The sequence below is a fragment of the Panulirus ornatus genome, chromosome 51 (genome assembly GCF_036320965.1).
Source record: "Panulirus ornatus isolate Po-2019 chromosome 51, ASM3632096v1, whole genome shotgun sequence".
In the NCBI taxonomy this organism is placed as follows: Eukaryota; Metazoa; Arthropoda; class Malacostraca; order Decapoda; family Palinuridae; genus Panulirus; species Panulirus ornatus.
The window spans coordinates 3,290,331-3,434,509 of record NC_092274.1 but is presented as its reverse complement, the minus strand read 5'-3'; the positions used below and the strand labels follow the sequence as shown (position 1 = coordinate 3,434,509).

At 37.9% G+C, this 144,179-nt stretch overlaps 7 protein-coding genes across 18 annotated transcripts in view; 5 read left to right on the top strand and 2 right to left on the bottom strand.

Moving 5' to 3' along the window:
• The window catches only part of LOC139764840 (kinesin-like protein KIF2A), a 100,648-nt gene extending 76,084 nt beyond the window's left edge, over positions 1-24,564 (top strand). For all 6 annotated transcript variants that reach the window (XM_071691828.1, XM_071691829.1, XM_071691824.1 and 3 more), the window contains 9 exons: positions 2,067-2,161; positions 5,714-5,876; positions 8,808-9,054; positions 10,304-10,504; positions 11,895-12,027; positions 12,222-12,432; positions 12,973-13,105; positions 15,631-15,805; positions 18,810-24,564. In XM_071691828.1, the coding sequence (XP_071547929.1) occupies positions 2,067-2,161; positions 5,714-5,876; positions 8,808-9,054; positions 10,304-10,504; positions 11,895-12,027; positions 12,222-12,432; positions 12,973-13,105; positions 15,631-15,805; positions 18,810-18,940 (1,489 nt within the window). In that variant the 3' untranslated portion in view covers positions 18,941-24,564. The remainder of the gene's footprint in view (positions 1-2,066; positions 2,162-5,713; positions 5,877-8,807; positions 9,055-10,303; positions 10,505-11,894; positions 12,028-12,221; positions 12,433-12,972; positions 13,106-15,630; positions 15,806-18,809) is intronic.
• Positions 24,565-30,295: 5,731 nt separating this feature from the next.
• FANCI (Fanconi anemia complementation group I) lies at positions 30,296-53,825 on the top strand. The gene is made up of 11 exons (XM_071691823.1): positions 30,296-30,495; positions 35,478-35,582; positions 36,054-36,229; positions 42,099-42,266; positions 43,401-43,651; positions 44,505-44,707; positions 46,159-46,314; positions 47,484-47,691; positions 48,510-48,711; positions 50,492-50,720; positions 51,146-53,825. Exons 1-11 carry the CDS (start codon positions 30,391-30,393, stop codon positions 53,444-53,446), a joined length of 4,104 nt encoding a protein of 1,367 aa, XP_071547924.1. The 5' UTR covers positions 30,296-30,390; the 3' UTR covers positions 53,447-53,825.
• Positions 53,826-56,926: 3,101 nt separating this feature from the next.
• Positions 56,927-75,964, top strand: LOC139764838 (NADH-cytochrome b5 reductase 3). 3 transcript variants are annotated; one of them, XM_071691821.1, is made up of 7 exons: positions 56,942-57,042; positions 59,721-59,784; positions 65,349-65,550; positions 67,199-67,317; positions 69,460-69,664; positions 70,384-70,578; positions 73,951-75,964. In XM_071691821.1, exons 2-7 carry the CDS (start codon positions 59,770-59,772, stop codon positions 74,121-74,123), a joined length of 909 nt encoding a protein of 302 aa, XP_071547922.1. In that variant the 5' UTR covers positions 56,942-57,042; positions 59,721-59,769; the 3' UTR covers positions 74,124-75,964. The 3 variants fall into 3 exon arrangements, with proteins under 3 accessions (XP_071547921.1, XP_071547922.1, XP_071547923.1); XM_071691822.1 differs by lacking the exon at positions 56,942-57,042 and adding an exon at positions 57,429-57,522; XM_071691820.1 differs by lacking the exon at positions 59,721-59,784 and having other exon boundaries at positions 56,927-57,042.
• A 2,767-nt stretch (positions 75,965-78,731) lies between these two features.
• LOC139764836 (protein XRP2-like) lies at positions 78,732-107,477 on the top strand. Of its 3 annotated transcripts, none has more exons than XM_071691817.1 (8): positions 78,732-78,864; positions 93,864-94,073; positions 94,383-94,555; positions 95,951-96,107; positions 98,498-98,654; positions 101,151-101,306; positions 103,869-103,987; positions 107,268-107,462. In XM_071691817.1, exons 1-8 carry the CDS (start codon positions 78,851-78,853, stop codon positions 107,317-107,319), a joined length of 1,038 nt encoding a protein of 345 aa, XP_071547918.1. In that variant the 5' UTR covers positions 78,732-78,850; the 3' UTR covers positions 107,320-107,462. The 3 variants fall into 3 exon arrangements, with proteins under 3 accessions (XP_071547918.1, XP_071547916.1, XP_071547917.1); XM_071691815.1 differs by lacking the exon at positions 78,732-78,864 and adding an exon at positions 92,814-92,980 and having other exon boundaries at positions 107,268-107,477; XM_071691816.1 differs by lacking the exons at positions 78,732-78,864; positions 107,268-107,462 and adding an exon at positions 92,815-92,980 and having other exon boundaries at positions 103,869-107,239.
• Positions 82,435-92,485, bottom strand: LOC139764833 (uncharacterized). Of its 2 annotated transcripts, XM_071691812.1 has the most exons (3): positions 92,410-92,485; positions 91,581-92,149; positions 82,435-90,797 (listed from the first exon to the last, which is right to left on the bottom strand). In XM_071691812.1, the coding sequence occupies exon 3, from the start codon at positions 90,791-90,793 to the stop codon at positions 89,402-89,404; it is 1,392 nt and encodes a 463-aa protein (XP_071547913.1). In that variant the 5' UTR covers positions 90,794-90,797; positions 91,581-92,149; positions 92,410-92,485; the 3' UTR covers positions 82,435-89,401. The 2 variants fall into 2 exon arrangements, with proteins under 2 accessions (XP_071547913.1, XP_071547912.1); XM_071691811.1 differs by lacking the exon at positions 91,581-92,149 and having other exon boundaries at positions 92,410-92,479.
• Positions 107,478-110,535: 3,058 nt separating the features above from the next.
• Positions 110,536-125,203, bottom strand: ND-75 (NADH dehydrogenase (ubiquinone) 75 kDa subunit). 2 transcript variants are annotated; one of them, XM_071691813.1, is made up of 15 exons: positions 125,082-125,203; positions 124,293-124,463; positions 123,731-123,838; positions 123,164-123,322; positions 121,956-122,099; positions 121,525-121,662; positions 120,969-121,103; positions 120,012-120,201; positions 118,756-118,835; positions 117,846-118,064; positions 116,718-116,885; positions 116,394-116,603; positions 113,426-113,602; positions 112,382-112,516; positions 110,536-111,088 (listed from the first exon to the last, which is right to left on the bottom strand). In XM_071691813.1, exons 2-15 carry the CDS (start codon positions 124,446-124,448, stop codon positions 110,933-110,935), a joined length of 2,175 nt encoding a protein of 724 aa, XP_071547914.1. In that variant the 5' UTR covers positions 124,449-124,463; positions 125,082-125,203; the 3' UTR covers positions 110,536-110,932. The 2 variants fall into 2 exon arrangements, with proteins under 2 accessions (XP_071547914.1, XP_071547915.1); XM_071691814.1 differs by lacking the exon at positions 125,082-125,203 and adding an exon at positions 124,920-124,964.
• A 449-nt stretch (positions 125,204-125,652) lies between these two features.
• LOC139764837 (elongation factor 1-beta-like) lies at positions 125,653-130,195 on the top strand. Its single transcript, XM_071691819.1, has 4 exons — positions 125,653-125,813; positions 128,096-128,324; positions 128,561-128,750; positions 129,954-130,195. The coding sequence occupies exons 1-4, from the start codon at positions 125,731-125,733 to the stop codon at positions 130,106-130,108; spliced, it is 657 nt and encodes a 218-aa protein (XP_071547920.1). The 5' UTR covers positions 125,653-125,730; the 3' UTR covers positions 130,109-130,195.
• Positions 130,196-144,179: the final 13,984 nt, after the last annotated feature.

The window sequence follows — 144,179 nt, the reverse complement described above, 5'->3', positions numbered from 1 at the left end:
AGTAAGTGATGAAAAGATTGCTTCTTCTATAGATTTCTTGATGTCTTATAGTAACAGACAAGTACTCCATTATCCTGCAGGCCCTTCATTGTGTAATTATGAGTTTATTCATTACAGGAAGGAAAGTTTGCATTCTTGGGGCACCAATCCCCCCCCCCCCCCTCTCTCTCTCTCTCTCTCTCTCTCTCTCTCTCTCTCTCTCTCTCTCTCTCTCTCTCTCTCTCTCTCTCTCTCTCTCTCTCTCTCTCTCTCTCTCTCTCTTTTCACTTTGTCCATTTAATCCACATCTCTGTTGCTAAACTTCATTGCACTATCTTCTTTTTTTCTCCCATATTCCTCCCATGATTGTTTATTAAAAAAAAGTTAGATATATTGACAAATGCTAAAGTAGTCCAAAACACTGAAGTCTTGATCATGACTCTCTTATTTCATCTTTCCCTTTGTGTGTGTACAGCATCGTTTGTGCCTTTCTTGGGACCTCTTTGTTTTTATTTCATCAAGTAAGGTAATCAGACATGAATATTCTAATGTGGATCTAACAGGGGCTATGAATAGTTTTATGAACATTAATTTACCCATGAACTTTATTTGTATTAACATTCCTCTTAATGTGATGTTCTGGTGATGTGCTAGGTGTTATATCAACCCCCAGATCCATTCCTTTGTGAGTGCATGTTGTTTGTTTTTATTGATTATAGTCATACCCAGGTCCCCATTCACTGTGAGTGCATCTCCATCAGTGCATTTGGCCATCTTGAACTTCATCAGTCATATGCGTACATTACCAAAGCTAATAGGTCTTGATGTGTACAGAAAAGTCATATGGCAAAACAGGTAAGATAAGAAACATTTTTAAGATTATTTGATTTAGCATCTCGAGAAACTATAATGACATCAGGCAAACTGGAGATAATTTTATTCGTTACTGACTTAAGATATATGAAGTAAGATATATTAAGAGTAGATCATAAGTGGATAAAAGTAAGCAGATGATTAAATCAGTGTTGGCAGCATTTTCATGCTGTCAACTGATATAAGGCAGTAAAAGAAAATTTAAAATGAAAAAGATATCTTGGAATTGAAAACTGTGGATGAATAGACTAAGAAATGGGTGAAAAAACAAAAAGATTTATTAACAAGGATGGAATTGAAAAGTTGGAAGAAATAAGGAATACAGAGAAGTAGGTAATGGAGTCGCACAGAATAGAACAGAAAGTAAAGGAAGAAAAGGATTCATTACCGAAATCCAAAATTCACATTTTCTTACATGAACAGGAAATGAAATAAAAATCAGAAATTGGAATGTTTAAAGGTAACTGTCAAACTGCAACTCACAGACAAGGGTCAGATGGTGATAGGTGGGTGAAAATAGCACAGTAGGTTTATCCTGAAGTCATATAAAATTGTAGTGATGGTTAAAGTGTGTCATGAAGATTGGTATGTTCATTGCCTTTAGATAAGTGCCACAAGAAGAACCAAAGATGGTCGGGCATGCCCTTTTCTGTATCATTTTTCTTAATAGATAGAAGACCAGGTAGAGGTTGCACAGGTAAGTTTAAAGAGATGAACATAATGTTCTTGAGTTCAAATGCAGGGAGTAAGCAATGTAAGGCTGACTCACGGATGAAAATTGCTGAATGGTTCTGATATATGTTCGGGAAGATGAGCTTTGTGTGTATGAGTCCAAATGCCTTGACCCGGTAGGAATTTTTAGGTTTATAATTAGATAATTAATGTCCTCTGTCAGTGCTTGAAAAGTATATATGTGGTTGGGAATTATGAAAGCGTTAATGAGCTGATTTAGAGAAAATTTATTGAAGAGTGAAACCTTGTGAAAAAGGCTTTAGTTTTTTCTTTCTCTTTTTAGAGATCGCTGGACCTTTGCTTGGTCTGACACGGGCCTTTGCCTGTTGGTGGCCCATTTCCAGGTTTTTGTGTATGGTATATTGGTGTCTTGTGTCTGTGTTCGATTTTTGTTGAATGGTGTGTGAAATTATTTTTGGGCTTGAAAGCTTTAATCATGAAAGGAGATGACTAACGAATTGTGTAAAAATATATACTTACAGATCGCAGTTGGAATTTCGGACATTGAAAGATGGTGATCCTTTAGAAGAGCATCAGATTACAGTTGCTGTTAGAAAAAGACCTCTAAACAAAAAAGGTGACTGTTGTACGTGAATTATTATTTGTATTATTTATTATGCTGGATCGCCGTTCCCCACATCAATGAGGTAGTGCCAGGAAACAGACAAAGAATGGCCCATTCACCCATATACACACACACACATATACATGTGTGTATATACATATATATATATATATATATATGTATATCTTTCTTTCTTTTATACTATTCGCCATTTCCCGCATTAGCGAGGTAGCGTTAAGAACAGAGGACTGGGCCTTTGAGGGAATATCCTCACCTGGCCCCCTTCTCTGTTTCTTCTTTTGGAAAATTAAAAAAAAAAGAGAGAGGGGAGGATTTCCAGCCCCCGCTCCTGCTATGTATGTATATATATATATATATATATATATATATATATATATATATATATATATATATATATATATATATATCCCTGGGGATAGGGGAGAAAGAATACTTCCCACGTATTCCCTGCGTGTCGTAGAAGGCGACTAAAAGGGAAGGGAGCGGGGGGCTGGAAATCCTCCCCTCTCAGTTTTTTCTTTTAATTTTCCAAAAGAAGGAACAGAGAAGGGGGCCAGGTGAGGGTATTCCCTCAAAGGCCCAGTCCTCTGTTCTTAACGCTACCTCGCTATCGCAGGAAATGGCGAATAGTATGAAAAAAAAAAATATATATATATATATATATATATATATATATATATATATATATATATATATATATATATATATATATATATACTTGGGAGGTAAGTTTGAATGGAGAAAAACTGGAGGAAGTAAAGTGTTGTAGATATCTGGGAGTGGATCTGGCAGCGGATGGAACCATGGAAGCAGAAGTGGATCATAGGGTGGGGGAGGGGGCGAAAATCCTGGGAGCCTTGAAGAATGTGTGGAAGTCGAGAACATTATCTCGGAAAGCAAAAATGGGTATGTTTGAAGGAATAGTGGTTCCAACAGTGTTGTATGGTTGCGAGGCATGGGCTATGGATAGAGTTGTGCGCAGGAGGGTGGATGTGCTGGAAATGAGATGTTTGAGGACAATGTGTGGTGTGAGGTGGTTTGATCGAGTAAGTAACATAAGGGTAAGAGAGATGTGTGGAAATAAAAGAGCGTGGTTGAGAGAGCAGAAGAGGGTGTTTTGAAATGGTTTGGGCACATGGAGAGAATGAGTGAGGAAAGATTGACCAAGAGGATATATGTGTTGGAGGTGGAGGGAACGAGGAGAAGTGGGAGACCAAATTGGAGGTGGAAAGATGGAGTGAAAAAGATTTTGTGTGATCGGGGCCTGAACATGCAGGAGGGTGAAAGGAGGGCAGGGAATAGAGTGAATTGGATCGATGTGGTATACCGGGGTTGACGTGCTGTCAGTGGATTGAATCAGGGCATGTGAAGTGTCTGGGGTAAACCATGGAAAGCTGTGTAGGTATGTATATTTGCGTGTGTGGACGTATGTATATACATGTGTATGGGGGTGGGTTGGGCCATTTCTTTTGTCTGTTTCCTTGCGCTACCTCGCAAATGCGGGAGACAGTGACAAAGCCAAAAAAAAAAATAATAATGTATATTTTTTTTTATTATACCCGTTGCTGTCTCCCGCATCAGCGAGGTAGCACAAGGAAACAGACGAAAGAATGGCCCAACCCACCTACATACACATGTATATACATACATGACCACACACATATATACATACCTATACATCTCACCGTATACATATATATACACACACAGACATGTACATATATACACATGTACATAATTCATACTGTCTGCCCTTATTCATTCCCATCTCCATCCTGCCACACATGAGCTGACATCCCCTCCCCCCGCATGTGCACGAGGTAGCACTAGGAAAAGACAACAGGCCCATTCACATACATAACGTAAACATACATACATACATAAACATATGCATACACAGACATATACATATATACACATGTACATATTCATACTTGCTTGTCTTCAATCAGTTCCCAGCGCCACCCCACCCCACAGGAAACAGCATCGCTGCCTCCCGTTTCACTGAGGTAGTGCCAGGAAAACAGGTGCATTTGTTCACTCTCAGTCTTTAACTGTCATGTGTAATGCACAGAATCACAGCTCCCTGTCCATATCCAGGCCCCACAGACCTTTCCATGGTTTACCCCAGACGTCTTACATGCCCTGGTTCTGTCCATTGACAGCACATTGACCCTGGTATACCAAATTGTTCTAATTCACTCTACTCCTTGCATGTTGGTACATGTAGGGGACATTATGAGTTGCAGGCAGTGTTGAAGAAAGTTGGGTGCAAGACGAAAGAAAAGTTATTTAGGAATGAGAAAATTTGATAGAGTAATGCATTTTACTTTAAGATAAGAGAATTGAAACAAAACCTGAATCTGTTGAATGGTCACTTTATGAATGTTTAATAAGTAAGCATTCAGAATTTGTGGATCTGATTAGGAGAGCATTGGTATTAGAAATTCATCATCAGGGTTAAAGGGAGAGAGGAGGATAGCTCTTATCATTTTCTAGTGTAGTGTTAGCATAGCTAGTGTAACCAACAGTACAGAGTGGAGTAGCATGGTTGGAATTGTGTTTGGTACCATTGTTACCTTGAGCACACTGACCAGTTATTCACTGGCAGTTGAGTTAATTTTGGGCTATCATGTTATGCTTGACAGATGAGCTCTCAATCAGGCTAGTGAAAGAGATTGTGTAACCTGTTTTGTGTGAATCATAACAAGATATTGGAGTTTGATAATACAGAGCAGGAAGTAGAGGGGTTTTGAGGTGTATGTGGATATAAAGAGAACAGGCATTGAGGAAATTAATGGGAAGTGCTTGGAGATAAACCATTAAGTCTTTGCTTAGTTGGTTGGGCTTTGAAAGATTTTGTGCAAAGTATACAACTAATGTATGTGATTGATATGTTTGGGAATCTATTTGAGGACAGAAGATGAGTAAAATGTATGAATGTTGTTGGGATTTTTGTGTGTGTATTTTATAGGATTTTCATTATGATGAAGTTTAGGGGAACAAAGTGGCTGTTTAGATAATGGTTTACGTGAGCAAAGTTGTGGTAGACTGAGAAAATTTCTTTGTATAAAGATAGATTGTTGGGCTTGTCCTTTCATATCTTTTATGACTGCAGATGTGTAACAGAACAGGTTTTGCAGATCTTCCCCAGTTCTCTCTTATCATTGGTCTACCTTGGCCTTTCATGTCTCCTTTATAAATTTGGTTTGACATCTTAATGGGCCATTATGCTCATGGCATCAGAGTTAAACAGCAAGCATCATGTTCAACATAGCTAGATAGTGAGAAATGTTGATATGCTCAATGTAAAATCCAGAGGTAGATAGAGAGAGGGCAGCTCAGCAGGTAAATAGATGTTTTGCTGATCGTAGAATGTTGTGGAGGTTGGAGATGTAGGTAGATTGATAGATTGCATGGGTTATGGATTAACTTTTCATAATATTTTTCATGGATGTAGCCCCAACCCCTTTTAAGGTAAAAAATTAGGATTGTGCATCTTGTACCAGTTTATATTAGAACAAAATATTTTTATATTTTCAGAGCAGAGTAAAAGAGAAATAGATGTCATCACCATTCCAAAGAGAAACACATTGTATGTTCATGAGCCTAGAACGAAAGTAGACCTGACAAAATTTCTTGAGAATCAGAACTTCAGGTTCGATTATGCTTTTGATGAAACCTGCCATAATGAACTCGTTTACAAGTAAGTTAAAAGAAAAAGTATGGTGAAAATTTTGCTTCATCATTATGATTTCTTACTCATAACTTCCTGTTCATATATACATAGGTGTATACATGTACTGATTGTATATATTTATTTGTATGTTGTGCATGATCGCCATTTCTAGCATTAGCACAAGTGAACAGAAAAAGAAAGACACATCAACCCATTTACTTTTATGTCCATACATGCACATTATTTATTATTTTTTATTATTTATTTATTTATACATACATACCCATACATATATATACATAACATTAACATATTCATGCTTGCTTGCCTTCATCCATTCCTGGCACCACCCCACCCCATAGGAAACTGCATCACCACCCCATGTGTCAGTGAGGTAGCACCACAAAACGGACAAAGAAAGACACATCCATTCTCTCACCCATACATATACAAAAAATATTTAGTTATTTATTACACTTGATTGCCATTTCCTGCATCAGCAAGTTAGCGCCAGAGAACAGACGAAGAATGTTCCATCCACTCATATACACATAAACGCACATGTTTTTTACATAGTATACTTAATCGCCATCTCCTGTGTTAGTGAGGTAGCGCAAGAATTCAGATGAGGAATGGCCCAACCCTCCCACATACACGTGTATATACATAAACACCCACACATGCACATATACATACGTATACACTTCAATGTATACAGACATATGCATACACAGACCTATACATATATACACATCCATACTTGCTGCCTTCATCCGTTCCCGTCGCCACCCTGCCACACACAAAATAGCGCACTCTCTCTCTCTCTCTCTCCAGTGAGGCAACACCCACAAGTTCACATACATACATATATTTACATATTTATACATATACATACATATAGACATGTACGTATTCATATATGCTCACCTTCATCCATTCCTGGCACCACCCTCACCCACAGGAAACAACAGGCCACCAACTCCACTTTTGCTTATTGGTTCATATCACTATCATCAGGATCTAGACTTGTCAGAAAACTAATTCACAACTGTGTCAAAATGAAAACATCCCACTCTTACCCACCCAACTCTCTTTCAGTTAGAAAAGTCATAGCTGCACTACATATAAACCTGATGCAACATATTTTGGATGATTTCAATGAATCATAACTCTCCTTCCTGAATAGTACTCTTCCAAGTTCTCTCCATTCAAATTCACACACAAACTAACTTGTCTTTTCTCAGTTCCGGACCTCATAACCTTAACTATTTATTTACATTACTGCAACTTATAACATCCTTTTAACACACTCATGAGCACTCAGATGGTAGCTTCTGCATTTTCTTACTTGAGTCAGCCGCCAGGGTAGTATGATTAGCATATAGCAACAGACTCCCTTCCCAGGGCCTCAAAAATCCTGCGTACTGTAAATCCATCCCTCTCATCATTTGCTTCCATTCAGTAGCCCATTCATAAACAGCAGTGTGGATGGGACTGTAGTTGAATTGCTCAATTATTGAAGCGACGCTGTGCTGATTGGGGAGTCAGGATTTTCATTATACATATAGCCTGAGGTCTTATGGAATACCTGTATAGTGACGTTAGTAAAGGAAAGGGAAGAATGATGAATGCTCGAATTGGTGTCATGATTTTTTTTTAATATACATAAGTTGTATGGAAGTGTGATGATTTACAGGGTGGTGGTATGGGCATAGAATTAGACTTTCAGGGGAGCAGTGTAGCTTTAGGAGTAGGCGAGGATGTGTGAATTACATGTTTGTATGATGAGTTTGTGTGAAAAATACTTCAAAACGGAGAGATTTGCATTTCACATTGATGGATTTAGAACTAGATGCTTTGAAGATATGGTTTTGGAAAAGATGATGCTAGAAGCAGTGATGAGATTTTATTGATAGTGTAAGACATTTACATGTAGAAAGGGAAGAGGGTGAGTCATTCCAGATGAAGATGGGTCTCTGTCAAGGGTATGTGAAGTCTTTATAGCTGTATAATGTTTTTTACCCTCAGAAATACATTTACTTATAATTTTCTTAAGAAAAATGTCATTGATGTAAAAGTGTGTGCAGACTAATCATTATTTAATGTTTCAGTATGTCACTACTTGTTTGGCACAAAATCTTGATTTAATCTTTTATACCATTTGTATATATGCCTATTTTTTTTTTGGCTCTTTGTTATGTTCTGTGAACTTCATTACTAATCATTCTGTTGTTTTGTCTCTCATCTTTTGCTATACCATTATTTTTCTGGCACTCCACTGTATTCTGTGTATTTCCTTACTTCCCATATTATTGTGTCACACATCTTGTGTAAAAATGTAATTTGAATGATGGTATTTTTTATTTATTTATTTTGCTTTGTCGCTGTTTCCCGCGTTAGCAAGGTAGCACAAGGAAACAGATGAAAGAATGGCCCAACCCGCCCACATACACATGTATATACATACACGTCCACACACGCAAATATACATACCTATACATCTCAATGTACACATATATATACACACACAGACATATACATATATACACATGTACATAATTCATACTGTCTGCCTTTATTTGTTCCCATCGCCACCTCGCCACACATGGAATAACAACCCCCTCCCCCCTCATGTGTGCGAGGTAGCGCTAGGAAAAGACACCAAAGGCCCCATTCGTTCACACTCAGTCTCTAGCTGTCATGTAATAATGCACTGAAACCACAGCTCCCTTTCCGCATCCAGGCCCCACACAACTTTCCATGGTTTACCCCAGACGCTTGGTACAGAGCTATATGTTATTATGCTAGCATAACACTTGGATGCAGTTTTGTAGGCTACTCCAGTTTTTGTCAGATTTAGCAATACTGTAGAGAGAAAGAATAGATAGTAATATCAATAGATGATGATCCTTGGAATTCCTTTAAACGTGGGTAATGATAGCATTTCTACCATTACAGGTATACAGCAAGACCCCTAGTTCAAACTATATTTGAAGGTGGCATGGCAACTTGCTTTGCTTATGGCCAGACTGGGTCTGGGAAGACACATACGATGGGTGGAGATTTTCAAGGCAAAAGTCAAGATTGTGCAAAAGGAATCTATGCAATGGTTGCCAAGGACGTGTTTATTTACACAAAGAACCCAAAGTTTAGAAATCTTAACTTACAAGTTTCTGCTAGTTTTTTTGAAATATATGGTGGTAAGGTAAGATGTAGTGTTGTATTACTATTATTATATTATTATTATTATTATTATTATTATTATTATTATTATTATTGTTATTATTGTATCTTTTGATTGCTGAGGGATAAGGGAGTAAGAAATATACTCATTATTATTACTTTCAAAAATGGGAAGGGGAGCCAAGTGATGATGTGTCTTAGAGGGATCAGACCTTTTTTGACTGAATGTTCATGAATTTAACAGGGATGAGAATGAAGGACACTGTGATAAAAGAACCTAAATGTTCTGTCTGTGAGAGAAACTAAGCTGAAGGGAAAGGAAGCAGAATGGCTTGGGAATATGCAGTGGTAATGTCATGGGATAATGAAAGACCAGGAGGAAGTAGGGGGTGGCATTTTTTATTGAGGAGGAGCTGTGAGACTGTGCTAAAGATTATTCTCAACGCTACCTTGCTACTGCGGGAAATGGTAAATATTTATGAGAAAAAAAATGGTGAATGTTTTTCTGGCACTACCTCGCTGAAGCATGGGATGGTGATGCTGTTTCCTGTGGGGAGGGCTAGTGCTAGGAATGGATGAAGGCAAGCTAGTGTGAATATGTACGTGTGTGTATATATATATGTTGATAAATATATTTATTTATTATCCCTGGGGATAGGTGAGAAAGAATACTTCCCATGTATTCCCTGCGTGTCGTAGAAGGCGACTAAAAGGGAAGGGAGCGGGGGGCTGGAAATCCTCCCCTCTCGTTTTTTTTTAAATTTTCCAAAAGAAGGAACAGAGAAGGGGGCCAGGTGAGGATATTCCCTCAAAGGACCAGTCCTCTGTTCTTAACGCTACCTCGCTGTCGCAGGAAATGGCGAATGCATATATATATTTTTATTTAGAGGCATATGTATGTATGCCCAGTCCTCTGTTCTTAACGCTACCTCGCTAACGCGGGAAATGGCGAATAGTTTGAAAGAAAAGAAAGAAAAAGTATGTATATGTGTGTGTAAGGGCACTTATGTATATATATATATGTATATGTGAGTGGATGGGCAGTTCTTCATCTGTTTCCTGGCGCTACCTTGTGCTAGTGAGGTAGTGGCAAGAACAGAGGACTGAGCCTTAGGAGAAAATCTTAACTTGGCTTCCTTTCTGTGTTCCTTCTTTTGGAAAAATAGAAATTGCAGGGGAGGATTTCCAGCCCCCGTATAGATAATTTTGTTTTCTTTGGCCCTGTATTACTGTTCGGTTTACTGTTACCATCTTTTTTCTTCTATCAACAGGTGTTTGATCTTCTTAATAGTAAGACAAAGCTTCGTGTGCTAGAAGATGGCAAAAATGTGGTGCAAGTGGTGGGTCTTCAGGAAAGAGTGTGTGAAAATGTAGATGATGTTCTCAGACTTATTAGTTTAGGTTCTCAAGTGCGCACATCTGGTCAAACAGCTGCAAATAATCAGTCATCACGTTCTCATGCTGTCTTCCAGGTAAGTTTTGCATATATTAATGTAGATGTCCTTTTTGTATTTTCACTTCAAAAAAAATGACAGCACATTGACCCCAGTATACCACATTATTCCAGTTCACTCTATTTCTTGCATGAATCTCACCCTCGTGTATATTCAGGCCCCAATTGCGCAAAATCTTTTTCACTCCATCCTTCCACCTTCAATTTGGTCTCCTGCTTCTCCTTCTTCCCTCCGCCTCTGATGCATATATCATCTTTGTCAACCTTTCCTCACACATTCTCTCAGTGTGTCCAAATCATTTCAGGACACCCTCTTCTGCTCTCTCAACCACACATTTTCTATTTCCATACATCTCTCATACCCTTTCATTACTTACTTGATCAAACCACCTCACACCACATCTTGTCCTCAAACATTTCATTTTTAACACATTTACCTTCCTCCGTACAACCCTATCTCTAGCCCATGCCTCGCAACCATATGATATTGTTGGAACTACTATTCCTTCAAACATAACCATTTTTGCTCTCTGAGGTAACATTCTCCCTTTCCACACATTTTTCATCCCTCCCAAAACCTTCGCCCCCTCCCCCACCCTGTGACTTGCTTCCGCTTCTGTGGTTCCATTTGCTTTTAAGTCCACTCCCAGATAACCTAAAGCACTTCACTTCCTCCAATTTTTCTCCATTCAAACTTACATCCCAATTAACTTGTTCCTCAACCCTGCTGAACCTAATAACCTTTCTCTTATTCACATTTACTCTCTTCTTTATCCTTTCCCACATTTTTCCAAACTCAGTCACCCTCTTCTGCAGTTTCTTACTGGAATCAGCCACCAGTGCTGTATCATTGGTGAACAACAACTGATTCTCTTCCCAGGCCCTCTCTTCCCAAACTGACTGCATACTCACCCCTCTTTCCCAAACTCTTGCATTTACCTCCTTAACCACCCCATCCTTAAACAAATTAAACAACCATAGAGACATCACACTTCCCTCCCACAGACTTTCACTGGGAACCAGTCATTCTCCTCTTTTCCTACTCGTACACATGCCTTTCATCATTAATAAAAGCTTTTCACTGCTTCTGACAGTTTACCTTCCACACCATATACTCTTAAGACCTTCCACAAAGCATCTCTATCACCCCTATCATATGCTTTCTCTAGATCCATAAATGCCACATACAGATCCATCTGTTTTTCAAAATATTTCTCACAGTCTTCAAAGCAAACTCTTGATCCACATATCCTCTGAATTGGTTCTGGTACATCAAGTTTTGAGGATTAGGGAGTGATTAGGTGAATTTGGTAAGAATGAAAATGATCTGAATTAAGGTTTCCTTGATGATGAAGTTAGTGGATGCAAACATACTGTGAGATCTTATTTGTACGTTTTCTTTCGGACAGATCATTTTAAGAAATTTGGATAAAATAGAGAAGCAAGGAGATAAAGCCTACAAACTTCATGGCAAGTTCTCACTCATTGACTTAGCTGGTAATGAGAGGGGAGCAGATACTTCAAGTGCTAATAGACAGACCCGTAAGTAATTATATTACTATGCTTTGGTCATATCCGTTAGTATTTCTCTTAGTGCTTCAGTGAAATTAGTTTTAGTGTCTTTTTGCAGAAATTTCTGATTGAAATTTGAGAGTAGCATACCTTAACTTAATATGATTAGCAGCTGTATTTCATGCAAGATTCAGTAAGTTATGTATTGTCACTCATTCCCACAGGAATGGAAGGTGCAGAAATCAACAAATCTCTGCTAGCCCTTAAAGAATGTATCCGTGCTCTGGGTCGTAAAGGAGCACACTTACCATTCCGTGCGTCAAAGTTAACTCAAGTATTGCGTGATTCCTTCATTGGAGATAAAAGCAAGACATGTATGATTGCTATGATATCTCCAGGAATGTCATGTTGTGAACATACGTTAAATACATTGAGGCAAGTACTGCAGTATGATACCTGTCTGTATACATAGGTTGATTAGCAGGTCTACTAGAAGTAGATTAGTGGTTGGTAGGTTTGTTTCTAGTGAGATAGAATTAATTAGTGGCTTATATGAGGATTCAGTAGGGTTTACTTCATTTCATAATAGTAATACTGAGTAAATTATTATTTTGGATATAGGGAATTGGAAACAATATTGAAAAAGAATTACAGTAAAAGTAAAGTAGTTGAGGAACAAAAATTTGAAGCTTGCAGAAAAGTTTAGCAAGAACTTAAGAATTGAATTTAAAGATGAGGATCTGGTGATGTGAAATCACATAAGACTCCAATGATAAAGTTACACAACAAAAACTATATTTTTTTTATTCAAATTAAATTCCAGTCTATTCCCTTTGAGTATACTGTACCGCATTATATTCCTTTTTAGAATGTTTATTCATAAGTATATGTTTTGAGGGAGGTTTAGGATCAGTGAACCTTTCTTGTTTTTTTTCTTTTTACATATTATGACAGCAAATGAAATTCTTTCACCAGGTATGCTGACCGTGTAAAAGAATTAGGAGTCTCTGATAATGCAGAGGACAGTTACAAAACCTCGCCCACTGAAAAAGAACCAGATGAAAATGGTACTAACGATGCAGACTATTCAAGACTGTCAAATCTGAATGTAAGTTGTATGTAAAATGACAAGAATCTGCATGAAGGAAGAAAGTATAGGGTAGACAGGAGAATGATTAATCTGATGATGTGATTGGTTGCCTTTTACAAGACTTGTGAGAGAGTAAGTTGGTAGTTTATTTGATCATATGTTAGTGTTTTGTAGATGATTGTTCAAGATAATTAAGAAATAAGTATAATAGAGCAAGAACTGTAAATGCTGAAAGTCTTTGAATAGGTGGTGAACAGTATCTTAGTTGAAATGTAATGCACATTTAAGTTTCATTCATAAAAGCACTTTTAATATTAGGAGCTAAACCTAATAACGTCTTCTCTCAACTTTTCACACACTTCCAAAATCTGACACCAGCTTCTAGGTTTCTCATTTGATTATATTACCAGCATTGTGTTGAAAGCAGACAACTGAATTGCCTTCTAGCTTCCATAGCTGATTGCATACCTGCCCCTCTCTCCAAGACCTGTGCATGTTTACCCTTTGCCACTCCTTCAATAAAAGATTAAATAGCCATTGTGATGTCACACACCCTTGCCATGAATCCATCTTCACTTGGAACCACTCTCCCTATTCTCTTATTATTTGCACAAATGGCTTACTCTGGCAATCAAAACGCGTCTGCTTTTCACAGCTTTTTTCCCCCGATCATATATCCGTAACACCTTCAAAGCATCTATAGCATCCCTATCCTGTGTTTCCCTAGATCCACAAATACCTCATACAAATCCTTCTTTTCTCCCACATTATTCAGGACAAACTTCTGATGATTTTTACATCTTGCATATTTCCTGAAACCACATTCTTCCCCTGCACTCTGATGCTTTGTGCATACAACCGCTCTCTCCATCACCTCTCTTCCTTGCAGTGTGATAGGTACACCCGAATGTGCACCTCTGAAATTATAACACTCACCTTTGTTCCCCAATGCCTTTACATTTACATGCATTCTGCCAGTCCCAAGGCACTTCACCATAATCCATGTATACACTGAAAATCCTTACTAAACAGTCAGTGTAATAGTCAGCCCATTTAATCTTTAGAAATTCATCTGAAATACCATTCACTCCAACTGCTTTTTGTGAACTGCTTGCCATGACACATTCTCTTTGCATAGCTTCCTGGCCCAGACACTATATCTGCTACCTTATCATCAAACACATTCAACAGTCTTTCAAAGTACTCACTCCATTTCCTCTTCATCTGATCACTGCCTGTTACAACTTCCCATTACCCCTTTCAATGATGTTCCCATTTGTTATCTTGTTTTTCTCACACTTCCAGAATATTTTCTTATTCTCCCTAGAGTTACTTGATACTCACCCCAACTCTCATTTGCACCTTCTTTTAACCTGGTGCTTTCTCTTGTACATCTGCCAAACAGCATTCAGGTATGCCTTAAAAATCAGGAGAGGTTAAAGATAGGAACAGTTGAAATTAGGATAGGGAATGGAAAAATAAAAAAGTATGTGTTTTAAAGAAAAAGAAAGAAGGCTCATGTATGAGTCTTTGTGGATGGTATTGTCATCTGTCTATCTATATCTCTGATATCCTTTTCCTTCGCGGGATGATCATGGCAAATGAGTCTCCATAACAGGTGAACTCCAGTGCCACTTAGCTTGTAGTGCCTAACCCCTAACAGGCCATTGGTTGAGGACAATACTAGTGCATTGTTTTCAGAGGCTTCTACTTAATGGTTCTGCCAACTACTACACCCCAATGTTCCTGCAGTGTTCCAACCTGCTACATCCACCTAATGTTCCTAATTAGCACTTCTGTCTAATTATCCTACCTAATGCTCCTATCTACTACTGTCTGTTGCTTTTACCATTTTGCCAAAAGGCCGGGTAAGCACAGCACTCTCCAGAGGAAATCCTAGTTACAAAGAATGAGTTTTGTGAGTTCAGTATCGGCAAGTGTTATGTGTAACAAGGAGGGATTGTATATTTGTTTATAGAATGCCAACAGTCCACAAAAAGAAACTACTTTGGTCAAAGGAGTGCAGCTTCACAACCAATGAAGGGCTGGAATGACACAGCCATCATATGGAATGCATATCAAGAAGGTATACAGTGGTTTTGTTCAAGGGGCAAGGATAGTAGACCATGTAAGATATTTAGAAATAGTTGCAAGTGAGGATTGTACTAGGAAAGCTGAAGTTGAGATTAGAAGTATGGCTGTATTCAAGAATCATGCGCCAAGGTTATTTTAGATGAGGGTGCCAGAACAGTAGTGATTTTAGATTAAATGGAGTAAGTGGAATAGATAGATAGAATGAAGTGGAAACATTTTGTGTATGGAAGTGTTGCTTTACTCATTTTATGCAAGAACCTACTTTGCAGAGTGAAAAAGTTAGACTTGCATTTGCCTTACAGTAGGCATATACTGAGGATTTTTATGAGCAGTTTAATATGTGTGTAATCACAGTTAACGAAGTGGTTTTTATATTGTTAGATTGATATACTACATAATAGATATTACAGTTTATTTAAGTCTTTTGATATTGTTTTTTTATTTATCAGGATAATGAAATGAGTGCAGATCAGCAAGCATTCCAGGTTGCTATGAGTGCTTTACAGGAAGCAGAGGAGGAGGTTGTAGACTTGCATGGTCAGTACTTTGCGCACCGAGATAAAATGGACAAGATGCTTATTCCCCTGTACCAAATGACGAATGAAGTAGACTATGATGTTGATGGTGAGTTCAGTTCAGATTATTATTTTTGTCCTTCCACCACCCAAAACACACACGCAAGAAAATTTAAGAAGTATGATAGAGAACATTTAAGAGACTGGGCTCCATGTGTAAAGCTCTTCCTTTTTATACATTAGTAAAAGGTAATTACTCACTTGCAATTAAAAGAGATGATTTCATAGTGCCATGTTACTAATATGGGAAATTGTGAACAGGCATGAAAGGGGTGAAAAGTTTAGAAAACTATAGAGCATACAGGATCAGTGCATTAGCAAAAATGGAGATTGTAATAAAAGCCAGAGGCACAGCAATTGATGAATGAAATTGATGGACTTAACTACAAGGTAGATGGCATCTAGATTAGGAGCTTGGTAAATATAAGTCCTTGATAATTTTTGGACTGAATGAAAATCATAATATGTGAATGTATGTGTGTGTGTGTTACTTGAGGCAACAGAAGTGCCATTTGCAGTTTCCTTGGTAAAGGACATAAGAAATGGTCACAATGGAGATATACAGGTATGACTAATAACGGGTATGGTTGCTTTAGTCATCATGCTGGGAGGAATGGTCACAATGGAGATATACAGGTATGACTAATAATGGGTATGGTTGCTTTAGTCATCATGCTGGGAGGAACACTTGGTAAGAAATCTATGTTCCTAAATGGGTCTTATGAATTTTTGAATGATCAATACAACTAATGTTATCTTGTTAAGGTAAGAAATTTAGAAACAAATTAGATTTAAGACGTATTCATCATGTGGTAGACTGAGGGAAGAAAGGGGGGAAAGCAAAGAATGCAGGCAGAAGGCAAAAAAGTGAAGACACCAAATGGGGCGTAATGACAGATCACCTCATCCAGGACTGCAGAGAGGTCAGGAATGGTAGGCAATGTAATGTTGGATTGAAAGTATTGTATCCAAATGCAGATGGGTTAGCAGTCAGTGGTGTAAGGGAAAACTCATGATGTTTTTGGGGTTATAGATATAAAAGCTTAATAAAGAGAAAAACTGGAGGAAGTGAAGTGTTTTAGATATCTGAGAGTGGATCTGGCAGCGGATGGAACCATGGAAGCGGAAGTGGATCATAGGGTGGGGGAGGGGGGCGAAAATTCTGGGAGCCTTGAAGAATGTGTGGAAGTCAAGAACATTATCTCGAAAAGTAAAAATGGGTATGTTTGAAGGAATAGTGGTTCCAACAATGTTGTATGGTTGCAAGGCGTGGGCTATGGATAGAGTTGTGCGCAGGAGGATGGATGTGCTGGAAATGAGATGTTTGAGGACAATGTGTGGTGTGAGGTGGTTTGATCGAGTAAATAACGTAAGGGTAAGAGAGATGTGTGGAAATAAAAAGAGCGTGGTTGAGAGAGCAGAAGAGGGTGTTTTGAAATGGTTTGGGCACATGGAGAGAATGAGTGAGGAAAGATTGACCAAGAGAATATATGTGTCCAAGGTGGAGGGAATGAGGAGAAGAGGGAGACCAAATTGGAGGTGGAAAGATGGAGTGAAAAAGATTTTGTGTGATCGGGGCCTGAACATGCAGGAGGGTGAAAGGAGGGCAAGGAATAGAGTGAATTGGAGCGATGTGGTATACCGGGGTTGACGTGCTGTCAGTGGATTGAATCAGGGCATGTGAAGCGTCTGGGGTGAACCATGGAGGGCTGTGTAGGTGTGTGTATTTGCATGTGTGGACGTGTGTATGTGCATGTGTGTGGGGGTGGGTTGGGCCATTTCTTTCGTCAGTTTCCTTGCGCTACCTCGCAAACGCGGGAGACAGCAAAAAAAAAAAGAAAAAAAAAAAAAAAGAGATAAGGTATTGATTTTTCTTTCTTATGGGCTAATTGATGATAATAGAGAAGAATATAAGACAAAGAAGGAGGAAGATTGGCTCTCCTACTAAGAAAGTTTCAGTGACTCATTGTAGATGGTCTGTTCAGATCTTAATGGGAATGGTATCTGTAAGCAAGTGCATTGTGGTATTCGTATATAATCCTCCAAAGAATTTATTTATCCATGAAGCAATAGAACATGCTTTTTTCACAGAAGGTAAAGTACTGATAATGGAGGATTTCCTTTATGAAGAGGTAGATAAGTAGAATTTGGATTCCCATGGTGATGTAGTTATGGAGACACAAGTTCAGAGAATGTGTACAGGAAGTATCAGATTTTAGCATGTTGTTAAATACACCCTGATTTCAGGGACTGATACATCATTTGCTTCCTTCACATACCCCCCCCCCCCCCTCTCTCTCTCTCTCTCTCTCTCTCTCTCTCTCTCTCTCCCTCTCTCTCTCTCTCTCTCTCTCTCTCTCTCTCTCTCTCTCTCTCTCTCTCTCTCTCTCTCTCTCTCTCCCTCTCTCTCTCTCTCTCTCTCTCTCTCTCTCTCTCTCTCTCTCAACATTTTCTTAATCTTTGTGAAGTGTGCTTATACTCGTTCTTTTGCCACTGTATCATAATTATGTCTTTTAATCACCTGCTTTTTTCCAGCAATTTAGTTAATGTTCTTACTAGAACATTTCTTTTCTCTTTCACAAGCAACTTTTTGTTCCCACACCACTCATAACTCTTTCTCACATGCCTATCTCCCACCTTTTGCATGCCATGCATTTATCTCCTAAGTACCTTTCATTCCTCACCTGCTCCCCTAGTTTTAGTCACTCTCGCTTTTTGCCATATTTCACTTAATCTTTCTTGGTATCTCTACACATAAGCCTGTTTTTGAAGCTCACTCTCTTCCCATCCTTATCGTTTCTTCTTCAGAAACCTTTGCAAGCATTCACCCTCACTTTCACTAAGTAATGATGAAATGCCTTTGAGCACTTGAAAAATTAAGGTCTGTGTTCAGTAAGGCTTGTCTTTGAAGCTCCCTGAACTACTGTATAAACACTTTAAGGATGGTAAGGATTGTAATGGTATGTTTGGTAAATAATGGGAGCATGTTGATTGATAGTGACAAGCATATAATATTAGATTGCACCTCTATGAATGCTGTCATGTACTTACAGCTTACACTCAACAATTGGAAGATGTTGTGTTGGAGAACCTGGAGTGGTGGACTCAGCTTCGGGAGCGAGTAGTGAAACTACGGCACCAGCTAGAGGAGGAAGAAAAAATTTCTCGTCGCCAACACGTGTGAACTTAGTTTAATTTATTATCCATCCATACACCCACTCTTCATATATCATAAGTCTTACATATAGTTTGAAGACTGTTAACTATCATCTGCTCACTGCATTGATATATGACTTTAATGTTTATTGAAGTCTGTGCTTTCTGCATTTTATATTCAGTGTTAATACCAAACACCTAACAAGAATGATATGTATATGTGAACTTGTATATGAAATGGTCATCCCCATTCTGCTTTAGCTCTGGAATTGTTTCCATAAGTCTTCTTTAAGAATGGGAATTATGAACCTCAAGATCTGTGATTAACGCCTTCCCATTAAAGTACAGAATGAACAAGTGCAAGCCATACTTTGGGTTTTGATCTTAAGAGCAAAATGCTGTGCAGTGTTACCTTGGTAAGAGATTTAAGCCATGTATTGGTTATGTGATAATTTTGTTTTAATCTAAAGTTCTGTAATTGGTTTTGTCTTGAAAATGTGTACAGCAAATGTTGGATATTATTAGACCATTGATGTGTGTATATATACAAATCATAGGTGGTTACTCTTCTTTTCATTGAGTTTGTGTATTGGTAGTAGAGATATAGTTACTGTGCTCAATGTTTTGTGACATTTTAACTTCAAAAATCCCATTTGGTAACTCCTGCATACATCATTGAATTTGAGAAGTAACATAACTTGGCATGATAACTTAAGTTTTACAAATTTAATATTTCTTAAGGTTTTTATCAATTTACTTTCAGATTTTACATATCTGGCTGCAGTGGTTCTCCTACATTCCTTCACCCCCTATTGCTCCATTTACTAATCCTATGCTATTCCCTGTAATATCTTTTCATACTGTCCAAACAGCACTTTTCTGTAGATACAAGCTAGACTTATGGACCAGACAAGATCCATTTCAACATAATGAGAAAGTGTGCCTCCAAACTTGTGCCTGTACTTTCTAGTCTGTATGGCTTCTATGAAAAGCCATGAATGTATTTGTTTATGGAAACATGTATTGGTACATCCCATGTCAAGGGTGACCTTTCAAATCCCCACAACTAAAGTCCTATTGCTTTGATTTATACTGTTTGAATTTTCTGCTCCTTGAATCCCTCCTCAGCTATCACAAACTTTGATTTATACTGTTTGAATTTTCTGCTCCTTGAATCCCTCCTCAGCTATCACATGCTTTGATTTATACTGTTTGAATTTTCTGCTCCTTGAATCCCTCCTCAGCTATCACATCCTCACACAGTTTGAATCTCACAGTCTTCTCTTTGATCATAAATATGGATTCTGCTAGGCAGGATATTTGAACTTGGTTAAATTTAATGCCCCCCAAGTCCAGTTTCTACCTGTCACTTTCTCTGAAACCCCCTCGCAAATTTCCTATATCTTTTCTCTGTCTATCTGTCTACCTCACTATATCTCAGATGTATGCTCCCACTGGGAACTCCCTCAAGGGAATGGCCTCAGCAAAAGTCTCCATAACTGGTGAATGCCAGTACTGCATTTTAGCCATAAGTGCCTCACCATTGATATGCCCCTGGCAGAGGGCAATTCTCGTGCAGTGTTTTAAGAGGCTCATACGTTATGTTCCTTCCATGTGTCTTCTACATAATGTTCTAACCTACTACTTAATGCTTCTGCATAATTTTCCTACCTGCTACTTCTACCTAATGCTTTTGCCTAATGTTCCTACTACTACAGTCTGTAATCCTACCATTTTGTCAAAATGTGGGCCTAGCACAGCACTCTGCAGGAAAATCGAGTTACGAAGAATGAAGTGTGTGTGTTAAGTGTTTTCATGTGTTATGTAGGAGAGATTGTATGTTTGTGAACAGAATGCCAGCAGTACATGTGTGTGTGAGACAGAAAGAAAAGACAGAGGAGTGCGGCTTGACACCCAAGGAAGTGCTGGCTCACTAACTCTTCTGATACCAAGGCAGATAGTACCTGTAATGTTCCTTTCTGGTAGGTGGCCCCCTTCCAGCTACTGCCTACTGTATCTTTTTATAGATATGTAATGCCTCTACTAAACACTATGAAAGTATTCAGTACTATATCACTGTAACATTTAACCCATCTTGGAAACCTAACATTGCACACACAGATTGCTGTCTGCTTCTTAAGAAACTGGGAGTCCTGTCTAGGTGCCAAAAAGTCATTTCTTTTGAACAGTTGCACCATTTATATCAAGGATGATGTCATCCTTCTATGGAGTTATGATGTCAAAGCTGGGGAGGTTCTTGCTCTGAATACTTGATAGGCTGGGTCTGATTTATCAATTCTCCTAGTCTAACCGGATTAGTTGAACCATGTGTGTTGCCAGCATAATGTTTTACTTCCCTTTATATGTAGGAATTACTTTGGTATATGCTCCTGAGAGTTGGCTGCTTGTGTGCCCTCACCATTATAACTAAACTATGTAACACTCCGCAAGCTACTGTGTCACATAATCAATATGAGGCCATTGATAACTCAAGAGTTTGGTCACTTATATGTTTCTTTCCCAACACTTCATTGCTTTTGAACTTTATATACCCCTCCTATCTCTCTAAAACTGTGACCAGGCCATTTTTAAAAGGCAGGTTTTCCTTTTCCTCTAAAGATTCTAGATATTTTTCATTCTTCTTTCCATGAAAACTTTTCATACCTCAGTTAGAGCCTGGCTTTGATGTGGACTTGTGTCCAAGACTGGAGCCTCCTATATGAAAATAAGTGGAAAAATATTATATACTTTTTATGTTTCATGTAACTTAAATGGAGAAGAGTATTTTTCATCTTTTGGTGTGGTCATTCCTAATAAGGTTAATTTTCTAGCATTTGATAACAATGCAATCATCAGAAGTAATACTTGTATCATTCATTTTCATTTCAAGATTGGGTAACCCCATTTGACTGATTTCAACGCAGGAAATGGCGAATTTATATGAAAAGGAAAAAACATTGGAAACGTAAATTTCATTAATTGATTTAATTTACTGAGAAATGTTTAAAGAATCATACAAGGTTCAGCAGGAAAACTGAAATAAAAGTAAGCTGGCCAAAGATAGTTTGCCTCTTCATTGTCTGTTCTTTTGAATCAAATGACTGTTCATATTAACTAAGGTTGATTTCTTCCAAACTCACTTAAATTTACTTTTAAGTCAGGAAAGCAAATACTCAATAATATTTTTAGAATGAATAGATAAAGTCATTAGTCTTCACAGAAAGGATGTAGCAGTTTATGAAAGAATTGATAGAGGAATGAGAGGATGGATGAATGTATGTATTTTTATTATGCCTTATTGTAACCTGTTACATTTAATGTATGAAAATTTTGATATATGCATAAATTGTGAAATGGCTTTCGTTAAATACTTCAAAAAAGCAAGGTTTACACCCACTTTATGAATATTTTTTTTTAAGATATGATTAAAGGAATTAGTGTGAGAGGAGGACCACTAGTGACATGGGGAAATAGATTAGAAGAGCACGGGAGGGAGAGAATGGAAGAAAATATAGAAGAGTACTGAAGGGAGAGAATTGGGGGAAGAATGTGTGAAATAGCTTATGGGAGAGAGGCATATAAGGGCAGGGGTAAGTGGAGACTCTTGCTGTGGCAACCCCCTTGATGGGAGTTCTTGGAGGGAATGGGTATCAGAGATATAGGTAGATAGATAGATATACCTTTCAGCTGCAGTAATTAAATATAATAATTCTATGAAATTTTCTTCCATGAGGTTCTTTCAAGGCAATGCAAATGCTATGTCATTTTGAATGAAAAGGCTCAACTTAGCGCACTGACCAAGCTTCACATTGCTTTGTTAAGTGTTATTGCTACTTGATGTTACAATTACCTGATGCTTGTACATAAACTTTGCATAAAGTATGGTACAAGACCAGTTTACTGTGAGGGTAATTACCTAATACTTGTTTGTAAACTTGGCATAAAGTATGTTACTAGCCCAGTTTACCTTGAGGGTAGGTAGACTTATATTGTGATATTTATTATAACATAATACTGCTGTAAAGATAGATAACTACAGTGTATCTTGAAGATTTTTACTTCGTATTTATTTATTGGTAAGTGACTCAGTTATGATGACCAAAAATTGTATGATATGTTACATGTAGCTATATGATTAACAGTGTTTCCTCTTTGGAATCTTGTATGGATTATTTTGATGAAAGAACTTGACCTACCCTGATGCATAGATATAGGGTGCAAGTTACTTAAAGCCATTAGTAATTTATCTTTGTCCATTTCCAAGACCAAATTGTGAACATGCATTATTGACTCACTAATTTATTCAGTTAAATTGTAATCTTCCTTCACAGTAGTTTTAAGTATAGGTAAAAATGTATATAACCCAAAATGCAACTGTGTGTCAGTGGTGTATGTTCTGTGAGTTTGGTTTTGAAGCAGTTCATCATTCATCGGATATTAAGTTCTTTTTGTAAGTCCATCATTGTATAGAAAGTAATCAAGAAACCCAGGAACAATTTTAGTGAATATGTGAATGATGTTCATTGCCAAACTAACATTCCATAACCTTTTGAAATACAGGAAAATATGTATATGGATTTGTAAGATTTTATGTGCAGATAATGTAATTATCAAAATACAAACTTCCAAGACTGTGCTTTGTATAATAAAGATATTCCTTTCAGAATTTTGAAAAGACCAAGCATCAAATAGTCATCGAGAAACCAGCAACTGATGCTTAACATAAGATTAAAAGAGAGGAAGACGTCAGTTAGTGAGTGGTGATTATTGGGAGAAATATTTCTCGTCCTTTAATATGCTCTGTATCAGAGCACTGACCCAGTTAATCAGTTTAGAAAGGCAGCCAGCCAGTGTCCATGAACTGCTTGTATACCTGTTACTAGTTTGTGTTCACCAGCAGCTTTACCAACATGTTTGGTTCAGTGTTCATCTTCTGCCTCATACATGACCATTGTTTCCAGTGATTTGATTTGGAAGCTCTCATGAATTTGTCCACAGTTTTGTATATAAGTAGGCTGTAAAAAGTGGATTCAAGTTTTAGCATTTTTCATTTTCATCACACTAAACGTTTAAGTCAGCAGGAAAATCTCATGTATTCGGTAACTCATAATTTAAAACCTTTGTCTTGAGATTCTTGCATCAACTGTCCCCCATATGCTCTTCAGCTGTGCTACTGTCATTTCAGTTGAAGTTGTCAACACAAACCTGCATTTCTATAACTTAACTGACATCATACCTATGAACTTGAGATTCATGTTGTATATGAAGGCTGGTTTGAAAATTAATGCTCTGCCTGCTTAATGGTGCTTTGAAGTGGTGGCAGGCAGTGTTTTATTACATGCTCATGGTTATTTACATCAATTTAATCTTTTTAAAGGAAGGTCTTACTTAACAATATATGAAGTGAAGGTTTGTGTTGATTGGAAAATATATATATTGCTTTTTATAAATTAAAAGCTATCTTTGGTTATTTTTTCAGCAAATTTTAACCTGATTTTTATTACCCTAAAGTTTCCAAAAAAATTTATTATAAATGCCTTAATGTATTTGTAAAAAATGTGTAGAAGACACAACATAATGACATAAACTTGTGAATGTTAATGATGCAGTTTATGAGGTTCTTTTTAACACAAGTAAAAAGCACAAATTAATTTAGCCATCGTTTCAGTACATACAATCCTTTTCTGTAAATCATAATTGGGCACAAATGTCAGGAATACTTGAAAATTATGTGAACATTGCATGAAAAATTACTTGTATTTGTTTTACAAACCAAGATGTACAGTGAGTTTTTCAGAATGGGAGATTAACAAGCAGAACATTTGTATACACAGAAACTTTATTTTTGTATAGTGCAATAAGAAAGGGAGGTATAAAGAAAATAGGGAATGAGAAAAAAGACCATTGATATGTTGAAACTTCAAACCACAAGCCGTCCTCAAACATTTCATTTCCGTCACATAACCATCTTCCATACTTTTATATTTAGGACCTATGGCTCATCCATACAGCACCCTCAGAATTGGCTGAATGCCTGTATAGTGAGATTGAATAAAGGCACTGGTTACCAAAGTGACTGCTCAGCATACAGTTTATAGTAAAGTGTGTTAAGGATCCTGAGTTAAGCATGGAAAGGACTAAGGGGCCTGTTTGTTGATAGGGGGCTGTGGTTTTGGTACATTGCATGTCACAGTTATGGAATGAATGTTGAGGAATGCAGTCTATGTTCATTTGTTCCTGGAGCTACCTCACAAACATGGTAAACAGTGAACAAGAATGAAATAAGTTTATCTTGTAGTATGGTATGCATAGAGTCTTAGACTGTGGAGGAACATGATGGCCTTAGAAATGGTAGAGGATGTATGAATCAGGTATTTGCATTGAAGAATGCATGCAAAAAAATATAGAAAACAGAGGGACCAGTGTGTGGTGTTATGGGTGTGGAGAAAGTGCATGTTAGGGTTAATAAGAGATGCTCATTGGAAGGCTATCTGTCTACCTATCTATATCTCTGATGCCTGTTCCCAACGAAACCCCCTCAGTTGGGTGGTCATGGCAATAGTCTTCACAGGTAGTAAACTCCATGCCACTTAGCCTTTAGTGCCTCATCCTTAACAGGCCACTGGCAGGTGTCAACTCTAGTGTAGTGTATGTAGAGGCTCGTTCTTACTGACTACTACTACTAAATGCTCCTGCCTAATGTTCCTACCTACCACTACTGCCTAATGTTTCCACATAATGCTCCTGCCAAAGTGTTCCTACCTATTGCTCCTAACATTTTGCCAAAAGGCAGGATTAGCTCACTGCTCAGCAGGAAAATCTAGTTGTGAAAAATGAGATGCGTGAGTAAATTGTTGTCAAGTGTTATGAATGACAAGGAAAGATTGTATTATTGTGGACAGAAAGCCAGTAGTCCACATGTGGATGAGGCAGAAAGAAAAGACAGCTACCTGGATCAGAGGAGTGCAACTTGACAACCACAATTGCAGGCTCTTTATGCAGGCATTACTAACCCTCCCCTTACCAGGCAGGTAGTACTGATAATGTATGTTCTTATCTGGTCATTTGTTGCCTACCAACCAGTGGAAGGCATTGCGAATATATGGTGTGAGAGAAAAAGTGCTAGAATCAGTTTATCAAAAGAGTAAGGGATTTGGTTATGCATCAAGGGTTTGTGATGTAACTCTGTTTGATTTGTTTATGGATTGGTAGTAAGGGCCTTTTACAGAGGAGCAGATGTGCATTCTGTTGCGGGTAAGGGGGTCCTAGGGGGAGAATTGTTTGCTGGTGATGTGGTGCTGGTTGAAGATTTAAGTGAAAACGTGCAGAAGCTGGTGTCTGAATGTGAGTGTGTGAAAGGAGGAGGTTGAGAGTGAATATGAATATAAGAAGGTTAGGATTAGCAGTGAAGATGTATTGGTTATATAGAGTATGAAGAAACTGTCTCAAATATGTGTGGGCGGTTATGGTACCACGTAAGCTGAAATAAGGCATGGGATGGGTGAGGGGGGGCATAGGGTGTGGTTGTACTGAGGAATGTGTGGAGAGATCACTCTTTAATGGTGAAGTTGAGTATATTTTTTTGCATTGTATTCCTGTTGGTGCTGTTTGGATGCAAGGCATGGGTCTTGGGCAATAATGTAAAGAGGATGGATGTGTTGAAATGTTTGAGGTGTTACAAGAGTTGATTGAAAAAGAATTTGAGGTGTTACGAGAGTTGATTGAAAAAGAAATGACATGATAAGAGAGAAGCATTTAGATGTACATGTCATTGTTATGGGGGGACAAGGAAAAGAAAGGATTGATGGAGATGGACTAAAAGATGCTTTGAAGGTTTTGGTAATGAACATGTAGCAGGGTGTGAGGTGTGCAAGCGACAGTGAATTGGAGGAATATGGTATACATGGTACAAGCTTATGTGATGGCTGAATCAGGGTTATGAATTCAAGGGAAACTGTGGAAGTCTTTGAGGCCTGGTTGTGTATATGCTGAATCGGCACATGAATTGGTCAAGGGAAACGCTGGTAAAGTCTTTGGAACCTGGTCATGTACAGGTTGACTCTGAAATGTACTTTATGTACATGTATATAGTTCAAGTTTTTAAGACCAACTTCCTAAGGAAAAAATTAGGGGGTCGACCAGTACATTGGTAATAGTTTTGTTAGATTGAAATCCCTGCATGATGGGAAGGGCTAGGAGCAACTTTTAGCTTCAAACGTGAAATATATTTACCATTTACTGTTGGTAAATAATGAAAACGTAAATATATACAAATTAGTGATGAAAAGATGTGCAGTGCCTTCATCAGATGGTCACAAATTTACAGTAGACTAACTTACAACGTGCTTTCAGTAGTCTATGTCGAAGTACTTAGCACAGGCTAAATTATATACGATATCATTAGTACCCATAGATCTACAAAAAAAAATGCCAGTGATATTTCACACAAGATAATCATTTCAATCTCATATTGGTTTCAACAAGAGTACCAGCTGTTTAGTCTCTTGGTGGGAGAGTCTCGCAAATACCCATACAGGTATTTGTTTGGTGTCGTGTATTATTAAAGGAGTATACTTGTAAATTAAAAGTACTGTAGCATTGAATTATATACAAACTTATATTTCTGGAAAATAAGAAGCAAGACAATAAAGTATAAACAATTTCAAAGGACAGTAATATTAAAGGTGGGCTTGGAAGGGCCGATGCAAAGGCAAAGCCTTTGCAACTAGGGCTCTGCCGTATCGGCAATATTTTTTGCTGAAATGATGTACGCATTACAGTGAAAAGTGGAGTAAAATCATGACAAAAACAATCGACATTCTTTCATTGTCCAAAAGATATCACCGTAATTGCTTTTCAAATTATTTTCAGTTAGAAATAACTTGTATTACAATGATATTCTATCCGAATTGATTAAATACTTGAATAGAAATGTACAATATTTTAATTGAAACTACCTGTATGTCAGTTTAAGGTACCCTAATAGTAGATTGGAAACAATTTGCCTTCGGCACTGTGTTTCAGACTCGGCGAACCTCAGTTTGTAGGATGTACAGTGTTTTGTTTTAGTAAGGATTTTTTGAAATGGAGTATTATGCCATAGAATATGATGTGTTGCTATCCTAATCTGTTGTTCCATTACTCATAAAAACTTGTGTCGACCTATATACAAGCATATCATAAATTGATTAGTCTTGGCCAAAAACCAAGGGTCAACCGATACACCAGGTTAATTTATAGACGAGTATATACTGTATATTTTTCATTTCACCATTATTTTCCTGCTGATTGACATAGCACCAACAACAAATGATGACCTTTGAAGGAAAGAAAATAATCCTCTATTGTTTCCATTCTTTTGTAATGTAATTCAGGAGGGTACTATTTTCATCACCCCCTCTCCTACCCCTCCAAGTCACCTATGACATGTATTGGGTATGTGGGGAGTATTCAATTTGTCTTATGTCAGGTGCACTGCAAATTATTTGGACACGAGTTAATGCAGCTTTTGTTTCTGGCTCTACCTCACCAACGTGGGAAATTATTACACATGACAGCTAGAGGCACTGTAAACAAATGTGACCATATCGTCTTTTTCTGGTGCTACCTGGCTAGAGGAGGTAAGGGGGATGCTGTTTCCTGTGTGGCTATATTTATGATAGCTTGTTTATGAATAAGGTGGTGAGGGAAGTAAATACAATAGTCCTGGAATGAGGGGCATGTATGCAGTCTGTGGTGGGATGAAAGGGCCTGGGAAGACAGTCATTTGTTTGCTGCTGATACACCAGTGGTGCCAGATTCAAGTGAGAAACTGGAAAAGTTGGGGATTGAGTTTGGAAGAATATGTGAAAGGAGGAAGTTGCAAATAAATGTAAATAAAAGAGAGGTTATTTGGTTCAGCAGGGTTGTGGATCAAGTTAATTGAAGTGTGAATTTGAATGGAGAGAAATTGGATGAAGGGAAGCGTTTTAGTTATCTGGAAATGGACATGGAAGCGGAAGTGAATCATAGGGCGGGGGAGGGGATGAATGTTCTGGGAGCAATGAAGAATGTATGGAGAGAAAGAACGTTATCTGGGAGGGCAAAATGTGTGTTTGAGGAATGGGTGAGGATGGATATTTAAGGACAATATGTGGTGTTAGTTGGTTTGATCGAATAAGTAATGAAAATGAAAGGGTAAATAGAGATGTGGTAAAAAAGAGTAAGAGAGCAGAAAAGGGTGAGCTGAAATGGTTTGGTCATATGGAGAGAATGAGAGATAAGGTTGACAAAGAGAATATATGTCAGAAGTGGAGGAAACAAGGAGAACGGTGAGACCAGATCGAACGTGGAAGGATGGAGTGAAAAATTTTGTGATCAGGGCCGAAACATGCAGGAGGGTGAAAGGCGTGCATGGGGTAAAGTGAATTGGAACGATGTTGTGTACTGCGGTCATGCTGTCAATGGACCAAACTAGGGCATGAGAAGCATGTGGGGCAAACCATAGAAAGGGCTTTGAGGCGGATTGCGGATAGGGAGCTGTGGTATAGCTACATTGCACAATATGACAGTACAGAATGAATGTGAGTGGATGTGGCCTTTCATCTTATGTTCCAGGCACTATTTCGCCTACTCAGGAAATGGCGAACTAGTCTGGAAAAAGAAGATATACAGAAAGGGGACAAGGAGAAGGGAGAACCAACTGGAGATGGAAGAATGAATTGAAAAAAATCTCGAGTGCTTGTAGACTAAACGTGCAGGAGGGTGAAAAGCGTGTACAGGATAGAGCGAATTGTAACCACGTGTCATACAGAGGTAACGTTCCGTGGATGTATTAAATCAGGGCATATGAAGCGGCCGGGGGAAACCATGGAAAGGTCTGTGATACCTGGTTCTGGATACGGGCTATGGTTTCTGTGTATTACACCTGACAGCTAGTGAATGTGTCTTTTCTTTTCCTGGCGCTTCCTCGCTAACGCGGGAAACGGTGAACAGTTGTTGAATATATATACAATTTATTTATGTATCTACAAAGTTAGATGAGCAACAGAAAATTTATAGCAACCATAAGAAATAATCGCGCTAGGTGGAAGGACTGAACTTAGAGACATGATCACCGCTTGAAAATTCTGGGTGAATTTGATAAGTTATCGAAGAAACGATATATTAAAATGCAAGAGAAATTTCTGTAATTAAACGCATTGCAGCTTTGATGTATAAATGCCACATGCTAAGCAATTGGATGCACACTGTTCAGAAAAGCATTATACGTGGTATATCACACGCAAAGAATAATTAACAATAGTTAATTATCAATACACCGTACAAAACAAATTGAAATCTCTGAAGTTTATAATCTTAATGAAAATAATTCATATATGAACGTCATTGACCTTCCCATGCAAACTAGTAGCGCGGGAAATAATATAAACACAAGATAACCTGGGCGTGACACGTATTGAAGTGATGACCACAGGATTTATATATTAATGGTGAATTATGAAGGATAAACTAGGATTTCGAGTAAAGGAGCTTATAGCTAATGAGGAGTGGAAGGAATTAGAGGATCTGCTATTGAATACAGAAGATGAATGGGTTATTGAGGTAGGTAGTTGAGAGAAAATGTTGCAAGTTGAAATACTGTACTTATTGATAATGAATAGCACGTCATTGTTAATAAATCTCCTTAAGAAAAGTTGCTTATCCCAAGATTATCAGGAATAGAAGATTTACTGGCCAGTTTGAATATTGCAATGATTTTGCTTGATCATTTTATTTCCTGGTTGAAGTTAGGGAAAACGACGTAGGCACTGTTCTTTGTGAGAGCAGACAAATAACGCTGGAATATTCTGGTGAAGTGTCAGTGTATGAGTGGAATATTCTGGTGAAGTGTCAGTGTATGAGTAATTTATGGGTTAAGATGAGGATGAATATATCAAACGCGCCGTTGCTACTAACGTCTAGTATATTCATCCTGGCCTCTCCCTTAGTTATTGATATGCGGCCGTAACATTTATAACTTGCTTACCCTTTCCTGTTGCTGTAAATCCCTGTAGGTTAGTTGAATCAGTTTGACAGATTAAGAATTATTGTGGTGAACATATCATCATTCATTTGTGTTAGACCGAGCTAGACATTATGTGTGTGTGTGTGTGTGTGTGTGTCGTTGATTCCTTGTTTTCTACTATATTTCTTGAATATGTAATTCATTATAACACAAAATACAGATCTATAATTAGAGCATACTCTGGAATTTTCCATAATTTATTAAACAGTTAGGGAAGGAAGTTATCCCAACATTTTTCTTTGTCTTCGATGTTAAAGAATGTTCACTGGTGCTGGTTGCAATCACTTAGATTACTTGGACATTTGTTGTAAATGTGAGCACAAACACAACGTAAGAAAGGACAAAGTGAATTATATTTATCAAATGACATTGAGAATAAGTTTAATACTAGGTGATTGGAAAAATCCAGTACGGTTGTTAAGTTTTTCCACGGGTACTATTGATTTTTGTATTTCACTTATTATCACTTAAATTGCATATTTTTCAAGATCTTTATAGTTTTCCAGTTGTCAGTTTTTTACTAAGTAGTGACATAAAGCACCATTTTACTTTAAGGTTACCACAGATATAACATAGTGTTGTGGAAGGAATGCATATCAGTGGATTTTTTACACTTGATTTTAGTCATGAAGATCAGCATAGGATATTTAGACAGTTTTCTTAATTTTTCTAATCCTATAGATTTTTCTAATCCTGTAATAATAATAAGTTATAGTGGTGAGGGATGTGAAGGTCATTGAAAGCAGGGCATTGATAAATATAAAAGGCGAATTGCTTTTAGATGTCACTAGAACCAGTGGAAACCACATAATAGTTCCTTAGAAGCCAAGATATACATTAGAATTATACTGTTGAATGGCATTACTGGACTTTGCCTATTTATTGTATGTCCTGCTAAACGTTAAAGCTGCAGGAGCATGTAGAGTGGGTATTAGGGTTGCATAAGCATAATACTGTTAGTTTAGTGTGATTCTGGAGATTGTGTGGAGTATTTGCTGGAGGACGGGTGGCAGCATTACCATGTGCTGTATTGTCTGTTTGTTAGCAGCTGGCATTTTGCTGAATTCATGGATCTTTTGTGTGTTTAAAAAGATTTTATTGGAATTGAGATACATTTTGGTAAACTGTTTATTGAAGGTGTATTAAAGGTTTGTTGATTTCTACAAGTGTTTCACTTATTTTTATGTTATTTAATCCATAATTTTTCCAGATCATCATATGTGTCCCAAATGTCACTTAGCATAATGAAGTGCTTCTCCAAATCTTATAATGTCAGCCTATATCACTGCCATTAACTGTAAGGAGTCTGTTACTATACATTATTTTTTCTGTTTTCCCCAAAATAGAAATATTATCAAGGTGATTATCATGATAAGCCCAGACTCGTAATGTATCCTATCCATCTAAGCCTGATTTAACCAAGCCTAACCTAATTAGCCCAGTTGTCAAAGGAAAATTGAAATGATTCATCTTTGAACTGTTAGAATACATATACTGAAGGATTACTGTTTCAGTAATTCCAAACGCTTTTGTAGTATAGTTTTTGATTAATTCTTGTGTATGGTGGCATTAATGAAGTTAGAAAATACCGGATTAGGTAGCTTGAAGTAAGGCAAATGAAATGTAAAGTTTAAAGGTGTTTGTGTAATTATTGACTCTGATTGTAGGCTCTGTCGAACATATTTTTCATTGAGTGGATCCTTTGGATAAATGATGAATTTAGTTTCAAGTAATTTTTTTCATTCCTGTGGAAGTCATTTGTTAAATGCACAACCTTGAACTTTTTATTTATCAGTTGACCATATTTGATGATATTTAGGGCTAAGTATGTACTTGTTGACCTTTATTTGCGAGGCACCAAAAAACTTGTCTCACTCACTTGTGCCCTTTGCATTTTTTTTTTACTCTATTGCATGGTTGTATGTAAATAGACTTGATACCATTAATTATGCATATACTAAGATGAACACTTGATCCAGGGAGGTTATTCAGTCTTAGAGATTTGGCTAGAATAATTTGGTAAATAGACCTGCTGAAATTGTGTTCAAGTTGTACACGTTGATAACTTTTCATCCATACAGTCCTGGAACTGGGTGTCTAAAGCTTAACTTTCTGGCAATTTTTATGGATGACACTATTCCAAAGTGTACATGAAAATCAAAGTTATGGTAATTATTTGCTTTGTGGTCAAGAGCTTTGCATCAGTCTTTCATTTTGATTTGTATTGTATGGAAGAAACAGTTAGTGCTTGTGTGTAGAATGTAGGAATGTTTAAGGTAAAGAAAATGGAATATACCATAGGAAAACTATTCCATACGTTAAGGAATACATGAAATCAGAAAAATTACAAAAAATAATACCAAAAATACTGTAAAAGGAGGAGATATTAGATTTTGTAATTTTTATAAGGTGAAATACTCCAATTTATTTCTTTTACATATTTACCCCTCTGAACATTGAGATATGGTTTCCTCTTTGAAAGCTGTTTCATGCATCTAGACTACTGAATTACCAAAATAGTTGATTAAGTCACAAACCAGAGTAATCTTGATATTGACTATTACAAAGAATTAACTAAAGTTTGTCATATCAGTAATTTTGTAGTGTAATTATGAATTTGGACAATAAACGATTTTGCATTTACTAATGCAAATCATTTCACTGCATTGTATCATGCCAAATATATCATGAACAGTTGGAAAATAATGTTGATTCTTATATTTGCATGGGTCTAGAATTATGTGAAGTATTCATATTAGAATTATATTATTCATCCACATTAAGAATATTACAAATTGGACACATTTCCACAGTAATGTATGACAACATCCATCTTAACACGTATTCAAAGACAGATTAGGTAAGGTTTGTCCCAGTTCTTTGGAAACCATGACCTAACATTAGAGAGAAAGGTTTTGAAATGTATTTTTGGTTAAAATGAAAGTAGGAAAAAGTACAGCACATTCATAAAAACATTTTCTAGATAAATTGTACACACTACCAAAACACTGAATGTCAAACATGGACCTTACTGGTATACTTGGTTTATGTGGTCTTATGATTAAAGTATCTTGAACACCTGAAAGCCCCAGTAATAAACCAATCACCCATTGTATCCCAAGAAATTATTGAAGCATAATTCTGTCCAGGTCCACTTTTGTTGTGGTATATATCCATGTCATCTTTTAGCCATAAGTCCCTGAGTTATATTTTTCATGAATTTGTATTTCAATATAGAAACTGGATAAGGCTGTGCTATAAGGTATAGGAAAAAGTAGATAATTTTGTGGTAGAAGAATATATTTATGTTGTTTTTTCACCAACATGTTTAAGATTATGAAGTGCATATTTTCATGTAAGGCATTTTGAATATGTACCTCTTATTTGATAACATTTAAGAACTGACAAAGTATGGATAAAACTTCAGCATGAAGGGCAAATGGCCAGGTGAAATGTGTCATATCATAAAGCAAAACATGGGAACTGTTAAAAGATTTAGATACAGTTTCCTTGTGCCTTTAGTAATATATTTAAATTTCATTCACCAGTATCTTTAGATAGGTCATTGTAAATCATATTTAATGGTTGCTCCACAGATTTTTCCATGGTTTCCCCTGATTCATCCCACTGACAGCATATTTCCCCCTTCTTGCTCCTCTTCCTATTGCTCCCTCTGCTTTGATGCATATATCCATTTTGTTCATCTCATTTCTTTGATTACTTCCATATGTCCAAACAATTTCAGTAGACCTTGTCATTCTGTACTTATTATCACAAAACCCTTTTACACTGATATTCCTTATGTGACCAACTCTTCTCACATCATGCATTTAATATCATCAAGCATTTCATTCCTGACTTCAACCTTCTTCCAGATTTTTTGCATATAGGAGCCATCTCTTGCACCAATATAGGACCATTGATTGGGACTATTATGCCACTAAGCAGGCCTGTTTTTACTCTCACAGACAATGATCTATCTTTTCACACACACTTCAGTGCACCCAAGAGGTTTGTCCTCTCACCCACCCCTTGGATCATTTCAGCTCTCATAGTGCCATTTGCATCCTTTTCCATTTCCAGGTACTGTATCTAAAACACTCCACTTGCTTTAGAGTCTTTCCATGGAAACTTAGCTCTCTAGTAGTCACTCATAACTGTATTTTATTGACAATAACTCTCAAGCTTCTCCTTTCACACACTCATCCAAACTGAGACACCGGCTTCTAGTTTTATCATTTGAGTCTTCCACCAGTGCCATGTCATCTGCAAAAAGCAAATGACTTTGACTCACTTCTGGGCATCTATTCCCCCAGTTGCAGCATACTGAAGACCCAACCCTCACTGCAAGACCCTCACATTTACCTCTTTTGCCACCTCATCCATTAACAGATTAAAAAAAACTGGTGATACCTCCCAACTGTGACAGAGTCCCAGCTTTATTTGGAACCACTCACTTTGCATCTTGCTCATGTACTATCTTTATAATGATTAACAATTATAAACCCCCTTTTTTCAGGTTCTTAAACTGAGAATTGATGGGCCAGAAGGCCCACAGTGGGTGGGAGGTCATCTCTCTGCCCTTTCTTGTAATACCAGAGAAAGTACTTCTCTAAGACTTAAGGTATTGTATTGTTTAGTGATGTATTTAATTTTGTTTTTATCTATAATTACCCCAGCACCAGTTTCTATGACTGGTTACCCAAGGCCTCATTCTAAAGGTTCCTGTAGCCCAATATTGTTTCTTCCTGTAGCATAGAAATCTGGACTTTATTTCATTGTCAAGGTGTTGTGTGTTTGTGGTTCATAGGCAGCCAGCGAATTTTCTGAGTGCACTGTTTTGTGTGGTTTGCAGCTTTATTATGTTTGTTGGGAGGGTAGAAACCTGGGCAGGTGAGGCATAGTTAAAAGTGGAGTCGAGTGATTCTTTTTTCTTGTCTAGATTTGGTGCCAGTTATTGTTCTGAGGGCAGTCAGTTTGAGTATTGTTTTTGTGCTGATGTTACTGATGTTAGGGAAGATTGTCTTGTATATAATGTATATGATGCCTAAAATGGTTGGGGAAACTGAGGTAGTTGCACTTTTTTTTTTTTCAGATTTATGAAAATGTATTGAAGAGGGTAAGAAATGAAGCAAGTGGAAATGAGAGAGCTGCAGGGGAATTAATAGGTGTCTTGATGGTGCATGTTGATTCTTTTCCAACACATGCTGTTGTCTGTTTGATTGACCAGTATGTGGAATGCATTAAAAATGGAACACCTCTCCAGGGAAGGTATGTTTTTTATTTCTAGTTCATTAATATTCATGTCAATGCACATCAACCTATTTAATGATGATCATAATCTATGACTTAGATATGATGTTTATGTCTTTCCATTCATAGTTACTGTGTGGAACTCTGTATCACATGTATAAGGAGCAAGTCTGTCATCACTTGAAGAGGGGATGACAAACACTATTTTTCACATCACTCCCCTTATGGGCACGAAGGGAATTATTCTAGCCCAAGCCAACAGTTTCCCTCTCCCCAAAAGATCATGCAAACACACTTATGAAACTACTCAAAAATCAGTCACAAAGTAACCTCATTCTGTAACAGAACATTCCCAGAAACATACCTTGCACTCCTACTGACACTTAAAACTGAAGAGACCTTTTTGTTAATCACTTATGTAATCTCTCCTTTGTAGGACTATAGTAATCTTTTCCATAACCTTACAAGTCTCACTTGTTATTGAGACCAGTCTATAGTTCAGTGACTGTTTCCAGTCTCACTCTTTTTGATAGCTTTGATTTTTGCCCCTTTTTCAACCCCTTGGTACTCTTATTTCCAGTGATATCTTGAAAAGCATTTCAAGTAGTGTATTCACATACATCATTATCAAATACAGTGAAATGTCATCAGGACCATGAGCTTTATGTGGGTTGCAACATTTTGAAATTTTGTTAATATGTTTTCTAGATACCTCGATGTCTAAAACTTCCTTCCAATTATGTCTCATTGCTATTGGGGTTAGACTGGTATCTTTCATCGTGAACACAATTTTGAACTTATTCAGTTCTGTAGATATCCCAAAATCACTGTCTACAATTCTTCCCTCAGAACCCCACTGCCAGATTTGTTGCTCTTTAACTGTTGACCCTTGACAAATTTATGGAAAACTTTTGAATTTTTTCTTGCTTAGCCCACAATATTCATTTCAAAAAGTTTCTTTGTTCCTCCATTCTCATCCTACTGTATTCATTCCATGTTTTCTTATACATTGCAGTGATGACTGGTTGGAGTAAGTATATTTTTGCAACTGTACATTTCGAAGTTCCTTTAGTTTTTGACCTCTTTTATTAAAGACCGTAATTTCCTCTTTCTTACAATTCCCTCTTTATTTGAGGATTGAGTTACTCGTCTATTCTTATTCACTGTAAATATCACAGAACCGCACACCAGGAAGTCCATAGAAATTGCTGATGTTTATGTAGTTTTCATGATTATCTCATCTTTATGCCTTGTCTCACCTCTGCTTTTTTAATATCCTCATTTACTACATATTCAAAGTTGAACATTACATGATAACTTCTTCCTTTTCATATTGATATGATATTTTTCATATTGATATGATATTCTCAGAGTGGGGTGCCTAAATGTGTGTGGATGTAACCAAGATGTGAAAAAAGGAGAGATAGGTAGTATGTTTGAGGAAAGGAACCTGGATGTTTTGGCTCTGAGTGAAACGAAGCTCAAGGGTAAAGGGGAAGAGTGGTTTGGAAATGTCTGGGGAGTGAAGTCAGGGGTTAGTGAGAGGACAAGAGCAAGGGAAGGAGTAGCAATACTCCTGAAACAGGAGTTATGGGAGTATGTCATAGAATGTAAGAAAGTAAATTCTCGATTAATATGGGTAAAACTGAAAGTTGATGGAGAGAGGTGGGTGATTATTGGTGCATATGCACCTGGGCATGAGAAGAAAGATCATGAGAGGCAAGTGTTTTGGGAACAGCTAAATGAGTGTGTTAGCGGTTTTGATGCACGAGACCGGGTTATAGTGATGGGTGATTTGAATGCAAAGGTGAGTAATGTGGCAGTTGAGGGAATAATTGGTATGCATGGGGTGTTCAGTGTTGTAAATGGAAATGGTGAAGAGCTTGTAGATTTATGTGCTGAAAAAGGACTGATGATCGGGAATACCTGGTTTAAAAAGCGAGATATACATAAGTATACTTATGTAAGTAGGAGAGATGGCCAGAGAGCGTTATTGGATTACGTGTTAATGGACAGGCGTGCGAAAGAGAGACTTCTGGATGTCAATGTGCTGAGAGGTGCAACTGGAGGGATGTCTGATCATTATCTTGTGGAGGCTAAGGTGAAGATTAGTATGGGTTTTCAGAAAAGAAGAGTGAATGTTGGGGTGAAGAAGGTGGTGAGAGTAAGTGAGCTTGGGAAGGAGACCTGTGTGAAGAAGTATCAGGAGAGACTGTGTACAGAATGGAAAAAGGTGAGAACAATGGAAGTAAGGGGAGTGGGGGAGGAATGGGATGTATTTAGGGAATCAGTGATGGATTGCGCAAAAGATGCTTGTGGCATGAGAAGAGTGGGAGGTGGGCTGTTTAGAAAGGGTAGTGAGTGGTGGGATGAAGAAGTAAGAGTATTAGTGAAAGAGAAGAGAGAGGCATTTGGACGATTTTTGCAGGGAAAAAATGCAATTGAGTGGGAGAAGTATAAAAGAAAGAGACAGGAGGTCAAGAGAAAGGTGCAAGAGGTGAAAAAAAGGGCAAATGAGAGTTGGGGTGAGAGACTATCAGTAAATTTTAGGGAGAATAAAAAGATGTTCTGGAAGGAGGTAAATAGGGTGCGTAAGACAAGGGAGCAAATGGGAACTTCAGTGAAGGGCGTAAATGGGGAGGTGATAACAAGTAGTGGTGATGTGAGAAGGAGATGGAATGAGTATTTTGAAGGTTTGTTGAATGTGTCTGATGACAGAGTGGCAGATATAGGGTGTTTGGGTCGAGGTGGTGTGCAAAGTGAGAGGGTTAGGGAAAATGATTTGGTAAACAGAGAAGAGGTAGTAAAAGCTTTGCGGAAGATGAAAGCTGGCAAGGCAGCAGGTTTGGATGGTATTGCAGTGGAATTTATTAAAAAAGGGGGTGACTGTATTGTTGACTGGTTGGTAAGGTTATTTAATGTATGTATGACTCATGGTGAGGTGCCTGAGGATTGGCGGAATGCTTGCATAGTGCCATTGTACAAAGGCAAAGGGGATAAGAGTGAGTGCTCAAATTACAGAGGTATAAGTGTGTTGAGTATTCCTGGTAAATTATATGGGAGGGTATTGATTGAGAGGGTGAAGGCATGTACAGAGCATCAGATTGGGGAAGAGCAGTGTGGTTTCAGAAGTGGTAGAGGATGTGTGGATCAGGTGTTTGCTTTGAAGAATGTATGTGAGAAATACTTAGAAAAGCAAATGGATTTGTATGTAGCATTTATGGATCTGGAGAAGGCATATGATAGAGTTGATAGAGATGCTCTGTGGAAGGTATTAAGAATATATGGTGTGGGAGGAAAGTTGTTAGAAGCAGTGAAAAGTTTTTATCGAGGATGTAAGGCATGTGTACGTGTAGGAAGAGAGGAAAGTGATTGGTTCTCAGTGAATGTAGGTTTGCGGCAGGGGTGTGTGATGTCTCCATGGTTGTTTAATTTGTTTATGGATGGGGTTGTTAGGGAGGTAAATGCAAGAGTTTTGGAAAGAGGGGCAAGTATGAAGTCTGTTGGGGATGAGAGAGCTTGGGAAGTGAGTCAGTTGTTGTTCGCTGATGATACAGCGCTGGTGGCGGATTCATGTGAGAAACTGCAGAAGCTGGTGACGGAGTTTGGTAAAGTGTGTGGAAGAAGAAAGTTAAGAGTAATTGTCAATAAGAGCAAGGTTATTAGGTACAGTAGGGTTGAGGGTCAAGTCAATTGGGAGGTGAGTTTGAATGGTGAGAGGCTGGAGGAAGTGAAGTGTTTTAGATATCTGGGAGTGGATCTGTCAGCGGATGGAACCATGGAAGCGGAAGTGGATCATAGGGTGGGGGAGGGGGCGAAAATTTTGGGAGCCTTGAAAAATGTGTGGAAGTCGAGAACATTATCCCGGAAAGCAAAAATGGGTATGTTTGAAGGAATAGTAGTTCCAACAATGTTGTATGGTTGCGAGGCGTGGGCTATGGATAGAGTTGTGCGTAGGAGGATGGATGTGCTGGAAATGAGATGTTTGAGGACAATGTGTGGTGTGAGGTGGTTTGATCGAGTAAGTAACGTAAGGGTAAGAGAGATGTGTGGAAATAAAAAGAGCGTGGTTGAGAGAGCAGAAGAGGGTGTTTTGAAGTGGTTTGGGCACATGGAGAGAATGAGTGAGGAAAGATTGACCAAGAGGATATATGTGTCGGAGGTGGAGGGAACGAGGAGAAGAGGGAGACCAAATTGGAGGTGGAAAGATGGAGTGAAAAGGATTTTGTGTGATCGGGGCCTGAACATGCAGGAGGGTGAAAGGAGGGCAGGGAATAGAGTGAATTGGAGCGATGTGGTATACAGGGGTTGACGTGCTGTCAGTGGATTGAATCAAGGCATGTGAAGCGTCTGGGGTAAACCATGGAAAGCTGTGTAGGTATGTATATTTGCGTGTGTGGACGTGTGTATGTACATGTGTATGGGGGGGGTTGGGCCATTTCTTTCGTCTGTTTCCTTGCGCTACCTCGCAAACGCGGGAGACAGCGACAAAGTATAAAAAAAAAAAAAAAAAAAAAAAAAAAATGATATTCTTGATATCCATGCTATTATGAGAGAAAGAAAGATATAGCATTGATGCTGTATTAGTCCCTTACATCTTTGTATTCTCACCGATATGTTGGCATTGGAAATTTTCCCTAGTACAATCCAGAAAACAGAGCATACGAAGCAGCTGTTGGAAACCATGGAAAGGTCTGTGGGTACTGGTTGAGGGCAGAGTGTTATGGTTTTGTTGCGTTATGTATGACAGCTAAAGTTTAGATGTAAGCAGTAGGGCCTTTCCTTTGTCTGTTCCTGGTGTAACCCAGCTAATGCAGGAAATAGCAAAAAATTATGAAAGAAGTGTCTAAGTACTTGTGGCTCCAAGATTCCATATCACCATGAGACTCTAAGTTCCTCTTTATTGGTGAAATTCCTGATTATCATTACTTTATCATTTCTAAGAGATAGTTTTATGTGATAATCCGGGTGTTCCTTCATAGTTATATGTGTTTATTTGCTTGGGAGGATTATATGGTATTAACATGACTATGCATTGCTTCTGTAGTTACTTTTCCTGTTATGTATTATCTTAATGGGCCATCCTCCACTATTTCTTGAAACTAAAGGCTGTCTTGTATTAAGAGGACCAGTCTTCCCCTGCCTTTGCCTTTTTTCCTCCTTATTATCATGTATCCCTTGGAGGAGATTATGTGTGTATCTATGACTTCTCTTTCGGAGTATTTGTTAGATTCAACTCTAAACAGCTCTGTAAATGATTTTGGTCAAAGAAACCATGGAATAAAATGAATTGGAATGTTGTGGTATGCTGGGGTTTACGTGCTGTCAGTGGACTGACCCAGGGCTTGTGAAACATCTGGGGTAAACTATGGAAAGGTCTTTGAGGCCTGGATGTGGATAGGGAGCTGTGGTTTCGGTGCATTATACATGACAGCTAGAGACTGAGTGGGAACAAATGTGGCCTTTGCCTGTTTTCCTGGCACTACCTCACTGAAGCAGGGGGTAGTGATGCTGTTTCCTTTGGGGTTGGTTGGCACCAGGAATGGATGAAGGCAAGCAAGTATGAAAATGTACATGTGTATGTATGTATATGTCTGCGCATGTATGTATATGTGCATGTATGGGCATTTATGCATACATATGTGTATATGAGTGGATGGGCCATTCTTTGTCTGTTTCCTGGTGCTACCTCACTGATGCATGAAACGTCGATCAAGTATGATGATAAAAGAAAATAATATCTTTATTTGTATGCAAAAATAGTGTGTGTCAGTTCCTTTTTACCTCACCGTATTGAGTTATCATGTTTACATTTATGTTTTGGTGCTGATCTTGTATGTGTAGGTAAATTTAGACTTTATTATTAAACAGTTTTGATTTTTCACAGGTGGGTAGATCTCTTAGCCAAACTTATCACTAGTCTGAGCCAGAAAGAGGAAGTTACCATTTCAGGAAAACCAATGGCTGGTGAAGACTATCGTTACCAAATTCTCAAGACTCTGTGTGACCATCCATGGTCTGCTGAAACAACAACTAGCCTCCTGCCAGTCTTCAAGTAAGTAAACTATTTTATCTATGGATCAATGATTTTACCATTACCAATTTCTAGGATGGCATCTTCACAAATGAGGACCATTGTAGTCTGAAGCAATAATTTGATGGAAGGATGATACCTCACTAACTCTGGTTGGTTGTGGGATGTATGAATGTCTTGAGTGTACCACAGTAATTTTCTTTTGACTAATGAAACTGTTGGTAGGTAGTAGTTGGTAGGCAGCCAATGACCAGGGAGGAATATTACCAGTACTACCTGAATAGGTATTGGGAGGGTTAGTGACATCTGTGTGGTGAGCCAGTGCTAAAGTGGTTGTCAAGTTGCACTCCTCTGACCCAGGAAGCTGTCTTTTCTTTCTGCCTCACCCACATGTCGACTATTGGCATTCTTTCCACAAACGTACAATTTCTCCTTGTCATACTTAACACTTGACAGCATTGTAAATATCACAGCTGATTCTTTGTAACTCTAGATTTGCCTGTGGTGAGCACTATGCACTAACCCTGCCTTTTATGCAAAATGTTAGGAGCAAAAGATAGAAGTGTTTGGTAGGAACATATTAGGTAGGAACATTTGGCGGGAGCATTATGTAGTAGTCATTAGGAATGTTAGGAGCCTCTGCAAACACTACGCTGGAGTTGCCCTCTGCCAGTGGCCTGTTAAGGGTGATACACTAAAGGCTAAGAGGAGGCACTGGAGTTCACTAGTTACAGAGACTCTATTGCCGTGGCAGGGTGGCAATAGGAATGGATGAAGGCAGCAAGTATGAAAATGTACATGTGTGTATATGTATATGTCTGTGTATGTATATGTATGTATATGTGGGTTTATGGGCATTTATGTATAATGAATTAAGTATAATAAAATGAGTATATGCATTTTAGGAATTACACAGTGACTATCATATTAGTTACATTTTAGGATTTATTTTTTTATGGCATGATGATAGCCAGAGGGTGGATGTGAGCACATGATGATGATGTTCATATTTTTTTGTGTGTTACCTTCCAAAGGCTGGAACATAAAAGCCTGAAAAGAGGGCTTTGCAAGTTGAGTGTTCTCTATGGTCATTCTTAGTATAAGAATAAATCTCGTTACATTTAGAACTTGTTCTTTTGATATATATCATTACAGAGATATGGATTTACCAAAGGAGGAGCTGCAAGATGTTATATTTAAGGTGGAAAGGGTCTTAAAAGAAGTGGACTACCAGTCAGTGCCACCAATCATATACCACCTCATTCTACTTGTGCGAGGCAAACTCCCTGGTCGTGTCTTAGAGGTTATCATTGATTACTTTAACAAGCAAGAATGCAAGTTAGCACATGACAAAGACAAGGAAGCAAATGGCATTAACAGCATGAATTTGGGCTCTGAAGTTATAGGTAGGTACTACCAGTTGTGTTCTGACACTGAAAGGCCTTAGATTTTTTTGTGAAAAGAATTACAATTGTGAGAGTTTGTTGTAGTTTTGAGAAAAAAGGAACCTCTCAATTTATGCATATTTGATTTACACCATTTTTAGAATAAATCATCATCCATTTACATCTTTGATTTATGCTGTCATAAGTTTGGAATGATGCGATCATCATTGGGCTGGCAGTGCAGTGGTGTGGTGTTGCCAGCACCGTACGAGAAGTGCACATTTGCGTGGAATTATAAGTAGTTTGTTGAGTATACCTGGAAAATTTCTTTGTGGCTTGGCCATGGATAGGTGATATCAGTTTTGGTGCATTATACATGACAATTAGAGAGTGGAAAGCTTGGAAGAAATATGAAAAATAAATCTTGATGGTGGTTTGTTACTGAAGTTTTCATTGAGCCAGAATTTTTCATGACTTATCATTGTTTAATGTGGATTAGTGGAGATTAATAGGTTAGTGAGAGTTTATTTCTTGTGACACACCATTAGAGGTATTGTTGATCTGGAGTGAAAATGCTTTCAGTGGCCTCTTTGGGAATTAATGCTCGTGTTTCATTGTTTTTGTTCTGCAAATTGGCCCATAAAATGATGCAGTGTTGCTCTGCAGATGGTAATCATATGCTTGAGACATCAGATATTTCAGTACTTATTGATTGCAAAATGATTGGTTTCATAAGTAATCTAATACTTTAGGATCAGAATAGTTTGTAATTATATCTTGTTTTTCTTAAAGGGAACCCAGAACAATCTCTGGATTAATTTTTTTGCCCAAAGGATGATTTTTTAAGAATATTAATGCATTGATTATCTTGCAGAGGATGGTAAATACAGTGATCTTACTGAAGCAACAGGCACAGTCATACTTCATCTAACTCATCATGCTCAATATAATCCCGCCCTTGTTCGAGATTACCTCAAGTTCATTAAATCTTCAACTTGGCTCACTGAGAGATTGATTACACCATTTAATTTGGCACTCTCACTTTCCTTGGCATCCATTGAAAAATACCAGAATCAGGTTTGTTGTCTGTTTGCCTATTTGATATGTAGATAATAGTTGTTTTTCTTTATCAGAGTTAAAGATACTTGTCACAAGAGACAAATTAGAAGGTAAAGGAAAAATATGAATGAAAGTAATAAAGATGTGAAGGAGAAATACAGAAATAGAAAATAGATGGGTATTTCACTTAGTAGAGACAAAGTTAACCAATAATGAGTTACTTTGCTAGTTATTTTCCTTTTTAAGTACAATAGCATTTGTTGCCCATGTAACAGCTGCAAAGGGGAAAGCAAGAGAACTGAAATTTTGGTTTTGAATACTTAACGAAGCTGAAAAAGAAAACATTATTGAAAAAGTGGAATGTTTTAGTGGATGTGGCTGCAGATGGAATCTTAGGAGCTGAAATGAGCATGGAGGAATGTATGGAAAGAGAGGTCACTGTTTTTGCGGGCTAAGGTAAGTGTTCTCATTAGTGCTTTATGGATGTGAGGTGTGAGCCTTAGACAAGCATTTAAAGGATAGGGTGAATGTTTTGAAAATGAAGATACTTTGCAGGTTTGGGGCCTGAACATACAGGATATGGAATGATGTGTCTCACAGGGCACAGTGTGCTGTCAGTGGGCTAAACCAAGACACATGTAGCAGGTGTGGCCTGATTGTGGATAGGGGGCTATGTTTTGAGCTACATGACAGATGTGAGCAATTGAGACTTTTTTGTGGCACTACCTAGTTAATGCAAGAAATGGTAGATATGTGTGAAGGAAAGGAAAGTAGAATATTATCCATCTGTCTGTATCTCTGATGCTTGTTCCCTTCAGGAACTCCCTCAAGGGGGTGGCTGTGGCAATAGAGTGTCCATAACTAGTGAACTTTAGTGCCGCTTCCTAGCCTTTAATGCCTCACCCTTAACAGGCCACTAGCAGAGGGCCAGTCTAGCACAGTGTTTACAGACACTCCTGCCTAGTGATTCTACTGACTACTACGTCTACCTGATAGTCCTACCTAAATGTTCCTACTTATTACATCTATCTTTTGCTCCCACTATTTTGCCAAAAGGCAGAGCTAGAACATAGTACTCACCACAGGAAATCTAGAGTTATGAAGAATAAACTGTGTGATTTAAGCGTTGTCAAGTGTTGTGTTCATTATTTTACAAAAGAAAGAGTAGAGGAAGGAGTTAAGTGAAGTTTTTATATTTAAGGCTCTTTTGACTTTGTTTTGCTCCCTAGGTAATGTGGGAAATGGCAAACTACTTAAGTTCGAAAATAGATACCATTTTTGAATAATATACCTTTGATCATGAGATGCATGAGAAATGCATTAAGATTTAGTATATGTGTATTATGTGCCTTACATAATGAGAGATAATAGAGAAAATTTTTGTGTGAAGTGCACTGTGAAGTTTTTATGTTCAAAATTTTGTGTATGGAAGTAGTTCATATTGATATATTAAATTTTCAAATTTTCAGATTTTAGAATCTATTAAATCATGCCTGTTGAAGAGCTTTCGCCAGGAAGAAAGAAATAGACAGTCCCAGTGGCTTCGGGAAACGTGGGAAGAAGATTTTGATATTACTACGGCCTTTAGAACTACAGTTGATAATTGTATTATGGGTTGGGACCAGGTAAAACCAGAACATGTTTGTTTATTTCTTTTATTTTGCCTTACCTCAACCCCCTACCTTGTGAAGCCCCTTTATTGGAGCTCCTGCATTTATGTATATATATATATATATATATATATATATATATATATATGTGTGTGTATATGAAAGGATTGGCCATTTTTCGTATGTTTCCTAGCACTACCTTGCTGACACAGGAAATGGCAATCGAGTATAATAATGAAAAAAATATAAATATATTTTTTCCCCATACATATTTCTCATTTCCTGCATAAGTCAAGTAGCATTAAGAAAAGAGGACTGACCCTAAGAGGGAAAATCCTCACTTGGCCCTCTTCTCTGTTCCTTCTTTTGGAAAAGTAAAAAGTGGAGGGGAGGATTTCCAGCTCCCCGCTCCCTCCCCTTTTAGTCACCTTTTACAACATGCAGGGAATACTTCCTACATATTCCCTGTGTGTCATAGAACGTGACTGAAAGGGGTGGGAGGGGGGCTGGAAATCCTCCCCTCCAGATTTTTACTTTTCCAAAAGAAGGAACAGGGAAGGGGGCCAGCCAAGTGAAGATTTTTTTCTCTGAGGCTCAGTCCTTTGTTCTTGACACTAACTCATTAATGCAGGAAATGGTGACTGTGTATGAAAAAGAATATATTCATATATTTGTTTGCAATGTAACCTGCAGCTGAAGACTGTGCTTCTTCCAGTAGGGTTGTAGACTCCTTTGGAATGAGAAGTTCTTTGACAAGCCTGTACTCAGTGATACAGCTTTGCCAAAGTGACTTTTCACTCATGGTGTAATTTTGAGTAGGCTTAGTCTACTGATGCTGTGAAATGTATATAAATACATAAACATATAATCCCCTTACATGGAAAGAAATTTAAGCTATACTTTTCTTAATGGAAAGAAACGCTAAGATAAAACCTTTTTCCACTTGCTCAGACTGCAGAACAAATTCAAACCTCATAATGCAGAGGAATGCTCACAAACCTGGTATTGCACAAACCATAGAATGAATACAAACTCTAAACAACACCATCTAGTAGATGAAAAACAAACAGCAAATTAGATTTAGACGAATGTATTATGTCAGTTCATTGTAACAAGTTATTTGTTGTAATAAGGTTTACGAATCTGATGTGTTAAACATAGCTGAGTTTCTATATCTGTTGCAGGTGAGTCAAGGGCTAGTTCAGCTTTCATTTAGTTTGCTTGAATCAGGAGGTGGCCCGAAAGGAGAGACTTACGCAAGTCAGCGGGCTGTTGAATTGGCTTCAGTGGTGCTGCCACTTATTATCAAGAAACAGCCACATCTTGCACGTTCTGTTGTCTCTCAAATGTCCAATTTTATCCTCTCGGCTTCCACATCAGTTCATTACATTCGTGAGTTTTGCAATGATTAGTGTTTGTATAAAGTCACATGTTAGTTTTTCAGTGTTAGATATTTTGACTCTCTTCATATGTATATATGTATATACATATGTATATACACACACATCCACACACGCTCATATAAATACCTATACATCTCAACGTATACATATATATACACACACAGACGTATACATATATACATACATGTACATATTTCATACTCTCTGCCCTTATTCATTCCCGTTATTATTGTTATTATTATTATTGTTATTATTATACTTAATTGCTGTTTCCCACATCAGCGAGGTAGCGCCAGGAAACAGATGAAGAATGGCCCATCCACTCATATACACATATACATACATAAACGCCCTTACATGTACATATGAATACATATACATATCAACATATACACATATACATACACATGCACAGACTTATACATTTATACACATATACATATTCAGAATTGGAGGCAGAAGGAGAATGGGTATCCAAATATGAGGTGGAATGGTGGAGTGAAAAAGATTTAGAGCAATGTGTACCTGAACATATGGGAGGGTGAAAGGCATGTATAGGGTAGAGTGAATGGAAACAGTGTGGTGTACAGGGGTTGATTTGCTGTCAGTGGAGTGAACCAGGTCATGTGGAGTGCATGGGGTAAACCGTGGAAAAGTCTGTGGGGCCTGGTTGGGGATAGGGATCTGTGATTTCAGTGCATTACACATCTGTTCTTGGTGCTACCTCACTAATGTGGGGGGAAAAAATATTTTGTTTTAAGTCTTTGTACTTATATTAGGAAATTTTGTCAAAATCTTTCTTTTCAGAAATCCTTGGACATCTGGCTAAGTCATTACCCCTCCTCCTCATGGAACATCTTAATGTGATTCGGGAACCACTGGAATATTTAGAATTCCTCTCACTTCCAGATGCCACTCACTTTTTGCATGCACTCCTTCCACTTCTCAAGATGAGCATGACTCTTAAGGATGCTCTAATGATCACACTGAGGAAGATGCTATTTTCTAAGTAAGATGAAAACAGTGATTGTTTGCTTTACATTAGTATTATGTTGATTATATTGCAGTCAGAGTAGGATTCTTCATGTTGAACCAGTCCCATTTTGTTTTCTGACTTTTGAATAGTATTCTCTGTTATCTAAAGCTCATTTTTCTGTTTTAGACACTAACCTACTATGCTGGGAAACATTAAACAAGTATAAATTGAAAGAGAGGGCAGATGAGGTAATGGGGTGAGGATATATAGATGAGCTTTAGGGAGAGGTAGAAAATATCTTGAAAGAAGATTAGTACTGTTAGAACATGAAAAGCAGTGGGAGAAACTATGAAGGAAGCAGATGGGAAGTGCTAATAGGCAAAGAAATGGTGAAAAGCAGATAGAATGAAAATTTTCAAGTACTGTTTATGTTAGATAGTGGGTAGTGAATGGCATGCATTAAGGATGAGTGCCATGTGGAGTGAGAAACTCATGCCAAATAGTTTGTTGAAGAGAGGGAAGCAGTAGTGAAAACCATGAATTATAGGAAATGTGGAAGAGTGGGTAGGTTTGATATTGATTTTTTTTCAAGAAAGAGAGTGACTTTAATGTTTATTGAATAGTCATGACTCTCATTTCACATACCTCTCTGGCCCAAATATTATATGAATGGATTTTCAACAGTTCTTGAAAATACTCCCTCCATCTCTTTTCCTTTTTTTTTTTCTTAGCAACTTAACTTATTTATCCTACCATTCGCTACATATTTATCCTACTGCTCTCTACCCTTTCACATACGCCAGCTTCTCACCCTCTGTATGCCACACTCTTATCTTTCACATGTTTGCACTGTTTTTCATGTATTCCATTCCATACCTTCTCCCTTAGCTTTGTTATCTACTCACACACCCCTCTTTACCAAGCTCATTTACTTTCACTGCCCTGTTCTCTACTTTATGATTTCCTTTTTTTAGAAAGCCTCTATAAATCTTGCATTCACAGTAGCTGCCCCTCTCAGCACATTCACATACAAGAGTTAGCCTTTTGCATGCCTATAATTAGTTCGTAATCTAATAATGCCCACTTCCCATCATACCTGCATACCCATGAATATTTGTATATTTCCATTTTTTAAACCTGACATTCCCAATCACTAGTCCTTTTTCAGTACACAGCTACACAAGCTGTTCACTATTTTTATTCATAATATTGAATAGCCCATGCCCCTCAACCATGTCTTTAATCACTTTTGTATTCAAATCACCCATCACTAATACCCAATATCTCTTATTAAACTGCGGGCTTAAACACCCAGCTCCTCCCCAAGTGCTTTTCTCTCTTCTTCATTTTCAGTGAGTTTGAATCATGAATGAATGACCAGTGGCCTTATATATACATATCCATTGCAATTCCAAAATTAAGGCTCAAGTCTCATTTCTTCCGGGATTACTTTTTGTTATTATGTGATTTTCCTACTCCAGTTAATTTCATCAGAGTAATAAGTGTCCTGTCAATGTTTCAGACAGTTGTTAGATTCCTTTAAAGCCCTGCCAGAATAATTTATTTTTGTTTTCCATGTTATCTTTTGGAATATATCGTATGATATTATTTATTTTGATATTCACTTGGATACAGCAGCCTAGAGTTATCCATGTATCTGTTCTCTTTGGCTTTTTCTCAGAGTATTACTGCATATTGATCTTAGTTTTGATTCTTTTTGTACATTACCTTAAAGCCAAACCACTGATTTGAAGTCAAAGAGTAAAGGAGTTATGAAAACATAAAAGGTTTAAAATCTTGTTTATTTTTTCAGGAAAGTAGATAGCCGCCAAATTGCAGTTAGAGGGTTTCTACAATTTCTTAGACACTTTCGAGTAATGGGTACACTTCCATCATCGCAAGCTTCTACATCATTTTCATCTTCACTGAGCACAGTTAGCATAAATGCTGATGTTCACTCAGTTTTTAACAGTTCAACTAATGAAGCTCTGTCTCTGGAACTACTTGGAGTACTGAGGCGATGTTTTTCACAGCAGCATGAGGTACCACTATAAATTTTACTTTTTTATCTATGATATTGAAAGGTTTACTTTGATCTTTACCAGATAGATGGTTCTTCTCTGTGTTTAATAGCCTATATAGATAGATCAGATGATTTTTTTAATGAATATTAGAAATATTAATAACAAGATATTGTCTAGTCACAATGGAAGCATAGTCTACAAAAGGGATGATTAGGTTGTAAATCTATAGTGTCATGAAATGTAAAGTGTAGTAACACTTTAGAAATGGATTAAGTAAATAGGCTTATGTTTACAAATTTGGTAGGCTTATGTTTACAAATTTGGTAGGGTGCCACAGTGCCACAGTGCTCTCCTTACATGTGTAGTATAATGAGAGCTAATTTAAAACATTTTGCATGACTTTTTATTAAGTGTATCATTCTAATGGTTTTATATATTTACAGGTCAAATCCACCCTCTACCTGGGACTTTATGATGTTTGTCGAGCCAATCCTAAGCTTGTTGTGAATATTCTTGAACTTCTGCTGCAACAGAGCAAATGCTTCTTAGATTTAAGACCAGATATACTCAATCCTGTCACCTTGAAGAAAGTTATTGCTGTTCAGGGTGATACAGTTACTCTTGTCGAACCCATGGCAGATCTGCTGTCGACTCTAGCAACATGCATAACTTATTATGAGGAACGTAGAGAGCATGAGACTGGTGATGATGATAATGAAGAGAATGCTACAATAGTCCTTAATGAAATATGCTCTGCATTTGATATTTTGACAGAAAAATTATCTGGTTGTGACTTAGAAGATCTTGGCATTGATGTTAAAGGTGATTTTTCAACAGGTTCATCATCAGGCCAAAAAAATATTCTTTCTGCCAAGGTGATGATTGGTGTGTTTGATAGCCTTATACAGCATACTTTTTCTCATGGAGCACTTACCTCAGAGGAAAAGATGCAGACAGTACTCAATCTTTTTAAGTCTCAAAGGAAAATTGTAGAATTAGTGAGAGAAAAAAGTGGAAAACCTAGTAAGAAAGGAGAAGGATCAAAAGGAAGAGGTCGACCTCTTACTAAAACAAACACTACTTTCAAAAGTCACTTGAGTTTGCAGGTAACAGCAAATATGCTTGTTGCCTCACTAAGTGAACTTAGTTCTAATTCTTTTGACTGTTGTAATATGTTGAAAAATAACCATGAACTGCAGTTATATCTTCTGTCAATTGTCGAAGAAGCATTATCATCAGTGAAAGGACTGACCCTGTCTGGGAAAGAAAGACTTCTTCCTCATTTTAGAATCATTGCTAAAGTTCTCCTTGAAGAATGCAAAAATAATTTAGGCTGTTCAGATTCTTCAGATGAGAGGCAGGTGATGAGACTGAGTCGCAGTCTTCTTATTCTTGATTCTCTTATCACTATCTTTTATAGATTCTATAAGAATAAATTAGAAGCAGTATTGAAGGAGATGTTAGGTAGAAATGATGATAAAAACCTTAATGCACTTTTACACAAATTATGTAAATATTGTCAGAAAATGCTGTTAAGAATCATACATCATGAAGAAAGAAAGCCTCTGCTTAAAGATGCCTCAATAGTTGTTCACATAATGATGACAGCCACACAAGAAATGGAACATGGTTCTCATGAAATTGAAAATGTTCAGGAATGGGTACTTCAGCTTTGCAAAGACCAAGATTTTGATCATTGTGGATTAGCTGAATCTATGATGAATCTTCTCTTCAAACTTTCTGATCAGATCAAAGCTCACCATAACCTGACTCGTGGAATAGCTCAAGAACTGCATCACAAGCTTGGAGATTTTGAACAAGATGTAGAAGTTCAAGAAATTGGCAAGTATAAAATGGTTACAGAAATTACATCACCAGCCATTTTAACAATTATCCTTTCACACCTTGATGATGTACTTGGCCTTATAGAACTAGCAGTCAATAAGATGAAAGCTTGTGTTGTATCAGGCACAAATTATAATGTTGACAAGGTTGAGAAGTATATAAGTATGAAGTTCAGTATTGTGATGATTGCTATACATGAAATAATCCAGTCAGCCCTTCCTCTTGGTGCGAGCACAGATCAAACACTTCGGGTAGTGACAAAGCTTTATAATGTTTTGTCACTGTATGTTAAGTATTACCTTGATCTATATCGGCTCAAGAATTTCACACAGATATCAGATAAGTTTGAAAAGGTTGTTCATATGTCTGGAGGAATGGTTTCTGTACCTGTCTATCCAATGATAACATACATTGAAGGTGCACAAAGGCAAGCAGGGCAAAAAAAGCAAGGTTCCCTCACTGCTAGAGCCATAAAAGAATCAAAGCTTATACCTTCTCTTATTTTTGCAGTTGAACAATATGAGAAACACTTGATCATTCTTTCTCGGAAATCTAAAGTGAACTTAATGCAAGCAATGAAATTGAGTACAACTCGGGATTTCAGGATCATGCCGGTTGCCTTAATGGAAGTTCTTCAGAAAGAGCATGAGGAGGAAGTAGATGAAGAAAGGCTAAGCGATGAAGAAAATGCTGGTGTAGATGAAGAAGTTCACCATAATGATGAAGCTGGAGAAGAAAGTTTGGATAATAGCAGAAGTAAGACAGACACAGATGACACGAGAAAAAGAAAATTTCTCTCAAGAGAAAACAAAATTGATGTAAACAGGTCCAAAACTCAGAGAAAAAGCAGTGTGCCTCCAGCCAAGAAAAGAAGAGGTCCTAATGCAGGAAATTGTTGAAGTTCTTAGGATACAGTAAAGGCAAGATAACTTTTAATATGTTTTATATTAATTTTGTATGTGAAAATTTTCCTCACAAGAAGATTCTCAAGTAAAGTACACATATGAATTTTATCCCTTGGCATAGGGAAGAAAGAATACTTCCCACATATTCCCTGCATGTCATAGAAGGTGAAGAAAAGTGATGGGAGTTGGGAACAAGTACTTGTCTTGAAGAAGGAGGTTTAGGGCTGTTAAATGGGGTAAGGAATTGAGTTTCAGACCTATGTGGGTGAGACAGAGAGTGGATTACTGACAATATTCAATATTTCATACCTGTTGAATGATAATAGTTCAAATTGTATTAACTATTTATCAAATAAAAAGTTTCTCAGTAAAATCTTATATTTTGCAGTATTCTTTTATATGTTGATGGACATTCTTATATATTTTTTTTTTCACACTATTCGCCATCTCCATTTCATATCTTAACACAGTTGCCCCCTTTTGCACAGCCTTAACTATAGCCCATGCCTCGTAACCATATATTATAGTTAGAACTATTATTCCTTCAAACTCCTCATTTTTGCCCTCCCATGTAACAGTATTTCTCTCTCCACACATTCTTCACTGCCTCCCCCCCATGACTCACTTCTGCTTCCATTGTTACATTCACTGCCAGACACCTAAAATACTTTACTTTCATTTTTCTCCATTCAATCTTACATCCCAACTAACTTGTCCCTCAACCTTGTTGAACCAAATAACCTTGATTTGATTCACATCTACTCCCCAACTTTCTCCTTGCACACACTTCCAAACTCAGTCACCAACATCTGCAGTTTTTCTCTCAAATCAAACATCAGTGCTGTATTATCAGCAAACAAGAACTGACTCACTTCCCAGGCCTTCTCATCCCCCATAGACCATACTAGTCCCTCTCTTGCATGTACCTTCTTTACCTCCACATCCACACATAAACTGAGCAATCATGGTGACATTCCCTCATAAAGATTTTGAGTGATCTGGGCTTGAACATACAGGAGGGTGAGTGGCGTGCAAGGAATAGAGTGAATTGGAATGATGTGGTATACCGAAGTCGACGTGCTGTCAGTGGATTGAACCAGAGCATGTGAAATGTCGAGGGTAAACCATAGAAAGGTCTGTGGGGCCTGGATGTGGATAGGTAGCTGTGGTTTTGGTGCATTACACATGATAGCTAAAGACTGAGTGTGAACGATTTTGCCAGTAATTAGTGAAAATTAGATCGGAAATCATTTTCCACCAGGTTAAGATCATTAAAAAAGACAGTTAGTTTGATAGATGGCAGTTTTTCAGGGTTGTTGGTAAAGTAGCCTGGATATGGGTTTTACATGGAATTTTACTAGTTTATCTTTGTATAGCTTTCTAGGAATTAGTAGATATGTAGAGGTGAGTTGTAGTCTTGATTATTTCAACCAATGATCCATTTTCATGAAGTAAGTCTAACATCCTTAGATCTATTGGAACCTATGTTAATGGATCGTTGCATGTACAGCATCACAACGAAACTTGGTAATTTATCAGTTTAGCTTTTCATGGCTACTGGCTTTGAATATTTAGGCACTTTCTCTAGTGTCACAGTAATGTTTTGAGATTTAAATGATATCTCTGGAGTATGATTTGAAGTATTAGATTTTATTCAGTGGTACTAGATAAGGCAGTTGTTGGGAGTTATTTTTGAATATGGGGATACTCAAATGTAAAAATAAGTAATACCCATTTTGGATATCACTGGGGGTTTGGAAGTCTTTTTCTATTCTTACCTAGTCACTGAAATAATTGTGCCATAGTATATTGCACTCTTAAAACATTAAAGAGTTATCAGTCTTGTCGCGAGTGAAAAGCATTGTTGGCAAAAGCTGAATAATTGTCTTTTCAAGAGGATTTCATTCTCAATGATGAACTTGTTACTCCAAAGGAGTCGCATCATTTCAATGCTGCTGAAAGTAATACAGCCATAAAGCTGCAGGAGCCGCTGAACAGAAAGGGGTCCTGTGTTATGATGATAATGTATCATCGAGGAATATGTGGGTAAAGATTTCACCATCTGGGAGGGCGAGAATGGGTATACTTGAAGATATAGTAATTCAAATGATGTATGGGTGCAAGGTATGGGCTGTTGATGAGAATGTATGGAATAGGGTGATTGTGTTGGAAAGGAAATGTTTTAGCACGTGCTCTGCCGGTAAGTTCAGTGGATAGGGTTAGATAAGTATGGTAAGAAGTGGAAGGAACAGGGAAATGAAGGAAAAGTTTGAAGGATGAAGTGCTAGGGATATAGCTAATTGAAACAATGTAGTATATCGCTTTTAAAAATCATTCTCCTGTCCTAATTTTATTTTTACAATGTGATGCTCCTGATATATGTAATTTCTTTTTGGGAGAAGAAGCATTATATTTTCTTTTACATCTGTTTGGTACAATGTGTTTGGTGTACAGTTTATATACTAGAGTATTGGGTTGTGTACCTGCTCACATATAGAAAGTTATCGTAGAGTGTTCCCCTAAAACATATGCTAAATAGCAATCAATAACCTGTCAATTCCTGATTATTTTCACCAGGACATTTAAGTCTATATTTTGTTTTAGTCAAACTACATCAATATGTATTTTTGTTACATTTGTGTCGGAGGTGGAAGAAATGAGAAGCGGGAAACCAAATTGGAGGTGGAAGGATGGAGTGCAAAAGATTTTGAGCGATCGGGGCCTGAACATACAGGAGGGTGAAAGACATGCAAGGAATAGAGTGATTTGGAACGATGTGGTATACCGGGGTCGACGTGCTGTCAATGGATTAAACCAGGGCATGTAAAGCGTCTGGGGTAAACCATGGAAAGTTTTGTGGGGCCTGGATGTGGAAAGGGAGCTGTGGTTTTGGTGCATTATACATGACATCTAGAGACTGAATGTGAACGAATGTGGCCTTTGTGGTGCATTAATAGGCAAGTACAAACAAATTCTGTTGATTTTGTTTATGTTTGTGTCAGTGTTTGAAGTGGACCCAATTTATTATAATCACTACGTCTGTGCATAGAATGTTGGCTTGGACTTGTGACGGTTTCGAAATTAGGGAAGACGGAAGATAATCAGATTCTCAGTAAAAACTTTGGACATCCGCGTTCCATAAATATGAGGTAGATTCATATAACACCATTTAAAACCCGTTTATATTATATATATATATATATATATATATATATATATATATATATATATATATATATATATATATATACACGTGTGTGTGTATGTGAATTATAGCGAAAGTGATTAATACAATATTATGATGTTAGTTGTAAACCAACAAAATTACTTATTGGCAACTGATCATGAAAGCAGCCGATATATTTCAAGATTTATCAAGTATAAAGATATAATATATGAATAACACATTATTATTACGAAATGAAATAATGAATGATTAAATCTAATATTCTCCATATATCTCGTTAAATGGAGATATAAGTTTAGAGTCGTGTGTAATATCCGGGCATTATGTGTCAGGTATACGCAACTGTGGTGATGTGTTGAGGCGCAGGTGCTGGACCGTGATGGGCGAGTGGATTGATACTCAGGTAAGTTCTTCACATTTATGAACGTTTTCTACACTGACAGTCTAGATATATCTTATATATGTACTTTCTATTTGTATGTGGTTATCATATGTAGTAGATATTTCGTAAGATCTTGTTGTTGTCATATAAATGCCGGTTTAGTGTTGAGTCATCACATAGCTAAAAATATTTTTATAAGAGTTCATGTTAATGGGAGAAAGTTTCTATATCCAAGACACGTATTATGGGTAATTATGCTATATAGATATCATGACCAGTGATGGAATACAGTCTCTAGAGGATGGAGAAAGGTTATGGGGAACGACCACCACACCTACATTGGGAGAAACAGGGAGGCCTTGGCCTTGACAACATCTCATGATTGGTATCTTCTCTTCCCAGATTGTGCCTCCTGTCTCCTCTTATCTTGTGTTGATTAATTTGACCACTTTAATAACGGGACAAGTGCAGCAGGAGATAATGCTCTACACATTGATAGAGGTATCATTGTATCATACTCGTGGGTTGCACCGTCGTGTTCAAACTGGTCATAGACATGAATAGAATGTTACTGAATTATAATATTGCTGTAGAATGAGGAACACAAGAATTCTTGTGACATAAGACCCGGTACATCCATAGATAATTGTAATGGGTCACATGGGGAGACTACAGAGGACCCACTACACAAATAAAAGTGCACTCGGTCTTATGGGGTTTCCCCTACAATACCCACTTCACTTTTATTTTTGTCTTGTGTTTTGAGAAGTTTCACTTCATTGACCTTGGCTATTTCATACAGTAACCATGACAATTGAACGTTGTCATGGTTAAGTGGTCCCAACCTCTATTGAATTAAAAAATGTAGGTAATGTCGCAAATTAAAGGTTACATACCGATATAAAAAGCTATCAAATAAGTTCCACATTGAAATAGTTCTGATCCGATTTATTACCAACCACCTTCTAAACTGCTTGTTTATATCGGCATCACTTTCACCCACAGTAACTATGACCCATATGGATGTTACTTAGAAATGAGTGAATATCTGCCAAGCAGGGCACATTATCCATAATCAGTTTTAACTTTTGAGAAATTACCAATTATTGTTTAGATTTTATTGTAGATATGGTATGCTGCAACTCCCTGGCTGATTCCTGTGAGAAACTGCAGAAGTTGGTGACTGAGTTTGGAAAAGCATGTGAAAGGAAAAAGTTGAGGGTAAATGTGAATAAGAGCAAGGTTAATAGTATTAGGTTCAGCAGGGTTGAGAGACAAGTTAGTTGGGATGTAAGTTTGAATGGAGGAAAAGTGGAGGAAGTGAAGTGTTTTAGGTATCTGGGAGTGGATTTGGCAGTGGATGGAACCATGGAAGTGGAAGTGAATCATAGGGTGGGGGAGGGGGCGAAAATTTCTGGGAGCGTTGAAGAATGTGTGGAAGTCGAGAACATCTTGGAAAGCAAAAATGGGTATGTTTGAAGGAATAGTGGTTCCAACAATGATGTATGGTTGCAAGGCGTGGGCTGTGGATAGAGGGATAGAGTTGCGCGGAGGAGGGTGGATGTGCTGGAAATGAGATGTTCGAGGACAATATGTGGTGTGAGGTGGTTTGATCGAGTAAGTAATAATAGAGACAGAGAGATGTGTGGTAATAAAAAGAGTGTGGTTGAGAGAGCAGATGAGGGTGTTTTGAAATGGTTTGGTCAAATGGAGAGAATGAGTGATGAAAGATTGACAGAGAGGATATATGTGTCAAGAGGTGGAGGGAACGAGGAGAAGTGGGAGACCAAATTGGAGGTGGAAAGATGGAGTGAAAAAGATTTTGATTGATCTGGGCCTGAACATGCAGGAGGGTGAAAAGGTGTGCAAGGAATAGAGTGAATTGGAATGATGTGGTATACTGGGGTCAACGTGCTGTCAGTGGATTGAACCAGGGCATGTGAAGCATCTGGGGTAAACCATGGAAAGTTCTGTGGGGCCTGGATGTGGAAGGGGAGCTGTGGTTTCGGTGCATTAATTACATGACAGCTAGAGACTGAGTGTGAATGAATGTGGCCTTTGTTATCTTCCTAGCGCTACCTCACGCACATGAGGGGGAGGGGGTTGTTATTTCATGTGTGGCAGGGTGGCGATGGGAAATGAATAGGGGCAGACAGTATGAATTATGTACATGTGTATATATGTATATGTCTGTGTGTGTATATATATGTATACGTTGAGATGTATAGGTATGTATATTTGCATGTGTGGACATGTATGTATATACATGTGTATGTGGGTGGGTTGGGCCATTCTTTCGTCTGTTTCCTTGTGCTAACGCGGGAGACAGCGACAAAGCAAAATAATAAGTAATTGTATATATTGATATGTATATGTACATGTATGGGCGTGTATGTATATATGTGTATGAGTGGATGGGTCTTTCTTCGTCTGTTTCCTGGTGCTACCTCACTGCTGTGAGAAATGGTGATTAAGTATAACAAATGAATAGATATTTTATTTATTATACTTGATTGCATTTTGAATAGTAAGGGATTATTATGTGGAAGTGCATCACAGTATGGAATCGTATTGTGCATTATTCATGTCAACATGTATTAAAGCCTTATAAGTGTATTTTGAATGGTAAGAGATTAACGGGAAGTTTTGTAGTGTCTTAGCTTATGTAGTGCATTATTAATGTGTCTTGAATGTTTTAGGTTGTGGCGTAATTCACGTCGAAAACTGCTTTTTCTTAAGAGCTACAAAATGGATCACATAAAGGTATGATGCGTGGATAGAATTATAAATCATAAATAATTTGTTATTTGTTTGGTTTAGAAAAGTGAAAGTCCGATTATCCGACCATGTTGGAAACTGCAGCAAGTTCTATAAGTGGAAAAAATGGATACCTGGACTTTTTTTATGTGTATATATATATATATATATATATATATATATATATATATATAATGAGGAAATATTAAGGAAATAAAACTAAAATGCTCAACATTGATTACTTGTGCAGTTTTGTACCATTGTTGAATATATACTCTGCAAAAAAATATACTGAAGTAATCAGTTTTGCAAGATACATGTAGGTGAAGTGGAACCTCTGGTAAAGGTTTTTTACTTATTTTAAACTCATGAGATGAGGTAGCTGCTTTTTCACAACATTTTTAGTGTTAATTTCTTGCTGAATACTTAACACTACCTGCTTTTGTTTCTTGTAGTGGTTTCTGACATTTTAATGGACTTGTACTGCTTGTAGTTGACACGGCATAGGATTGCCCTTTGTTTTTTGTTTTTTTTGGATAGAGTCCAGTACTAATGAGAGTAGTTACCAAAGGACACAGTAAGGCCTCTGACATTGTGGATATATATGACTAAATCCTTGATGGGTAGCTTCTTGAGGGCCCAGTTGGTAAGAGACAAAGTTGGGTAGCTGGACTTCTGACAAATGATTTGTAGTTATCAGAGTTGGATGAATTCTACCAGTGTTAGAATAATCAGACGGGTGGAAGTCGGATAATCGGACTTTTTCTGTAACTTAGTGACCCTCATTTTTAATGAAAATAATCTTTTTCTATTCTTAGAGGAAATTGATTTTGATAGATTGTATTTTCTTCGCTACCTGTTATAATTCTTGAAAATCGGTGATTTTAATATTTATTGGTCCTTCTTATTCAGTTCATCTGTATTGTCCACAGACCACAATAGTAGTTTCTTCAGAATGATAGTGAATAATGACACAGGACCAGATAGAAATTCTAAATTGGAAAGTATGTTTTTGTGCTTATTGTTATGTTTTGCCAATAGTTGCCCAATTTTTCCATTAATATATAGGTTCTCAGCATAACCACAACTTACCCCAGTATTACCTTTGTTGCTTCTCTTTTAGTCATGTCAGAATTGCAGAGCTTGAGGTGACGAACATTTAGTAATTAGGTGCACAGCTTTATGTTTTACTCCAAATATTCAGTATATTTTCCCCCATTCAAAAAGGTCCTTCCTGGAAACTTCTTTCACTAATATGAATGTAGGTATTCTGTATTTTAGGTCCTTATTTCTGTTAATTTAAGCTGGAGGGAGCCATTCATTTATGTAATCACATGTACCATGCAGAGATATTCATATGTATAACTGGAGGAGCAAATGGAGTTGAATATTTGAACATGATGTAATTGAACACCATGGTGTAATTATGGGAATGGTGCAGTCAGTATTGATGGCACGAGTACTGTAGGAAGGATGTTGGGTTTCAAGCCTAAGATATGTTTGATTATGCTTGTCAAGCTGGCTCTGTCAACAGCACACTGGTGAAGGTATAAGATAGTATAGTCCTTTCTGTAATATATCCTTTTTCATAGCTTTCTGGTGAAGGTATTAGCTAGTATATGTCCCGTTTGTATCATGGACTGCTCCCTAGAACCCATGTCTAGCTTTGTACATATGTAGCTGCTGCAGAGTCCTAAGACAGCTTGTGCTTTGTAACCCTATATTTTCCTGTGGTGAGTGCTATGTACTGGCCCTGCTATTTTGGCAAAATCTTGTCATAGGCATCCTTCACCACCCCTCTCTCTGAGAAGAATAGTCTTATTCATCAAGCAAGAGTGTTTTGTGCTAGCCCTTCCTTTATGGCTGGATCTCATCTACATACTCATAGTTATTTACTCTGGAAGAAGAAGAATAGTTTTATTCATTAAGCAAGATGTGCAGAGTACATAATGCTATCCCTGCCATTATGGCTAAGTCTCATCTAACATACTTGTAGGTAGATATTCTTTCTCTCCTTGACTAAATAGCAGAGAGTTCAGAGTTCTGGCAAGTGGAGCCATGTCTGAGAGAGATATCTTGTCTGTGGTATCAGAGGAAACAATGATAGCCGCATTACCCTTTGTAGTAATGGTGTCAGGTATTGATGGCAAAGTAAAGGAAAAGATAGTAAGTATCTGTGCTGATGACTCATAATAAGCAAAATGATTGGATCTGAATCTTATAAAAAGAAGATGCAAAAGACTGTGACACAATATACAGAAGTGAATCTAATGGAATAACAGATTAGTTTGAGCAAGCAAGTTGTAGAACAAGTTCGAGTAAGAGTATATTGGTGATATCATATATAAAGGCCCAACGAGAAGGTGATGGGTGATATAAAGTGAAACAAATATGAAAGATTAAGATGTCATTAGAAATGAATAACTAAGATTTAAAGAACATATGAAAATAGCACAGTTGAGAACTTTCACGGCAAGAGATTAATCAGGTGAAAGCATGAGGGCTATACATCTTTCCTTGTTCAATATCAAACATTGTTCTGCTAGTTCATTTGAACACAGATTAGGCAATTTTAAATGTATACATTTTTGTCTGGATGTATTTCTGCTGCTTCTGGAGTTTTGTATAACTAAGGAGATGGAATCTTTACCTATTTAGCTGCCCTTTTTTTGGCTTCAAACTTATGATTATTTTTTTAAGATAACTGTGTAGAAAACATTTATGAAAATATGATTCATCATAGCATTTTATTGATATGTTGAAATGAACACAACTCCAAAGAGGTAAAAGACTCTTTTGATTTTTTCCTACAATTTTCTGAATATGTAGGTGATTATTGATTAATGCATTAAGTAAGAATCTTGTGAAGAGCATTTTGTAGAAAATTTATGAAAAATACAGTTTACTGTACCATTTACCAGTTATAAGTTAAGTGTTTTGAACCCAAGTTGATCCAAACATTTTTGAGGGAAGGCATCCTTTTTTATGTAAATTTATTATATATAATGAGTGTTTTGTACTATGTCTTTATGTATGTATTGTGCATGTCTGAAATTCTCTCTCTCTCTCTTGTGTGAGATTAAGGGTGATATTTGATGTGTTGTAAGGGGCCTAGTCCCTAATCTTGTATTTACATTGAAAACTATTGAACTGAACCTTGTGCAACTGAGATTTGAATGTTTTCTCGGTTCCTTACCATGATATATTACAACATTAGTTCTCATTACTTTCCTCTTTGGGAACTCCTCCCATGGAACTCCTGAAGGGGAAAGGAAACTGGCTACATCCAGTGGGCAGGACCATGGGTCTAGAAGCATGGTAATGTAGTGTATTTGTATGAGGTATTTTCACAAAAGTTACATCATGGGATGGTGGGCCTTCTGTAGTATTTTTGTTTTTATTGTTGTAGAGATAAGAGGTGTATAGAACACAGTAGAGTATGCTCAGGGATTTTTTTTTTAATCCAAAACTGTTGCCAGCAAGTGTTCGAAGGGTGTTTTGTTTGTTTATGGCCCTTGTGTCGATGTTTGTGGATTGGGTAGTGAATGTCTTGTATGTCTTACATAATACCTGTCATGGCTGGAATTTTGTTCAGTTGAAGTTTTTGAACAAAAAAAAAAGGGGGGGGAGGTTGTGGGTTGGATTTGTATCTTTCCAGGGTTAATAGGGTGACCATGGATTTTTTGGGGGATGCAGACATTGTTTTAAGTTAGTCAGTGACGGAATTGTGTGATGTAATGTTGCATGTTTGTTATTGCTTTGGAAATGTCATGGTGTTGTGATGGAATTTTGAGATCTTCATATGAGAGGAGATATAACCCCATGACTCCTTTTATAGAGTTCTTACAGTTTCAAGGCCACATTCAATGAAGAGCAGAGAAATAATTGACTCCTTTGGAATGAGTATTCGTTTGTGGTGTAACGATGTGCAGGGACAGTCCAGTAACACCAGGACCAGTTTTCTCTCATATATATTAATGCGCTGGATACTTGACTACATTTGTAGAGATAATCAAGATTTGCAGACAATACTGAGCTGGGAAATATGGCTTCAACGAAAATTGAATGCCTACAGCTGCAAGATGAAATAGATAAGCTGATGGATTGGACATACAGGAGGCAAATCAATTTTCATATCAATAAAACTCAGGTTTTATATTAGCAGAGGAAATGACAAGGGAAGCTACAGTATGAATTTTATCAACTGCTAAAGGCAAATACTTAGGTGTGATGATCTTAGAAGACAACCATAAGCCAAGTAAGTATTTAGTGAAATTTTGAAAGATGCAACAGAATTCTGGGCGTCATAGCTAAGACATTCATATTTGTCAAAGAAAATAATCCTCACTCTTCTCAGTCTATTGCTGTGTCTTGATATTGAATACTATTAATTTTTGGTCAACCTAGATGAAAAAACACTTGACAAAATAGAAAGAGTACAGAGATCAGCTAACAAGATAATTCCCAGATTGAGAAACAAATCCATTGGGAGCTATTAGATGACTTGACTTAACTTATTCAGTGTAGAAATAGGAAAGTTGAGAGTTGATTTGTTACAGGTATTCTGAGTGATCAAAAACTTTGATGGCCTTGATTTGGCAGCTATTTAAAGTTAGTTCAGACAGATTTCACACACACTAAGTGAGCCAAACTAATGGGAAGCTGTTTTACTTCAAATGATGCAAAGTACTTATTTGTCAGCAGATCTTTATGATATGAAATTATTTGCCAGTAACAGAAGTTGAAAGTAATACCACAGATGTGTTGAAAAACAGACTGCAAGCTGACTTGTAACTTCATAAAGTTTCCAGATATTCTTTCTTTGTTTCTGATTGCCTCGGTTGCTCCAAATAGCATGTAGTCCAATGTTCTTTGCATTCCTTTCTATTCCCTTGGACAGTATCAGTTCTTATTCCATGTGTTGTCCTCAAACATTTCATTTGCAGGCCATTTAATTAAATGTGTTGAATGCTTAAGACTTATGGATACAACTTCATTAGGACTAATATGAAATATTTTCAGGTATACCCATCTTTGCCCTTACAGACATTGACCTTTCCTTTTGTAGCTCCTTCACTCAACCAGAACCTTAGCTCTCTCTCCCACTTTGAGACTTTCTCAGCCCCCTAGTTCCATTTGGTGCCATGTTCACTCTCAGATACTAATGCACTCCATGCTCTACAGATCCTCCTTTTTCAACTACCTAATGTATCTGTTTCTTGTAGACACTTATATTCTGATTCATATTCAAATACATTATTTGTCATTTAATGGTAAGTGTAGATAAAGGAATTTCTTTATTGAGAAAGAGCTAATTTTTGGTAGTAACTGGCATTTGTAGCAGTTTTCATGCCACTAAACCATTGCAATTGTTTCATGAATATGATTTACGGTCCAGATTGAGGTTTGGGAAAGACATGAAAATTGTTACACCATAATATTGAGGTAGATTTTAGGCTAGGTAAAGTTTAACAAAACTTTTTTTTACAATTTAGATGAGATCCATAGGGGATAATTTTCCTCACCCTGTTTGATTCTGTATTTATATCTTCAATTACTTTTGGTGGCAGGCCATTCCTCTGGTGGTGGGGTTGGTAATAGTGGTTGGTACAGCCATTCTTACTAAGCTGTACCTCTCCAAAAAGCGTGGACCTCCCCGTACTCTTCAGGACCCTACTGTCAAGTATCCTCTGGAGCTGATTGAACGAGAGGAGATATCTCATGACACTAGACGTTTCCGATTCAAGCTACCATCTCCTGACCATATTCTTGGTAACACTATATACTTTATTGTACTGTTTGTTGGGTGAAAAAAAAAAAAAAATATATATATATATATATATATATATATATATATATATATATATATATATTTTTTTTTTTTTTTTTTTTTTTTTTTTTTTTTTTGTCGCTGTCTCCCGCGTTTGTGAGGTAGCGCAAGGAAACAGACGAAAGAAATGACCCAACCCACCCCCATACACATGTATATACATATGTCCACACACGCAAATATACATACCTACACAGCTTTCCATGGTTTACCCCAGACGCTTCACATGCCCTAATTCAATCCACTGACAGCACGTCAACCTTGGTATACCACATCGATCCAATTCACTCTATTCCTTGCCCTCCTTTCACCCTCCTGCATGTTCAGGCCCCGATCACACAAAATCTTTTTCACTCCATCTTTCCACCTCCAATTTGGTCTCCCACTTCTCCTCGTTCCCTCCACCTCCGACACATATATCCTCTTGGTCAATCTTTCCTCACTCATTCTCTCCATGTGCCCAAACCATTTCAAAACACCCTCTTCTGCTCTCTCAACCACGCTCTTTTTATTTCCACACATCTCTCTTACCCTTACATTACTTACTCGATCAAACCACCTCACACCACACATTGTTCTCAAACATCTCATTTCCAGCACATCCATCCTCCTGCGCACAACTCTATCCATAGCCCACGCCTCGCAACCATACAACATTGTTGGAACCACTATTCCTTCAAACATACCCATTTTTGCTTTCCGAGATAATGTTCTCGACTTCCACACATTCTTCAAGGCTCCCAGAATTTTCGCCCCCTCCCCCACCCTATGATTCACTTCCGCTTCCATGGTTCCATCCACTGCCAGATCCACTCCCAGATATCTAAAACACTTTACTTCCTCCAGTTTTTCTCCATTCAAACTTACCTCCCAATTGACTTGACCCTCAACCCTACTGTACCTAATAACCTTGCTCTTATTCACATTTACTCTTAACTTTCTTCTTTCACACACTTTACCAAACTCAGTCACCAGCTTCTGCAGTTTCTCACATGAATCAGCCACCAGCGCTGTATCATCAGCGAACAACAACTGACTCACTTCCCAAGCTCTCTCATCCCCAACAGACTTCATACTTGCCCCTCTTTCCAAAACTCTTGCATTCACCTCCCTAACAACCCCATCCATAAACAAATTAAATAATTTTTTTCCCCTTTTTTTGTCAAGAGTTTACATCAGTGAGTTACTGTAATTATAGAATACCAGTTTGGAGATGAAAGGATGAATAAGCAAAGACTGAATAGGAGTTGAAAGGCATACATGGAGTAAAGTGGATTGGAGTAATGTGTTACACATATGCAGTGAACTGTCAGTGGACTAAACCAGGGCAAATGAAGCAGCTTGGGAAAACCAAGGAAAGGTCTGTGGGAACTGGTTGGTAAGGGGGCTGTGGATTCATTGCAAAACGCATGGCATCTTGAGCGTAGATGTGAGTGAATGATGCCTTTTTTCATCTGTTCCTGGTGCTACCTCATTAATGCAGGAAATGGCAAACAGGTCTTTTTGACCTATGATTGTTCAAAGTAATTGAATTTTTACTTTCCCACTTTTGAATGATATTACTAAATTTTCTTACTCTGATATACTCAGGTTTGCCTGTTGGTCAGCACATCTACCTCTCCGCACGTGTTGATGGCCAACTAGTGGTGCGCCCATACACTCCTGTGTCTTGTGATGAGGATAAGGGATACATGGATCTTGTTGTCAAGGTTTGGATGGCTACCTTTTCAATTTGGATGGCTACCTTTTCAATTTTGATCAAGTTAAAGATGAAAAAGATTTTTGAGTAGACTAAACATGTTTTAACAGTAGGATGTCAGATATTTAGTTAAGACATAGACTGTTGTGTTTCAGGATTGATCTTGATCTTTTTATTTTCAAACAGATGTCAGACTGTTGTTATATGAAGGTTATTGATTAATACTCTGTTTCTGTGCTGTCATATAACTTCACCTATCTTCGGTAGGTTGTGATATTTTTCATTGTTTTTCTTCAGTCTGTAGACAGTTTTCCTTAAGAATGAGTTTTGTGTTTTTATATCTGTCTGGTAACTATAGACTTCAATAGAAATTTTGTTCCCTGGAACATGAAATAGTAATACTATACTATAAATACAGCTTTGCATTTTTGAGATTTCATAAATGTTTGTATCATAATCACTTGGGATTATTTTGTTATAGAATAAATGTAGGAGTGTATCAGTGATTATATTGCTGTAAGACTTGTAGTGATTGAAGCTATGCTACTGTGTACTTAGGAGCATGATGGTATTTTGCACCAAGCTTACCTGATCTTACCACATGCTGCAAATATTAGAATGATAATGACTCCATAACCCTATTCTAGAAAACTGTGGTGTAGCACCTTCTGTGAAAATGCATATGTTATTTGAGAATAATTTTTTATTCCTAATTCTTGTAACCACTTAAGCAATGTAATGTCAGGAATAAAGAGATGTTAGCATCATTTGCTTGCATTCAGTCTCTAGTTGTCATACATAATGTAATAAACCAAACCTTACCATCCACAACCATGCCCTACAGATTACTCCATGGATTATCTTGTTCATTTCACAAGAAAGAGAAAATGTTAGTAGAGAAATGAGGATCTATTGTTGCTATATAAAGGAGGCCTTATTTTGTACTTAGGTACAATGTTGATAGTGAATATGCAGTATGCAAGTTGAAATATTACACTTTTTCCACTGCAAATAAGTGTGATTATGTTAGGTGGCTGACATATGAGAGGAGGATATTGTTGATTTATTTTTGGAATATTACAACTCCTTACACAAAGAAAAAATTAGGCACAGTTATGTAATTTCTTCCACAACCATTGCATATGTATCCCTTTCCGTTATGTAATTCCATTAGAATCACTGTATGTCATTTATTTCTGAACACCAGGAACAGATGAAGAAAGGCCACATCTGCTTGCGTCCATTCTCTAACTGTTGTGTAATGCAACAAAACTACAGCTCTGTTTCCATATTGAGGCCTCGCACACATTTCCATGGTTTCCTACGGGTGCTTCACTTCAGCTTCCTTGGTTCCAATCAATGCCATGTCCATTCCTGGGTATCTAAAACACTTCACTTCCTCCAATTTTTCCCATTTATATATGTGAATGGTACACTTATTATTGGTAATTCTAAAATAGCTGCATTGTGAGAGGCACATATAAAATGCATTAGGAGTGATGCATTATACTCCTGGCAGTGTTGCAGTCTGAATATTTGTTCATTTCATAATTCAATCACGCATATAACATGTTACTGTACAGCACATATCACTTTCATTAGAGAAAAGGCTCTTTCAGATGTAAAGAAAAACATATTTTTCTTGTAAATCAGTTGAAAAGTACTACACTGAGGGCACATTAGATATTAACAATATCCACAGTCATTAGGTTAAACAAAACATCCTGTCTCATCTTTCTGCTGCATCACAATACCTTCCTTTGGTTCAGATTTATTCTCAACTTTTTCCTTTCACATACATTCTCAAAGTTTTGTCAACAGTGGGCCAAGTTTCACTTAGGTGTCTGCCATCAGATTTGTGTGATCCACAAAGAGCATATGATTCATTTGTAAAGTCCTACCCTCAGCATACCAGAGACCTACCCTTTGCTCAAAGACCATTTACATCTCAAACCATACTGTCCATAAACAGATTTAACAACCATGGTGACTTCTTCAGAAACTACTCATCCTTTTCCCTTCCTATTTGCAAACATGCCTTACTCCCAGTCAAAACTCCTCACTGCATTAAACACTTTCCATTTATTGTGTTTATTTGTAGCCCCTTACACAAAGTCTCTCTCTGTCACTCTGTATCTTTTGTTTTTAATAGATTTATTTCAAGAATGTACACCCAAAATTTCCTGATGGTGGAAAAATGAGTCAGCACTTGGAGGCCATGAAACTCGGGGAGACTATTGATGTTCGAGGGCCATCAGGCCTGCTGGAATACCGAGGACGTGGTGTGTTTGCCATCAAACCTGACAAGAAGTCCCCACCAAATTTGGTCACTGCTCAGAAAGTTAACATGATCGCTGGTAAGGTTATATTTCATTACTGTACCACCATTATGTGTTAAAGTAAAAGATGAGGTGAAAAGTTCCAAGACTAGGTAATACTTTCAGCAGACAGTGAAATGGAGACCAAGATATTTATGAGCTGTGAGAGAGTGACATATTGCCAAAATAAAAGAGCGATTGTGTTTGAAGGATATTCTGTCTCTTTTAGCTGTTATAAACTAATAAGACATGGATGTTTGATATTGAAATGGTAAATGGAGTATGAATTGTTGAGAAGAATGCTCTTTTAAGATGAAGTGGGTATCAAAGCAGGACTGAAGGATATTGAAACCAAAGGGAAATTTTTTTTGTACAAAGGAAGTGGTTGACAAGGTAAATGATAGAATACTGAATTGGTGTGAACATACAGAGAGAATTATGAGAAGTATATTGACCAAGATCAATGGGAACAAAGAGAGAGGAAGACAAAGTTAAAAAAAAGTATGGATGGTCCAGGGAAGTAAATGGGTTACAGGGTTGTTTGTACAGGGGAATTTACTGATATCTGTGTGTTCGAAGGAGGTTTTTCTTTTAGGTACATTTTATGAAGAAATACTAAAGGTTTCATGAATGCTGTATTTTAAGAGATTCAGCCAAGGTTACTTAGTTCTAATTTAGGAAATTTTGTAGTGTAAGATGTTGACATAGTTAAACCATCACCATCATCAGCATATGATTAATATTTTGTGTTATTATAGGTGGCACAGGGATCACCCCAATGCTTCAGTTAGTGCGTCAGGTTGTTCGTGATGAGGGAGACAAGACTCAGCTGAAGCTGCTCTTTGCCAATCAAACTGAGGCTGATATTTTATTGAGGCATGAGTTAGAAGAAGTGCAAGCCCATCACCCAGATAAATTCAAGCTGTGGTACACTGTAGATCGTCCAGAAGAAGGTGGGCTGGATAGGTTTCTCAGTATGACTTCCCAGACTTTATTACTAACTTGACGTGTGACGAAATCATGATAAATTTTTTCATAAAGACAGTATGGTAAAGAAAGTTTTAGACATAGAGCAGAAAAAAGATTGTTATAAGACTTAAAGTGTGATAGTTTCTCCATTTAAGTTGAAGTACCTTTAAGTTTAGAACTTTCATCTTATGATTTTGAATTGGATTTATTATTTTTATGATTTTTGATTGTATAAATACAGGACCTTTTTTATGAGGCTCATGCACTTTCATAGCTGTATTACATTTAGTAACAGTGAGGTTGAATTCCTTTGGAGTGAGAAGTTCTTTAGTAAGATTGTACTCTTTTCATCCATTGATGATGATACAGTCTCACCAAAGGTGACTTTTAACTTAGAATATAACTGAATGAGGCAGAGGCTGTTAATTTCAGATTTTTTTCTTATTGTTTGACAATGGTAAAGTGTTTATTATAAATAGTAGTTGTATGTGCAGGCTGTAGGCATGACTTGTTATCATCATTGTTATATATTGTAACTTATGATGAAAGGTCATATTAATGTTTGATTTATATTAGATCAGGATAATCCTGGTGACTCTAGTTTTCTAAACACTTATTTCAGATCTGTCTGCAGGAGAATGTTTTTAAGGAGTGATTGATAATGGTAATTTGGCAAGAATATATTAAGTTTAGATGGTATTTAAGTTTAAGAAAGTGATGGGTATATAAGATTGTGATGGGAGATAGATCTCTAATGGAGTTTTTTTATGCTTGGTACCTAAATTCTTTAAACAACTTCTTGTTGAATTGGTCGTCATGACTGACTTAGTGAGTGATGCGGAAGCCAAATAAAGATAGGTTACAAGTCATGAGTGGGAAGGTAGTTGCATGTCTAATCTTATGACTGACAGGAAATTCATATTGTAGCTGGGCATATGTTTCACATGCCCTGGTTCATTCCATTGACAGCACATCGACCCCAGTATACCATATCATTCCAATTCACTTTATTCCTTGCACACCTCTCACCTCCTGTATCTTCAGGCCCTGATTGCTCAAAATCTTTTTCATTCCATCCTTCCACCTCCAATTTGGTCTCCCACTTCTTGTTCCCACCATGTCTAACACATATATTCTCTTTGTCAACCTTTCCCTACTCATTCTCTCCATATGTCCAAACCATTTCATCACACCCTCTTTTGCTCTCTCAACCACACTCTTTTTATTACCACACATCTCTCTTACCCTTTCATTACTTACTCGATCAAACCACCTCACATCACACATTGTCCTCAAACATTTCATTTCCAACACATTAACCCTCCTCCGTACAACCCCATCTATAGCCCGTGCCTCACAACCATATAATGTTGGAACTACAATTACTTCAAACATACCCATTTTTGCTCTCTGAGATGATGTTCTCTCCTTCCATACACTCTTCATCGCCTCCAGAACCTTCATCCCCTCCAACACCCTGTGACTCACTTTCACTTCCATGTTCCATTCGCTGCCAAGTCCTCTCCCAGATATCTAAAACACTTCACTTCCTCCAACCTTTTTCTGTTCAAACTTACATCCCAATTAACTTGTCCCTCGACTCTGCTGAACCTCATAACCTTGCTCTTATTCACATTAACTCTCAACTTTCTCCTTTCACACACTTCTCCAAACTGTCACCAACTTCCACAGTTTCTCACATGAATCAGCCACCAGTGCTGTGTCATCAGCAAACAACAACTGACTCACTTCCCAGGACCTCTCATCCCCATCAGACTGCATGGTTGCCCCTTTCTCCAAAACTCTTGCATTTACCTCCCTAACCACCTCATCCATGAACAAATTAAACAACCATGGAGACATCACACACCCCTGCTGCAGACTGACCTTCACTGGAAACCAATCACTCTCCTCTCTTCCTTTCCTCTTTTAACTGCTTCTGACAGCTTACCTCCCTCACTATGTACTCTTAAGACCTTCCACAAAGCATCTCTATCAACTCTGTCATATGCCTTCTCCAGGTCCATATATGCCACATATAAATCCTTCTGTTTTTTAAATATTTCTCACACACATTCTTCAGTTTATATATAATTTATTATTAGCCAGCATGGCACAAACTATATCCTGTCAAATTTATATTGATTGAAAAGCCAAGATGATTTATGAAAATGAAGTAAAATAGTGGGAATGATTTATCTTAAAAGGTGTTTGGAGACCCGACTTCTAAAGTGGAAAGGCTACAGGAAGAAGGAATAGTGAAAGAAAGAATGAATCCCATAGCTTTCATGACTTGACTTCACATAGAAAATATGGGAAGCAGGAGCCAGTCGCTTATTGTAGGTCTGGATCTTAGGGGCCGAGAAAAACAAAGATGGCTCAAGTGAGCTGCTATGGATGAAGAGGGAAAGGGAAGCATTATCATGGTGAACAAAAATGTTGGTTGACGCGAGATGTTAGCAGGAAAGTTAACTCATAGGCATTGAATTCCACTGGTTATAAGAAAGGTGGAAGAAGGTCCACCCCAGACATATGAGTAGTAGTTCATCTTATAGCAAATAGGACCCTTGTAGGTATGAGATAAATCAATTAGAAGAAAATTCATGAGCACTCCTGAGCTTTTAGAAACTTATTTTATGTCCATTATATGGGGTTTCTAGGAAAGAGTAGAGGAAACAGGTATATCTAGTATGTTGATGTCATTACTGTATAGTGTTAACCTTTTGTGCTTTGAAACTAGATGGTAAGAAACAAGATTAAGGGAAATAAAGGTAGAAATTATTTTTCCCTGTTGAATTTAATCAGGTTACTGTTTATCCATGTAGAAGTGTTATAGGTCTGAATTAAGAGGAAATAGCTCATTGCAAGAAAAAATATAGGAGTGAGAGGGGAAGGAGAGCAAGTCAAACAATTTAGAGTGGATTTGTGGGTGGTAGAGTGAAGTGTTTAGAGACTGAAGAAAGATCACTAAAAGAGAGAAGAGAGGCAGTTGGATAGCATCCTAAGAAACACCACTGTTGGCAGGATAAAAGGGAAAAGTCATCAACAGTTTTGTAAATTAGAAGACAAAAGACATGCATTAGAGAAGTGACAGAATTGCAATACCCAAAAGAAGTTTAGTAAGGGAAGGCTTTTGCTACACCCAGCAAAATTATTCACACTTTACTTTTGGGGTTACCAGCACATCTTAGAATATTTATCAATATTGGTATTTCCTCCTAGTTTTGAATAGATCTTCACTGTTCTTCAACCTCACTTTAACACATTAAACTTAAGATGATATAGTCTTCATTAGCTTTTTCATGTTGTTTTATGCATTTTTCTTTTATCATTTTCATATTTTGATCTACTTGAAGGATGGACATACAGCAGTGGCTTTGTGAATGCGGATATGATCTCGGAGCACCTCTACACCCCATCAGATGACACCATAGTGCTAATGTGTGGCCCACCTCCTATGATTAATTTTGCTTGCATCCCTAACTTGGATAAATTGGGGTATTCATCCAATATGAGGTTTGCTTATTAGAGTCTAAACAAAGTTTCTCAAGAGTTTGTCATAGTAGCTTAAAACTGATTTGAAAAAAAAAATTCAAAATACCCATTTGTAGTGAATGCAAGTACTGTTAGCCCAGTTTTTATGCTCCTAAAGTATATCATAGTGTTTTAGGCTTATAGTTGTAATTGTGACTTTTGTATCAGAACATAGTGCTGAATTCTTAGTCTTAATAATTCATCAAGGCTGTTGGTAAGAAATTTTGTATTGTACACTGGAATGTTTATGTAACTTTAGATGTTTGTGACAAACTTTATGGATTCCCATAGTGTAGCGGTTAGTGTTCTGGACTGTGACGCAATCACAGGCCACCCAGGGTCGAGCGCATAGGTGTTCATCCACCCGTAGGGGTTGGTCAATGAAATGGATACCTGGCTCAAGGTAGAAATCCTCCCCTCCCTTTTTTTTTTTTGTTAATTTTCCAGAAGAAGGAACAGAGAAGGGGCCAAGTGAGGATATTCCCTCTAAGGCTTAGTCCTCTTTTCTTAATGCTACCTTGCTAATGTGGGAAATGGCGGATGTATGAAAAAACATGTATGTAGAGAGAGAGAGAAAGAGCATTAATGGGATGGCCTGTACCATGTCAGCTGACATTAAAAAAAATTAACTGCAATTTGTGGCAACTGACTGTTAAGTTCAGCCTATGAAATATTTTGTTTTCTTAAAGATTTTGGTTTAGCTTTGCCTTCAGAATAGTTTTTATTGACATTACCCAACATTGCATAGGAAAATGAAACAAATGAAATGAGGGTGTATTTCATTATATATATATATATGTTGTGAATGTTCATAACTTTGGTCATCTTTCAAATCACATTCCCTGCAATTCATGCTGAATTTATATTTGAAGGGAATTCTGATACATTGATGGTATCGTCTCAGTTTTATTATATTTGTGGCATTACTTAAGGGTGTATAACCTTACATCATCTTTACGTTCAGTTGGATTCCGTATGAAACATTAACTCTCTTGCATTCATCGTAATCATAGATAGAAGGCATTTGTTTACTTTTGATTCTTGAATATCTTATGGTTAATTTTAGCCTTTAATGTATACATGGTGAATGAAGTGTGCAGGGTGATAAATAATTTTAAAAATTTGTGCCTGCTCAGGTTATAGACTTGCTTTGTTTGAAAATGTGGTTAATATATGTAAGACCAAAAACCTCTTGAAATCATACAGTAGAATTATGATTTCTGTTGGTACTGAGTAACTGTATTAGTTATATCAGTTGCAGATTTGTTGGAGGATAGTAAGACAAACATAGTTGAAGTTTTCAGTTTTGATTATATAAAATAATCACCACTCTATAAGAAAGAAAAAGAGCTCTGGTTTGTGCTGTGAATGGTTTCTAGGTACTCATTGTCAGGGCCATATAGGCATCCAGTACTATGCCTTCATCCTATGCATCTATAATTTGAACTTTTTACTAGCTTGCCTGCTAGCCTTGGATAATTGCAAATTATCCAAGGTTTTGTGGTATTTTTAGGAATTTTCTAGCAATGCAGAATTTGGACAAGAGAAGCCATTGCCTTGTGCTGGCACATGAAATCAATTAGAAAAGAGAATAGCCTCTATTAGTTAACTAAGATATGTAACTGGATATATAAGTGAAGTCCTTCATCATCTTTTTTTGATTTTTTTTTGGCTCTAACTGTTTTCTTGGGATTTGGAAAAATATTTGCTTTGCCTGAACCATTTCACAATGTGCAAATAAAATTTTGCATTGCTTGGACCATTTCATGTGTGCAAATAATGTAATATATAAACTACATTCAAAGGTATGTTTTGGAAATAAAGATATTTCTTCAGTATTAGTTTATATGTAAAATCCTTTTGAACAATTCAGCTTATGTATTTTGAGTATGGGGAAACTTATTGTTGGCCAGTAAGGGAGTTCCAGAAGGGAACAGGTATCAGAGATATAAAGAGAAATAGAGCTCCAGGCCCCTTTCCAGGGCTGCCAGCAGCTTCAAGGCTGCACTAGTTTGTAGTAAGGAAGGGCAGACTCCTTTTGCTTAAGAGCCTTGACAAGATTTTACTCCTTATAGTCCTGTGACAATGGTTTAACCTCACCAGAGTGATTCTTAACTCTTGGAGTAACTACATGCTGGTGGAGTAATAATAACACTGTCCGGAATGCATGTGTGCATATATAAGTATTATTTTTCGTAAGTTTGCTGTTTTCCACATTAACAGAATATCACTGGAAATAGACAAGAAATTGTCTCGATAACTCGCATCCACTGTAGCCATCATGTATAATGCACTAGAATCGGAGCACCTATCCATAACGAGGCCCTGAAAAGCTTCCTGTGGTTTCCCCTGAACACTTCATATGTCCTGATTCAGCCCATTGACAGCTCATCATCCCCTGTAGACCATATTGCTCCAATTCATTCTTATCCCTTGCTTGCCTCACTCTTCTGCATGTTCAGGCCCTGAACACTCGAAGCATCTTTCACCCAATCCTTCTACCTCCTTGGTTTCCTCATTTCCTTATTCCTCCAGTTTGATATGAATACATAATTTATATATTTCATTATACTTAATCGCTGTTTTGTGCGTCAGCAAGGTAGCGCCAGGAATTAGATGAAGAATGGCCTAACCTCTCATATATACATGTACATACATAGACACCCATTCACGCGAGGTAGTGCAAGGAAACAGACGAAAGAATGGCCCAACCCACCCACATACACATGTATATACATACACGACCACACACGCACATATACATACCCATACATCTCAATGTATACATATATATACACACACAGACATATACATATATACACATGTACATAATTCATACTGTCTGCCCTCATTCATTTCCGTCGCCACGCCGCCACACATGAACTGACAACCCCCTCCCCCCATATATATATATATATATATATATATATATATATATATATATATATATATATATATATATATATATATAGCCTCCCTTACTTTAGCCACATTGCTGGGGCATCATGAATATTAGATATCCTTAAGGAGAAAAGGTCGAGATGTCAGGTAAACAGCAGCTCTGATTGTCCAATACAACTACAACCATTTACCCATTATAACCCATCACTAGTTGTTGGATGGGGTAATGCATGTACCTTCGTTTAAGGTATTAATACCCCCAAACCAATGATACAACTGACCTCAAATGGACTTAGGCAATTGAAAGGAAGGATAATAGTGCGTAGTAAAGTTAGTGCAAACATCCAGACGAAAAGTACAGTGTACATTAGCGCCCTCTGTTGATCGTGTGCGGAATTAAAGCAAGTGGTGTTCACGTGCTCCACCCGCCTCTCTCCTGTCTTGATGTGGTATGGTCCAGAGGCGTCTGACCAAACCGTTGCTGAGCAGACAAGTGGAGAACCCCACGCCATTCTTGCTTATTTGCCACGGAGTATTGACGTCGTGCACTTGTTCCATCAATACTCAGGCCTTCAGTGAGAACCATCTCCGATCTGTTAGAGTGGAACCCCAGTGAAGTACCTACAGGACTATACTGCACACGCTTGTAGTTGCTGCCCAACCCGCAAGACCACATTGGAAACATTAACAGAATGAGTGCAAAATCTTGACTGAAACAGTGTATTGCATCGTTTTAGAAACTCCTGCCTTTCGTTGATGGAAAATTACCTTTCCGCCATAAATGGTGGACGGCAGCTTACACCACATTATTAACTACCAGCTCTCCAATGTGGTGCCACCCTGAAAGTATTACGAAGTTCAGGGAAAGTGTAACTGGAATTTTTTCCGACGCGGTCCCGTACACAAAACCAAGATGGCCCATCCTCAAGCAATTGGATATGATGAAGACGAGGGAATTAGGCTGATCGTGAAGTGTCTAAGAGGAGCAGACATTGGCAGGATACCCTCGCATGATGAGCACACAAGCTCTTCCACAGCAAGCAATTGGCCGCTTTCTCAAGACATTTTCCTGGATAGCAGACCCCCTCATACAGCTTTCAGTTGTGACGCCACCTTCTGTGTACTACGAAGTTCAGGGAAAGCATAATTGGAAGATTTCCGACGCGGTCCCGTACATAAAAACAAGATGGCTCATCTTCAAGCTATTGGATATGATGAAGACAAGGGAATTAGGCGTAATATGTACATCTGGCTGATCATGAAGTGTCAGGAGGAGCAGCTTCCACAGCAAGCAAGTGGCGGCTCTGTCAAGACCCTGTCCTGGAAGGCAGACCTTCACACACGTCCTCGTCACCATTGCCAAATCTGGACATATGTTGTATGTTGGAATCACACATTACATAACTTTGTCACCATAATATACATGAATGTATTTACTTTGATGTATAAAATGTTTGTTTTAGTTACCCCATACAATTTTATTTTCAGAAGCGCCCTCAACAGGCAGCATTTACATTGTTTTGTATGATAAAATTACCAAAATGGAAATCGGATCTTGTCTTGACCCACCATGATAACATTGACCATAGGTCATGGACAAGAACTTAGTAGTATTGGACGGCAGAGAAAAAAAATGCCAGTTGTGGTACGTGACATTCCTTAAAAAGTCATTTAAGCTGGAAAATAATGTTTCAACAGCCATTTGGGTTTGGTTGATGTGATTAAGGACACTGGAACACTCCCTACGTGGACACAAATACCAACCAAGTTTGCTGAGCTGGTGTCAGTGATGGATGACTGTAACCAACTCCACCATCAGAGATGCTATTAGGACGGTAAGAAGCACTTAAGATTTCTAGCTGACCATTATTTAGCAGTCAACTTAGAGACTGCTTTATACCCATGTTTTGCCTGTTGTACACTGTTACCTTCTACCATTAAGTACCCCATGAGAAACGATATTTGGATGAACATTGTACATTAGAAGTTGGCATAATTTGAGTGCTGGACAACAAACCTTATGTATACGAAAGGAAAAAAGACACACGAAATAAAATATGCTTTAAAATGTCTTTAACCAGATGTAAAATGTGGGGTTGACATTTAGTGATGATTTGGGCCATTGAAGGAGATAGAGAGAGGTTAGCAGGCTTTGTTCCAGGTTTACATTGCAGAGAAAGATGCTTCACAATGGTAGGTAGACCCAAAGGGTAGAAGGCTTTCCAAAGTCTTCTTTCCTATTTCATGGAGCTCCTTCACACAGATCCAAAACAGTGTGAGGGTTGGGCTTTCAAATATCAGTTTGAGGCCACGGTCTGAACACACATCTAATGGTGCTTTCTGAAAGCAAATAGGAAGCTTCTTTATATTATTTCCAGGAGGAATGGATTTCTAACCCAATATAGCTGTACAAATCTCATATGTCAGGAAAGTAGAATTTAAAAACAAAGTTGAGCAAATTGTTCCACAATAACTGGATTAGTCTCTATCTCATGAATGTCAAAGGAAAAATATGCATATACAGGAAATCATAAAATCCCCCTGAGCATATCTCCATCCACAACTATTTTCTTTTGAAAACCACCAGCTGTCATTTAGGTTGAGAATGTTTGTATCATTGACCTGCAGAGACAAATTCAACTCATTCAGTTAGCTAAATATGTCTTGAGATATGCCAATTGTACAAGCCAAGTAGTGTCTTCAAAAAATGTGGCAAAACGATATCATGTTCTGGTAAGAAGGAACCTGCCTCAACTCGAACAACCTGGCAAGTACACCTCTGTGTTCAGGCCCTATGCTTTCACACAGTCATTCAATGTCCCATGCAACTCTGAACTTCTTTTTTTGGATGCCAATGATTCTCTGTGAATGATGCAATGAGTTCACATATGATTTTCCTTCTTAATCCATGCAACAAGTCCCTTCACCTTCCCGATCATAGATGCTGCAGCGCCAGTGCACATGCTAATGAAAGCTTTCCAATCCCTTGTCTAAACAAGGACTGATTAATGGCATTGAAAATGGCTTCCACAGTTGTTATATATTTTTTGAAAAAAGTGCATGTTCATTTATAAAATCTCCATCAATGTATCTTACAAGTGAAACAAGTTGAGCCTCAGTCAAAATGTCAAGTTGAAAAAGACTGGCTTGTTTGCAGCTTATTCACAATTTGGTCAGTAATATCTGTACTCATTTACCCTTTGAGAAATTAGAATTTGAGAAACAAGTTTGGTGTGACAAAGGAACAGCATTTAGTTGGTCAGCTGCCTTTTGATCTAGCATTTTTTCAACCATCACAAGTGCAGCTGGGAATATCAGTTCCTCAGCTATATTACATGCCTTTTTAGCTTTAGCAGCAAATAAAGATACAGCTAAAGAGCTTCCAGAGCTTTGCTTGATGTAGTGGAGGCTTTCTTAATTGTTGTCTGGGAACACTAAGAATCGGAAATAATAAAAAGAAAAAAATCCCAGTTTGCTATCATGATACTATTTTGTGTTAAAGTGACTGAAATAAGCTGGATTCCTACTACTGTTGGCCATCCAACCCACAAAAGAAGCACTAAGCTTCCAGAGGATCTGAATTTGTAGCTGCTTGATTTCCTTCACTTGCATTGCAGCTGCAACAGCCATCATGTTTTAACCATCTATCCATATTTCTGCTGTTAAAGAAGTAACTGTGTCTGTAAGCTTACTTATGAATTTGTAAGAAAATGTTCACACTTTACCCAAATTCACCAACATAAAATTGGGTAAGAGTGACTTGAGCCAAGTGCTCGGCCCTCGTCATGTACGTGTCCTGTTCCATTGCCTCTCCCATCTCCCCTCAATTTCTTTCTCATTCAATTCTTACTCTTCTCGTCATTAAGTTGGAAACTGTGTAAGTGCTGTAGTTATTCTATACTCTTAATCACTAATGCACAAATATACATGCTCAGTTAAGTTACTGATCCAAGATACCGTATGACCTATATGTGATACAGTTTGAAAAAAAAAGTTTTCTCATTGTACCCCAAGTGTACACATACCACAGTTCAGACAACACTGCTTTATACACTGAGTTGACTTCACTGAAGATGACCAGTGAAAACATTCCTGATTATGTGATTCAGGCAGGGACAGTAGCACTTTCACTGAAGACAATAGGTGAAACTATCAAGTGACAGCCTCCTTGTGGCTATGGCATTCAAAAAGGACTAGCCCCAAAATATACTTTTTCTGTTGTAGTGACTCAAAAAGAAACACCAGTGACTTATAAAGTTAAGATTGCACAAAGAAATTTTGGAGAGACAAGAGAAGAACCAATTGCCACTAAGTACAGCTGAGGATAGTGTCATGAATGCCAGGTCAAAGGATTCAAGTATTATGCCTACACGTTTTTCGTGTGGCAAGAGAGGTCATAAAAATTTTAGTGTACAAGCAAAGATAAGCCAGAGCCTACTAGACCCCAATGGCAACAGTGCTGGTGGTGTGACTATCACAAGTCTCTACTCATCACAAAATTTTGAGTCACTACAACTGAAGTTTTGTCAGAACTAGTGAAAATAGTGAAAAAACTTGTATGTAAATTGAAGAAATCATTGTATGTTTTGAAAGAGTGGACACAGTCGGAACAATGTTACATTTTTCTATTGTCTGAAAATTTTGAGCAATCATATGCTGATCCATGTTTAAACCAGAATTGAAAATTAATAAAAGTTATCATTGTCATTTGGGTGGATGACATTATTATTGCTGCCAGTAATGAAAATTAACCTCATGTTGTCCAGGATTCCTTGTGTAACAAATTCAAGATGAAGGATTTAGGGAAATTATCACGGTTTCTAGGTACTGAGCTTAAATTTGAAAAAGATTGTATTAAAATAAATTGGATCAAATACTTGAAGAAAATATTCAGTAAATTTTTGCAATGATTGATTGTAATCCTGTCAGTCCCATGTTATTCACGTGTAAACAAGACGATTGGTAGAGACTCCAATGAGTTAGCAGATGCTATATTGCACACACACATTGTTGGAAGTTTACTTTATGTCAGGTACGAGGCCTGACTTTTGTTATTTTGTGACAAAAGTTTTCTCAGCATATGGCCAACCCAGTAAAATCATATTTTAGTTTAACTAAATATGTACTGAAATATATTAACGATACTGGGAGTTATGATAAAGTTTTAAATCAGACAGCACAGACGATATACAAAGTATTTCAGGTTTCAGTTACCAGGGAAATAGTAAAAGAAATGGAAATGTAAAAGAAATGTAAAAGAAAACTTGTGCTATGCAGGAGTCTTAATTTCTTGAGACCATTGTTTGCAGATATGCAAGGGTGTGAAAGAATTTGTAGGCTGATAATTTGGGAGTGATAGCATTAGCCAAAAATCCAATACACCATGAAAGATCAAAACACAAAAATATCAAAAAGTTTTATTAGATCAGAAGTACAAAATGGTGTTACAGAATTGCAGTATATACAATCACAGCATAATTTTGCATATTTACAAAGATATTAAATATTTTATTAGATCAGTACAAAATGGTGTTAATTGCAGTATGTACAATCAGAGGATAATTTTGCAGACATATTTACAAAACCTGTTTCTTATGCAAATTGAATCAATTTTCTGTTATAAGAGGTTAGACATGAGTTTAAGTGAGGGTGTTCAGTATAAAAAGTTGTTACTATAGTATATGTAATGTACTATCCACAGGACTACACAGAAAACACTTGACATAAGACGAGTGCAAAATCTTTGGAAGATTGATGCACAGATGTACTATCCTCAGGACTACACGGGAAACAAATGTAGTAACAAGAAGAGTGCAAAATCTGTGGAAAGTCAATGCACATGTACTATCCACAGGACTACATGGGAAACACTTGTCCTAACAAGAGGATTGCAAAATCTTTGTAAGACAGATGATGTGCATTTTATTTCATCATGTTTTAGAACACTTCCATCCTATGTTTCATCACTTAATGGAAAATTAACCATCCCCCATGAATGGTACAAACGTCAGCTTGCACATACAAAATTAGTCGCTACTAACTCGCTGGTGTTGTGAGGGAAAGTGTTGGTAATAGGTGTGGTTGTGAACTTAAATGACACAAAAAGACAATCTCACCCCAAGTTGGCTCATGTTCAGGTTTGTGGAGATGATGAAGACCAGGGAACTGGGTTGGCAAATTCCAATGGCTGATCGGGTAATTTTACGAGTGAAGCAGAAGTTGGCAGGAGTAGAGGATGGATATCCTTGAACAGTAACAGAACAAGTTACTGTTCTAATAGAAGCAACTGACTACTCAACCTCTCAACACTTTTTCCTGGATGGTAGCCCTATATATAAACTTTCAGTACCACTGATAAGTTGCATGTAGTGCAAGATCTTGGGAAGGACAATTCACTACATGGTAAACCAAACTCTTTGAAAGATTGATGTACATGGGAAGCACCTGTCATAAATAAGACAAGTGCATAATCTTTGCAAGATCAATGCAGTGCATTTTATCATTTCATCATGTATTATAACACTTCCAACATGTTTCGTCACTTCATGAAAAATTACCCTTCACCTAATGAATGGTACAAATGTCGGCTGACTTACAGAAAATTACTATCCACCAACTCGCCAGTCTTGTGAGGCAAGTGTTCGCAATTGTGGTTGTGAAGATTTACAACACAGACTATCTCAACCAAAGATGGCTCATCTTCAGGCCAGTGGAGATGATGAAGACCAGGGAGTTGGATGTGTAAATTCTGCATCAATGGCTAACCATGTAGTTTTAAGAGAGAAGCAGAATTTGGCAGTAGAAGAGGTTGGATAGTTGCACATTAACAGAACAAGTTATTGTTCTGTTACAACGAGCAACTGGCTGCTCTATTCTGTCAAGACTTTTTCCTTGATGGCAGCCTTACATATAAACTTTCAGGGCTATTATTCAACGTTAACTACATGAAATCCATATCCTTATTCTTAAGGACATACTATCCAGAAGATTACACTGCAAACACTTGTAGTAACAAGAGGAGTGCAAGATCGATATACAAATGTACTATCCATAGGACTACATTGGAAATACTTATCGTAATGAGTGGAAAATATTCCAAGATCTATCGGCTCCATGGACGCTAAGGATGACTACAAGTACCTCGGTATTCTTGTTCGGGCAGGAGGTAGAAGAAAATCCTACAGCGCCCTGCTAGAAGAGGGGCTATCTAACATCACCAGAGCCCCTGTAAAACCTCAGAGAGGATTGCTAATGCATGCCTGGTGTTGGAAGAAGTATATAAGACAGTTGGCGTGCATGGATAGGCAGGTGAGAGTTGCAGTCCGCCTGCTCCACGACACGCCCTGCGCATTCTTCCAGTGAAGCAGAAGTTAGCAGGAGTAGAGGATGGATATCCTTGAACAGTAACAGAACAAGTTACTGTTCTAATAGAAGCAACTGACTACTCAACCTCTCAAGACTTTTTCCTGGATGGTCGACCCATATATAAACTTTCAGTACCACTGATAAGTCGCATGTAGTGCAAAATCTTGGAAAGGATGATGCACTAAAGAGTAAACACCTGACACAGTAATCCAAAATCTTTCAAAGATCAATGTACATGGGAAGCACTTGTCATAAAAAAGACATGTGCATAATCTTTGCAAGATCAATGGCGTGTATTTTATTTCATCATGATTTAGAACACTTCCATCCCATGTTTCGTCACTTCATGAAAAATTACCCTTCACCTAATGAATGGTACAAACATCAGCTGGCTTACAGAAAATAAGTAGCTACCAACTCTCCAGTGTTGTAAGGAAAGTTTTACAACAGAAACAGGCTATCTCAACCAAAGATGGCTCATCTTCAGACCAGTGGATATGAAGACCAGGGAATTGGACGAGTAAATTCTGCATCAATGGTAGATCGGGTAGTTTTGCGAGTGAAGCAGAAGTTAGCATGAGTAGAGGATGGATATCCTTGAACAGTAACAAGTTACTGTTCTAATACAAGCAACTGGCCATTCTAACCTTTTGAGACTTTTTCCTGGATGGTAGCTCTACATATAAACTTTCAGTACCACTGATAAGTCGCATGTAGTGCAAAATCTTGGAAAGGATGATGCACTACAGACTAAACACCTGACACGGTAATCCAAAATCTTTCAAAGATCAATGTACATGGGAAGCACTTGTCATAAAAAAGACGTGCATAATCTTTGCAAGATCAACTGCATGTATTTCATCATGTTTTAGAACACTTCCATCCCATGTTTCGTCACTTTATGAAAAATTACCCTTCACCTAATGAATGGTACAAACATCAGCAGGCTTACAGAAAATAAGTAGCTACTAACTCGCCAGTGTTGTGAGGAAAGTTTTACGACAGACTATCTCAGCCAAAGATGGCTCATCATCAGGCTAGTGGAGATGATAAAGACCAGGAAATTGGATGTGTAAATTATGCATTAATGGCTCACTGTGTAGTTTTAAGAGTGAAGCAAAATTTGGCACGAGTAGAAGATGGATATCTTCACACAATAACACAAGTTATTGTTCTCATACAACAAGCAACTGGCTGCTCTGTCAAGACTTTCCTGGATGGCAGCCCTACATATAGACCTTCAGGGATGTTAGTCATTGTTAACTACGTAAAATCCATATCCTTATTCTTAAGGATGTACTATCCACAGGACTACACTGGAAACACTTGTAGTAACAAGATGAGAGCAAAATCTTTGCAAGATTGATACACAGATGTACTATCCCCAGGACTACATGGGAAACACTTGTAACAAGAGGAGTGCAAACTCTCTGCAAGATCAATGCCATGTATTTCATCATTTCAACATGTTTTAGAACACTTCCATCTTATGTTTCGTCAATCCATGTAAAATTACCTATCCCCCATGAATGTTACAAACATCAGAATGCATATACAAAATTAGTAGCTACCAACTTGCTGATGTTGTAAGGGAAAGTGTTGGTAATAACAAGTAACAAGTTACTGTTCTCGTACAACAAGCAACTGGCCACTCTAGTATGTCAAGACTTTGTTCTGGATTGTAGCCCTACATATAGACCTCAACACTATTATTGTTAACTATGTAAAATCCATATCCTTTTTCTTAAGTGACACTATGTGGAAGTGAGCCAGCTTCATCTGGATTTTGTCATCGACATTACCCAGCTCTGCTCTTGTGAAATAGCTATTTAAAAACCCTTTAACTTTGCTTTTTATGAGGATAAAATAGTTTTCAAGATCTGTGTATATACAAAGATACACCTTCATGTGTTCACATATTGAAAATCCTGACCTCAAGATAATGGAAACACACATTATATGTGTGTATGTATATGTAAACGTATGTGCATACGAGTGGATGGACCATTCTTCGCCTGTTTCCTGGCACTACCTTGACGACGCGGGGAAACGGTTATAAAGTGAAATAAAATATATATAGTTTTTCATACATATTTGCCATTTCCCGTGTCAGCGAGGTAGTGTTAAGAACAGAGGACTGAACCTTGGAGACAAAGTCCTCACTAGGCCTCCTCCTGTGTTCCCTCTTTTGGAAGAATAAAAACTGGAGGGGAGGATTTCCAGCTCCCACTCCCTCCCCTTTTAGTCACCTTCTACAACATGCAGGGACTATGGGGGAAGTATTCTTTCTCCCCAATCCCAGGGATATATATATATATATATATATATAGGGATAGGGGAGAAAGAATACTTCCTACTTATTCCCTGCATGTCATAGAAGGTGACTGAAAGGGGAGGGAGCGGGTGGCTGGAAATATATATATATCCCTGGGGATAGGGGAGAAAGAATACTTCCCACGTATTCCCTGCGTGTCATAGAAGGCGACTAAAAGGGGAGGGAGCGGGTAGCTGGAAATCCTCCCCCTTTTTTCCTCAAAGGCCCTGTCCTCTGCTCTTAACGCTACCTTGCTAATGCAGGAAATGGCGAATAGTGTAAAAGAAAAATATATATATCTATATATATCTCATGTTAATGAGATATCCTTGATTATGGCATTTATTTGCCTGTGCCATTTCAGCTAACATGAAAAACACATTACAAAATCTTACTTTCACAGACCGATTAAATTATATGTTTTACTATAAGTTTCATTTTAATCAATGCTAAAATCTGAAAGAAATGGAATGTTAAATACACCATTAATGAATTCAAAAGGCTTCCATGCAGAACAGTAGGGCAACTAAACATTAAAATTAAGTGGAAAACTAATTCACCAACTCAACTGTGGTGAGAAGCCATTTACTTTGTTTAGAAGTATAACTTTGGTATTTTTTCAAACATGAATGATATGATGATCCCTCTGCAACAACATTTCTGTAGTCCATGTTCTGGCTGTGTATGAAATTAATTTTTGAAAATCGTGGTCTTAATACATGAGCTGTGATTTTGTTCACAGCAATCTTTATATATTTATATACACACAGCTACAAAAAATTTCTTTACAGACATGTTATTTCTGAAACTTTAACATATCCTAAAGTACCTCAAATAATAGAAAATAAAAAAAATATCTGTAGTAACATTTGATTGTAGAAAAATAGTTTATATATATATATATTCTTGCCTATCTGTCCTAAATCTACACCCATTCCTTATGGTATGGGGAATCGTGTAATTTTGCCATTTTGTATATGTATATGTGTGGGCGTTTATGTATATACATGTGTTTGTGGGTGGGTTGGGCCATTCTTTTTGCGCTACCTCATTAATGTGAAAGACAGCATCATAGTATAATAAATAAAATATTAATTTATTTATTGTACTTTGATGCTGTCTCCCATGTTAGTGAGGTAGCACACAGAAACTGACAAAAGAATGGCCCAACCCACCCACATGCACATTATATACGTAAATGCCCACAAACACATATAAATACCTATACATTTCAACGTATACATACACAGACATATACCTATGTACATACACATGTACATATTCATACATGCTGCCTTCATCCATTCCTGCCACCACCCTGCCACACATGAAATGACAACAAAGGCCACATTCATTCACACTCGGTCTTTAGCTGTCATGTGTAATGCACTGAAACCACAGCTCCCTTTCCACATCCAGGCCCCACAAAATCCATGATTTATCCTAGATGCTTCACATGCCCTCATTCAATCCATTGACAGCATGTCGACCCCAGTATACCACATCATTCCAATTTATTCTATTCCTTATGTGCCTTTTCCCCTCCTGTATGTTCAGGCCCTGATCACTCAATCTTTTTCACTCCATCCTTTCACCTCCAATTTGGTCTCCCACTTCCCGTTACCTCCACCTCTGACTCATATATACACAACTTTATTGTGCAGACTCATATATACACAACTTTATTGTGCAATCTGTAGCTTTGGTGAATTCAAAACTCGTGAACATAAACAAATTCATATTCACCTACATCAAAATCAGATTCTTCAATATCTCCATAATCATCTTTCTCATTGTCACCAAAATGCAATGTTCTTTGGATTCCATAGTGTAGAAATTAAGAGACTAAAATTGCTACTCTCATAACAGTCCTCTATGTGGCTAGGTCTGCTTACCTTCAGCTTAGGACTGCAAATGAGGCTTATGCTGCCTTTTATTAGCAGGTTCATTCATGAGCAATTCTGAGCTCAAGAAAGCAACAAAAAATGCAACCCAAGTTTACTCTTTGTTTTTCATTAAATTCAAGAGAGTACACCCATATCTTGCTTTAAGCAGCATTTAGATTCCACAAAAAACTCAAGAATTATTGCATTTGGGGAACCAATAAAAACAGAAAAATGTAACGTGTGCAAGTTTTGGAATACTCTTTACTGCACACATCTACAATGTCATGAATTTTGACAACTTAATAAGAGGGACTGGTAGAGGTAGGTTCCTTGCAAAATTACATAGCGATTCCCCATACAGTAAGGATTGGGTGTAGATCTGGGATAAAGAAGAAAGTAGTTAACCAAAAAATTATACAAAAATAAATATATTCCAAATACATCAGTTACATATTTACTGAATACCTTAAGGGTGTTTGAAATACTAAATATTTAACAATTAGAAGCAGCCGCCAGTCTATTCCACATTCTATATCAGTCTTAAACAACATTAATAACATTCTGCTTTCACTACTGAACACAAATTTTCCCATATGCAATTTAATCCACATGTTTAAGATAAAATTGTTTATATCATAGTAATGTAAACACATCACAATAAGATCCTTACACTTGCAAAGTTATATGACAAAAAATTCTGAAAGCATACCAACCTCAAAGTTAACAGGTGATCATTCTGAGGCCTGTCATTAACTGGTGTGAAGTTCGCTTTTGTTCTGCGAGTACCTAGTAGCTGTCATGCAATAATCAGTGGTTTATGATCCACTTTCTATATAGTAATGACTTTTCCAGCTTATCAAGAGATTTTTTATTTGTTGGAAGGTGGTGTCTGTCATCATGATCATCGGTTGCAGAGCAAACAGAATATTGGTGGACAACAGCAGTGGCAGCAGATATATGTTGGTTCTTTGGAGGGCCACCACCCCTAAACCCAACAGATGTAGTGAGAAGATGAGGACGTAGAATAGCTACTCCCATTTCTTTCATTTTACCTATGGTGTGCACTTGTTGTGATAAAAGTAATGTTCCTTTTTTGATGTGCTGCATATCAAGGCAAACCACCTGGGAAGTCAAGTGGAACTCACCTATATCTCGGTTCAAGTTACCACCCTTTACAGTCATGAGAGTATCCTGAAGTGTGGATTTGTGCTCAAGGATAACATACTGATCTAAGTCCAGAATTAAAACATTTTCCTGGGTATCACTATGGCGGTAGAGGCAGTCAAGCTCAATAACTCGCTTTATCACAGGCTGGGTGAGCTTAAAATTTCGTGAAGAACTAAAAAGTTTCTCTTCATATTCAATGCCTATCTCATCACTATATTTATCAAGTAACTTTCTTGCTAATGGTGTAAGGACTGGACCATATATAGAAAATTTGTCGACACCAATAATATTATAATAAGAGATAAACTCAATTACTTTGAGTGAAGCAATAGGAGATTCATTAGGTATGATGCAAACTGCAAACGTGTTGACAATACTTTTTAAATTCTCACTCTCGTGTATAAAAACAGGTTGTGATGGTTCTTCAGACCCTACTCTAAACTGAATCATATATGGTATTTTGCTAAATATGAGTTTCTTATCATTAGCTGTACATAAAAGATAGAGAACTCCAACATCCTCCTCAAGTGTATTCTGTCCATGGATTCTCTCAGATGCAAATTCAACACTGCAAGTACCGGGAACAGGTGTGCCCTCAGACTCGAACCATATTAAACATCCAAGTTCCGAGGGAGCTTCGGCAGTTTTGCGAACAGCTGCTATGGTCCTAATCTGTGGTTCCCCAATACCATTCTGGTCATCCCAGAAGGAGGAATAAACTGCAAGATCTGAAGTGATATCAATCCAGTCAGTTGGGGGTGTGGTTACTTTGTGATGAGTGTTGTAGCCACATTGAGGTCTCGCAACCTCTCCATTTGATGGGGCTTCCCCAAAAGTGTCAAGGTACTCAAGAGTGTACCTTAATCTTTCATATTCATGCTTATAAAAAAGGAAGGCAACAAGGCTGACAACAGCAACAATGGTAAGAGCAAGCTGTTGATATTTACGCATTGTTCCATCAATGTGTCTGGGTGAGGCGGAGTCATGCAGAGAAAGGCAGGGACTCTTGGGTTTTACACAATTATTCTGCATCCATCTGTAAAAGAAAATTCTTGGTACAGCACTACTATGGGTATATTAACAAATATATGTGTATGTAATTACCTATTCATACATTATGGGGATGGAGTTATACACTTAAGCATTCTCTACTATCATACAAATTTTACAATTTCTAGAAGCTATCCACAATTACCATTTCCTTTTTTACATTTTTCATTCATCAAGAACTCTCATACAACAGATGAATTTCTCTACATCCTTTCTAACAATCTCTTCTTAAACTTTATGATGTGGTGTTCGGGGCTGACAAATAAATACACCATCAGTGGACTTACAAGAATGAGATAGAACATTCAGTTTACATACAAAGAAGAGATGAAGCTAAGATGCTGTTGGTACAAAAGTGTTTCTGGGTTGGATGGTATTGCAGCTGAATTTATTGTGTGACTGGGTTGTTGATCGGTTGGTAGGGATATTCAATGTATGTATGGATCATGATGAAGTATCTCAAATAATGTTAGGATGCCACAGGTGTAATACTATTTGAACAAAAGCTTATAAATTCATTCATTACACTCAATTGATTTTCAGTGAGTTTACAACACAATTCCCCTCAATTCCAAAGCCCTACCCAGTTTAGGACAACTCAAGAGTGATGGGAGTTGAAGGTGCCAAATCCTAAAACCTCAAACTATCAATCCCACACATTGTAAAGAAGTTATTAGTACAATTTCGATAAATTCTATCATTAAAAATATCATGTCAGCCTTCGTGGAAATCAACAGAGTTTCAATGCGTCATTATAGTGATAATTTACCTTAAGTATAAGCTCCACTGATTGGCGTTCCTTAAGGATCCTTATTAGGGTCCTTCCACTTAAGTATAAGCTCCACTGATTGGTGTTCCTTAAGGATCCTTACTAGGGTCCTTCCACTTAAGTACAAGCTCCACTGATTGGTGTTCCTTAAGGATCCTTATTAGGGTCCTTCCACTTAAGTATAAGCTCCACTGATTGGTGTTCCTTAAGGAGCCTTTATTAGGGTCCTTCCACTTAAGTACAAGCTCCACTGATTGGTGTTCCTTAAGGATCCTTATTAGGGTCCTTCAACTTAAGTACAAGCTCCACTGATTGGTGTTCCTTAAGGATCCTTAATAGGGTCCTTCCACTTAAGTATAAGCTCCACTGATTGGTGTTCCTTAAGGATCCTTATTAGGGTCCTTCCATTTAAGTACAAGCTCCACTGATTGGTGTTCCTTAACCATCCTTTATTAGGGTCCTTCCAACCCTATACTGGAACTTGCCACCATTTTTCACCCTCCGTCTTAATACGTGTATGAAACACTCTCTCTCCACACTCTTGTACCTAAAGTAACAGTTTCCCCTCGCTGAAATGCCATCAATTCTATCAATTAGATATACATATGCTGATCAAACTAAGGGAAAGGCAAAGTGATGAAAATCTTGTGCAACTAAAGTTTATATTTTCGAAGGGAAAAAAACATCTTGAACCGGAATTGTATTGCATTATGAACAAAGAACACTTCTCAAGTAATGAAATTTACATTAAGTTGGCTACCAGGTTGAACATGTTCATATTTACTTATCAATTAAACTGTAAGGGACATAATAATATATAAATTTGTACCTGAGCTACACATGACGTGTAAGGCGTCAGCCGCTCGGGTCTTGGTGTAAACGTTGCACCTCCACCTGTCCGAACTCTGTACTTTCGTAAGTCTATATTTCAACTAAAACTCTGTACTAGACTTGAATGTGTATGCTGTTTTACAAAGATGAAATGTATATTTATACATACGATAAAAATGTGCATAAATAGAATTTCTTTGAAACATGATAATTTAGTAGTTTTGTCATTATGAAACCGAAGCCAGGGACTGGAATGCACGCTAACAACCAACCATCATTTTCGATGATTTTCACATATCTTTAAAGTACAGAAATCATTTACTTAATACTAAAGACACCAGAATTCATATAACATTCCTGCTTCACATTTTCTGAACCGAAAAGATCATTGTTAGCAAAAATGACTTGAGAACGACTGAGGCGCCGCTGAAATTCTTTGTAGGAAAAAGACCTGACACACTCGACCATTACACAGTTTAACACGAAAAAATGGGTTGTCTTCAGGGTAAGGGGAAGAAAGATGCTAGTGAAGCTGAGAAAGACAAGGAAGAACCCAAAACCTACTCATGGTTAGTTAAGTAGTCGGTTTTTAACTTTAGAAATGAATTAAATGGAGATCAATCAGATGCCCATCTTGTTGGGAGGAACTGTCATCTGTCAATAGATCAGTCTGGTCAATGGTTTATAAAAGACTTATTAGCTATTTACTGTAGACTCCTTATTTGAATATTACTTTGTAACATATAATTGGTACAGGAAAGATAAGTGTCAATGGCTGACTCAAAAAATATGACCAAAAGTAGGTGAACTTTTATGTGAGGGTGTTGATTATACATTATAAATAATAATAATGGATGCTTATCAACTTGTAAAGCCTAAGCTGAAATCATGACAAGAACTTCAGAAGCAGTCACTCTCTAATATATCATTTAAATTGTAGTGAGCTTAGTCAATTATAACCTAGATTGTCGGCAAATTTATGCTTAATTTTACAAACCAGATGCTTTTTTAAGCAGGTTTTTTAATTAGTATGAATAGTTTGTAAGCCATTTTAACCTGATATAGCAAGCACTACAGATATGATATTATTCTTAACTATTATCAATCATATAGATACAGTCTAGACATTGGTCAGTTTGCTATAAGGTGTTATGTGCCTAAAACTCCTTATACAGGAGTATGAAGTAGTCAAATGTGCATAAGATTTAGGGGACTATGTCACGGTAATTGAGATGTTATTGACTGTATCCATTAAATGTGTGCAGTGGCTCATAATAATCACCAGGAGCACACTTTGATATTTATTTTTCGGGTTTTTGTATAAAGTACTATTAGAACTTTTCTGTTTTCACATGAGACACTCATCAGATTAACACTGTAGTTATCAGTTTGCTTGCATATGCAGTATTATATCTTTTTTTATGCTTTACCTTACTAATTTTCTCTTTTTAGGGATAAAAAAGATAAAGTAAATCCTGCAGACTACACTATCGAGAATATCAGCAACACCGAAGTTGGGCGACTTCCTGGCACTATCAATGGGCAGCAGTTCATTATCCAGAATTGCCAGGCTTCACAGATTTATCTGTTTGACCACATCAATACAATAACCATTGATGACTGCTCTGATTGCACCATATTTGTTGGCCCTACAACTGGAAGGTATTTTTTCTATAACACTGGATTTTGTTGCATGTAACAGTTAGGTATTTAGTTCTCTGAAATTCCAGGTATTGAAATTCTTCTTAGTTTTTCAGTTTTCCTGTAACATTTGATATTTTTCTTCTGATAACATAATTTAGTTATTCCTGTAGGATTAGGCATTATTAATAGTATTATTGTAAGAAGCCAAAGCTTAAGAAGTTTAGAAAATGTCTCAAAGAGAACTCAAAATGTTTCTCCTCCCTGATATCTTGCCAAAACTGCTCCATTAAAGATGCTTATATTCCTTCATATGTTGCCTTATTTCAGCCTCTTTCTGCGTGATTGCCAAGACTGTGTTGTGATAGCTGCGTGTGGCCAGTTCCGTACACGGGACTGCTGTAAAATGGATATATTCCTTCTCTGTCAAACACAACCCATTATTGAAGCTTCTGCAAAGATGAAATTTGGCTGTTTCCAAGCATTCTACCCAGAACTCAAAGGTATTTAGCAAGATTTATTTGTCATTAAAATTTTAGTTAATCTTAAACTTCAGAAGGATGACATTGGTAGGTTTTCCATTGTGTATATCACATGTTTATGTTGCACATATCTTGTCTCTAATGCTGTCCCTGAAATCGAGCTATATGTTGCTCCTCTTTCAGAAATAACTTAATGTCCCTTGTAGTGTCTAGTGTTTCTGCATTAATTAGGGCTAGATCCCCCATGGTAATGTGCTTTATACAGATCAAGAGCTTTCATAAGCATGTTTATGTCTGGTCAAATAATCTCATGCCATGTATGATTTCTCACATGTTCCATCTAGGTTTTATTGATGGTAACATATTCATCTCTGCATTCTGCTCAATATATATCCATATATGTTTCAATAACACTTACCTCACAGTTCATCAGTCCAATTATCTTTTCCTTTACTGATACTTTGCATGAATTTATAGAAGTTCATTCCTCACTTTCGTACACAGTTCATATGCTGCTTGTTTGTTGTATTTTCTGTTGCTTCATAGAATGTCTTTACTTGCTTATGATATTTAACTACATTGTTTTTGTCTTGACAGAATTTTGTTCATTTCAGATCATCAATATCCACCTGCTTATTCCTTTAGTCTTCAACATTAATCTATATTGTTTCTGTATGTCCCTAAATAACTCAATGACTTTTTGAATTTTCCTCCTCCTCTTAACTGTCTTTTCTTTATGTATGATTTCTTTGTCATTTCCTCTAATCACTTATTCGTGCTCAAAAAAGAAAAAAAAATCCCTACAGGGATAGCTAAGCTGTTCATGAATATAAAATCCAATATTATTTGATGTATCACTCATTGACTATAGTGTTTTTGGCAATATATTAGTCAGGGCAGTTTTCCTAAACACAGTCAAAGAACTTTTCTAACATGATTCACTTCTTCCAAGTGAGTTCACATATTTTTAGTAGGTTTTTCTGTATTTAAAATGCTCTACCAAGTAATGAGATTACTACACTGTAAACTTCACTTCAAACACACAGATGAATTATCTAAACCGCTGTGCACATTCCTCTCTTAAAGATGGCACAATAGTACAGTACTATACTGGAAATATTAATGAAGTAAGATATGTTAACAAATAATTATCCATGTAGATGTTTGATGGTGGTGGCTTTTTATTGGTACTATCCTATAGATTTTAGTGTGAAGCAGGAAGTGTCAGCCACTTGTCAGCAAAACCTTAAGGAACTAAAGTTTTCACACGATTCCTTCCTGAAATTACTTTTATTACAAATATCACTAGAACTTTGTGAGTAAGTAATTACAGTAAATGAGACTTTTAGTACTTATATTTGTATTGCTGCCTTTGGCTTTCAGATTTGTTTTTAATATTTGCTTATTCTCTTTCAGACCACTTTGTAAGTGCTGGCATCAGTGTCTTTAATAATAACTGGTCAAATGTTCATGACTTTACGCCTGTGGATGGAGAAACTAACTGGTCTTGTGTCTCACAAACAAATGCCTTATCTCAGGCATTCAAACTACCAGAGGGAGAGGAATTAAAGAGGTTTGTAAGCATCTACATCTGTGAAGTTATTAAAATTATCTGTGTGTAAACAAGGAGTAAATGATGCTGATGTGTGTAGAAGGTAAACATGGGACAAACAGAGCAGCACAATCTTGGTGACACTACTTTGATGATTGAAAATGGTGTTGACAAGGAGATTCATTACAAATCCTAGAATAACTCAAACATGTGTTTCTCTTATGAAAAAGGAGTCTGTCAAGGATGGTTAGGTAGTAATCTTTTAATACTTGTTTGCAGTTTCTTGCGTTAGCAAGGTAGCAGCAGGAACAGACGAAGAAAGGGCTCATTCACTCACCTCCACACTCTAACTGTTATGTGTAATGCACAAAATCACAGCCCCTTATCTACAACTGTCTATCTATCTATATTGCTGAAGCCTGTTCCCAACTGGAACTCCCTCAATAGAGTCTCCATAACTAATGAAGTCCAGTGCCGTTTCTTAGCCTTTAGTGTGTCACCCTTAACAGGCTACTGGTAGAGGGCAACTCAAGCACAGTGTTTGCAGAGGCTCTTACCTAATGTTCCTACTGACTACTACTAAATGCTCCTGCCTAATGTTCCCACCTTCTACTTCTACCTAATGTTTCTGCATAATGCTCCTACAACCACATTGCTCCAATTCGCTTTATCCCATGCATGAATTTCAACCTCCAGCATATTCAGGCTCTGAGCACTCAAGATCAGACCATGAATATATATTCATTTATGTATCGATAATTGGCCCAAGGACTCCCTTCTTAGACAGGCCGTGGTGTTATTCAGGACCTCCTTTCCAGAGGTTCCTGAAGTCCAAGGCTGTCCCACTTCCAGTTACAGGGAAATGATAAACACTGTACTACCAGTGATACAGCTACAACAAAAGTGACTTATTACGTGCAGTGTAACCTCATGCAGGCAGATCCTAGTAATACCCTGGACACTTCACATACCCTGGGGTTGGGGAGAAAGAATTCTACCTCCATATTCCATGTCATAGAAAGTGACTAAAGGGGACTGGGGCAAGGGCTTGGAAACCCCCTTCTTGTATGGCATGGGCTATAGGTAGGATTTTACAGAGGAGGGTGGATTTGTTGGATGTGAGATGTTTTAGGGCAGTATGTGGTATGGAGTGGTTTGATCAAGTAAGTAATGAAAGGGTAAGAGAGATGTGTGGTAACAAAAAGTGTAGTTGAGAGAGCAGAAGAGGGTGTGTTGAAATAGTATGGACATGTTGAGAGAATGAGTTAGGAAATGTTGACATAGAGGATATATGTGTTAGAGGTGGAGGGAACAAGAAATGGGAGACCGAATTGGAATTGGAAGGATGGAGTGTAAAAGATTTTGACCAATCAGGGCCTGAACATACAGGAGGGTGAGAGACATGCAAGGGATAGAGTGAATTGGAACGATGTGGAATACCGGGGTCAGTGTGCTGTCAGTGGACTGTACCAGGGGATTTGAAACGTTTAGGGCAAACAGTAGAAGAGTCTGTAGAGCCTAGATGTGAATAGGAAGCTCTGCATTACACATGACAGTGATAGACTGAGTGTGAATGATTGTGGCCTTTTTTCCCGTTTGTTTTCCTGGCGCTCCCTCACTAAAGTAGGGGATAGTGATGCTGTTTCTTGTGAGGCAGGATGGCAGTGGGAATGGATGAAAGCAAGCAAGTATGAATATGTACATGTGTATATATGTACTTGTCTGTGTTTGTGTATTTATATATGTGTATGTTGTGGATATGGCACTTTGGTTTTGATGCATTACACATAACAGCTAGAGAAAGGATGTGAGTGCATGTGGCCTTTCTTCGCATGTTCCTGGAGCTACCTTGTTAATGTAGGAAACAGCAATCAAGTATGAAAGAAAAAAATGTAAATGTTACCAGGCTTTGCCTGCTTTGGTTATTTTGTGAGTGAAAATTCACCTTTTGCTAAGCTGAACCTCAGAGTACAGTCTCACTGAAGATCTCACTTCAAAGGAGTCCATCCTTTCCCTGTCAGTGAGGGTTGTACGAAAAGCTGCAGGAATTCCTAAAGAGGAGTTGCAGAATTAGAAAAAAAAAGAAAAATGAATGAATAGATACATAAATAAGTAAATAGATAGATAAATAGATATATCTTACCTTCCTTCCTTCAGGAGCCCCTTCTTTTCGTATGCCCCAGCAGCAGTAAACCGAAAAAATGATGAAGGCATATATGCACCAGCTGCAGTAGACAGAAAAAATTTTGAAGGTTATATACCTTAGCTGCAGTACAAGGGCTGATAATGCCTTAAGCACAAATAACCAACAAATTAGCTCCACATTCAAATTTTTTTTAATTTGGAATAATGATGGTTGACAACTCATTTCTTTATATTGGTGCTTACTTGTTCTTTTTATTCTTGTGCAGGGTTGGCCTGAAGTTAGAGACCAGTCTCAGTGTTGTTCCATACACACACGGATCACCTGTGTATGGAGGACAAGAGGCTGCCCTTGTCGTTATCTTTTATGATGAGACATTCCACCAGAGAGCATTGGAGTTCATTACATCACTAAAAGCACAAGTTGTAAGATACTGGAAGTTTATTTCATTGGAGTACACTTTTTTGAAATTTAGATAAACTTGGTCAAATTACAGGTCCTTAGATATTCTTTTTCTTTACAGTCTTTTACATTGTCTAATGATTATCTATACTTTTTCTAATATGCACTGTGATTAGGTATCCCTCAAACAAAGGTTCATGATGATATTATTGAAATATTTTATTGACTACCTCTTCTTAATATGGAGCCCTTACTTACAAGTCATCTGACAGAAAGTTTTATTTTACTTGTTATTGTAGTACTCCCTGTTAATATCTCCATAAAAGTATTGAGACCATTAGTAGAGTACTCTTAGCCACTCGGTTTGATATGTCTGAATTATATTTTTGTGTAGCTGAGACGGCATGGGCAGCTGAGGCCCTAATCAATGCCATCCCATTAATGCTATATATATATAAACATATATAGAGGAAACAGACGAAGAGCAACCCATCCACTCATACACACACATACACACACACACAAACATATATATTTTTTATTATACTTTGTTGCTATCTCCCACTTTAGCGAGGTAGCGCAAGGAAACATACGAAAGAATGGCCCATCCCACCCACATATGTATATTCATATACGCCCACATACGCACATATACATACCTATACATTCCAACGTATACATACACAGACATATACATATATACACATGTACATATTCATACTTGCTGCCTTCATCCATTCCCATCGCCACCCCGCCACACAAAATGGCACCCCCTCCCCCCTGGCACACGGGTGAGGTAGCGCTAGGAAAAGACAACAAAGGCCACATTCGTTCACACTCAGTCTCTAGCTGTCATATGTAATGCGCCAACACCACAGCTTCCTTTCCACATCCAGGCCCCACAAAACTTTCCATGGTTTACCCCAGATGCTTCACATGCCCTGGTTCAATCCATTGACAGCACATCAAGCCAGGTATACCACATCATTCCAAGTCACTCTATTCCCTGCATGCCTTTCACCCTCGTGTATGTTTAGGCCCTGATCGCTCAAAATATCATGTATATATTCATATTTGCCTTCAGTCCAATCCCGGCTCCACAAGGACACAGCATTGCTGACCCCTGCTTCAGCGAGGTAGTTAGAAAAACAGACAAAAAGGCCACATTCGTTCACACTCAGTCTCTATCTGTCATGTGTAATGTACCAAAACCACAACTCCCTATCCATAGCTAGGCCCCACAGACCTTTCCATGGTTTACCCCAGATGTTTCACACACACACCATAGCCTGAGCCTGGTACCCATTTTATTGACCAACCCTTAGGACTGGATGAACAGCTAGGTTGACTGTGTACTGAGTCCTGCAATTAGGATTCAAACCTATACACTCGATCCTGGGCTGCTTGTGAATGTAGCTGAACCTCAAAGACAAACTACTTATCACATGAATAACCTCCAGCTGTAGAACTTTTAAGCTCTTACTTTAGCTTTCCATAAAAGATTACTCAGTGGTTAATTTCATCCACTTTCCTTTCTTCCTTAAAGGTAATATCCAGACGTTAAAACATGAAATGTGCAAGGTAATTTACAGACATTCAGACATGAAATAAGCAGTCTTGATGGCCTTGGATATAGTACCTTGGTTAAACATAAATGAATTTTTGGGGTGATGCTTTCTCATATGATTTCTTTTTTATCAGTGTACTTCTTCCTTTACATGGATGCTCACTACATGTACATTGGGTCTACCAGTTATTGTTAATCCCTCTCTCATAAATGAATCTACATTTTCATATGTTCTTGCCCTTTTGACTGTTTGTTCAACATTTCCCCTCTAAATTCTTGCTCCTTCTGTGTCTCCTCTGCTTGTTGGCTAACTCTAACATTTCACTGCCTTGATTTCCACACTTGAGAGTTGTCCAAACCATTGTCTTCTAGAAATGCAATAGAAGGATTTCAAGAAAACCAGGAAGTGTACAAAATGGACATTGATTCCTATTCCCACTTTATGCATGTACCATGAAACTATCCTGGTTTCCAACACGTGAATCTGTCCTTCATTGTAAGCTGTTAAACCATAGTAAGATGCTGACCTGTGACCAGAAATTTTCTACTCTTTATTAAATATTTGCAGTGAAGGACATGTGTTGAAAATGCTCTGCCTCAAATTTAGATAAATTCATTGTGGCTAATCAGCACAATCGTTTTTCCAGTCATCCAGTGAAAAAACACCATTTTCAGAAGCGATTGAGATTTTCCTTGTATTCAGTTTCTTGCCTAAACATCTTTATACTGCTTTCTTAGTAAGTTTGATATATGTTGTGCACGTAGATTTCTTGAAAAATAGATTGAAAAGTTCCCTTAAACTTTGTCGTAGAGAATTATAAAGTAATACAATGTTTGTTCAAAACATTCCAGTAGTAAGTTGTAGATTTATGTAAGTATATTCATGTTTTCTGTCATTTTCTCAACTGTAACTTTATGGTGAAACCATTTGGTATGAAAATTTAACTCACAGGTGGATTGTAAGATCCAGCATAGCCGGGAGGTGAAGATGGAAGTTTCTGATGCTCAACGAGTGTTTCAAACATCAGAGTACAAGAATGCTGTTAGCCGTGGTCCAGTTATTGCCCTCCTGTGCCTTGGCAGTGGCATCACTGAAGCTTGCAGTGGGGTGAGATTAATTATGTTTATGTTTAATACCCTCTTCCATGGTGAAACTTTTAAGAAAAGTATTAGTGTACTATATTGAAAAGCTCTTGTCCTTTTTTCCTAGAATACTCATAAATTTTTTTTTTACAAAAGTTTAAGGCATATATAATTTCAGGTTAATTTTACTTGTAAATATTTATTATATGTACCCACCTGCCCAGATTAGAAAGGGTAGTGAGTAGGATGAAGTAAAGTTGTTAGTGAAAGAGAAAAGAGAGGGATTTGGATGATACTTACAAGGAAGAAGTGCAAACGATTGGAAGATGTATAAAAGAAAGCAGCAGGTGGTCAAGAGAAAGGTGCAAAGGTTAAAAAAGAGGATAAATGAGAGTTGGGGTGAGAGAGTATCATTATACTTAAGGGAGAGTAAAAAGATGTTTTGGAAGGAGGTAAATAATGTGTTTAAGACAAGAGAACAAATGGGAACATTGGTGAAGGGGACAAGGGGGGTAAGTAATAACAGATAGTGGTGAAGTGAGAGGGAGATGGAGTGAGTATTTTGAAGGTTTGTTGAATGTGTTTGATGATAGAGTGGCAGGTATAGGGTGTTTTGGTCTGAGTGGTTTACTTAATAAAAGGGTGAGGGAGAATGGTTTGGTTAAGAGAGAAGTAGGGAAAGCTTTGCAGAAGGTGAAATCTGGCAAGATGGCAGGTTTGGATGGTATTGCTGTAGATTTTATTAAGAAAGGGATGACTGTGTTGTTGATTGGTTGTTGGTTGGTAAGGATATTCAGTGTATGTATAGATCATGGTGAAGTGCGTGAGGATCGGCAGAATGCATGCATAGTGGCATTGTACAAGGGCAAAGGGGATGAAAGTAAGTGTTCAAAATACAGAGGCATAAGTTTGTTGTGTATTCCTGGGAAATTGTATGGGAGGGTGTTGATTGAGAGGGTGAAGGCATATACAGAGCATCAGATTGGGGAAGAGCAATATGGTTTCAGAAGTGGTAGAGGATGTATGGTTCAGGTGTTTATGTTGAAGAATGTGTGAGAAGTACTTAGAAAAACATGGATTTGTGTATAGTATTTATGGATGTGGAGAAAGCATATGATAGGGTTGATAGAGATGCTTTGGGGAAGGTCTTAAGAGTATATGGTGTGAGAGGGAAGATGCGAGAAGCAGTGAAAATTTTTTATCAAGGATGTAAGGCATGTGAACGAGTAGGAAGAGAGGAGAGTGATTGGTTCTCAGTGAAGTCAGTCTGCGGCAGGGGTGTGTGATTTCCCCATTGTTGTTTAAGGTGTTTATGGATCAAATGGTTAGAGAGGTGAATGCAAGAGTTTTGGAGAGAGGGGTGAGTATGCAGTCTGTTGGGGATGAGAGGGCCTGGGAAGTGGGTCAGTTGTTTTGCCAATGATATAACTTTGGTGTTTGATTTGAGTGAGAAACTGCAGAAGTTGGTGACTGAGTTTGGAAAATGTGTGAAAGGGGAAAGTTGAGAATAAATGTGACTAAGAGCAAGGTTCACTAGGGTTGAGGGGCAGGACAATTGGGATATAAGTTTAAATGGAGAAAAACTGGAGGAAGTGAAGTGTTTTAGATATCTTGAAATAGACTTAGCAGCGAGTGGAACCATGGAAGCGGAAGTGAGTCACAGGGTGAGGGAGGGGGCGAAGGTTCTGGGAGCAAGGAAGAATGTGTGGAAGGAGAGAACATTATCTTGGGTATGTGTGAAGGAATAGTAGTTCCAACAATGTTATATGGTTGTGAGGCATGGGCTAATAGATAGGGTTGTACAGAGGAGGGTCGATGTGTTGGAAATGAAATGTTTGAGGACAGTATGTGTTGTGAGGTGGTTTGATCAAGTAAGTAATGAAAGAGTAAGAGAGATGTGTGTAAATAAAAAGTGTGGTTGAGAGAGCAGAAGAGGGTGTGTTGAAATGGTTTGGACATATGGAGAGAATGAGTGAGGAAAGATTGACAAAGAGGATATATGTGTCAGAGGTGGAGGGAACAAGGAGAAGCGGGAGACCAAATTGGAGATGGAAAGATTGAGTGAAAAAGATTTTGAGCAATCAGGGCCTGAACATACAGGAGGGTGAGAGGCATGGAAGGAAGAGAGTGAATTAAAATGATGTGGTATACTTGGGTCAACGTGCTGTCAACTGAACCAGGGCTTGTGAAATGTCTAGGGTAAACCATGGAAAGGTCTGTGGGCCTTACTTTGGACAGGGAGCTGTGGTTTCAGTGCATTGACAGCTAGAGACTGAGTGTGAACGATTATGGCCTTTTTTGTCTTTTTCCTGGTGCTACTTCACTGAAAAAGGGGGTAAGGATGCTGTTTCTTGTAGGGCGGACAAGCAAGTATGAATATGTATCTATTTATGTATATGTCTGTGTATGTTGATATGTATGTATGTATATGTGTATGTATGGGCGTTTATGTATATATATGTGTATGTGAAAGGATGGGCCATTCTTCGTTTGTCTCCTGGCACTACCTTGCTGTTGCAGGAAACAGCGATAAAAAAATATTTATTGTTTATTTTACAGTTTTGTCATTAGTTTCATAACTTTTCAGGTTGGTCAACAGGTGAATGCTGCTTCATCCAACCAAGCTGTTTATGTAACTTCTGATGAAAGCACAAGCAGCCAACAAATTGATGCCTTCTTTTCATATGCCTCTATGACCATGTCTATGTAAGTTAGAGATCCTGCTGATGCCTTTGCTAGATCTAAACCAAAGATTAATTCTGTGTGTGATGATAGTGGTAAGAGCAAATTGGAAACACCTTCCCTCCTTTATTTCAGAAAATATGTAATTAGGATTACAGTCGCGACTATTTTTCCACTGAGAACTTGGCCTTATTGGATGCAGTGCTAAAAAACAAAACAAAATATACCATTACATGGCTCATAGGTTGCTAAGAAAAGTCTGTTTATGTGCCTGCTACTGAGAAAAGTGGTTAGAAATTTTTGTGAAGCCTAAACACTTTGGTTAGAGCTTTAATGATTTGTAATTGCTTACAACTTTACTAAATTTTGCCTAGGATTTTCATAATCACAAGCAGTCATTCTGTTACTATACAGTAAAATCTTATTGTGAGGTAAGTAATTGATGTGGATCCAGCATGGAGGTCATGGAAGGCCTCTTTTAAACTGGCAAACATTCCTGTGGAATCAAACTTTTAGGTGCTTTCCACAAATATTTTCACTACTTCACAAAGTCAGAAGCACTAGCATTTCTGGACTAGATTTAGTTTCTTAAATCTCATTTATTCATTACAGACATTCCTGTCTCTTGGTGTATGTATGTACACCACCAAAGCTATAATGATAGTGTCAGTAAACATATACCATAACTAATTCCATGATGGATCAGTGACCCCTCTCAAGATACATTTGTTCTTGATGAATTCACTGTGAATGTTTCTTAAAAACTTGGCATTGGAACATTTGTAGTTCCCATGTTTGTAATACTCTTATTGCATTGATTTCTTTATTCTTCATTTTACAAGAACCAGAGAGCTAAGAATTGCTAGAATTTGGTATTGATGATTATATCCACACCAGAGTGGATTTTTTTTTCTTTCTAAGATACTGCAGGCTCTTATAGAAGTTTTATGATCATAGCCATTTTTCTAGCCAGAGGTTGCACTGCCAATCCAAGAATGTCTCAAAATCAAACACTTGAAATCTGCATCTTGAGGAGCTCTGGGAAGCAGCATTTTGTTTTTTTGGGTACTGCATGCTCACAAAGATCGAAATAAATTGAGATACTTTGGATATTGAAATAGCTTCACTAAGTTTTAGTCCCATAGTGGTTGCCTCAGAAAGGATAGTGCTCTTCATTATGAATACTCATGCTATTTGTAAGGGGGTTGTTATGATGTTGCAGTTAAAGTGATAGCCAGCAAGTGCAAAGGGAATGGCTGTAAAGTACTGTCATCCTGCAAGTTGCTCTGTTGTAACTGTGTTTTGTATTGGACTCTTTGACTGGCAATATTTGGCCTGTGATTATCTTTTATAGACATTAATGAATGTTTATCATACTGGGCTGAGTACTTAATAGCAGCTGTTATTTTATATATTCGTCAAGGGAATGAAAGACATCTATAAGTATACAGGCACCAATGTATATCCACCAGTCATTATGTTTTAACTGCGATTTTTATCTCAAGTAGGTGGGGGAATATGAGGAACTACTGCACCTATTTGTAAAAACTAAATGTGGTTAAAATTTTTAATGTTAGTAAGGAGTAACTGGACATTAATGTCTGCCATGTGGCACAATAGTACTGTTTTATATGACTGAAGAAGAACAAAGTCACTCCTGTCTACAAACTTAATGAAAATGTTATTTTCATACATGATCACCATTTTTCACATTAGCAAGGTAGCATCAGGAACAGATGAAGAAACGTTATATCCACTCACATTCCTTCTCTAGTTGTCAGTTGTAATGCACTGCAATCACAGCTCCCTATCAATAACCAAGCCCACAGAACTTTCCAAAGTTTACCACGGATTCTTCAAATGCCATGGTTCAGTCCATTGATAGCACATCGACCCTAGTATGCCACATAGTTCCAGTTCACTCTATCCTTCGCATGCCTTTCATCCTCTTGCATGTTGAGGCCACTATTGCTCAAAATCTTCCATCCATACCTGCATCTCCAATTTGGTATCCCCATTCTCCTTGTTCCCTCTACTTCTGATACATATATCCTTTTTGTCAACCTTTGTTTACCCATTCTCTCTATATGTCAAAACCATATTGTCCTCAAACATTTCATTTCCAACGCAGCCACCCTACCCCACACAGCCTGATCTACAGCCCATGCCTTGCATCCTTATGAAATTGTTGGGACTACTATTCCTTCAAACATACCCAGTTTTGCTCTCCCAAATACTATCTTATGTGAATATTTAAATGTGATTCAACATGTACTTTTTGTATAGGATCTACTGTACCTCCAGTACTATATTATGAAAGCTTTATAACTTAAATATTTGTCATAATATCTGGGTAATTTGTTTTCGCAATTAAAATGCAACATAATGCTACTTGATTTTCATGTCGGATTCTTGAATTATCTGTGACTCATGTGTGTTTATGAATTCTAGAAATGTTTAACTTTTGATATGAAATGTTAGGGGACTGACAAACATTGTGCCCAAACACTTAAAGGTCATGCCAGTCTCTTCGTGTCTGTCAGTAACTAAGTGGTATTTGATGTTATATGAACCTTAACACACTCATTATTCTAAAATCAGAGGTTGTCTCACTATGAAAACTTTCACAACTCTATGATATTCTTCCCTTTGGCAGTGATCATGTATGACTCGGCATTTGTGTAGGGAATGCGACAGACTTCATAAAGATGACAAGGAGTTGTTCCTCTTCAGTTTGTAATTGTGACAAGCTATGTAATGTATTATTCTAGTCAAGCCTTATGATAGCATCCAGACTTGTCCTTATACTGTTACTGATTACATATACTATAAGTTAGACCTAGTGGCAGTATGTCATCTTACTTGTCCGGTAGAAATACATACATGTAGTATCTCATAAAACCTATGTATCCATCCACAGTATTTGTGACTGTACATGGGCATACATCTAAACATCCATTTCCGTCCATACTGTTGGTGACTATTGTAAGCACTTAGCACAAATGCTTATTTTTTTATATGATATTTATTGTTTGTAAAATATAAGGATTCTGTATAATGTATTCATATACTGTAGAACCTTAGGTATGTGCAGTGTGAAGTCTAATTCATATTAACACATTATAAGCACATTCTAAGTAAACTACTTTTATATGTGGAATAATATTTTTAATGTAATGTTTACCATTAAGTACCTGTGAAATGGCACTGAAAAATTTATTTTGTGTGGTAGAGACTGAAATTAAAGATACATGTAAAATGATGCATTGAAGATCAGACTAATTTTTCATTTCTCCCTACACAGGCTTTCATCGACATTAAAAAAAGAAAATACAAACAACAATTGTATACAGTAATGGATTCTTTGGATATAATGGTGAAACTGTCCTATGCATATGAGTTTACGAAACATGATGGTGAGCATCTTTTAACTGTCCCATGCATGTAACTCTACAACACATGATGATGAGCATCTTTTAAGTGTCCTGTGCATATTACTCTGCGATACATGATGGTGAGTATCTTTTAATTGTCCTTTACCTATCACTCAACAACACATGATGGTATCTTTTCATTGTCCTGTTCAGATTACTCTCCAACACATGATGGTGAGTATCTTTTGATTATCCTATGCAGATTACATCACATAAAGGTGAGTGACTCTTAACTGTCATCTGTAGATTACAACACGTAAAACAATTTCATTATTATACTTGATCGCCGTTTCCTGCGTCAGCAAGGTGGTGCTAGGAAACAGACGAAGAAATACCCATCCACTCATATACACACATATATGCACATGCACCTACACATACATAGACATGTACATAAATAGACATGTACATATTCGTAGTTGCTTGCCTTCATCCATTCCCGGCGCCACCTCACAGGAAACAGCATGGCACCCCCTGCATCAGTGTGGTAGTACCAGGAAAACAGACAAAAAAAAAAAAAAAAGGGGCCACATTCATTTGCATTGTCTCTAGCTGTCGTATGTAATTCACCAAAACCACAGCTCCCTATCCACATCCAGTCCCCCCAGACCTTTCCATGGTTTACCCCAGACGTTTCACATGCCCTGGTTCAGTCCATTGACAGCACATTGACCCCAGTATACCACATTGTGCCAATTCACTCTATTCTTTGTATGCCTTTCACCCTCCTGCATGTTCAGGCCCCAATAGCTCAAAATCTTTTTCAATCCTTGCACCTTCAGTTTGGTCTCCGGCTTCTCGTTCCCTCCACCTCTGATACATATATCCTCTTTGTCAACCTTTCCTTACTCATTCTCTCCATGTGTTCAAACCATTTCAACACACCTCCTTCTGCTCTCTCAACCACACTCTTTATTCCCACACGTCTTTCTTACCCTTTCATTACTTATTCAATTAAACCACCTCACACCACATATTGTCCTCAAACATTCGAGATGAGTATTTTGACTGAATATTGGTTTCTGAATGCTAAAAAAGTTTAAAGAATTTTTAATTCATCAAGTGGTGACTGCTTAACATATTGCAATATTAACAAGTAGGATTACTCACCACCTATCCTAAATACTATCTGCTGAGTCTTTGTCACTAAACGGTGCAAAGATGGTTCGAGAAGTATTACTTGAAGAATTTTTGATTACTTTGTTATACTTTTTCCCCACAATAGATCAGACTGTGATATGAGCACCTGTGCCCATGATCAGTGTTGTTGGAAGAGTGGGAAAGGAGTAAGTTATCTTACTCTTCAGGAATGCTGGAGCTCCCTTGACATCTATTTTTGCTGCTTAAGGTTTGAATGTTTATGAAACATTCAAACTAAATGCAGAATACTTTCTTGAACAAGTTAAACATTAAAACTTGATACTGAAAACTGAAATGTGCAAGTGTTTTAATAGTGTTAGTGGGAACAATAAATGTTTTGCACAGCTTTCATGTAGGAGGACTATATAAACCCCCTTAATGAACAACAAAAAACATTTATCTCTGATGCTCGTTCCCTTGAGGAGCTTCCATCTAGAGGGTGGCCACAGCAAAAGACTCTTCGCTTATCCCTTTCCTTATATGCCACACTCCCTTAGACCATTCCATGCATTCTTCCACCATTTATCCTACTTTTAAATGGGATATCGTAAAAGAATTATAAATCATATATCTCATCCATCTGTATCTCTGATGCCCATTCCAATTGGAACTCACTCACAGGGGTGGCCATGGCAATAGAGTCTCCATAACTAGTGGACTCCAGTGCTGCTTCTTAGCCTTTAGTGCCTCACTGTTAACAGGGCACTGGCAGAGTGCAACTCTAGCCCAGTGTTTGCTGAGGCTCCTTCCTAATGTTCATACTAATGCTGCTGTCAAAATGTTCCTACCTATTACTGCTATCTACTACTCCTACCATTTTCACAAAAGGCAGGGCTAGCATAGTGCTCACCGCAGGAAATATGACAGGGAGAGATTGTACGTTTGCGTGTGCCAGTAGTCCACATGTTAATGAGACAGAAAGAAAAAACAGCTACTGGGTCAGAGGAGTACAACTCGACAATCACTGAAGTGCTGGCTCACTAAGCGGATGTTTCTAACCCTCCCAATACCCATAAAACTGTCAATTCATCTTTCTCCTAATACAATAAAGAAAATGCAAATGAAAAGCTGTATTACACTGCAATCTGCGTATCAGTTTTTGGCTTGTCTGTCTATAGCTCTGATGTCTGTTCCCTTGAACTCCCTCAAGGGTGTGGCCATGTCAATAGTCTCCATAACTAGTGAACTCCAGTTCCACTTTTTAGCCTTTAGTGCCTCACCCTTAACATACCACTGGCAGAATGCAAGTCAAGCGCAGTGTTTGTAGTGGCTCCTACCGATTACTTCTACCTAATGCTCCTGCCCAGTGTTCATATCAAATATCAACTAAAGTTTCTACTTAATGTTCCTACCTACTGCTTCAATCTATTGCCCCTACCATTTTGTCAAAAGGCAGGGATAGCACATAATGCTCACTACAGGAAAATGTAGTAACAAAGAATGAGCTGTGGAAGTTAAGTGTTGTGTAACAAGGAGAGATTGTATGTTTCGGGACAATGCCAGTTGTCCATGTGCAGGTGAGGCAGAAAGAAAAGACAGCTACCAGAGTCATAGGAGTGCAGCTTGACAACCAGTGAAGTGCTGGCTCACTACATAGCCATTACTAACCCTCCTGATACCCAGGTGGGTAGTGCTGGTAATAGACTTCCCTGGTCATTGGCTGCCTAGCAACTACCTAGGCCTGGAGTTGTATACTTTATTAATTCATTAGGTCTGTGGGGCCTTATTGTGGACATGGAGCTGTGGTTTTGGTGCATTACACATAACAGCTAAAGAATGGAAGTGATTGGATATGGCCTTACTTCATCTGTTCCTGGCATTACCTTAGTAACATGAAAAATAGCAATGAAGTATGAAAAAAATCGAATATGACCAGGTGATCCTTATGAAGAATAGTGCCATGCAATATACTGAAAAGGATTGCATATTCTGAATACTAGTCATGATAATGCTCATAACTACAACACCAAACGCGGGAAAAAGGATATTAAAATCAAATTTACTTTTAATTCCTATTATTAGGACATACTGTACAAATAAAATTAAGACACCTGTACACTATCTTTCACTGAACATTGGCCATTGTAGCAAGCCACATTTTGGCATTACAAGCAGAATAAAAAACATTCATGCACAATTTAATGATGAAATTTTCAGACCTTCGACGAAAAGAATGATTTAAAATGCAAATTCAGAAATTTTATAAAACAGCCTGGCTCAGTTTCCAATCTGCTAGTTGTATCACAAGAAAACAAAATAATTAGGTATGTAGGTATAATGCATGTTCTCAATGATTCTGCATAAATTTGAATCTTATGTACACACTTCATGTATACTTTACAGCCCCAATGCCACTTGCCAATATATCTTGCAACTGTACCCTACAGAGGTTCCATTATTCAATATATTTATTTGATTCTTCTTTTTTAACTGCTGCAATGCACTTGGCCATTGTTGGAGAGGCTCGGGTGATGGAGTTAGTCATGTAGAAGTCTTCCAGCTTCTTTTGCGGAACATCAATAGGTGTGGGTTCCTTCTTTCCACTTACCAGCTGATGAAAGAAATGCAAACAGTTATCATGTATACCATGGACATTATAAGATGAAGTTCATTATCTACTTAAAAGCTACTTTGAATATTTACAATAGAAGGCTGAGGCTACATTTACTCCCAAGACAATATGACACCTTGGTGAATCCCATGAAATTCAAGCTCCAAAAGCAATATGCAAATGGAGAAATTCATCACATACAGATTTGCCATTTCCTGCTTTGTTATTAATGCTCAAGAAATGATACCGACTAAACCACGGTATTACACGAATGGGATTATGTAGATTTTTATGACAAGTAAATACTTTGTTTCTCCTGGAAATGGCAATCAAGTATAATAATAAGTACTTTCAACTAGTCATTTCATCTAAGACCCCATGCCCACCTCTCAACTATTACTCTTTTACCTATATATTCTCAAATGATGTCTCTAGAAAGTAATAATTCTCGCTGCATGTATGTAAGCAAAATTTAGTCTCTATACCTATCAACTTGAAACATTTTCCTTAAAAACCAAAGCTTGCATTTTTACAATCAATCTTTTGAAACAATTCATCTTTCCCATGATACCACATATCACTCAGTCATATGTATTATTTTGCAATCCTGACTTCACATACATCACTTCATTCCCCTCAATTCTGTCTAAAGTATATAAATTTTCATTCAAGTTCATTCTCAGTTTCATTAGGTAGAAGATATATAAAATCTCTCACATGCTTATGATAGGATTGATAACAATGCTTTGTTGAAAGTGTTATGAATATAGGTGTGACATGAAAGATAGGAGTATCAAACAAGTAAGGCGTGTGTGCAAGTAGTTACAGAAGAGTGAGTGGTTCCCGGTGAAGGTGGGTTTGTAGCAAGAGAGTGTGGTGTTAGCAAGGCTGTTAAATGTTTATGAATGGGTGGTGAAGGAGATAAATGCATAAAGTGGGTGAAAAGCATGCATGGAATAGAGATGCAGTATACAGTGGGTGACATGCTGCCAATGGACAGAGCCATGGTATATGAAGCTGTCAGCTGAAACCACAGAAAGGTCTGTGGTGTCTGGTTGTGGATAGAAGGGCTGTAGTTTTGGTGCATTACACATGGCACCTATATAATGGATATAAGCAAAGAGGCCTTTTCTTTGTTCCCAGGACTACTTCATTAATGCAGAAAATGGAGTATTAAGCAACTAAGTACGAAGCAAACTAGCAAAATAATGGTATAGATTTAGCACATGTAAGGAAAAAGTGCATATCATAAAGACTTAATCCAGAGAAGTTTTCAGCACCAAACTCACTAACCTGGGCAAGAGCTGATGCCTGTGCAAAGTAGTTTGCTTCTTCCACATCCCCATAGCGCACCAAATTAGGTGACACTTGTTCCATTCGCATGCGGATATCATTTAGACTATCGTAAGGAAGCTTTACACCAACAATCTGAAAAACAACAGCATTCTCAATATTGTGCATCAATGCATACATTAACCGTTATAATCTGGATTTACAAGCAGGATATGGAATGCTATATCTAACATGTTATCAATGCAACATGTTCAGTTTTATGATACATTAGAATTCTGTATTAAATGTTTATGCAGTTATCTCTTGAAATGAAAATGACCTCTGCTGGCAAAAGTCATTAAAGTCCCATTTCTCAATGACTTTCATTTGAATACATGCGATATAACAGGAAAATACCAGGCATGAGTCTTCCCAAGGTTGATGGTTTACTCCTGTAGAAAGTCACAAACTTTTTATTTATCAAACATAAATTCTGTGATACAGCGAATAAAAAGTAAATTTTGCAATACAGTAAAGGATCCTGCACACACAAAATGGCTTTCATCATAAACTGTAAGAGATATAGTAAACCCTTGATTTAACAGGCTAATCAGAAGGAAGGGGTGTCCATTAAAGCCGAAAGTCCATTAAATCAAGAATGTAATTTGAGGGCCATTTTTAGATACAATTTATCGTTCACATGCTTTCTTTTAACTCCTCTATCACTTGATGCCATTTTGAGTTGTAAGGATTACAAAATTATTTGATAAAGTCAAAATTCTCTGTGTACAACCTGACCACACGGTAGCTTGAGGCAAACTGAAACAGAAACAAAGAGAGTATACCTCACTACCAAAACCAAGTGCAATATGAAATGCGCATGGTGCAGCATTTCAGATTTTTGAACTTTTATTTTAAAATAATTATTAATGTATTATTATTTGCCCAGTACATTAAATTAAGGGTTTATTATATCTAAATTATGAAGTACTTGGTTACTGTTTTATATGTCAAGGCTTCAAAAAATTATGAAAGTCCACAAACATAAATCAACAATTATCACACCTCTGAAAGAGCTCGAAGAATCTTCCAGTCTTCACGAGCCATTCCAGGAGGGATCAAGGCAGCCCGTGTCTGTTGGGCTCGCCCCTCTGTATTTACATACGTCGCAGTCTTCTCTGTATAGGCGGCACCAGGAAGAACAACATCTGCCATTTCTGCTCCTTGGTCTCCATGATGTCCCTGAAGTAAGCCATTTCATGAAAAAAGTGATCATGTACAAAAGTACCCGAGATACATTTTCTTCCCATTTTTGCATTCACAAAATAATTTCACCAGAATATACACCAAAACTTAGATATCCAAATCAACTGGGACTGGCCCCCTCTGGTCAAACAAGTATTCAGATTTTCTACATAAAATAAAGGGAAAAAAAAGCATATTTGTTAGCACAAATGGAAAAAACAAGCTTATTATACAACAAAATTCCCATGTGAACTGCAGTAAACACATGTACATATTCATACTTGCATGCCTCCATCCATTCCTGGCACTACTCTGCCCCACACGATGCAGCATCGCTACCCCCTGCTTCAGTGAAGTAGTGCCAAGAAAACAGACAAAAAGAAAAAAAAAGCCACATTCGTTCACACTCAGTCTCTAGTTGTAATGTGTAATGCACTGAAACGATAACTCCCTATCCATATCAAAGCCCCACAGACCTTTCCATGGTTTACCCCAGATGTTTCACATGCCCTGGTTCAGTCCACTGACAGCATGTCGACCCCAGTATACCACATTGTCCCAATTCACTCTATTCCTTGCATGCTGTTCACCCTCCTGTATGTTCAAGCCTCAATTGCTCAAAATATTTTTCACTCCACTGCTGATGCATATATCCTCTTTGTCAATCCTTCCTCACTCATTCTCTTCATTTGTCCAAACCATTTCAACACACCCTCTTCTGCTCTCTCAACACACACTTTTTATTTCCACACATCTCTCTTACCCTTTCATAATTACTTGATCAGACCACCTCAACACATATTGTCCTCATACACTTTATTTCCAACACATCCACTTTCCGCCGTACAACCCTGTCTATAGGCCATGCCTTGCAAACCATATAATATTGTTGGAACTACTATTCCTTCAAGCATATCCATTTTTGCTCTCCAAGATAACACTCTCTCCTTCCACACATTTTTCATCAATCCCAGAACCTTCGTCCCCTTCCTGTGACTCCCTTCCACTTCCATGGTTCCATGTGCCGCTAAGTCCACTTCCAGATATCCAAAACTCTTCTCGTCCTCCAATTTTTCTCCATTCAAACGTACATCCCAATTAACTTGTTCCTCAATCCTTCTGAACCTAATAACATTGCTTTTATTCACATTTACTCTCAACTTTCTCCTTTCACACACTTTTCCAAACTGTCACAAACTTCTGCAGTTTTTCACATGAATCGGCCACCAGAGCTGTATCATCGTCAAACAACTAACTCTTCCCAGGCCCTTTCATGCCCAACAGACTGCATACTCGCCCCTCTCTCCAAAACTCTTGCATTTACCTCTGTAACAACTCCATCCATAAACAAATTAAGCAACCATGGGAACATTACACATCCCTGCTGCAGACCGACCTTCACTGGGAACCAATAACTTTCTTCTCTTCCTACTTGTGCACATGCCTTACATCCTTGGTAAAAAACTTTTCACTGCTTCTAGCAGCTTACCTCTCACACCATATACTCTTAAGTGCTTCCACAAAGCATCTCTCTCAACCCTATCATATGCCTCCTCCAGATCCATAAATGCTACATACAAATCCCTCTGTTTTTCTGAGTATTTCGTACACACATTCTTTAAATTAAACACCTGATCCACACATCCTCTACTACTGAAACCACATTGGTCCTCCCCAATCTGATGCACGAGACTGGGTATTAGTGATGGGTGATTTGAATGTTAAGGTGAGTAATGTAGCAGTTGAGGGGTGGTGTGTGAAGTGACAGGGTCAGGAGAATGGTTTAGTTAAAAAAGAAGAGGTAGTGAAAGCTTTGTGGAAGATAAAATCCTGCAAGGTGGTGGGTTTGGATGGTACTGCAGTAGAATTTATGAAGAAAGGGGGTGACTGTAGTGTGAATTGGTTTGCAAGAATATTCAGTGTATGTATGGATCAAGGTCAAGTGCCTGAGGATTGGCAGAATGCATGCACTGTGCCATTTTTACAAAGGCAAATGGGATAATGGTGAGTGTTCAAATTACAGAGGGATAAATTTGTTGAGTATTCCTGAGAAGTTACATGGGAGGGTATTGAATAAGAGGATGAAGACATGCAGTAAACAAATTATGAAATACTGTAAGCCATACTGTACTTATCACAAACGTATCCAAGGTTTTCAGTTGACTGCAAACTGATGGTGTTTGCAACTGATGATTTTTGCTTTAAATATAATTATCTCAATTTGTTTACCAGTTATTAATTATACTTGATCACCATTTCCCATGTCAGCAAAGTAGAGCCAGGAAACATGAATAATGACCCATCCACTTTTATACACACATATATAAACATAATCCCACATACACAATACATATCAACATATACATACACAGACATATACTTATATACATGTACATTTTCATAACTGCTTGCCGTCATTCACTTCTGGTGCCACCCTGCTCCACAGTAAACAGCATGGCTACCCCCTACACCAGGAATACAGACAGAAAAGGCCACATATATATGGTTGCGAGGCATGGGCCACAGACAGGGTTGTACAGAGAAGGAAGGACACACCAGAAATTAAATGCTTATTCTTATTTCCCACCTTGATGAGGCAGGATCTGGTGAAAAAAAAAAAAAAAAAATGACTTCACTTGTACACACCCAATAGCTGTCATGTATAATGCACCAAAACCAAAGCCCATTATCCACAGCCAAGCCCCAAGCACCACTCCATGGTTATCTTCACCATTTCATCTGCCTTGGCAAATCAGCATTCAATCTCCAGTCTTTACACGATGTATACCTGATAAATAACAAGTGTTTCCTTTGGAAGGTCTTCACGAGTAATGGCTCCCTCATCAGCACCAAGGAGAAATAAGACTTTTGGGGGATTGTTACGAATGTCAGCCACTCCTGGAGTGTAGCCAAGGTCAAGGGCAGCCACTTGTGAGGCCACGCGCTGTAGAACATTCAGTACACGCCACTCAGATCCACCTTCACAGCTGCTGCGTAACTGTAATGTATGGAGTAATAACAGGTAAAAAAGTGAAGGACTACAATATATATGATGTATATATATATATTGAAAAAGCTTAGAAATATAACATCAGCAGAAACAGCTGTTTACCTTTTGAGACAGCTGCATAAGCTGTGAATATAACAAATCACCATCCATTCGAGCCAGAAGAGATGCTCCAGCTACAATCATGGGCCGTTTGGCAGCTGAAAGTCGTTGTGAAAATGGGTGTGAACCATCCAAGAGTTTTCCAATGATGGAGGGATCATTCCCCAAGTGCTGGAAATGAAAACTGAAAAAATAAGTAATCACTCCTCATAACTCATGAAGCTAAACTGTTTTGCAATTCTGTTACGTTTTCATTCAAGCAACCCTTACAGCATATTACAAAAAATTAAATTCAATGCATTTCTTTCTTTCACACTTGTTTGATGCTTCCCACCTCAGCAAGGTAGCAACTAGAACAGATGACTAAACATGAAAAATCGCTTGTTCCTTCTTTTAGAAAGTGATTACACAGGAAGGAAGGATTTCCAGTCCGCTGCTCCCCCTTCTTAGTCACTGCCTAGAGCAAGCTGGATGTGTGGGAAAAAAAAAAAGATGCTCCACTTCTTAAGTCACTTGTAACCTTTTGTGCTGCAAGCACTGGTCACTAACATCCTCTGTGAGGATATACCTTAAGAGGAAGATGGAACAGATTTAAAAGAAGGAAAGGATGCAGAGTCATCATTTTATCACTGCATTCCATTATTTGCTGAAGAAAGGAAACTACTGATCAAGAGGAGGAAAAGTACAAGAAAGAAAATTTTACTCTAAGGAACACTGCCGCTGATTTAGAAAGATGGAGAACTCGTCCTTCAACAATTAAGGAGATAAACTAGCCTGACAGGAAACCAACCATATGAATACTGAATGAGGAAGGAAAGCTAAAAGAGGGAGCTTAGAGATCAGAGTACAATGCCTAACTCTGTCAAAAACCTTTATATCTAAAGGGTTGCAATGCAAGATTGCTTAAAGTCTCTAAAAAGTATGGACAAGAATTAGTAAATTATTACCTGTGGACCTCACTTTGCAAAAGCAATTGCAGAAATAAAGGTTGTGTTGTTTCACATTCAAATGTACAGAATTAAAAAAAAAATCTTTTAATCACATCAGCAATTCTTTATGTCCTCTGATGAATAAAAAACTTCATAAGCAATCAATACTGAAAACAATTGGGTAAAGTCCCAACATACTTACCTCACAATCGTAAGTCAGATCTACATTTGGTCCAATCATAGCAGCATCAAGTTCATTGTAGATCCATGCCTTACGAACACGTGCATTGAAAAGTGGAGCTTCAAATCGAGGATTTGTACCAACAAATAAAATCAAGTCGGACTCCTCTACACCAACAATTTTTGTGTTGAGCAAGTACGATGAGCGGAAGTCGGTGCCTGTTCCAGTATCAGGGAAAATCTATAAAAAGATGGACCTTCGTCAGTGAGAATATAATCCTCTAAGTGCAATCATAATCAGACTGAACTGGTTTCTCTGGTAAAACATCAACACAAAGATGAATTCTAAATGAGACAATTCTATATTTAGGATTTGGTACGTCATTACTAGAGCTGAAAAACTCTCATATGGATACTAATCAAATAAAACAGGGACCATCATTCCCCTAGCAACTACCTAATGAAATTCTGAAGGTGAGGTAAAAAAAAGGAGAAAATTCTATTTTGATAGTATCATGTGTATTATTTATATTAGAATTCAAACTCAGAATTTTTTTTAAACTGCTCTAATAACAGACTTTATGGCTACTCCTGGCAGAAATTGCAGCTGGATAAATAAAGAAAATGAGAGCTATCATTGAGGAGTTATATAAGCTTGATGTTACTCCTTCAGAAACCACTAAGGGGTGAAGAAATTTTTGCTTCAAAAGTAGCTTAGCACTTGGGTAGTTCACCTTACTTTACTTGAATTATTATGACCAACTGAGTTAGAAAGAGGCTCTCACTCTTTCTACAATTTGGCTTTCATGCACAGAATGGTAAGATGCCAGCTCTAATATACCACAAATGACAACCTTTCCATAGCTCCTGGCAAGCACAAAGGTTATTAATATTTAAAAGTAACAAAGTTAGAGAAAAAAAAGCACACTTACCTCTTCAGTGCAGACAGACTCACCACCAAGTCTGTTGACCATGTCCTTTAGTGCAATGAGAGATTCTGCATCAACTAATCCTAAAAGTAAATGCAGAGAAAATTTGTTAAAAAGAAAGTGTCATTTTGAATATATACATGAAGTAATAAAGAAAAAACTAAGAATCATCATGATAAAAAAGAAAAGGCTATTCAATATTAACATTCTCATGAGCATGCACTACATGCTGGTGGAGGGGGTTATGGACCACTGAACACCTTTAGAAATACAAATAAAAGTAGATTCATACACTTGCCAAAAATATCTTTATTTATTCATTATACTTGATTGCCATTTCCCATGTTAGCAAGGTAGTGAGCTGAGTGTTATCAAGTGTTATATGTGATAAGAGAGATTGTGTGCGCTAAGTATACTCAACAGACTTATACCTCTGCAATTTGAGCATTAAGTTTTGTTCCCTTAGCCTTTATAAAATGGTACAATACAGACATTCTAAAAATCCTCAGGCACCTCACTTTAGGGCATACATACACTGAAAAGCCTGACTATCCAACAGAAAACACTGTCATTCCCTTTCTTGAAAAACTTCATCACAATCCCATCCACTCCTGATGCTTTGCCACACTTTTATCTTAAGAAGGCTTTCACCACCACCTCTATTTTCATTAAACTATTTGCCATGAATCTCTTTCTTTGCATACCACCTCATCATAAACACAACAAATCGGTCACCTTATTGTAAAACACATTCATCAAGCCTACACAATACTTACTCCATCTTTTCACTACTTCTTTACCCGATACCACTTTCCCATCCAGAACATTACATAATTCTAAATTCTTTGTTGGGCCTTTGATCCAGCTTGAATAACTTTTGGGTTAGATCAAAGGCTATCTTCACTACTCTTACCTCCTACCACATCCTTTTCTAAAACATCATGTATCAACACTAACAGATCTTAACCAAATGAAATGAAATTACAAAGTTTCTTTGTAAATCTCACCATCAGTGCTGTAATGGGTAACAACGTTTGCAGATACTGGTGTAGTTGAAGGTATCATTATCATTCTCCCTCTCCTTTATAAGAGATGAAATAAAAATCTATCTTCATAGTTCATACTCTCACCTGTAAAGCAGGCTGCCTTAAATTCCTCTTACAAAACTTTTCACCCCTGACAGTTTTTTCCTGCATCAGTGGTAATCAATCCATCTAATCATCTACTTCGTTATGTCTTCCTTTGTGGGAGAAACTTACCTCCAGCAACAGCAGCTACAGAACCACCTGCTGTTTTCAGAGCTTTGGAAGCTACAATCAGGGCGTCCTCCCATTCACAAGGACGAAGCTCACCAGCCGAGTCTTTCACCATAGGATACATCAAGCGCTGACGCTTTAAACCATCATATGCAAAGCGGGATTTGTCCGACAACCACTCCTCATTGATCTCCTGTTTACAAAATTATTCTTTTATTCTTCAGGATTGAGAATTTATACCAGCAAATATAAAAACCATTACTCAAATCTCTCTCTCTACTATCACTTATCTATCTCTCTCTCTACTGTCATCATTCCATTCTAAATTCAGTGGGATGGATGAGGCAGACAGCTTCAGAAATATCATTCATCTGTATTCAGTATATTTTAACTATTTTCCTAAATTAATCTGAGTATGAACATGTTTATTAATTCATGCATTTGGCAAGAACCTACTGAAAAAAGTTGAGAAAAATATTTGAAATACATTATTTACAGTGATATTTCATCAATTACATGTTGAATGTTTTGAAATGAATGTCAAAATTAATGACCAAAATCTTATTGTAAAATACTAAAAAATATCTCCCATTGACCACATGGTACAGCATCACTCCTTCCCCAATGGCAGTCCACAATGGAGTACATACAGCAAGTTAGTCCAATGTTTGTGTCAATGCAAATTATTTACATGTAATTGCACAGCCTAATTTCTTTCACCAATTTTTGCTGCTTGAAACTTGACAGCCTACAAAATATTTTCTGAAGAGAGGGTGTGTGTTTTCTACTATTGTCAAGAAACTGATAAAGTAAAAGTATATAAAGTGCCAGAAAAAAAAAAGGATCAAATTAAAGATGAAAGTGTCCCAAGAGATTATGGCCAAATTTAAAATTCAGAAGTTGTAGTTCTATATGGCACAAAACCAAAGGAAAAAACACAAAACATCATGATGTACTGACCTCATGTACCTGGGGAAGGATTCTTAACACCTCTCCTGTGCGATGGTTTACAACAATATTAGACCCAACAGCATCCATCACATCAACAGAGTCAGTTCGACGAATTTCCCATGGCCGTGCAGTGAAGGCATAGGGCTGTAAATAATAAGTTTACAATAAATATATAACAGTGATATTTACAAAAGATAAAATTCTCAATTATAAAGCTGTTAAATTCAGCTTTCAATGCACTTCACACATCACTGACATTTCTCATATGGAAATACGTTTTAAGAGCAAGTCTTTCTGTACTTGAAAATAATTCATTACAACTTCTCCTCTAGACACTAGCACAATCAATATGAAATAAACATCTGGCACATTATCTTCCATCCAAGTTCTACAACATACTACTGAAGGCATGCTTTTAATACCCTTCCATGAGCATTTCCAAGTTATATGATTCCCTCCAGGAACCTTATGCACTGCCCTCTAAATACCCATCAACACCTCATATATATCATTTACTGGATCTGATGAATAATTACATAAAGCGAGTATCAAATACTATGCTTACTTTTGAGGTGAGTGCTCCAACAGGGCAAAGGTCGATTACATTGCCTGACAACTCTGACATGAGCATCTTCTCTACATATGTCCCAATCTGCATGTCACTGCCTCGTCCTGTTGTGCCGAGGTCTTCTACACCAGCAACCTGAATAAGGATCCAAGAATTTAGTACAAGTTTTCCACCGAACCTATAAACTTAAAAACAAAATCCAATGAATGATGTAGTGCACCAAGTCAAAGGAATTTACATCTGCAGGTACTAAAGTCGTAGTTACTTATACAGTACCATTAATAATATATCAATGATGAGAGATCACAACTGCAAGACAACATGGAAAAAATTTCTACAAAATTTTCAGTCACTGATTTCATTACGCAGTGCAATTTACATCATGCATCTTGCATGAAAAAAACTGAAAAATACCAATAAAATCTAACCTCTGTTGCAAAGCGAACACAGCGTGTACAATGGATGCATCTAGTCATCACCGTCTTTACAAGAGGTCCAATATTCTTGTCCTCTACAGCTCGTTTGTTATCCAAAAAGCGAGACCGATCAGAACCAAAAGCCATTGATTGATCCTGAAAATGGTAATTTCAACAGTTATAAACAAATTCTTGAGAAACTTCATAGCTTATTTCTTCAGACTTGACAAATCTCTTAAAAATCCATAAATATGTGGTATTTGATATAGTCTTCTCATAATGATCGGAAAGCAGTGATGATGAAAAGACTTGTCTTGACCTGATAGATAAATTATTAAGGGTTAAGTTTTGACTGGAAAAAATTTTCATCCCATAAAGAAAAATTATCTATATAGTTTAGTTCAACAACTTCAAGTTCCTAACTGTCTACATAATCTCAGGAACTGGTACGGGTCATACACATTTTGTGGAAATTGTTACAAAAATTCAATTTTCCAAAACATTCAAAAGTAGTGTATATAAACCTTTGGCTTCCTTCCTCTCAATTCTAATTCAATGGCAACTACTTCCCCATATTCAATTTGGCATGGATATTTTTGTTCAACATCATTAAATGACAATAAATGTAACTACCTATACATCTGAACCGAACCAGCCCATCTTTAAATTTGTGTAGCTTTTCTGTAATTACCAATCTGCATTAGATGGAAGAAATAAATCAAATGTGACTCCTACTACATACTAAGGGGAGATAAACATCAATGAAAGCTAGTTAGCTATTGACTTGACTTTCATATTTCACAAAAGAGGAAGAACATTCTTGGATATTGCTCACCAATTAACTTATGACTGCAATTTCCCAAATGAAGTATGGTAGGTGCCAGACCATTGGAATATCCTTTAGGTTAGTAGAAAACGAAATGCATCATGAAAACAGATGTAACAACTTTACTAGAAGGGTATATATGACTTAGCCTAAGGATACTTCCCAGTAAGATGTGGTCTCTGGGGATTTTCCCTCATTAATCAAGATGCTAACATTATTTTAGACATACTCATATCACTTGACTTTTTCAGAGGGGTCATGCAGAATACATGTGTATTGTATGTTGCCATTCTGATGGGTGTACAGCAATTACAAGCATGCCACCCATTCCACATTTAATATGATGCCTCGACGTTCTCATCTTCTTCCTGCCAAATACCAAATCATGTCTCACCTGCAGGTCACATTCTCCTCCCTGGTCACAGATGGGGCAGTCTAAGGGATGGTTGATAAGAAGGAACTCCATTACACCTTCACGGGCTTTTCGTGTCAAGTCACTGTTTGTCTTGACTCGCCAACCCTTCATCACTGGCATGGCACATGCCGCCACAGGCTATAAGTAGAATCCACTGCCAACTTTCACATTTTCATATGCAGTATTAAATGTACTCACAGTAAGTGTTAGAAAATCAAAAGTTTTATCAGTTCACAATTTGAAGTCTTTCTTTCATACGTGTTTGCTATTTCCCACATTAGCACCGTAGCACCACCAACAGACAAAAGGCCCTATTTACTCTCATTCTCTAGCTACTATATCAATATCTGCAACAGGGTTAGACATTTACATGCATATTTCCAATCAATGTCTACATTTTAACTCTATACATGAAAATTGGAATGTTTATAATACTGTATATATGTATGTAGCCGTCATTAACAAAAACTTCAAAAGACAAAATTATTATAATAATTTAACACCAAACATGAAATGCATGAAGCAAAAGGAACTTGAAATACTGACCTTAGCAGCCTTCTCCACTTCAACAAGGCACATGCGGCAGTTACCTGCCACAGACAGTCGCTCATGGAAGCAAAACCGTGGTATTTCTACTCCAGCTTGAGCAGCAGCCTGAAAATATATGCTGTGCAGATTTTATAAGGCTCAACTAAAAATGTTACATATAACCCCAACAATCTGGTGTTACTACAACAGCAATCCTTGGCTAATCAATTTGACTCCATACTATTTGTCTTGAACAAGATTTAATCCATTCGAGAGCCTAGTCCACCTTTCTATAAAAGTCTCCCTTTAATTTAGCTGTCAAAGCATCATCTGCAGCATAAACTGTGGCAATTTCCATTCTTTCTCAAAGGTCAAGTATTGCACCACAATCATTCTACCTCTCATCTACTGCAATCTCCTATAAAAAATATAAATAATGACATATCAAACTAAACATATGATAACGTGCAGCAACATCATGATATGTCTAATCCTTAATAACAGGTCACATATAACGGCAAACATCTAACCTGCAAGTAACTTTATTGATCCACACATTTAGCTCTAAATGAAAGCTCACCTGCAGGACAGTGGTTCCTGGTTCCACCATTACTGGCACATCGTCAATAAAAACCTCTATTTTCTCTGGTGCCGATGACTGAGTTCTTGCTGCACTAACCACTGCAGCATGTCTGCTCCCATGCTGGAGCAAACGAGATGCCCCGACACGCAGCATTGTGCCTTGCTGCTGCTGTTGAAGGAAAAAATTTGTACTTTTACCTAATAATACAATACCTCGTATGTATATATAAGAATTATCTTTCGCCTTTGGAAAGCGAGCTTTATATTTCTACCATTTTTTTTTAATATAAATAAAGCTCTAAGGCATGAGCTTCAAGCAACTTCAGTAACTTTCATTATTGTGATGTACAATTAAGGCCTATAAACTGTATAGATTCCATAGAATTCAAGACACTAATGCTAAATGTCCCATTCACAAAAGTCTTCCTTGAGGCCAGACTTGAACTGAACCATACAAAGTGACTGTGCCACATTGACGTTCGCCTGAAACAAGTCTGGACATCTAATTTTCCTTCTCCAGGGATTCATTTCTAGGGTATCCAAAGCAGAACACAGAACAAATAGTGGGCTCCGGTGTCCTGGACACCACAGAGCAACCAATGACCAAAGTAATAACAATACTTACCCGATGACCTACACCGGGTACCGTCTAATGACTGACCTCTCATCAACACTTCTGTTACTAGACACACCAGGTGAATACTTGGGTGACTGCGTGAGTATCATCTAAAAGTATTTTTTATAACATAATTAGTAAATTGACGTAAATATTGGAGAAAGTACTAACCACAACAATAATCAGCTGAGGAAGGTAAGGTGATCGACCAATCAGAGCCTAGCAGGAATTGCGTAAACATTATATGTTGGTTCTAATACATATTATTTATTTTTTTTCATATAAGTTATAGTTAGATATTGATTACAAAAATCAATTATTTGAAGTTGAATGATATGCTTTCATTTGTCTATCATGTCCTTCAAAGAATAACATGTATCAATTAAAGTTTCTCAATAGTTTGAATATTGCAATATACATTTTTATTCATATAAAATGAATGGTTTAATGTGATATGTTAACTTTTATATTAATATTATTAGTTGATGGTATTTGTTGGAACCAAATGCCACACTGCCGGGAAAGGCCTTCGAATTGTGATTGTGACCCTGGCTTTGCTTTTATATTGTGAGTATTTCACTTTCTTTGACATGTATATTATCATAAAAGCAACAGAAATAAAATATATTTGACCTTGGAGAATAATTTGATATATATATTTTGATATGAATTAATCTGTAGACACAAAAATGGCATGAGTGATACTCTGAAGTTCATATTACTAGATTGGGACAATATTGCTGTCTCTGACCGTCCAACTGTTGCCGGACTGGCACAGCCGTGCACAGGGCACTATATTTGAGATAAAAACACCATCAAAATGACCAACTTCGGTAATCTACAGAGTGAGAGTGGTGTAAAATCCCTTAACGACTACTTAGGGGACAAAAGCTACATAGAAGGGTGAGTTTATGATAAGATATGGAGGCAAATATAAGGGACTATTTCTTAGTGGTCGCCATGTGTTTTTATTATAATGGCAATTGTGATTGAGAAACATGCCCTTCCTTATTTTATGAAGTTAGTCGATGAATATAGGTTGTAAATATTTAATGGGATTAATTTTTCTGTATGTGACAACATTTAGGTGAATTAACAATGTGTAGAATGTGGTTGACGGATAACTTGGCGGAAACCCAACATTTCTATATTTTCTTTGTGGGACACAATCTTTCATCATATATGTCCCTTATTGTTGGCTAGCCTAATGTAAGAAGAGATATGTTGTGGTAGAGTTAATTCTCATGACTGTTGATGAGTTAGGGAAATTAAAAAGACCTTGCCAGGTGAAAGTGCTCGCCTCCAATGGAGGAAGATGATTATTGGTAAATATTTAACTTGGAATGTGTGTGTGTGTGTGTGTGGGGGCGGGGACAGGTACACCTGCTTGGGCATCATGGCACGCGAGGCCACGAGAAATTTAGCCATTTTTGGTCGGACACATTATTCCCTTGTGTGGTGGAAGGTTATTATTATTATCTTTTTTCCCCAGTGTTATAACCGTATATAAACCTTATGTATCCTAAAGAAATATGTATCGTGTGTTATGTAATTTGATTATTATCTTAATGATTTTATTCTGTTTATAGAAACATTTGTTGTGGAACGTGATTTGAGCATTGTATTCTTAATTGATAATAAGGGTTTTGCATGTTAAGGGAAAATGAGTTTAATACATGTTATGTGTAGTGTGTTGGAATTACAGTTGGTGTTTAGCTATAAGCATATGAATACTCTTAGTTATTTTGTAATGATCCGAAATTTTAAGTAAAAAAGATGGAGACAGGATAGAACCTTAAGGGAAACCACTGTTGACGAGGAAAGGGTAAGGTGTATCCGTCTTCTACTCCGGATGTAGATTGACTTACGAGAGAGAGTGCTAGATATAAGGAAAGGAAGCCAAGAAGCTTGACGAGCACAGACATTCCATAGTTTTTTAAATATTCCACAGAAATCAAAACAAAGTGCACATGGAAACTTTCCATGCAGAAACAAATTAAACGCTATTCTGTGGTTTGCATTCCTGCTACTTCATGGTACTATTGTTGAATGTGGTGGCACTTCTTTTTGTGAAAATTCTTGAATTATAGATTTTAGAGCTGGTTTTTCTGTTAGTGTGTATTTGCAATAAGCTTTAAAATTGGCTATGTAAGAGCAAGCCAAAGTAGTAGCTATTGAAATTTACTAAGGTTTCACTACATTAAACTGAAGTACAACCTTAAACCTAGCGTCTAGAGCACTGGTTTTCTGGTGATTTTTATTCATTGCCACTTTTGCTACTAGATAATGGTTCCTCACGAAACATGTTGATCAGAAGGCAAACAGTTCATGTAGATTTGTAGATGTTTCGTTGAAGTTACATCACAATGCATGATGCAAGTCCCACAAAGTTGACAAAAAAAATTGATGCACGCAGTGTTTCTCATTACTGCTACTACACAGTGCTATGCTTGCATATGGCTATATTTTAAAATTTTATGATGAAAATCTCTAATTTCTGTTACTTCTATGTGTGAAAATTTCATTGATGTGATTTTTTTTATTTTGAATATGCAGCAACCTCTCGATCCACCTGTAATTCATCAGATCACTTGGGTTTTATCTATTCTGTCTGTCTCTGTTACTGATGCCTGTTCCCTCTGGAAACTCTCTCAAGAAAGTAGCCACAGCAAAAGTCTTCACTTATATACTCGTATCTTTTCCTTACATGCCTTCCTTGCATGCACCATTCCATGCATTCTTCCTAATATTTTTCTCCCTCCAGTACTCTTCCACTTTATGTGTGTTGTTTTATCCAGAATTGATGTTTACCAATTATTAGTGGAAATATGTAAGATTTTCTTTTTCTTTTCTGTGAATAAGCTAAATTGTCTTGATGACAAAAAGTGTTATAAGTTATAGGATGATTGAAATCAGTCATGGGAAGATCATTTTTATGCATAAGGGTTTTTCAATGCACGAGGGTCAGGGCTGTGGTTTTTTTTATTTATTTTAGAGTTGTTTTCATTATTGTAAATATTTATGTTAAGTAAGATATGGGAGAAAAAGATTATGGTAAATTTTTGTTAAAAGAGGGACCAAAGTTTGAAATTAGTAATGTATTAACAGTATTTGATATCTTACTCTGTAATGATTTGTTTTTAGTGTATCACCAGCAATCTTTATGTCCTGTTTTTGCTTCCCAGTTATGCACCAACTCAGGCTGATGTCAGTGTTTATGAAAACATTGGAAAACCACCAGCAGAAAAGTTCGCACATGCCCTAAGATGGTATAAACACATCACGTCATTTGGTGCTGAGAAATCAAAGTTCCCAGGTGCAAAGAATCCCATCACTAACAACGTAACCCCTGTTGCTGATGAGGATGATGATGACGATGAGGTGGATCTGTTTGGCTCTGATGATGAAGAGGAGGTTTGTATCCCTTTGTAAACTGTGCAGAAAGTTTCCAGGTGCATAATGACAGAACAGTATTTGTTATAATGAGCTTGAAGTATAATTAATATAGTTGATGCCAGTAAATAATGATGATTGATTTGCAGGTGAATTATATAGTGAGCCTTGCTAGACAGTATCTGAGATTTGAGTGTAACTGGATGAGTATTCTGTAAATGTTGAACAATTCCCTGAGTGTGTCAAGTCTCTTTAAGGATGCTGATGCAGCTCGTGTGAGGGAGGAGCGACTGGCAGCTTATGCTGCAAAGAAAGCTGCTAAGCCTGGCCCAATTGCCAAATCTCAGATACTCTTAGACTGCAAGCCCTGGGATGATGAGACAGACATGAAAGCCATGGAGGATCGTGTCCGATCCATCTCCATGGATGGTCTTGTCTGGGGTGCTAGTGAGTATACATTATTTTTTTCTTTTGGCCCTGTATATGTATAGCTCAAAGGTGCCATGCCTTTTTAACCATAGTTAGTACGTAGGATAAAAATATGAAGTACCAACTTAAATAGTGTTTGATAAAAGAGCGATTCAGTCTTTTATGCTGTTGTTTGTGTCATAATTGTTGTGTGAATAGTAAAATTATACAAATAAGATTAGATATATACAATTAAGATATGTCTGAAATAACTGTAGGGATAAAGGAGAAAGAACACTTCTCACATATTCCCTGTGTTTCATAGAAGGTGACTAAAAGGAGTGTGAGGCTGGAAATCCTCCCTTCCTGTTTCACTTTTACAAAAGAAGGAACATAGAAGTGGGCTAAGTGAAGATTTTCCTTCTAAGGCTCAGTCATCTGTATTCGATGCTTCCCCTCTTATGCAGAAAATGGTGAATATGTTTGGAAAAAATTTGATAAAGTGTGGGAAATCTGATGGAGGCATGGTATTATGGAGAGCAAGAATCAGAGTTGTTCTGAACAAGCAAAGACATTCTAGAAGTGTTGGAAAGAACCATTAGATATAATCTTGAATTGGTTTCCAGTCTTTTGTATTGTTAAATTATTAGAACTTGATCTGATTTTGACAGGTTGATTTGTTTTACTGGTGTGATTAAGTTGTTACTGTTTTAGATATTTTTTCATACTTGTTCGTTGTTTACCGCATTACTAAGGTAGTGCAAGGAACAGATAAAGAAAGGTTGCTTTTGCCCGCATCCATATTTAGCCTTCGTGTGTGATATACCAAAACCACAACCAGGCCCCACTGACCTTAACATGCTTCATATGTCCTGCTTAAGTCCATTGACATCACATGTTCCCTGTTTACCACATTCCACCAGTACTCTATCCCTTTCATGCTTTTCACCCTCTTGCATGTTCAGAAAGGTTCGAGCACTCAGAATCTTTTTCACAGTCATTCCTCCTCCAATTTTTTTCTTTATTCTCTTACCCCTCCACTTCTGATGCGTTTATCATCTTTTGCAACCTCTCCTCCTCACTCATTCTCTATATGTCCAAACCATTTCAGCACACCATCCTCAGCTCTCAACTATATTCTTATTATCACAACTCTCTCTGTACATGATATGGATACATTTTCAGGTTGTTACATATATTGTTATATGCTAATATTTATTTTCTATGTTTTATTTTCCTTAGGTAAGCTAAATCCTCTGGCCTTTGGTATCAACAAGCTGAGCATTTTGTGCACGGTAGAGGATGCAAAGATCTCTGTCGATGACCTTACAGAGAAGATTGAAGAGTTTGAGGATTACGTCCAGTCTGTAGATGTTGCAGCATTCAACAAGGTTTAAGCTCTGTATTTCTAGGGCTTCCGATTGTTACAGTCATGACGTTGAAAATAAAAAAATTGAAAAAAAAATATTTTTAACAAAGTGCCATACTGTGTATTTTTTACCTACTGTATTATGTAACTGTTTGTACTGTTTTCATTGTTGATTATACTAATGAGATGGAATGTATGTCTGTGGGGTAGACACAAAACTACCGATGTATTTCCTACATGTTATAAATGGCAACTAAGACGAGGAGGAATTGGGAGCTGGAAATCCTTGTCACCTTAAGTAACACTTTCTGAAGAAGCAAGACCTAGATGAGGCAAGGATTTTTCTTGAGAGTTCAGGGATATCCCCCACATGCTTTGCTAAGGCAGTAAAGTCAAGCAGGTAAAAGGACAATGTAAACTAGTTATAGGGAAGAGAGAATGACACATGTATCTTCTGCTTGTAAAAGGCAACTTAGATGGCTAGTGGCCTATTTCGAGAAACAAGAATATTAAATTAGAAGACTTTTGCATGGAGAACATTGTTCAATTTGTTAAGGCAAGGATGTAGAAAGAAAGATATTTGTGTTTATATTATGGTACAATACAATACATAGTGTCCCTAAGTTTGGAATCATAAGCAAAATATGGGAAAACATCTTTTATTCACAATGTTTTCAGTGAGGTCACCATTGCATCTGATACGCAAATGCAGATAAGATTTCCAGTCCTCAAGCTATGGATCCCATTTTCCTGAATTGGAAGCAACTAGTTTGCTGACACAGCATTGTGTAATGGCAGATGGTTTGTATGCAATCTGTTGACTTCCTTGGCAACCTGTCTATGACTTCAACCTCCAGCAAGCAAACTAACCTACAACAGAAGAAAATGTTATTTACCTACTGATTCAAGACTTGCAGGATACCCTGTATAGGATGATGATAGGATAGAGTTTGTAGAAGCTTTAGTGTTAATAATTTATTGAGCAGTAAAAGATTTACATCTAAACAACTGGTGTCAACATGCATATCGTGAAATCGCAAGGAAAGAACTGAGTTTAGTTAAATGACAATTATTGGTATGGTTTTGAAAGTGAGATGCAAATACGTACTTTGGTTATCAAGATGAAAACCAGAAGAGTAGGATATTCTTGGCTAGTCTGTGATGAAATATGTGAAATGATTGGCCACGCAAGTCTCATTCACCTCCCAGTGCTGAAAATCCAACAGATTCTGGTAAGTTACAAATTGCCCCAGTTGAGTAAGTTGGTGAAATGATCAGTTAGCCATGCGTATTAATAAGATTCACTGTAGTTTGCTTCCTGTGTGAAATTTAGACTTTTTTGTTAATTTTTTGCGAAGCAACCATGGTAAACCATGGAAAGGTCAGTTGGGCCTTATGATAAAGGTGTTGTGGTATTGGTGTATTTCACATGACAGCTAGAGAATGGATGTTAGTGAATAAGGCCTTCATATGTTCCTGGAGCTGCCTTATTAAAGTAGGGAACATCAAAAATTTATTGAAAAAATTTCTCGACTTTTTGAATTGCCTTTTGGTTGATGGGTTGGTGTTTTCTTTTTTAAACCATTGTAGGAAGATCATTTTCTCGTCGTCTTTGACATTTAAAAGTTAGATTTTCTGATGCACTTTGATTTCCTGTGGATGAATAATACTGGTGTTAAATGAATCAAATAGGTGGGGGAATTTTCTCCCACAAAGTTGATTTGCATGATGTACATAGAGTACATTATCTCTTTATTTTTTACCATATAATATTAGGTGGTTTTCATTGAAATTATGATGTACGTTATTGGAGGTGAAGGATGAAGTGAAAAAGATTATGAGTGATTGGGCCCTCACCATACAGGAGGGTGAGATGCATGCAAGGAATAGAGTGAATTGGTACAATGTGATGTACTGTGGTCGATGTGCTGTCAATGGACTGAACCAGGGCATGTGAAATGTCTGGGGTACACCATGGAAAGTTCTGTGGGGCCTGGATGTGGATAGGGAGCTGTGGTTTCAGTCCATTACACATGACAGCTAGAGACTGAGTGTGAGTGAATGTGGCCTTTTTTTTTGTCTTTTCTTTGCCCGACCTTGCTGAAGTGGGGGCAGCGTTGCTGTTTCCTGTGGGGCAGGGTGGCACCGGGAATGCATTGAAGGCAAGCATGAATATGTACGTGTATATGTTTTTTTCATACTATTTGCCATATCCCGTGTTAGCAAGGTAGCATTAAGAACAGAGGACAGATCCTTTGAGGAAATATCCTCTCTTGGCCCCCTTCACTGTTCCTTCTTTTGGAAAATTAAAAACGAGGGGAGGATTTCCAGCTCCCCACTTCCTCCCCTTTTAGTTGCCTTCTACGACATGTAAGGAATATGTGGGAAGTATTCTTTCTCCCCTATCCCCAGGCATAATGTATAGATATGTATGTATATGTTTGTGTATGGGCATTTATGCATATATGCATATATATGTATATATTAACCCTGGGGATAGGAGAGAAAGAATACTTCCCATGTATTCCCTGCATGTCATAGAAGGCGAATAAAAGGGAAGGGAGTGGGGGGGCTGGAAATCCTCCCCTCTTGTTTTTAATTTTACAAAAGAAGGAACAGAGAAGGGGGCCAAGAGAGGATATTCCCTCAAAGGCTCAGTCCTCTATTCGTATCGCTGCCTCGCAAATGTGGGAAATGGTGAATAGTATGAAAAAAAAAATATATATATATGTATGTTTGTGGATGGGTTGTTCTTTGTTTCTTGGCGTCACCTCGCTGATGCAGGAAACGGCGATCAAGTATTATAGATATGAATGATAATATGTGAAGATTACCATTGAAGTGTTAGTAGTTCCTTTGATACGAATTCTTTGATAGAATTTTGTTTCAAAATCATGGGATAATATCCATAACTTTTTCATTTGTTTCACAGTCCACATGTGCTGCTTTTACTGTCTAGTCAAGTTATGCATAAATTTTTTTGTTAGAATTCATTTGAATTCAAGCACAGTACATAGATTTTTTACCTCTTTCATACATATTTGCCATTTTCTACATTAGTGAGGTAGTGTAAGGAACAGATGACTGAGCCTTTCAGGGGCTAGGGGAGAAAGAATACTCCCCACATATTTCCTGCTTGTTGTAGAAGGTAACTATAGGGGTTGGGAGTGGGGAGCCTTAAATCCAGCCCTCCTGTTTTACTTTACACATTATGTGCTTCAGTTCTGGAATAGTTACTACACCTGTTTGTAACAAGTTTTGTTTGTTGTCCAACCTCAGCTGTTTTCATGCTTTCATGATTTCTTCTCTAATTTATGTTGTTACTCTCATGACATATATCTTTTTAAGTAATTTTCAGGTGGCAGTCTTTTCAGAAAAACGAAAGTACTCATAGAGGACATTAAGTGCAAATGCATGACAAACATATTCCACGGAAATATCCATAGCCTTTTTTGTTTTTTCATTCCACATGTTCTGTTTGTAATGTGTAGCCAAGTTATGCTTAAATTTTGTGTATGAATCCAAGCACAGCATATTATATACATGTTAACAATTTTTACCAAATTATTTCCCATTTTTTATGTTGCAATGTTTCTTTTTCACTGTATGTGCTTCAATTGATACAATTTTAGAATAGTTACTACACCTGTTTTAACATGTTTGGTTTGATGTCCAATTTCAGCTTTTTTCATGTTTGCATGATTTCTTTATGTTGTTACCCCTTTCTTGACATGTAACTTTTAAGTGATTTTCAGGCCGCAGTCTTTTCAGAAAAAGCTACTGTAATTTATTTAAGGGATTAAATGTCTATGCCTGACAAACTTATTCTAGTTTGACAGAGGGGAGTCCACACCAGCTCACACTTAATCAGTAGTTGTAAAAGACCTGAAAAAGCTGTACCTAGATGATCAGTGTGACAGGTTACACATTTTTTTTTCATACGTTTCACCATTTTCCGTGTTAGCGAGGTAGTGTTAAGAACAGAGGACTGAACCTAAGAGGGAAAATCCTCACTTGGAGCCCTTCTATTTTCCCTCTTTTGGAAAAATTAGAAAAATGGGAGGGGAGGATTTCCAGCCCCCTCGCTCCCTTTCTTTCTAGTTGCCTTCTGTGACACAGGGAATAATTGGGAAGCATTCTTTCTCCCCTATCCCCAGGGATACTTATTATTGTTATTATTATCATTATTATTATTATTATGATTATCGCCATTTCCCACGTCAGTGAGATTGTGCTAGGAAACAGATGAAGAATGGCCCATCCACTCATGTACACATATACATAACTGCCCATACATACACATATACTTACATATACACATCAACATATATCCATACAAAAACAGACATTATACATATATACACTTGTGCATATTCATACTTACTTATGTTTATTCATTAATTCTCCATTTTCCACATGAATATCATATGATTATATTGTTTTCTGAGAGGCATGACCATACAACAGCATTTACATGAGTTCACATGAGAAAGACAAACAACAGGAGGCCTGGTTAACTTATGACTGGGTTGTCTGGTAAAAAAAAAAAAGTATTTTGACAAGAAAATGTAATTCTGCTCAGCAGTATTTTTTAGCTGTCACCAACTCCCCACTGCTGCCCATTAGGCTTCTAGTGTTCTTGTTACTGCTGTTGTTTATATAGTTTATTTCTGGTGTTTTTCTTGGAGTATACCTGAATTTATGAAATATTTGTGTAATTGACTTTTGAAGGTATTCATAGTCTTTGCATTCACTATGTCTGATGGTAATTTATTCCAGTGCTCAACACACCTATAGGAAAGGAAGCTTTTTCCCACATCCGTACCACATCTTTTAGCTTTGAGTTTTACTCCATTTATCCTGGTAATCGTATTCTCTTGTATTTCAAAAAGATGTTCATGATTTACTTCATAAAACTTGTTCAGAATTTTGAACACTTGGATTAAGTTGCCATGAAGTCTTCATTTTTAAGGGAGAAGAGATCTAGTTGTTTTAACCTCTTTTCGTCTGCCAGATTTCTTAGAGATGGTATCAATTTTTTTGCGCGTCTTTGTACTTGCTCTAATTTTTCCTCATCTTTTTTGTAGTTTTGGGACCAATACTGGACTGCACATACAAGGTGTGGTCTTACTAGAGAATTAAAAAATGTGAGAATTGTTTCTGGTAATTTGCAGGTGAATGGTGATACACTGTGCATAATGATAAGAAATGATCTGAAAAATGCATTATTGAATAAGTATATTAATGTTTATAATGCAAAGGCAGTAAAGGCTAGTAATTGTAAGGACAATATAAACTGGGTGTAGGGGAGAAAGAACACTTGTCTACATGTCTGCTGCTGGTTGCAATAGGCAGCAGACAAGAGGACCAGTGGCCTTGATGATGTTTCTTCCACTTTTTCTCATAATTAGGAACAGGATGGTGAACCAAGCAAGGACTTTTCTTGAACTTGGTTGTGTATTCTCTTAAGATATGAAATGCAAGGAGGTAGAAAGAAATATCATTTGGGATTATGGTATGATATAGGTTGATAGTGACAAGAAGACTTTCTTAAAAGTATATCGAGAACTATGAGATTTGAATTCAAGAAAACTAGTCTTAATAGGCATATTATGGAATTATAATGGAATAATTGAGAGCAGAGGGAAATGACAAGAAATGGTTTGAGTATGAATGTGTGATGGGCTTAACTGTGGCTGTGAAGATGAGAAACAAAAGAGTAGGATATTCTTTTAGAGGTAATCATTGATAGGTTTAGTTCATGGCTTAGGCTTTGATGTATAGAGTATATGTACATCTTTATTTCCATTGACACTGAAACAGACTTGCAAAGGTGGCTTTTCTTTCTTGACATTGCCATGTGCTGGCGTGATGCTTTTAAATCAAAGCATAATTAGGTGAAAGGTATTTCTCATTTATTCGATTATTATGTGTAAGTACTTGTAATACATGAAATTTTTAAATCTTAGGTACAGGTGTATAAGAAGAAAGCATCACAGGTTGTAGCGTTACCTCAGTTGTCTTTCTCACTTGAGCGTGAGATTGCTCTGTGTTACTTCTGAGAGTGTAGGATTGCATTTTGTTGCCTCTAAGAGTCCCGAATTGCATTGTGTTGCCTGCAGTAATCAAGCATTACATTGTGTTGCCTCCAAGACTCTAGAATCACATTGTGTTGTTTCTAGGAGTCTAGGATTACATATTGTTCCCTCCTAGATTTAAGATTACATTTTTTGTTTCCAAAGAGTCCAGGATTGCACTGAGTTTCCCCCAAGAAGAATAGTGCTTTGCATTGCCTTGAAAAGCCTGGAATTTCATTGTACGTGCCACAAAAGTCATGGATTGCATTATCTCTAAGAGTAAGACTTCTTTGTGCTGCCTCGAAAAGCTAAGGATTGCATTGTGGTGCCTCTTAAAGTCAAGATGCATTGTGTTACTTCATAGTCTTGGATTGTCTTTTGTTGCCTCCGGGAATCTAAGGTCATTTGACTTTCAATAGTTTATGGTTGTGTTGTCTTGCGAGAGTTTAGGATCGGATTGTGTTTCCTCCAAGAGCCTAGGATCTCATTGTGTTGCTTTTGAGAGTCTAAGACAGCGTCATGCTTTCTCCAAGAGATTAGAATTGCACTGTGGTACCTCCAAGAATGTAGGATTGCACTGTGTTGCCTCTAAGAGTCTAGGATTGCATGGTGGTGTCCCCAAGAGTCTAGGGTTGCATTAAGGTTCCTCCAAGAGTGTACGATTGCACAGAGTTGCCTCCAAGAGCCGTTGACTGCATTGTGCTGCTTCTAATAGTATAGAATTGCATCAAGAATTTATGATTATGTTGTGCTGCCTCCAAGTGTTTAAGACTGCATTGTACTACTTATATTAGTCTTGCATTACATTGTGCTGCCCCCAGGAGTGTATGACTGTAGTGCGCTTCCTCTAAGCATCACCTTTTGCTACTTCCAAGAGTCTTAAGTATGCATTGCACTGACTTCAAGAGTTTTGCACTGCATTTGTTGCCTCTAGGAGTACAAAGGGTCGCATCGTTGTGCTCAGCCATCGAGATGCATTTAGGATAAAAGTCTCAGTTAATGTCTGAGCGAAGTTATGACTCTCGAGGGTATTGTATTAGAGGTTTGGTTGTTCGAACTTCATTCTTGGTAAACTGCCAGGGTCATCAAGGCAGTTAACGCAGACAACTTCCACCAACCGTAAGATCTTTCGAGGTGTTAAGAATAATTTTGCGAACACATACTCTATGGCCCATAGTCCAGATGGAAATCCACCAGAAGGATAACTAAATGGTTGAAGGCGATGGAGATGGATTGGTAGTTGTAATGGTTCAGGGAGGGATAGACCTTTAGAAAAACAATTGTTTCATTGGATTCTGGTGGAATGACCTGACCTGACCTGCGAAATCTGTATAGATTACAGGGATGGAGAATACCTATGAAGGCGTTATAAAGGGTGTCACTGAACGGAAGACGATAGGGAATGTTGGGAGCAGAAACTAAATTGAAACCACGGATTATAAAACGAAAGAAGGATTGAAGTTGTGGAATAGAAAGATAGTGCGGAGGATATGACAAACTGAAGAAAAACTTTTCCCTCGTAGTGTGTTGCTTATCACTATTCTCACCTGCGGGATCTCCAGTCGTCATGATAAAGTTTCCAACATTTCCAGCGATGGTCGAGGCAAGGAGGCGGAGGGCAAGGGGGTTATATTTCACATGGAAGACAGCCACTGACGTTTTGAGAATTATGAGTTTGTTGGTTCGTGCCGGGCAAACCACGTTACGACTCGGGAGTCGCACATCGGTACCAACCCTCCTGACCTGGTCTGTGACCTGAGGGATCATCTTGAGAGGTCAGGTCAGCGTGCTCAAGGGTCGCACCGCCATGGTTGAGGTGATTGTACCGGCGTCGTGCTCAAGGATCATATCTTGCTCTTATGTTGTACCGTCGTGCTCGGTGATAAAAGGAAATTTGGTGTATATATTCTTCGTTGAACCCCATGAACTGACACCAATAACATTGGATCAGCCACAGTTGTTCTGTATAACCAAAGTAGACAGTATCTGAAGTGAACTGCAATAGATCATTAATACACTACATGTTGGGGTGGTTGGAGAGAGGTGATGACGGGAGAATTAACGAAGTGGAAGACTTGTGATTCCATTGTGGTGATCTGAGAAGTGGAGGAAGAAACCATACCTTTTGAGTACTTCGTACTAGGTCGAACAAAACACCTTTTGATATGACAAAGCTGTTCACGAATGACTAACAAAGACACAACTTTTAGGGAATAGACTTTATAATGATGGGTACGTGGAGTTAAAAGGCAGGAGTGGATGATATGGGAGTGCACAACATTTTCTTGTCACAGGGATGAATTGTGGCGATCCTGTGCAAAACGGAGATTATCGAGTGAGTGGAAACGAGATGTTGCATGTTTTCGCTCAATGGTTGTACCAGGTCATTGCTGATCACTGATCTGTGAGCGCTCCTGATACCATGAATGGATCCATAGTCTCTTGCTGTTTGAATTCCTTTGCACATAAAGGGAATAAGAGGAGAAGAGGCAGCAGGTTAGATGTGATCATGTACGTTTTATATTTGAAGTGAACATATTTTACAAAGGAAAAAGAAAATCTTACACTCGTAAGATACGGCCTAAAATGCTTCCTAACCTCAGTGACTTACGGCGCCCTTTGGAAAATGATACAGCGAAGAGGTGAGATCCTCGAATGGGGAGGCGCGGCTTCTTCATATTGAACGGCCTTCGTTGACGACGTAAATGTTGCCATATTTTCAAGAGAGGAGAAATGGGACGTAGTCAAGAGTTTTATGATCATCTTTCCTCAGTAATCACAGTGATAACCATAAGGACGGGTATTCAGCTGCATGGATTATGCAAAGAGGGAGATGGTGGGCGACGGCGTAGTTTTGAGTAGGTTATACCAGCTTGGTGAAGGCCCACCCCAGGCAGATGGATCGGTCTTCTCGTAATGACACTTAGCTCAGGTTGGAGTTGATTTGGTTTGGTTGGATGTCTCTCGAAGTTGAACGTGACTTCGTTGGATATTGTTTGACTCAGCCGGGTTTGGTTGGAGTTGATTTGGTTATTTACGTCTTCTTAGCGACCTGGTTTGAGGATATGGGAAAGCCTGGTACTTGGCATGGACTGGTTAGTGTCATATGCCACCTGTGTGGCATGTTGGACGTGACAGCCTACTCTCCTGCACCTGCACAGTTTATTCTAAATTCTCTGTCTTCTTTTTCGTGTAGGGAGGTGGACATAAGTTTATTCTGTTCTAGCCAAAGCACCAGCACCCTTCACTGGCATATTATTTCACTGCGAGAAGACTAGTCTTACTGGTTGAGACCAATGTACCGTAATGTGGTCTTGATTGAAACCAGTGTACCATTATGTGGTCTTGGTTGAAGGCAGTGTACCGTACTGTGGTCTTAGTTGAAGCTAATGTACCGTACTGTGGTCTTAGTTGAAGCTAATGTACCGTACTGTGGTCTTGGTTGAAGGCAGTGTACCGTACTGTGGTCTTAGTTGAAGCTAATGTACCGTACTGTGGTCTTGGTTGAAGGCAGTGTACCGTTCTGTGGTGTTGTATTTGTACCCGTCTGTTGCTTAGACGAACAGCATCCTATGTCTCCCCCATCGAGCTGGACTTGACTCGCCCATGTAGCGAGTGGAATCTAACCCATTTGACATCGTAACCCAACCCATCCCATGTAGCATCGAAACCCGACCCATCTAACGTGCAACTGATATCAACATCGCTCTTTACTACGTGTATTTAAGGCTGCTTTATACCTTGAATTTACTCATGAAACCAACCAAAGGTGGGCATTGTCTCGTAATGTTATTCCAGTCACGTGTGGGGCTTGTGTTATAACGCCCAGGGATAGACCGCGAGTTCAATATAGAGCATATTATGTAGGCGATCATCTGCTATATTATACTCTGTTGCACAGTTTGGCCACAGGAGTAATAAAACTGGACTTTATATATGGTATAACATTTTGTTAATGTTTCTCTGGGGTTATGATCATGTCTGGAGGTGCTGGCTGTGGTCGTCTCTGGGGGAACATGGTCATTTCTTAGGCCCTTGCTAGTTCTTTGGGGGATGGGGTCCTGACCATCGTGATAGTTCTAGTTATCTATGGGGGTTCTGGCTATCTCTGGGATCATGGCCTTCCCTGGGGGTGTCCTGGCCGTCTCTGTGGATCTGAAGTCCGTATCATCTCCCTAGAGATAACCGGAAGCTAATTTGCATGTGGTGCGGGACGAGCAATCCAATCTTTCCTGTGGCGGAGAATATGAGGTTTATTAGTGGTAATTACCACAAGTGGTGGTGTTTGCTTCTTTCCCTCCAGCAAGGGCCCGGATTTACGCACCCAGTAATGAAGGGGACGTTTAGTTAGGTTGGCGTGTATCGGTGAGTGCGTTCATTTAGTGGAGTGTGTGTACGTCTAACTGGCTAGTGCAGACGGGTGTATTCCGTTGGTGTTTTACGTGTTGGGGTATCAAGATTAAAGTGTGTGTGTGTGTGTGTGTGTGTGTGTGTGTGTGTGTGTGTGTGTGTGTGTGTGTGTTCACCTACTTGTAAGGGAAGACAGTGTTTACAATCATGGGGCCCCCCATCTCATGAACTATCTCCGCTGTCGTACAACTTTTTGAACGACTGTTTGCCGTCCACATTCACCAGCTCATAACTCACTTCATCCCAGTTCATCCACCGCCTTGCTTAATGGTCGTACCTCCTCGTTCAGTGGGTCATATGGTCGTTGTCATTGGGTTAGGATCGTAACGACCCCTCAGCAGTGTGTGGGGGACGTATGGCCTCTCGACCAGTAAATGATCGCCTGCCTCTATATTCTCCATCCTGACTACCATCTCTAGAGGTGAACGAGGTCGTTAAACCCCGGGCCTAACTATCCATCCAGGGCTCGAGGTTGTCATTAAGCCAGCCTTGGGGTTGGGGGGGCACGGAAGCGTGGAGCTGGGGGAGAGAAACTGAAGCGGGATCTAATGGACGAATGGGAAGTGGGTCTGACTGTAGGAGGCGAGCAGAGCGGTGGGTTATGGGTTGATGAAGGCGGAGAGGAGAGAATGTGGAATGAGGGAGTCGATGGAGGAGAGATAGAGTGTGGTAAGAAGTAGGATTAAAGCATGTGTTGGAGGAAGATGATGGGGTAGGGAAGGTAAATGGTGGAGACGAGCTGGTAAGTGTTGGGGAGGCGGAGGTTAAGTGCTGGGACAGGCAAGAGAACCAGTGTGGTCTCAGTGTCGGGGTCTTTTACACGAGGATGGACCGTTATGACGCCTTCTCTCGCTCGGCTAAGTCGTGGAATTCCCTTCCGTCTCTTGTCTTCCATTCTTCCTATAAACTTCAGTTGTATCTAGAAACGCATGAGGAACTTGCATTAATTCTTTTTTGATATATACATTTTTTACTTATAATCTAACCATTTCATAATTTCATCTGAACTTAACGCCCTTGCGATATATATAGACGACAATGCACATATATCTACTGGAGACCTACTTGTAAGTGGTCTGTATATCATACACACTAATGTATGATACAGATTTATAGATATTTTATTTACTTCCAAGTTAGCTTTGCTGGGGATGGGTTTGTAGTGACCTGTGATGCTCTGTTGAAGGTTAAGCTGGATTACATGCACCCACGGCCTGTCCATCTCCTGCCTCAGATAACCAACAGTTTATATATATATATATATATATATATATATATATATATATATATATATATATATATATATATATATATATATATATATTGGAAAAGATCACAGGTGAGCGCGTGATCAAGTAAATTCCTTCTAGTCCACGGGGAAATGGAACACAATAAGTTCCCAAGTGCACTTTCGTGTAGTGATCACATCATCACTTGTTTACCAAATGGCGTCCTAGCTACGTCTCTTTCTTGTATATCAACTGACTTATATATATATTTTTTTGTATCTTCCATGATGATGTGATCATTACACGAAAGTGCACTTGGGAACTTATCGTGTTTCATATTCCCATGGATTTGAAGGGAAATATAAATATATATATATATATATATATATATATTGTGTATGTGTATGCGCGCGTAAAAATACCAGAAATCCGGTATATTTTTTCCTGAATGGATATCGAAAGTTATTATCAATAATATGTATTGGAAGTACACAATTCCATGCCAATGGTCGAGGGGAGTCAAGGATCGTGTATTGTATGTGTGTAGCATTGTATTAAACCCTCAGGATGTTATACAGTGTGTTATGAGTGCACGTTCATATGTCTGCTGTACAGTTGCATAAGGGAAACGGTGCTGTTGTTCATGTACATTGTATGTCGTGCACATTTTATATCCAAAAAACGTACAGAATTCAACATTCAAACGATGTATGGCATACAGTGCTAACCACGCAACATTCAGTAGACATTGAAAACGAGAATATGGTGTTCAGACTACATACAATATTCATCATACTTCAGTTAACAGAAACACATACAACACACTAATGTTATTTTTACAACATGAAGCATACAACATGTAACATACAATAGTCATCATTGAAATCACAACACATCATACCACATACATCATTCTATATACACAGCTCATAATACAGTATGTCACATGCAACACTCATCACACAGCATGCATCATGCAGAACTCATCATACACCATGCAAGATTCATCATACAACATGCAGTGTTTGTCATGCAACATACAGTGTTCATGATACAACATACGGTATTCATGATACGACATACATGGTTCCTCATATAACATACAGTGTTCATGATACAACATACGGTATTCATGATACAACATACATTGTTCCACATACAACATACAGTAGGGGAGAGGGCATGTGTGGTGTAGGTGAACATGGGATCATAACCCAGACGACCCCGACCTGTCTAACCTTTGACATTTTATTCCCCTCATCTCCATGATGGACTCCGTTCCCGGTCGTATTGTGGTGGAGTTCCAGGTCGTGTTGTGGTGAGTGACTGGCTCTCCGTTGTGGTGAGTTCCAGGTCCTGTGGTACTGAGTTCCAGGTCGTGTTGTGGGGAGTTCCAGGTCGTGTTGTGGGGAGTTCCAGGACGTGTTGTGGGGTTCCAGGACGTGTTGTGGGGAGTTCCAGGTCGTATTGTGGGGAGTTCCAGGTCGTATTGTGGGGAGTTCCAGGACGTGTTGTGGGGAGTTCCAGGACGTGTTGTAGGGAGTTCCAGGACGTGTTGTGGGGAGTTCCAGGACGTGTTGTGGGGAGTTCCGGGACGTGTTGTGGGGAGTTCCAGGATGTGTTGTGGAGAGTTCCAGGTCGTATTGTGGGGAGTTCCGGGACGTGTTGTGGGGAGTTCCAGGACGTGTTGTGGGGAGTTCCAGGACGTGTTGTGGGGAGTTCCAGGACGTGTTGTGGGGAGTTCCAGGACGTGTTGTGGGGAGTTCCGGGACGTGTTGTGGGGAGTTCCAGGATGTGTTGTGGAGAGTTCCAGGTCGTATTGTGGGGAGTTCCGGGACGTGTTGTGGGGAGTTCCAGGACGTGTTGTGGGGAGTTCCAGGACGTGTTGTGGGGAGTTCCATATTATTCGTCGACCGCAGTCAGCGCAACCATCTGTGCCACATAGGTGACCATCTGTGCAAGGAGGCAGCTGGTTCCTTTACCCCACCCGCTGCTAAGATCCTCCCTAACCGGGGTTAGTCCCGGTGAACCATCTGTCAGGGAGGCAGCTGGTGCCATTGCCACCACAGGTGGTGTCCTAGGCGGGGCGACAGGCGAGACAGAGAGAGTCACTTCAGCGTGAAGGGCCTCATAAACCCGAGTGTCTGGTTCCTAGACACATGTCAACAACTTGGACATGTTTGAGAGGGCCACCCGGAGCAACACAGACACCCCGGGAGGTATGCAACACTGGCCACACCATCTGGAGGCTCCATGGCCATGACGTCGGGAGGGAGGTGACAGCTGGTGGGACGAGAGAGAGAGAGAGACACCTGTCTCCTACCCACGTCAGGAACGCTCAACAACTGAATGGTTGTGTGACGCAGGAAGCCAACTTTCCTCC

What these genes read in the sequence shown, in the direction of transcription:
- FANCI (XM_071691823.1), top strand. Translation starts at nt 30,391, where the DNA reads ATGAAGGATAAACTAGGATTTCGAGTAAAGGAGCTTATAGCTAATGAG. An exon ending in GTACTTCTCTAAGACTTAAG is followed by an intron (nt 35,583 to 36,053) that starts GTATTGTATTGT and finishes TTTTTTTTTCAG; the next exon opens with ATTTATGAAAATGTATTGAA. An exon ending in AGCCTCCTGCCAGTCTTCAA is followed by an intron (nt 42,267 to 43,400) that starts GTAAGTAAACTA and finishes ATATCATTACAG; the next exon opens with AGATATGGATTTACCAAAGG.
- LOC139764838 (XM_071691820.1), top strand. Translation starts at nt 57,019, where the DNA reads ATGGGCGAGTGGATTGATACTCAG. An exon ending in ATCTCCTGACCATATTCTTG is followed by an intron (nt 65,551 to 67,198) that starts GTAACACTATAT and finishes TGATATACTCAG; the next exon opens with GTTTGCCTGTTGGTCAGCAC. An exon ending in ACATGGATCTTGTTGTCAAG is followed by an intron (nt 67,318 to 69,459) that starts GTTTGGATGGCT and finishes TGTTTTTAATAG; the next exon opens with ATTTATTTCAAGAATGTACA.
- LOC139764833 (XM_071691812.1), bottom strand. Translation starts at nt 90,793, where the DNA reads ATGCAGAATAATTGTGTAAAACCCAAGAGTCCCTGCCTTTCTCTGCAT.
- LOC139764836 (XM_071691815.1), top strand. Translation starts at nt 92,901, where the DNA reads ATGGGTTGTCTTCAGGGTAAGGGGAAGAAAGATGCTAGTGAAGCTGAG. An exon ending in GAACCCAAAACCTACTCATG is followed by an intron (nt 92,981 to 93,863) that starts GTTAGTTAAGTA and finishes TTCTCTTTTTAG; the next exon opens with GGATAAAAAAGATAAAGTAA. An exon ending in CATCACTAAAAGCACAAGTT is followed by an intron (nt 98,655 to 101,150) that starts GTAAGATACTGG and finishes TTTAACTCACAG; the next exon opens with GTGGATTGTAAGATCCAGCA.
- ND-75 (XM_071691813.1), bottom strand. Translation starts at nt 124,448, where the DNA reads ATGCTGCGTGTCGGGGCATCTCGTTTGCTCCAGCATGGGAGCAGACAT. An exon ending in GAGGAGAATGTGACCTGCAG is followed by an intron (nt 122,100 to 123,163) that starts GTGAGACATGAT and finishes TACCATTTTCAG; the next exon opens with GATCAATCAATGGCTTTTGG. An exon ending in AGGCATCAGCTCTTGCCCAG is followed by an intron (nt 111,089 to 112,381) that starts GTTAGTGAGTTT and finishes TTCTTTCATCAG; the next exon opens with CTGGTAAGTGGAAAGAAGGA.
- LOC139764837 (XM_071691819.1), top strand. Translation starts at nt 125,731, where the DNA reads ATGACCAACTTCGGTAATCTACAGAGTGAGAGTGGTGTAAAATCCCTT. An exon ending in GACAAAAGCTACATAGAAGG is followed by an intron (nt 125,814 to 128,095) that starts GTGAGTTTATGA and finishes TTTGCTTCCCAG; the next exon opens with TTATGCACCAACTCAGGCTG. An exon ending in GCTCTGATGATGAAGAGGAG is followed by an intron (nt 128,325 to 128,560) that starts GTTTGTATCCCT and finishes AGTCTCTTTAAG; the next exon opens with GATGCTGATGCAGCTCGTGT.